The following is a 103,206-nucleotide window of genomic DNA, read 5'->3' on the forward strand; positions in this document are numbered from 1 at the left end:
GGAATCAACCAACCCAATAGATCTGAACTCTCCCCAGAATGTTTGCTTACATTGTGGAATGGTGACCAAGGAACATACGAAGCATAGAATCAGTCTCATGATCTTGACTCTGAAATATCCCAGCTTGGGAGGAAAGATGACTCTGGAGGCTGGGGAGACAGTGAGGTTCCTGAATGTGAGGGATTTCCTTTTGAAGAGGACTGCTTCCCCAACCCCAAAGCCTCACGGGATTTGCATGCATCCTTCCACCAGCAACACATGAAGTATAAAGAGGGTGTTATCAGCAGAGCAGAGGGCAGGGCAGGGCTTCCTCCTGGTTTCCTAAGAAGTGGTGCCTGCCATAAGAAGAGATGTTGTGGTTGGCGATGGATGAAGGGACAGAGAATGCTTCTGATTCTAGCTGAAGAAATGCTGCTGTGTTTGTCCTTTGTGAGTTGCCTCAAAATCACTGTGATGCTCCAACACATACCTAGCCCTAGTATGGCACCCACCTGGGTCTTTAGATACCTGTTATTTCTGTAGCTTTTTAAAGGGTTCATTCTCACATTTATTTAAAATTGGTGGTAGAATCTTCACATAGGAACATAGTTAGGAGATCGGACATTGAAGTTTCTTATTGGGACAGGCTTTCGCAACTAGATGGGTAAATGTAGTAATGTGCTTCCTGTGAATAGTTGAAGTCATGCCTTAAAAAAATAACAACCCTGGTTTTGGTCAATGTTTGGGGAAAGGAATATTAATGTCTATTTAATGACTTCTAGTTTTTCTAGGGTGTTAGAAACAGCTTTTGACTAAAGATGGGCCATTTTAAAAGGTTGAGGGTTTTCTAAATGGTGGCAGGGGTGCAGCCCCAGGAGCTGAAATGGAGAGACCCTCTGTAGATCTGTGGCCTAGGGTTGCCAGCACTGGGATGGAAAATACCTAGAGATTTTGGGGACGGAGCCTGCGGAGGGCGGGGTTTGGGGAGAGGAGGGACTTCAATGCCATAGAGTCCAATTGCCAAAGCGGCCACTTTCTCCAGAGGAACTGATCTCTGTTGCCGGAGATCAGCTGTAATAGTGGGATGTTGGCAACATTACTGTGGCCTCCTGAATGAGTATCTGTTTGTGTTCCAAGCTTCAACATGAGTAAGTAAAGTAAATGTTTCAAAGATACCCCAAATCCCCATGTCTCTCTGCGACTTGTGAACACCTCAGATTTAAGGACATGGCATGCATAGTGGAGTTTGTGAATTACATAAATGGAATACACATTTCAGTCTCTTTAAATCAATTATGCTAAGCCAAATTAATTTTTTTTGCCAAGGGTGTGTGTGTGTTTATTTCCTCATTAAACCTGTTGTGGCTCAGTCAGTTCTGGAGAGCTGCCAGAGGGAGCGGAGGGTTTTTGCCTGGCTCCAGACTGACTTCCTCTCACTGTGTCTCTCTTGCACAGTAATACACGGCCGTGTCCTCAGGCTTCAGGCTGTCCATTTGCAGATACAGCAGGTTGGAAGGGTTGTTCCTGGAGATGGTGAAGCGGCCTCTCACGGAGCCGGCATAGTATTGGGTGCTTCCACCACTGTTTATATATGCCACCCATTCCAGACCTTTGCCAGGAGCCTGCCTCACCCAGTGCATTTCATAGCTGCTGAAGGTGAACCCGGAGGCTCGACAGGAGAGGCGGAGGGATTCTCCAGGCCTTTTGAGCTCTCCTCCAGACTCCACCAGCTGGACCTCTGAGAAGATACCTAGAAAGAAACACATTTCAAATAAATAGGATTCAGATTTATGTCTTGAATGTAACTATGTTCTCTGTTTGAAAAGAGAGAGTACCTCTGATTATTGCCGAAAAGAAAAGAAATAGAAGCCACAATATCATTTTTCCTTTGATTCTCTGATGAAAATAATGGACTGGAAGTTATCAGGTGCACTCAGTTTGGCCTTTTGGTCTGACTGGCAATGACATAAGGCAGATTTAAGCAGGAAGCCCCCCCTATATTTGCATAAGCCTCAGCATAAAGGCCTTTTGGCAATGCTAGAACCTCCTTCTGCATTCACAGGGCAGATGGTTTGGAAGAATCCTTGCTTTTATATTGTGACAATCAACAGGACATAAACAGGGAATAAAGAATATGACAAGAAAGCAGATTTCAAATATAAATGATTTCAGATTAAGATATGAAGCTGCCTTATACTGAATCAGACCCTTGGTCCATCAAAGTCAATATTGTCTGCTACCAACAGCAATGGTAGGAATGGTTTATGGAATGTCTTGTTCTGGAGGTAAATGGGTACCCATCAAGTAGACCCTCACAACACAGGATACAGTTCTGTGGCAATGGGGGGAAAAGCTGATAAAATCCCCTTTCTCTGCCCCCTCAACTGATTCAGAGCTCAAGTGGGAGAAAATTGGGAAAGACGTAATTTGCATCTGATTTCTTTTATTGCTTGCAGTGTCCTATCTGTGGCCTCTTTTGCCAGTGAGGATCTCCCAAATATTCTAAGGAGGGTTTCAGGGCAAACGGAAAGCTGTTAGAGAAAGGGGAAAGCAGACAATGCTTTTGAAAGAATCTGCTTCCCCCTGCGGGAAGAGAAGGGAAATAATTTCAGTTGACCAGATTTTTTTTCACTGCCTGCTTGGCTGCATTCCTGTATTCATGAGATTTTCCAGTTCTGTTTTCCACTCTATTTTGTTTTTTTAAAAAATTGGACTACCAACATATACTAAGACTACAATGTCCTCCGAGTACCCATGGCGAAATCTCCATTTTGGAGCATGGCTAGGAGTTTGCACATTAAAGTTTTTGATCAGGACAGCCTTTCACAACTGGATTGCTAACCTGCGTGTGTAGTGATCTGCTTCCTATGAATGGTTGAAGTCACACCTTAAAAACAAAGCAAAAAAACAAAATCCTGAATGTGGTCAATGTTTGGGCAAAGGAATGTTAACATATCCTTAATGAATGTGGCATTTATCCAATGAACGATTAAACCACCAGAGTGGGGTGTTGGAAACAGCTTTTGATTAGAGAAGAGGTTGCAGGTTTTCTAAATGGAGGCTGGGGTGGGGGGCAGCCCCAGGAGCTGAAAGGAAGAGACCCCCTGTAGATCTGGGTCCTCCTGAATGAGTATCTATTAGTGTCCCAAGGGTACTGCTTCAATATGTTTCAAAGGTATCAGAAATTCCCACGCCTCTCTGCAAATTGTGAGCAACTCGGAGCTTAAGGAGATGCCATGCATGGTGGTGTTTGTGAGTTGACGTAAGTGGAACACGAATTTCTGTCTTTTTAAATCAACTATGCTAAGACAAATCAGTTTCATTGCCAAGGTGTGTGTTCATTTCTTCACTAAACCTGTTGTGGCTCATTCAGTTCTGGAGAGCTGCCAGAGGGAGCGGAGGGTTTTTGCCAAGCTTCAGATTCACTTTCTCTCACTGTGTCTCTGGCACAGTAATACAGAGCCGTGTCCTCAGGCTTCAGGTTGTTCATTTGCAGATACAGCATGTTGGAAGGGTTGTTTCTGGAGATGGTGAAGCGGCCTCTCACGGAGCCGGCATAGTATATGCTGCCTCCACTACTGCTTATATATGCCACCCATTCCAGACCCTTGCCAGGAGCCTGCCTCACCCAGTTCATGCTATAGTCACCAAAGGTGAACCCGGAGGCTCGACAGGAGAGGCGGACGGATTCTCCAGGCCTTTTGACCTCTCCTCCAGACTCCACCAGTTGGACCTCTGAGAAGATACCTAGGAAGAAAGACATTTCAAAGAGATACGATTCAGGTTTATGTCTTGAATATAACTATGTCATCGGTTCGAGAAGAGAAAAAAAGTACCTCTGAATATTGCCAAGAAGAAAAGAAATGGTAGCCACAATATCATTTTTCCTTTGATTCTCTGAGGAAAATAACAGACTAGAAGTTAACTGGTGCACACAGTTGGGGCTTTTGGTGTGACTGGCAATGGCATAAGGGTGATTTAAGCAGGAAGCCGCCCCCGAATTTACATAAGCCTCAGCATAAAAGACTTTTGGCAACACTAGAACCTCCTCCTGCATTCACAGTGGGGATGGTTTGGAAGAATGCCTTGCTTGTTGTATTGTGACAATCAATAGGACAGGAATTATGGAATTAAAGAATGTGACAGGAAGGCAATTGGCAGCCCATTCCTCAGCATTCAGCAGCTTGGGATGGCGTGGTGGAGGTGGGCGCCTCCGAAACTGTTCCCTGGCCCCTGAAAAGCTTCAAAAAGCCTTCTGAGGGGTTTTTTTTTTAATGGGGCATTTTGCCCCATTGAAAACAGTGAGGCTGGCGCAGCAACGCTGTTCTCGCCTTCGGCATACTGGGGGGAAAGGGAACAGGAAGCTGCCTACTGTCAGCAATGCGGGTTCTATGACCTTAGGCAGATGATGAGAGGGAGGGCATCTTGGCCATCTTCTGGGCATGGAGTAGGGGGTCACTGGGTGTGTGTGTGGGCGGAGGTAGTTGTGAATTTCCTGCATTGTGCAGGGGTTGGACTAGATGACCCTGGTGGTGCCTTCCAACTCTATGATTCTATGATACTGGCAGCTCCACTCCTCGGCACACCTTAGGAATGCCCCCCCCCCCAAAGCCTCAACATAAAGGCCTTTTGGCAATGCTAGAACCTTCTTCTGCATTCACAGTGCAGACAATTTGGAAGAATCTTTGCTTTATGTATTGTGACATTCAACAGGACAGGAAGCATGGAATTAAAGAATGTGACAGGAAGGCAGATTTAAAGTATAAATGATTTAAAAATAAGATGCACCAACAGCAATGGTAGGAAAGGTTTATGGAATGTCTTGCTATGTAGGGTTTCGACAACTAAGTAAATGGGTACCCTTCAGGTAAAACCTCAGAAGCAAAATTTACCACAGGATACAGAGCTGCGGCAATGAGGGAAAAGCTGATGAAATCCCTTTCTCTCCCCCCCCCCCAGCCAATGCAAACCACAAATGGGGAAAAAGGAAAGAGGTTATTGTGAGGATCTCCCTGTGGATCTCCCTATATGCCAAAGAGGTTTCAGCACAAATGGCAAACAGCTAAGGAAAGAGGAAAGAAGAAGAGTTGTTTTTTTTATATGCCGACATTCTCTACCACTTAAGGGAGAATCAAACCATCTTACTATCACTTTCCCTTCCCCTCCCCACAACAGACACCTTGTGAGGTAGGTGGGGCTGAGAGAGTTTGGAGAGAACTGTGACTGGCCCAAGGACACCCAGCAGGCTTCATGTGGAGGAATGGGGAAACCAACCCCAGTTCACCAGATTAGAGTCCACCCATCATGTGGAGGAGCAGGGAAACCAACCCGGTTCACCAGATTTGAGTCTACCGCTCATGTGGAGGAGCGGTGAAACCAACCCGGTTCACCAGATTCGAGCCTACCGCTCATGTGGAGGAGTGGGGAAACCAATCCAGGTTCACCAGATTAGAGTCCGCCACTCTTAATCACTACACCACACTGCCTCTAAAGGCACAGGAGGAGAAGCAAGGAAACAATTTCATGACCTGCCCTACAGCGCCATCTTCCTTACATTTCAAATGCAGTAGCGCAGACCCCATAAGAGTTTTCTGTGCATGATGTGGTGGTTATGCGCATGAACACTGAAGGGTTGATGCCAACCAGTTGCAATGCTAGTACTTGGTTCAATTGAGCATTTATGTTGGTGTTCTATGTGGTGTTTTATTGTTCTTTTGCCCTGAACTGCATACTGTTAAACACCGAATGGATTGAGAAATGTGTGTTCCTCTTTTTGATGCAGCTGCAATTGGCCTTGCTTCTCTGTGGGTCTTCGAGCACAGTAATAGACTGCAGAGTCAGCAGCCGTCAGGGAATTCAGCTGGACTGAGAACTCATTCTTGGAGGTGTCTGCAGAAATGGTCGCGCGACTGTGGAGAGAAGGGTTGTGCCACTTCTTCCCACTGTTAGGGTGTATTTCTGCAATCCATTCCAGACCTTTCCCAGAAAGCTGACGGATCCAGTTCCAAGCATAGCTAGAACTAGAGATGGCGTCCCCTGTCACTCTACAGAGCAGGCTGAGATTCTCTCCGGGCCTCACCGTTCCTGGTCCAGAGGAAGTCAGCTGAGTGTCCGAGAAGGCCCCTAGGGAAGAGAAAACATTGTAATGAATTGAGATCGACTTATAACAACGGATTCAACCAAACCAATATCTCTGAACTCCTCGTGGAATATCTGCTTACATCTTGGAATGGTGACCAAGACACCTATGCAGCATAGAAATAACTGCATGATCTTGGTGATGAAATATCTTAGCTTGGACGGAAAGATTACTCTGGGGACTAGGGAGAAACTTGAGGCTCCTAAAGGTAAGGGGTTTCCTTTTGAAGAGGAGCATTTCTTATCCCTAGAGGCCCTGGAAGAGATTTGCATGACCCCTCCTTGCAGTAACACATGAAATATACAGAGGGATTCACAAGCAGAGCTAAAGGTAGGGCTTAACCCTGGCATCAGTTCTGGGTATTGCAATTGTGAGTGGATGCTCAGACAGAGAATATTTCTGACGACAGCTTTTTTAAATGTGTCAATATTGTTGTGTTTGTCCCTTGTGGGATGCTTCAAAATCTCTGGAGTCATTCTGGAGCCTTTCCTTCCCCTCTCCGCACCAGACACCCTGTGAGGTAGGTGGGCTGAGAGAGCTCTAGGAGAGCTGTGACTGGCCCAAGGTCACCCAGCTGGCTTCGTGTGTAGGAGTAGGGAAACCAACTGCTTGTGGCCATCAGAAGTCCACATTTTAATCACTTATTGAGTAAAGAAGAACTTATTTTTGTCTATCCTGAATCCTTCAACTTCATTAGGTACCTTCAAGTTCTGGTATTGTGGGAAAGAAATAAAAAGGTCTCTCTATCTAATATCGCTGCCCCATGCTTAATTTTATAAACATTTGTTATATCCCCCCTCCTTGCTAATTCCTTAATCAACTTGGTTGCTCCTTCCTACACTTTTTCCCACCACTGCAGTGCCCTTTTTTGATATTCGGCAACCAGAACTGTACATGGTATAGGGTTGCCAACCTCCAGATACCTGCTGGAGATCTGCTATTACAACTGATCTCCAGCCAATAAAAATCAGTTAACCTGGAGAAAATGGGCGCTTTGGCAATTGGACTCCATGGCATTGAAGTCCCTCCCCTCCCCAAACCACACCCTCCTCAGGCTCTGCCCCAAAAACCTCCCGCTGGTGGCGAAGAGGGACCTGGCAACCCTAACATGGTATTCCAAATGAGGCCACACCACAAATGCTTTCATAGGAATTATAATATTGGCTGTTTTGTTTTCAGTTCCTTTCTATGGTAGGCTTATTTATACATGGCCTTAAATGTGAGAGGCATACTAACTATTGCATGTTCAAATTCCCTCAACTGACTTCCTGGGCGAAAACGCATGGTCACTTTATCCTCCTTTAATCCCTGTTTTAGCCAGGGTCGAACGCCCATTAGGCGAAACGCATGCGTTCGATCCAGGCTGAATCCTGGCTGAAACAGGGATTAAAAGAGGATAAAACGACCGTGTGTTTTCGCCCCCTGTCTCCTGAAGTTTAGGATTTCTCAATGTCCACTGTTTCTTCTTTGGGTCCTGCCCCCCAATAGACTTGCTGCTTTTGATGCATTGAGGTTTGCCTCCGTTTTTCGGAGGCCTGTCCAGAGGTCACACAGAGGATGAGAACGGGAGAAATAAGCCTATTTGCTTTGATGAGTCATTTTGCTTTTTTGCAAAAGACTGGCTTTTTTGCAAAAGAACTGTGGGAAGGTCTCTTGAGGGAGACAAATTCTCAAGAGACAAGCAGACTGTTACTGCTGAAGCAAATTTTTGAGGAAACAATCTGGCTTACAGTTGAAACCACAGTGCTTGAATATCCATTTTATTTTCCTTGTGGCCAATGACATTTTGTATTATTTATAGCTCTTCTGCCCCCTTGTGATATACAAAAGGAAGAAAGTTGAGATGACTGGTATATATAAAGAAATCTTCCTGGTTTGACACGAGATTCTGGGTAGGCACAAAAGTTCCATACAATTGATTTCTGGAACTCCCAAAACTCACTAAATGAGAGCCAGTGTGGTGTAGTGGTTAAAAGCGGTGGTTTGGAGCAGTGGAGTCTGATCTGGAGAACCAGGTTTGATTCCCCACTCCTCCACATGAGTGGCGAAGGAAGGCTAATCTGGTGAACTGGGTTTGTTTCCCCACTCCTCCTCATGAAGCCAGCTGGGTGACCTTGGGCTAGTCACAGCTCTCTTAGTCCCACCTACTTCCAAGGGTGTCTGTTGTGGGGAGGGGGAGGGAAGGTGATTGTAAACTGGTTTGAGTCTTCCTTAAGTGGTGGAGAAAGTCATCATATAAAATATATCTCTTCTTCTTCTTCTTCTTCTTCTTCTTCTTCTTCTTCTTCTTCTTTCTTCTAAATGAGAAATCCATGACTTTTTTTGACTACTGTATTTTGTTTACAGAAATCTGAGTTAAATTCTTATTACCCTTGCTAAGTTAAAAGAAGGTGTTAAGTCTGCGTGGGAAGGATTCACGAGGACAGAGACGGAGTTCAACAACAACTGCTTTATTGTATCTCAGCACAGAACTGGTTAACACAACAAGCAAACCCTGTTTATATGCCCCCCTGGCTGCCTGCGGCCATTTCCCCCTTGATCTGTGATAGGGGGGACATAACCTCCTGGTGACCAATGGTATCTGTTGGCTTAGAGCCAATGGGGTCCGTTTGCTTAGCCAATAGGGCGAGCAGGGTTTAGGATCCTTCGTGGAGAACTCATGCTCCTAGGTTTCCCCTTGCTTACTACCCAACTATATACATACACAACAGAAGGAGTCTGATAAATATAACTTATTGTTCTTATTGAATAACCAGAACCCAGACTTAATCAATCAAGTAGCAGAATTCCTACAACATGCAATAAGCATAAGGGAGCTTGTTTCTTAACTGTGCAAATTTTAAATTTGGATTTATTTTAATTGTTCTGATTATTCCTTTTTATGCCAATAAAGGTGATGATTGATTGATTGATTGACTACTGTATTTATAGGCAAGAACTTCCTCCAATACCCAGGATCAGTGATGTACTATTTCACACAAGCCAGGAGGAGGAAATGCACCAAGGTCAACAAGTTCCCCATTTTTCTCTGTTGCACACAAAGACAGGTGTTTTCCGAAAGGGAAGTTTTTATGCTACTGCAGCTGTGGTTTTCACCAGTGTGCGGCTCTTGCACAATAATACAGGGAGGTGTCTTCAGGCTTCAGGTTGCTCAGCTGCAGGAACACTTGGCTCTTGGAATTGTCTTTTGTGATGTGGATCCGATTTTGGAAAACACTGTTATAGGCAGTGCCTCCACTGCTCCAGATATCTCCCATCCACGTGGTTCTTTTTCCTGGAGATTGGCGTAACCAGCTCATTGCATGGCTCTCTAGAGGAAGTCCAGACACTGTGCAAGTTAGCTGCAGAGTCTCTCCGGGTTTTTTCAACCCTCCTCCAGTCTCTGTACATGTCTGAGAAGAAACCCCTGTATGGTTCAGAAAGAATACAGAAGGACAAAATTGAAAGCACAAATATGAATGCATGAAGAAGATGCCATGCCTTATGCCATCTACATAAGGAAAGAATGGGACCCTTCCTTACATGTAGGGAACATCAAGAGGAAACTAATGAAGAGCTTCTGTTCCATGCCTTCAAACTGAAGGCCAACCTTCTTCTGGCAATGACCCTGCCTACTGAATCCTCCTGCTACCATTTTCAGTTCATGAAGGCTACACTACAGGGTGATTTGCATGAGATCTGGGATTCTGTTCATTTAGAAGCCCCCAAAAGACACAGTTCTGAAAGGTCCCATGGGAGAGATTGTCCATGAGAAGGTACCCAAAGATACCATGCACACAGTAGTCATTCTAAAAAGCAGAGGGAAAAATACCTCTAAGCATTGCAATTGTTAGAAAGATTTGTAACCCCAGGGCCATGTTGCACAGGTGGTGTGTTTGTTCCTGGGATAGGACACACCTTCAGTGTGGATATTTCCAGCTCCTTCAGTGCTTAGACCTGTGAGCCTCTTTAAGGTCGGCAGATAGCAAGGTTTAAGTAAGAGGTGTGTGATTTGCAAAAAACCTTTTCCTTAAACAAAGCATTCTAGGACCTCATGCAAATGCCCAGAAATCAACTGACGGCATTTACTCACCCATAAGCTAAAAAAGAGAGCCACGGTGGTATAATAGTGGTCTTTGACCAGTAAGAAGACTCCCCATGGGCTTAAGTGTGTAGCTTACTGGATGTCCTTGGATGTTCTGTTTCTTTCTCACTCCAACAGGCCCACCCCCCAAAACACACACACACACACACACACAAATGGTTGTTGGAGAATTGTGATGCATATCACACCTTGAAGAAAGGGAGCAGACCTGTGGTCCATCTAGTCCAGCTGCCTGTCTGACTGCCTCTGAACATGGAGGTACACTTTAGACCTCTCCTTCATGAATCTGTGTAATTCCCTTTTAAAGCCATCTATGCAGAAAGCTGTATGAAATTATAATTAATTTCAAAAACATTTTTTCATGATTTCAAAACTTTTTTGGGGAGGTAGCCATCTGGTTTAAGATGTCTTGTTTGCTTTTTATCTGATTCAAATCTATTCCTTTATGTAGAGGGTTTATAACCTCATAACTGCAAATGGACTGACACTAACATTTCTATTTTAGCCATCCAATTTTACCATTTGATTCTGAGGCTGAGCCAAATCAAATATTACCCTTTATATGAAGTACTATTTCTGCTTCTCAGAATGGGTTGCCATTTTCCTGCATGGTCTTGGATTATCTCTTGATGGCAAAGCTCTCCACCAGAAACCTTGGAGAGCTGCTACCAGTTAGAGCAAACAGTTCTGAATTAGATGGACCAATGCCTTAAAATAACATAAGGTAATCTGGTGGGTTCATATGGTAAGCCTAAAAGGCTGACATTAAAATCAAAGGAGCACATCAGCCCCTGGAAGAATGAGCACGAACTAGGAGAGTACAGGTGAAAATGGTGGAATAAGAGTTCTCCATCTATTAAACTCCTATTTTCCATTAAGCGAGGCATTCTTAGACATCTGCTTCCTGCAGTTAAATTAGATTTCCCTCTCTGGGGCAGAGTTGTGGTTTCCCTCAGTGAGTTGTTTTTTTCAGTTCCCTTTTCCATGGAGCATGAGCGACACCACCAGGAAATTCTTGAACACATGAAGCTGCCTTATACCGAATCAGACCCTTGGTCCATCAAAGTCAGTATTGTTTGTTCTAACTGGCGGTGGCTCTCCAGGGTCTCAGGCAGAAGTCTTTCGCATCACCTTGTACCCCTGGTACCCAATCTTTTTTTAACTGGAGATGCCATGGATTGAACCTGGGACCATCTGCAAGATGCTCTACCACTAAGCCACAGCCACTCTGTAGTTGTTACACTTTAGGAGGTGCAATTTATCAAGGGTATAAATATTACAAACTGTGATGTATTTCATTTTCTGATCATTGTAAAGATAGGACGTCTATTCCAAACCACTTTTCATTGTTCAGAGCTAGTTGGAATACATATGGATGTGTACACACAGGGGGTTGGATGATTCAGCCTTCTTCACAAAAGAGGAGGAGTCGGCAGGTAAGTTGTTTTGTGCAGTGTAGCTACAGGCACACTTAGGACAAATTCACACAACCTGAATCACCTCCAGCCTGAAATCCTGCTGGAGAACCCAGGGGAAAATACTAACCTTCCAGTAAACCAGGCATCAGTTATGAGTGCATCTGTGTGTCAAAGAAAGAAAAGAGCTCCATTTCATCCTATCCATTGCATCAAGCACTAGTACATGGTGGTGGAAAATGTCTTCAAGTCACAGCTGACCTGTGGCAACCCCACAGGGTTTTCAAGAGAAGAGACAGTCAGAGTTGGTTTGTCATTGCCTGCCTCTGTGTAGCAGTCCAGGACTAGTTCCTTGGCGATCTCCCATCCAAGGACTCACCAGGGTTGACCCTGCTTAACTTTTTAGAACTCACACGATTGGGCTATGCTGAACCCCCTCGTACGAATACACGGAAACCCAGAAATCTGTGACTTACATACGTTTCCAGAAAAGAAAATACAAATACATGGAAATACCATTTTCGAAGCGGCTTAAATACACCAGAGGATAGTATTTGCATGACGCTCCCTCCCATTGAGATTTTCTCACCAGCATCTCCAGAATCTTTTTTTTTAACATCAGTGACATCTTTTTGTACCATGCAAATGAATGTGTCCATTATTAAAAGTTAGTTCTAAGAAGAAGAATCTAAATTCCAAATCATTGCTGGAGTTCAGTTCTCTGTGAGCTGCTTGGAGATACCATTGGTGATGGAATGGAGGACTTTGATACCTTTCCTCATGCTCTTCCCTGCATGTAAGAAACACTATGATTTCCCCCTTGCGTTGATCAACTCATGGATTTCCCCCCTTGCGTTGATCATCTCATGGATTTCTGTGCAATTTTGGGGTGACTTTCCTGTTAATATCATATTCTCATCAATGCAGGCATTTCCTCGCAGATCACGCTGAACGAGTCTGGTGGTGGAATCAAGAGGCCAGGAGAGGACGTACGACTGACCTGCACAGTTTCATTTGATTTAACAAGTAGTCGTGTGGGCTGGTATCGCCAGCCATCAGGAAAGGGCTTGGAGTGGATTCTAAACATCTTCAGCGATGGAAGCGTTAACTATAACCCCACTCTCCGTAGCCGTATCAGCATTACAAGAGACACCTCCAAAAGACAGGTTTTCTTGCAGCTGAACAGCCTGAAATCTGAAGACACTGCCATGTATTACTGTACAAGATACACAGTGAGAAAAAGCTTGCCAGAGGCAGGCCAAAAACTATCCTGGTAGAAAGGAGAACTCCTTCATGCCTATCTGCACATGCCAGCTGAAATCAAGGCCATCAGGGATGGACTGTGGCATCATGAGTGGGATGCCATGCCCCGGTGGCCTGAGGAAATGAAATACTGCTCGGTTTACAGCTGCTGAAGTCATAGGCCTTACGCACAGGATGCCTGGTTTTCTAGACGGGGAGTTTTTGGTCTGTCCCTGGCAAGGTTTATCTCTCTGTGCGTCTCGCACAGTAATACATGGAGGAATCTTCAGCTTTCAGGCTGTTCAGCTGGAGGAAAACTTGTCTTTTGGAGGTGTCTCTGGTGATGCTGATCCGACCTTGTAGAGCACTGTTATAGTCAGTGCTTCCACCACTCCAGATGATTCCCATCCATTCCAGGCCCTTTCCGGATGGCTGACGGACCCAGCTCACATAATTGCTTGTTAAATCAAATGAGACGGTGCAGGTCAGTCGGAGGGTCTCTCCTGGCCTCTTGATGCCTCCGCCAGACTCAGTCAGGGTGATCTGTGAGGAAATGCCTGTATTTATGGGAAAAGAACAGAAAAAAGGCAAGAAATGCCATGAGAAAATGACACTGAAAACTCTTGGGATATCTTCATGAGGGGGATATTAGAGTCTTTCTTACAGACTGGGAAGATCATTAGGAAATGTATCAGGATCCTTAATTGCATCATTGGAGACATTTCCTCAGACCTCGTGGGTAACAGGTGGTTCTGAATTCTGTATCCTCTTCCTGCAGTTTCTTTTCAACGGCAGACACCTCAGAGTTAATTTGCATAATGCAAAAGATGTTGTTGATATAGTCTTATACTTCATTCACACCCCTTATATACTTATTGGCTTTAATGCAACTAACTAGAAAACTCTTAGCTTTATAATGGTGCTGAGAATTTTAAGAAATTGTTAATCTCCCCTTACAGAATTGCCAGTTCGCTGAAGGAAACCCTGGCAGGTGAACCAGTTTGTGTTTCCAGAGACATCCTACACCCTCTGTGCTTCTTCACGCATTCCAAACCATCTCCATGCAAAATATTCCAACCATTTCTAAGGATCCTATAACTTAGAAACACTGAAGATATCCAAATAGTGCAGGGAGAAAATGATTGCTGTCTCTTCATATGTTTAGGCAAAAGATGGAGTCTTCATATAGATTTATCTGTATGTTTTTTATTCCATCCTTTATCAGAGGAGTGTGCGTGTTCTCTTCTCAATTGTGTTCTCACAGCCACCCTGCGAGATAGGTTAGGTTGAAAGAAAGTGACTAGCTCAAAACCAGAAAGCAAGTTTCATGGTCGAGAGGCATTTTGAACCCAAGCCTCAATGGACACACTAACCACTACGCATACTGCCTCTTCTTAAGGTGTGACACAGTGCCTAGGCAGTGGCTATTTATGAACAGGAGACTAAAATAACCAAGGGTTGCATATGATAACTTTTCTTTCCTCTTTCATTAATTAGTTATTCCCTCCCCCCTTACATCTAATGAAAAAATGGGAAATGCTCTCTCAGTGACTGATGGGTGTCTCAGGCAAACCCGACACTACTCAGTGATACCAGAGATGTTACAAGATTTGAAATTACATTGCTGTTCTTCCATATCCTCATCATATGTAGGGTTGCCAACCTCCAGGTACTGGCAAGAAAAAAACAGTGCAGGCAATCGTTTCAAAAACATATATTCAAACAGTGCAAAATTACAAACAACAATGCTGGTACAAATCACAATTACAATTATATACAGAGCTATTCACAATGTGACAGCAATATTAAACAAAGCACAATGGCTCTTTTCCAACGAAACTGCAGAAACAACTCTTGTTCCATTTTTGAAGCTTGATACTCTATCATCCACTTTGGAACTGCAAGAAGTGTTCCAGCAGACGTTGTTTCTGCAGTTTCATTGGAAAAGAGCCATATTCCTTAAGTAGTAGGTAACTCTGAAGCTCTATTGGTAACAGGCCGTACCAAGCAAGCACCAACGGATTACAGTGCTTGCTTGGCCTCTTAGTTGTGGATGCCACCATTCCCAAAGAGTCCTCATGTGTGTGCATATGAATACACAGCATTCCAAACCAGCCCTTACATTCTGGGCTTAGCATTTTCATAACTGCAAATGTGCAGACTGAACATGAGAACATACGTTCAAATATATTTCCCATAGTATATAATAATTTCAGGCATTACACCGGTGGCAAAGAGGGACCTGGCAACCCTACTCATAGGTGTTTGCCACCGGGAAGGATCTAGATATGTGATTCCCTCCCTATACACATACACCCCAAATTAGGGTTGCCAGGTCCTTCTTTGCCATCGGCGGGAGATTTTTGGGGCAGAGCCTGAGGATGGTGAGGTTTGGGGAGGGGAAGGATTTCAATGCCATAGAGTTCAATTGCCAAAGCGGCCATTTTTCTCCTGGTGATCTTATCTCTATCGGCTGGAGATCAGTTGAATTAGCAGGAGATCTCCAGCTACTACCTGGCAGTTGGCAACCCTACCCCAAATGCATGTATGTTATAATAATGTAATTATAAAAAATATTTTTAAAAAACCACTGTCATTAAAACCACATGAGCAGGGCAACTCTTTGAGAGGTGGGACAGTGTAGGAAGTGGTGAGATTACAGGGCGAGAATGAAGCTCGTTTGAAGGTTAAGTTCTTCAACCCCAAAGTCTAGCTCCTCCCAAAAGAAAACAGTACTTCAACGCTTGCTTCCTGTGGTAAGAGTAATTCCCAGTAGTCACTTGTGGTTTCTCCCAGCAGGTCATTTCTCTCATGAAACGGAAGCGCCATCATCAGTTTATTGGGAGGGGGGGGATGAGCAGGTTTACAGCTGCTGAAGTCATAGGCCTTACGCACAGGATGCCTGGTTTTCTAGACGGGGAGTTTTTGATCTGCCCCTGACAAGGTTTATCTCTCTGTGACTCTCGCACAGTAATACATGGAGGAGTCTTCAGCTTTCAGGCTGTTCAGCTGGAGGAAAACTTGTCTTTTGGAGGTGTCTCTGGTGATGCTGATCCGACCTTGCAGAGCACTGTTGTAGTCAGTGCTTCCACCTGTCCAGATGATTCCCATCCATTCCAGGCCTTTTCCCGATGGCTGACGGACCCAGCTCACTCTGTTGCTTGTTAAATCAAATGAGACTGTGCAGGTCAGTCGGAGGGTCTCTCCTGGCCTCTTGATGCCTCCGCCAGACTCTGTCAGGGTGATCTGCGAGGAAACACCTGCATCCATGGGAAAAGAACAGAAAAAAGGCAAGAAATGCCATGAGAAAATGACACTGAAAACCCTTGGGATATCTTCACGAGGGGGATACGGGAGTCTTTCTTACAGGCCGGGAAGATCATTAGGAAATGTATCAGGATCCTTAATTGCATCATTGGAGACATTTCCTCAGACCTCATGGGTAACAGGTGGTTCTGAATTCCAGACCCTCTTCCTGCAGTTTCTTTTCAATGGCAGATGCCTCAGAGTTAATTTGCATAATGCAAAAGATGTTGTTGATATAGACTTTTACTTCATTCAGCACCCCCTATATACTTATTGGCTTTCATGCAACTAACTAGAAAACTCTTAGCTTTATAATGGTGCAGAGAATATTCCAAGAGATTGTTACTCTCCCCTTACAGGAGTGCCAGTTCTCTCCGAGAATCCTGGCAGGTGAACCACTTTGTGTTTCCAGAGTCATCCTACACCCTCTGTGCTTCTTCACGCATTCCAAACTGGGGATCCTATAACTCAGCAGCACTGAAGATATCCAAATGTTGCAGGGAGAAAATGAGTGCTGTCTGTTCATATATTTAGGCAAAAGGTGGACTCTTTATGTATCTATATCTGTATTTTTTTTATTCCACCTTTATCAGTAGGGTTACCAGCCTCCAGGTAGTAGCTGGAGGTCTGCCACTATTACAACTGATCTCCAGCCGATAGAGATCAGTTAACCGGGAGAAAAGGGCCACTTTGGCAATTGGACTCTGTGGCATTGGAGTCCCTCCCCTCCCCAAACCTCTCCCTCCTCAGGCTCCGCCCCAAATATCTCCAGGTATTTCCCAACCCGGAGCTGGCCGCCGTATTTATCAGAGAAATGTTGAGTGGTCTCTTCTCAATTTTATTCTCACAACCACCCTGTGAGGTAGGTTAGGTTGAAAGAAAATGACTGGCTCAGAATCAGAAAACAAGTTTCATGGTTGAGGGGCATTTTGAACCCAAGTCTCACTGGTCCTGCTTGGACACACTAACCACTATGCATTCTGCCTCTTCTTAAGGTGTGACACAGTGCCTAAGCAGTGACTGTTTATGAACAGGAGACTAAAATAACCAAGGGTTGTATATGATTCCTTTTCTTTCCTCTTTCATTAATTAGTGATCCCCCCCTTACATCTAATGAAAAAATGAGAAATGCTCTCTCAGTGACTGATGGGTGTCTCAGGCAAACCCGACCCTACTCTGCGATGCCAGGGATGTTACAAGATTAGAAATTAAGTTGCTGCTCTTCCAACCATATCCTCGTCATAGGTAGGGTTGCCATCCTCCAGGTACAAGCTGGAGATCTCCTGCTATTACAACTGATCTCCAGCCGATAGAGATCAGTTCCCCTGGAGAAAATGGCTGCTTTGCCTATTGGACTCTATGGCATTGAAGTCCCTCCCCTCCCCAAACCCTGCCCCCCTGCTATTCCTTGGACCCTGGCATTCCATCCGAATACTTGTCAGGTTCAAGGCTGAGAGTGGGTGACTGGGCCAAGGTCACCCAGCAAGAGCTTGGATTATCTCTTGATGGCAAAGCTCTCCACCAGAAACCTTGGAGAGCTGCTACCAGTTAGAGCAGCTAACACTTCTGAATTAGATGGACCAATGCCTTCAAATAACATAAGGTAGCTTGGTGGGTTCATATGGTAAGCCTAAACTTAGGCTGACATGAAAATCAAAGGAGCACATCAATTCCTGGAACAATTAGCATGAACCAGGACAGGTGAAAATGGGGGAATAAGTGTTCTCCATCTATTAAACTCCTATTTTCTATTAAGAGAGGCATTCTTAGACATCTGCTTCCTGCAGTAAAATTAGATTTCCCTCTCTGGGGCAGTTGTGGTTTCCCTCAGAGAGTTGTTTTCTTCAGTTGCCTGTTCCACGGAGCATGGGTGACACCACCAGGAAATTCTTGAACACATGAAGCTGCCTTATACCGAATCCGACCCTTGGTCCATCAAAGTCAGTATTGTCTGTTCTGAGTAGCAGTTTCTCAGTGGAACAGGCTTCCTTGGGAGGTGGTAAGCTCTCCTTTTTTGCAGGTTTTTAAGCAGAGGCTAGTTGGCCATCTGTCAGCAATGCTGATTCTATGACCTTAGGCAGTTCATGAGAGGAAGGGCAACTTGGCCCTCTTCTGGGCATGGAGTAGGGGCCACTGGGGTGCTGGGAGGAGGTACTTGTGAATTTCCTGCATTGTGCAGTGGGTTGGACTAGATGACCCTGGAGGTCCCTTCCAGCTCTGTCATTCTACGATTCCATGACCATCTGCAAGATGCTCTACCACTGAGCCATGGCCACTCTGCAGGAGTTACAATTTAAGAGGTACAATTTAGCAAGTGTATAAATATTACAAACTGTGATGTATTTCATTTTCTGATCATTGGACCTCTATTCCAAACCCCTGTTCATTGTCCAGCGAGATATCTGGAACATATATGGATGTGTACACACAATGGGTTGGATGATTCCAATACCAAGACCATGGTTACACAGCCCGGATAACCTACAAGAACCAATTCAGCCTTCTTCACAAAGGAACAATTCTCAGTTTTGGAGGAGTTGGCAGGTAAGTTGTTTTGTGCAGTGTAGCTACAGGCGTACTTAGGATAAATTCACACAACCTAAATCACCTCCAGCCTGAAATGCTACTGCAGATACCACAAAAAACTAACCTCTCAGAAAACTAAGCATCAATTATGTTTGCATCTGTGTGTCAAAGTAAGAAAAGTAGGTAAGAGTTTCATCCTATCCATTGTGCCAAGCACTAGCACATGGTGGTGGAAAATGTCATCAAAAGGCAGCTGACCTGTGGCTACCTGTAGGGTTTTCAAGGCAAGAGACAGTCAGAGGTGGTTTGCCATTGCCTGCCTCTGTGTCGCAACCCTGCACTTCCCTGGCGATCTCCCATCCAAGGACACACCAGGGCTGACCCTGCTTAACTTCTTAGAACTCACACGATTGGGGTAGCCTGAACCCCCTTGTACGAGTACACGAAAAGCCAGAAATCTGTGACTTACATACGTTTCCAGTAAAGATAATACAAATTCATGGAAATACAATTTTCATAGCTGCTGAAATACACCAGAGGATAGCATTTGCATGACACTCCCTCACATCGAGATTTTCTCACCTGCAACTCTAGAATCCCTTTTTTTTACATCAGTGACATCTTTTTGCACCATGCAAATGATGGTGCAGTGAGCCATTATTAAAAGTCGGTTCTAAGAAGAAGAATCTAAATTCCGGACCATTGCTGGAGTTCAGTTCTCTGTGAGCTGCTTGGAAATGCCATTGGGGATGGAACTGAGGATTTTGATACATTTCCTCATGATCTTCCCTGCATGTAAGAAATATTGTGATTTCCCCCTTGTGTTGATCATCTCATGGATTTCCCCTTAATATTATATTCTCGTCAATGCAGGCATTTCCTCACAGATCACCCTGACAGAATCGGGTGGTGGAATCAAGAGGCCAGGAGAGACTCTACGACTGACCTGCACTGTTTCATTTGATTTAACAAGTAGTCGTGTGGGCTGGATTCGCCAGCCACCAGGAAAAGGCTTGGAGTGGATTCTAACCATCTACAGCGATGCAAGCGTTAACTATAACCCCACTCTCCGAAGCCGGATCAGCATTACAAGAGACACCTCCAAAAGACAGGTGTTCTTGCAGCTGAACAGCCTGAAATCTGAAGACACTTCCATGTACTACTGTGCGAGAGACACAGTGAGAAAAAGCTTATCAGAGGCAAGCCAAAAACTATCCTGGTAGAAAGGAGAACTCCTTCATGCCTAACTGCACATACCAGCTGAAATCAAGGCCATCTTTCCATTAATTACTGCCATTTATTTATTTCCTCAGCCATTGGGGAATGAAGTACCATACTAGCTACATCAAGGACTTTAACTACTTTAACAATCATTCCCTCTCTCTGAGGATTTCTTCTGGGAAGAAAGAAGGGAGCTAAAGATCTGTATCTCTGAATCTTCCTAGGGTTGCCAACCTCCAGGTGAGGCCCAGATATCTCCCTAAATCACAGCTGATCTCCAAACTACTGTTCCCCTGGAGAACATGGCTCCTGTGAAAGGTGGACTCAGTGACATTATACCCGGCTGAGGCTAGGGTTGCCAACCTCCAGGTACTTGCTGGAGATCTCCTGCTATTACAACTGATCACCAGCCGACAGAGATCTGTTCTCCTGGAGAAAATGGCTGCTTTGGCAATTGGACTCTATGGCCTTGAAGTCCCTCCCCTCCCCAAACTGCCCTCCTCAGGCTCTGCCCCAAAAACCTCCCACTGGTGGAGAAGAGGGACCTGGCAACCCTATTTTATACAGAAATACTCACAGTGAGAATCTGAGGCCATCTATCTTATTTAAATGATTTGTTAATGCTTGCTTTTTTTGGATTTTAACTGTTGCATCGTAAGTGGAGCGGGACTCTATGCCTCATTGCCTGAGAAAATGAAATACTGCTCTGTTTACAGCCATTGAAGGCATACACTGTATGCACAGGATGCCTGGTTTTCTGGACAGGGAGTTTTTGGTCTGTCCCTGGCAAGGTTTATCTCTCTGTGCGTCTCGCACAGTAATACATGGAGGTGTCTTCAGCTTTCAGGCTGTTCAGCTGGAGGGAAACTTGTCTTTTGGAGGTGTCTCTGGTGATACTGATCCGACCTTGTAGAGCACTGTTATAGTCAGTGCTTCCATCTGCCCAGATGATTCCCATCCATTCCAGGCCTTTTCCCGATGGCTGACGGACCCAATTCACTTGATAGCTTGTTAAATCAAATGAGAGGGTGCAGGTCAGTCGAAGGGTCTCTCCTGGCCTCTTGATACCTCCGCCAGACTCCGTCAGGGTGATCTGTGAGGAAACGCCTGCATACATGGGAAAAGAACAGAAAAAAGGCAAGAAATGTCATGAGAAAATGACACTGAAAACCCCTGGGATATCTTCAGGAGGGGGATACGGGAGTCTTTCTTACAGGCCGGGAAGATCATTAGGAAATGTACCAGGATCCTTAATTGCATCATTGGAGACATTTCCTCAGACCTCATGGTTAACAGGTGGTTCTGAATTCCAGACCCTCTTCCTGCAGTTTCTTTTCAACAGCAGACACCTCAGAGTTCATTTGCATAATGCAAAAGATGTTGTTGATATAGTCTTTTACTTCATTCAGCACCCCCTATATACTTATTGGCTTTCATGCAACTAACTAGAAAACTCTTCGCTTTATAATGGTGCTGAGAATATTCCAAGAGATTGTTACTCTCCCCTTACAGAAGTGCCAGTTCTCTGAAGGAAACCCTGGCAGGTGAACCACTTTGTGTTTCCAGAGTCATCCTACACCCTCTGTGCTTCTTCACGCATTCCAAGCCATCTCCATGCAAACCATTCCAACCATTTCTGGGGATCCTATAACTCAGCAACACTGAAGATATCCAAATGTTGCAGGGAGAAAATGAGTGCTGTCTGTTCATATATTTAGGCAAAAGGTGGACTCTTTATGTATCTGTATCTGTATTTTTTTTTATTCCACCTTTATCAGTAGGGTTGCCAACCTCCAGGTAGTAGCTGGAGATCTACCTCTATTACAATTGAACTCCAGCCGATAGAGATCAGTTAACCAGGAGAAAAGGGCCACTTTGGTAATTGGACTCTGTGGAATTAGAGTCCCTCCCCTCCCCAAACCTCTCCCTCCTCAGGCTCCGCCCCAAATATCCAGGTATTTCCCAACCTGGAGCTGGCAGCCCTATTTATCAGAGAAGTGTGAGTGGTCTCTTCTCCAGCTGACAGAGATCAGTTCACCTGGAGAAAATGGCCGCTTTGACCATTGGACTATATGACACTGAACTCCCTCTCCTCTCCAAACCCCGCCCTCCTCAGGCTCCGCCCCCTAAATCTCCAAGTATTTCCCAACCCAGATCTTAGGGTTGCCAATATCCAGGTGGTAGCTGAAGATCTCCTGCTATTATAACTGATCTCCAGCTGATATAAATCAGTTCTCCTGGAGAAAATGGCCGCTTTCCCAATTGGACTCTGGCACTGAAGTCCCTCCCCTTGCCAATCCACGCCCCCCTCAGGCTCCACCCAAAAACCTCCCAACAGTGGTGAAGAGGGATCTGGCAACCCTAGTCATAGGTGTTTTCAGCCATGGAGCATCTAGATATGTAATCCCCTCCCTGCCGACACACAAACACCAAATGCATGTATGTGTTCTTCCTTCTGATGATGTAGTTATAAAAAGATATGTTTTTTTTAAAAAAAACACTGTGGTTAAAACCACATGAGCAGGGCAACTCCTTGAGGAGTGAGGCAGTGACAGAAGCGGTGAGATTACAGGGTGAGAATGACACTCATTTGAAGGTTGAGTTCTTCAGCCACAAAGTCTAGCTCCTCCCAAAAGAAAGCAACCCCTGCTTCCTGTGGTAAAAGTAATTCCCAGTAACCACTTGTGGTTTCTCCCAGCAGGTCATTTCTTTTGTGAAACACAAGTGCCACCATCAGTTTATTGGGAGGGGGGAAATGATGGAACCCCATCACTCAAGGCCCCCAGCAGCCAAATATTTTCCAAGTGGCATGCTTCAAAATGATTTCCAAACACCTCTGTGTCACCTGTAGAAAAAAGCAAGAGTCCAGTTGTAACTTAAATACTAACAAAATTTCTGACCAGGGTATGTGCTTTCATGAGCCACAGGTCAGTTCTTCAGAGTATCTGGAAAAGTGAGCTGTGGCTCACGAAAGCTCATACCCTGCCAGAAATTTTGTTAGTCTTTAAGGTGCTACTGGACTCTTGCTTTTTTCTACTGCTATCGACAGACTAACACGGCTACCCATCGTGATCTATCTCTGACTTACCTGTTTCTTGGTATGATTTTGCAACAGAACCTGCTATTCCTTGGACCCTGGTATTCTATCTGAATACTTGTCTGGTTCGAGGCTGAGAGTGTATGAGAGGCCCAGGAAGGTCACCCAGGAAGTTTCCATTTCAGAGTGGGGATTCGAACCTGGGTTCCCCAGATCGTAGTCCGACACCTTACCCACTGCACCACGCTGGCTCTCCTTAGAGTTAAAACAACCCATTCTGAATTAGATGGGCCATTCTGAATTAGATGTCTTAAGCTAAAATAAGGTAGTTTGATGGGTTCACGTGGGAAGCCCAAATTTAGGCTGCCATTAAAATCAAAAATACACATCACCTCCTGGAAGAGCTGGGATGAACTAGGAGAGAGCAAATGAAAATGGTGGAGTAACAGTTTAAGCTCACCATCAGTTAAACTCCCATTCTGCTTCAAGAAAGGCATTCTTAGACATCTGTTTCCTGCAGTAAAATTAGGTTTCCCTCTCTGTGGCAGAGCTGTGGTTTCGATTAGTTGGTCATTTTGTTCAGTTGCCTGTTCCAAGGAACAAGAGCGACATCATCAGGAAGGTACAATTTATCAAGTTTATAAATATTGCGAACTGTTATGTTTTTCACTTTCTGATCACTGTCGAGGTAGGATGTCTGGTCAACATCACTTTGCATTGTTCAGAGAAAGTTGGAATAGAGAGCCAGAGTGGTGTGGTGGTTAAGAGCAGTAGTTTGGAATGGTGGACTCTGATCTGGACAACTGGGTTTGATTCCCCACTCCTCCACAGGAGTGGCAGAGCTGGAGGCTAATCTGGTGATCTGGGTTGGTTCCCCCACTCCTCCACATGAAGCCAGCTGGGTGACCTTGGGCTAGTCATGCGCTCTCAGCCCCACCTACTTCACAGGGTGTCTGTTGTGGGGAGGGGAAGGGAAGGTGATTGTAAGCCGGTTTAAGTCTTCCTTAAGTGGTAAAGTTGGCAAATAAAAACCAACTCTTCTTCTAGATATGGACGTGTACGCACAATAGGTTGGATAGGACAGCCTTCTTCACAGAAGAACAAGTCTCACTGTTGAAGGTGGCCCAACAGATGGACAGGTTTGTGCAGTGTAGATACATGCACACACAAGACTAATTCACGCTACCTGAATCTCCTCCAAACTGAAACGTGTGTGTTCAGTGCCGTCAACTCACTTCTGGTTCATGGTGACCCTATGAAGCAATGTCCTCCAAAACGCCCTCTCATTAACAGCCTTGCTCAGGTCTTGGACACTGAGGAAATACTTCTGGGGATGATGCAAAAACTAGCCTCCCTGCATGCCGAAATAAGAAAAGGTCCCCATTTCATCCTGTCCTTTGTGTCAAGCACTAGTAAATGAATACCCAGAGATCTGTGACTTACAGACGTTTCCAGAAAAGAAAGAACACGTTTTCATACCATTTTCATAGCTGCTTAACTACATCAGAGGTCAGCATTTGCCTGACACTCCTTTCCATGAAGGGTTTCCCACTTGCATGTCCGGGTTCCTTTTTTAAATAGCAAAACCATCTTTTTTGGGTAATGCAAATGACAGTGTGGCATCCATCATTAAATGTCAGTTCTAAGAAGAAGAATCTAAATTCAGAATCATTGTCAGAATCCCATTCTCTATGAGGTCCTGGAAGATGTCTCTAGCAATGAAATTTGGGATTTTGATAAATTTCCTCATGATCTTCCCGTCATGTGAGAAACACTCTAATTTCCTGCTTGTGTTGATAATCTCATGGGTTTATGTCCAATTTTCTCATGCAACTTTCCCAATATTATATCCCCATCAATGCAGATGTTTCCTCACAGATCACCCTGACAGCATCTGGCGGAAGCATCAAGAGGCCAGGAGAGACCCTACGACTGGCCTGCATGGTGTCATTTGAATTAACGAGCAATCTTGTGAGCTGGTCCCGTCAGCCACTGGGAAAAGGCCAGGAGTGGATGGGAATCATCCGGAAAGACGGAAGCACAGCTTATAACCCTGCTTTCCAAAGTCGGATCAGCATCACAAGAGATACCTCCAAAAGACAAGTTTTCTTGCAGCTGAACAGCCTGAAAGCTGAAGAGACCTCCATGTATTACTGTGCAAGATACACAGTGAGAAAAAGCTTATCGTAGGCAGGCCAAAAACTATCCTGGTAGAAAGGAGAACTCTTTCATGCCTAACTGCACATGCCAGCTGAAATCAAGGCCATCTTTCCATTCATTAATTTCATTTATTTATTTCCTCAGCCACTGGGGCATGAAATGACATACTAGCGACACCAGGGACTTCAACTATTTCAGCAACCATCCTCCCTCCCCAGAGAATTTGGAGAATTGTCCTTCTAAAAATCAGCTAGAGAAAATATGTCAGTGTCAGAATTTCCATAAGTTTACTGTTCATAATTTGTTAGGTATGAGTGACGAGATTTTCCAATATACAGTTGGTTATTGTCCCCAGGTTCGTTGTACCTGTCGTCTGGTTTAAGTTGGCAAATTTCAGAATGCATTTTGGAATGGGTGAATGGGCAGCTAGTCAGAGTATTCAGTACATACCCCCTACGTATACGTTTTCCACTGATCAGTGTATGGTTTAAGCAACACCACAAAAATAATCTTGGTATAATCCTACACCAGAGTTTTAAAAAGAACTTTAAAGAGTTTTAAAAATGCCCCTAATATTTGTCTCATGGCTGGGATTCAAATGTCTTTGTCATTATCTCAACTATGATTCTGGATACAATTGACAGTAAGATTTTATTACATGGTCAGCTTATTAATGCTAAAGGGGGGGGGGGGTTGCTAAGTGCCTGGACAAGGGAGAAGAAGAAGAAGAAGAAGAAGAAGAAGAAGAAGAAGAAGAAGAAGAAGAAGAAGAAGAAGAAGAAGAAGAAGAAGAAGAAGAAGAAGAAGAAGAAGACTTGGTTTTTATATGCCGACTTTCTCTACCACTTAAGGGAGACTCAAACCGGCTTATAATCACCTTCCCTTCCCCTCCCCACAACAGACACCCTGTGAGGTAGGTGGGGCTGAGAGAGCTCTAACCGAGCTGTAACTTGCCCAAGTTCACCCAGCTGGCTTCATGTGTAGGAGTGGGGGGAAATCCAGTTCACCAGATTAGCCTCATGTGGAGGAATGGGGAAGCAAACCTGGTTCTCCAGATCAGACTCCACTGCTCCAAACCACCCCTTTTAACTACTATACCACGCTGGCCTTCAGCAGGGAGTAGGACTTCCAGCTCCAAGGTCCCTTCTTAATTTTATGGCTTCTCAGAAGACATCTGATTACATCACAGTTTTTGAGAACATGGGATAAATTTTTTCAAGGGATCCTGTTGCTTCATTAACTTTATAAAAGCAAATGAAGGGATTTGGCTCATTGCACTCAGTAGTTTATTGGCAGCTGTTTTGAAGTCTCGGTTCCTGACTGTGAAGATGAAGGGGGTTATTGTGGGCATAACAACTATGGTAATGAGGTACAACATTTTGTTGATCCGGGTGTCGCCTTGAGTCGAGGGTCTGAGGTACATAAAAAAGGTTGCCCCATAGAGGATGCCGACCACAGTGAGATGAGAAGAGCATGTGGAAAAGGCTTTTGATCGTCCACTGTCAGATGGGATACGGACTATTGTGGTGATAATGCATGCATAAGAAACCAGCGTGAAGAGAAATGAACCCCACATAACAATGGCCCCATAAAAGACGCCAATGAGCTCCATCAACATTGTGTCAGTGCAAGCTAATTTAAAAACAGGCCCAGCATCGCAGAAGAAGTGGTCAATGACATTGTGCCCACAGTAGGGATAAGCCCAGACAACAATCGCCTGAAAAAAGTTCAGCGTAAAACCACTGAACCACGTCAGCAATGAAAGAGACAAGCAGAGTCCATTCGTCATCTTGGCGTTGTACAGAAAAGGTTTGCAAATGGCTGTGTAACGGTCAAAGGACATGACAGTGAGGTTGAAGAACTGTGTGGCTCCCACTGAGAAAGCAACATATATTTGTGCCATGCAGCATGTGAAGCAGATGGTGTTTTGGTCCAAGGCGAGGTTGGTCAGCATCTTTGGTACCACCACCGTGGTGGTCCAGAGTTCACCCAAGGAAAAGTTGCTGAGGAAGAAATACATGGGTATGTGGAGCTTGGGCTCCATAAAGACCACCGTGATGATTAAACAGTTGCCTGAGACTGAAATGAGGTACATCAGAAGAACAACAGCAAAAAACGCCATCCTTATTCCATGTAGTTCAGGAAATCCCAGAAGAACAAACTCGGTTATTAATGTTCCATTGCCCATCTCCTTCCTTCCTTGACTAAAATATTAAAAAAAAAATTGTTCACATCAGCTTATCAACAAACAGACTCACATGTATTAATTTCATGATTCTTCATTATATGTATTTGTGGACATGTATCGTCTTAGTTGGGAATGTGGAATGGCATAGTATTGCCTGGTCTAATCAGATCTTGAAAGATAAGCAGGGTTGGTACTTGGGTAGGAGACCACCAAGGAAGACTTTGCAGAGGAAGGCAATGGGAAGCCACCTCTGCTTAATCACTTGCCTTGAAAACCCTATGGGGTCACCATAAGCTGTCTGTGACTTGATGGCACCATGCACACACACACACACACACACACATCCTCTTAGTTACGTGCTGAAACCATTTCTTCCAAACTTGACCCATATGACAAAAATATGTTATTAATTCACGCTTCTCTAACTCAGATTTCTAGTATTTATATATTCTTATTAACTTTCTACTGCTTTGAATTTTAAATTTAAATCTTTTTGAAAAGAGAAAGAGATGGATCGTATGTTTCAGAATAACTATGAAAATGCTATAAAGACTCTGGTGGTGGAAACTGCTGTCAAGTCACATTCAATTTATGGTGATTCCATAATATTGCTTACCTTTGAGTAACAATCCTGGACATTGTTGAAGGTCTCCTGAACAGAGATGGTTTGCCATTGCCAGCCTCTGCGTAGCAACCCTGAACTTCCTTGGTGGTCTCCCATAAAGCCTTTAATGACTCAAAGGTCTATTTTTTTTTCCTAAGTCACCAGGCAGATAAAATATGTTGCTTCTTGATGTAGGCGGATAAAGTTCAGGTAACTTTGTTTGCACATTGCAAGGCAAGATATATGTTATTGATAAGAGTCCACCACTCCAAACCACCACTCTTAAACACTATGCCACGCTGGCTTTCAAAATCTTAAGCAAAATCTGAGTCCAGTAGAAACTTATAGAGCAAGGAAATTTTTGAGCTTTTGTGAGTCAAAGCTCACTTTCTCATATACAGATAAGAATGAAGACCCATTGGTTTTTATGTCCAGGTCAGAAGGTGAGAGGGGTGTTACAAAGAAGCGACAGTTGGAGTCAAGATGCAGAGGTACAGTCCAAAGCACAATCAGCTTGAATAGTGCAAGGATATATGGGTGCAGGTAGGAAATGCAGACCATTAGTATCTATAATATGATAATTCTATGTCCCTGTTCAGCCATGGCTGGAGGGGTCCAGTGTTCTCAACTTGTTAATGGATTTGTTCAGCGGTCTTGCCCAAAGAACTGGCCCTTCTATCTGACCAAGTGAGCTTTGATTAACAACAGCTTGTACCCTGAAAAAATATGTTAGTTTTAAAGGTGCTACTGGACTCTAATTTGTTCTACTACTGCAGGATAACCCAGGTATCCATCTGAAACAATATTTAAAGAATTCATTTAGGATACTTCGTTACAGCAATCCCATTAGGAGAACCAGCCAACTGAAGTTAGGAGAAGTAACAAGAACACAGGGCAGAACACATCTCCTAGAAACCTTCAATGATACATACCCAAAAATTTTAGGAACATGGAATATTCTCTCTGACGTTCCAAAGGTTATCTTCTTGAAACTTTTGATCCATGATTGAGGGATGCAATTCCATCTTTTAGTACTAGAAACGTTTTTGTTTTGCTTTTTCCCTTCACCCAGAAATTCTAGTCACTTAAAATAAAATCTTTGGCATTCAATAAAACCCTGAATGACAAATCAGTGTGTTTATTGATAGTATTTGTATCATCACTCTTGCTAAATGATCTCTCTCCCCCCCCTTTTCTCTGGAAACCTGCTTGTTAATATCTGGAACATTTCCCAAAGGTGGTTCTCCAAGCCAACAACTAAGGAGAATAATTAAGGTTTCAGAAAGTTATTTTTAATATCCAGAGAGTCAATTCTCAAAGGAATGAATAAGGTTCATTTTTATTTCTGCCAAATACACACCCAACATCTAGAAGATAATGAAGTATTTATGGTTTTGTAGCTCATCAAAAGTTGTATAAGCAGTACAAACAGAAAGCTATTTTGAGATGAGGTTTCATGTTTTTAAGGAAAAACAGCAACAACGGCAAACAAGTAAACAAGGAACGATTAGAGTCCCAAATTTGACGGGATTCCTAAAGCTGTGAAACCATTTGAGTCCCTTCCCTGTCCAAACCCTGCCCTCCTCAGGCTCCAAAATCTCCAGGTATTTCCCAACCTGGAGTTGGCAACCCTGACTGGAGCTGAACATTAATCGTGATTTCATGGTTGATGCCATGAGCTGCTCTAAGCAGCTGGAGAAAACCAGGCTGTAAATATCTTAAATAAATGTACCGTATCATGTTCCCAGTGTAGTCAATCACTTAATTGCATGACTTGCACAAAGTTTGTTTGACAAGGGCCTAGAGTTGCCAACTCTAAAAGTCTTGGAGATTTTTTTTTGTGGGGGGAGTGCCTGGGGAGGTTGAAGTTTGCAGAGAGGAGGAACTCAACACTGATGTGATGCCAGAAACCATGTCCTCTGAAGTTGTAATTTCCTCCAGGGGAACTGATCTCTGTAGTCTGGATATCAGTTGCAATTCCAGAAGAACTCCAGCCCCCACCTGGAGAATGGTAACTCTACAAGGGCCTGGTAATGGTGTTTGTTCATAACGGAGAACTGGATCAAAGATCCGCTTCATTGTCCCACCAAGTAAGAGGAGACTAAAAGTCAAGTAGAGAATAAAAGTTTGGTACCAAGAGCACCACTAATGGTCTAAACTTCACAGTGGTAATTATCTTCCCTCGAAATTATGTACATCACTGTAATTGGCTTAGCTGACCAAAGCTCCAGTGACTTTTCAGAAGGTGCGGAAAACAGTAAACAAATCTGAAAGTGGCTATTAGGGCTGTCAATTCGGTTCGGCCCGAACTGAAAATCAGCCGAATTCTCCTTGATTCGGCGATTTTCAGTTCGGACGGATCCGAACTCCAAAATGAGAGTAATCCGGATGGCCGAACTCTTCGTGTTCGGCGTGTTCGGCGTGTGAATTCGGCGAATTCGGTGGTTCGGCGGAGACGCATGCGCAGGAGCTGATCCGGCCGCTTTCTCCCACGGCCAATGGTAGCCCAGCAGAATCTTCCCCTGGCCAATCAGAGCTTTGATTTGAAGTTTTGAACTGGCCAAGAGAAAGTTTAAAACGCCTGCCGCCCATCCCTTCCTTCCCCAGTGTTTGCCATTTTGGTGGCGAGATCCAGCCAGCAGAATTGTTGCAGTTGTGAGAGATCCACCTGTGTTCATCTTCTGGAACTGGTTTGAGGGTGTTTTGTGGTGTTTGTGTTGTGCGGGTGCGGGTGGTTGCTTTGCTTGGGGTTCCACGGTCCGGCCTAGCCCCCCCCCCTTGCCTTGAGAAGGGCGTGCGGTCTCCGTGCGGAGGCGCGAGGACCCTCTCGCCGCCAGCCGGACCTCCCGCGTTCCCATCCCAACCCCCGGTGCTTGGGTGCCACTTGAGTTCATCCAGCGCCTTCGGCTTTGGGTTGCCTCGTGTGGCCTGTGAGTGGTGCGGTGGGTTGCTTTGCTTGGGTTTCCACGGTCCGGCCTAGCCCCCCCCCCCGGTTGCCTTGAGAAGGGCGTGCGGTCTCCGTGCGGAGGCGCGAGGACCCTCTCGCCGCCAGCCGGGCCTCCCGCGTTCCCATCCCAACCCCCGGTGCTTGGGTGCCACTTGAGTTCATCCAGCGCCTTCGGCTTTTGCTTGCCTCGTGTGGCCTGTGAGTGGTGCGGTGGGTTGCTTTGCTTGGGGTTCCACGGTCCGGCCTAGCCCCCCCCCCCTTGCCTTGAGAAGGGCGTGCGGTCTCCGTGCGGAGGCGCGAGGACCCTCTCGCCGCCAGCCGGGCCTCCCGCGTTCCCATCCCAACCCCCGGTGCTTGGGTGCCACTTGAGTTCATCCAGCGCCTTCGGCTTTTGCTTGCCTCGTGTGGCCTGTGAGTGGTGCGGTGGGTTGCTTTGCTTGGGGTTCCACGGTCCGGCCTAGCCCCCCCCCCTTGCCTTGAGAAGGGCGTGCGGTCTCCGTGCGGAGGCGCGAGGACCCTCTCGCCGCCAGCCGGGCCTCCCGCGTTCCCATCCCAACCCCCGGTGCTTGGGTGCCACTTGAGTTCATCCAGCGCCTTCGGCTTTTGCTTGCCTCGTGTGGCCTGTGAGTGGTGCGGTGGGTTGCTTTGCTTGGGGTTCCACGGTCCGGCCTAGCCCCCCCCCCTTGCCTTGAGAAGGGCGTGCGGTCTCCGTGCGGAGGCGCGAGGACCCTCTCGCCGCCAGCCGGGCCTCCCGCGTTCCCATCCCAACCCCCGGTGCTTGGGTGCCACTTGAGTTCATCCAGCGCCTTCGGCTTTGGGTTGCCTCGTGTGGCCTGTGAGTGGTGCGGTGGGTTGCTTTGCTTGGGGTTCCACGGTCCGGCCTAGCCCCCCCCCCCCGGTTGCCTTGAGAAGGGCGTGCGGTCTCCGTGCGGAGGCGCGAGGACCCTCTCGCCGCCAGCCGGGCCTCCCGCGTTCCCATCCCAACCCCCGGTGCTTGGGTGCCACTTGAGTTCATCCAGCGCCTTCGGCTTTTGCTTGCCTCGTGTGGCCTGTGAGTGGTGCGGTGGGTTGCTTTGCTTGGGGTTCCACGGTCCGGCCTAGCCCCCCCCCCCCTTGCCTTGAGAAGGGCGTGCGGTCTCCGTGCGGAGGCGCGAGGACCCTCTCGCCGCCAGCCGGGCCTCCCGCGTTCCCATCCCAACCCCCGGTGCTTGGGTGCCACTTGAGTTCTTCCAGCGCCTTCGGCTTTTGCTTGCCTCGTGTGGCCTGTGAGTGGTGCGGTGGGTTGCTTTGCTTGGGGTTCCACGGTCCGGCCTAGCCCCCCCCCCGGTTCCCTTGAGAAGGGCGTGCGGTCTCCGTGCGGAGGCGCGAGGACCCTCTCGCAGCTGAGGCTCGCGCGACCCCATCCCACCCCCTCCACCGTGCTTGCGTGCCACCTTATCTGACCCAGCAAAACCGCCTCTGGGTTTTGCCAAGGGGAAAGATGAGTGCCAGGCGTCCAGGAAACAGGGGCCCTGGGGGGAAAGCACTGCAGAAGACCAGAGGGGTGGAGGGGAGGGGTAGGGGGAGGGCCTCGGCTCACCCCCGCCCTGTGCGTAGATCAGCTTCGGTGGCACCCTCAGGGGTGCAGCGGCGGATCGATTTCTCAGACGGTGCCTCCGCAGCTGCCAATCCTGCACAGGTGAGAGGTGATGCTCACACTGGTACAGGGACTGCTGCTGATGCTGCTGCTGTCCAGACCGTACCTCCTCCTGCTCCTCCCATTGTTGACGTGGAGGGGCCTGTCACGCGGCAGCGGGAGGAGGAGGAGGGGGTGCTGTCTGGGGAGGAGTTCGGGATGGAATGTTTCGATACAGATGCATTGAGGTATCTCACCCCCACTTCAAGAAGAGTGGTCGAGGAGTTTGCACACTCGATGGACAGCCCGCCGACTTTGCCTGCTTCTCCAACTCCCAGAAGCAGTTTGGGAACTACGGAATGTGAGGAGAGGGTGGAGGAGTCGCAAGAGGAAGAGTTTGTGTTGTTGCTGGAGCCATCTCAAACCCTTACCCCGCCGTCCCCTCCCCGCAAGGTCCCTAGACAGCAAGAGTCTGCCCCGAGCACCTCCAGGCAGGTTGCTCCTGCGGCAACCTCCGCGCACAAGCCGCATGGGAGCCACTTCACATCCTCGGTTTGGAAGCATTTCGAAGTGGCAGAGGATGATACCCGCATTGCCGAGTGCCAGCTCTGCAGGGCGCGGGTGAGTCGAGGGAAAGATCTCAAGCATCTCTCGACCACCGCACTCCGGAACCATCTCCGGAAGCACCACAACGCGGTGCTGCTCCAGGAGGAGAGACAGGCTGGTACTTCGCTGACAAGGGTTCCCGGGGCCACTGCACCGCCATCGTCTGCTGCTCTCCCCGTCGCGCCCCGTGCTGCGACTCCCCTAGAAAAGACCCGCCAAACCACTCTTTCAGAGATGTTTGGTGTGGGGGATGGCGTCTGTAGGATGCCGAGAGGTGGGGTCAGAGCAGCCACGAAAAAGGCCACTCGTCTGCTTGGCGAAATGATTGCCGTGGACGATATGCCCTATCGTGTTGTTGAGAAGGTTGGATTCCGCAGACTCATCCAATTCTTCGCGCCCTGGTACAAGTTACCATCTCGCAACACAATGGCTACATCCATTGTGCCATCGTTGTACGAGGGCGCAAAGGCGCATGTGAGGGCACAGCTGTCGCGCGCTGCCGGCGGCACTGTGCACTTCACATCCGACATTTGGACAAGTCTGAATGCGGAATCTTTCATCTCCCTCACCGCGCATTGGTGGCAACCACAGGACCTTGTGGGTGGGGGAGGGGTGGGCAGCGTTAGGCAGGGAGACTGTCGCCGGCCCGGCTATTGCAAGGCCATGCTACACGCGCAGGAGTTCGCGGAGGCGCACACGGCGGCCAACATCGTCGCCGTCCTGAAGCCACACATACAGAATTGGCTAGGCAGGGAAGTCACCATGGGATTCATGGTGACCGATGGTGGCGCAAACATCAGGGCGGCAGCAGGGCAATTGGGTGTTGAATCACGGATCTACTGTGCGGCCCATCTTCTCCACCTCGTGGTGAAAGATGCCCTGGGGCTCGGATCACAACCTGAATCCAAGATGGATGGGCAGACTCGCAACTTCCGGAAGCTCATGTTAAAATGCCGGCAGCTTGCAAGTCACTTCTCGCGCAGTCCAAAGGACAACTACGCACTGCGCGAGATGCAGGTCCGTGAAGGCGTGCCAGAGCACCGTGTGAAGGGTGATGTAGACACGCGTTGGAACTCCACTTACGCCATGCTCGAGCGTTTGGTGGAGCAAAAGAGGGCCCTCAGAGCATTTTTTCTGGAATCAGAATCCGTGGGGTCTGAGCGGCAGCTCAACCAACGTGAGTGGCAGATCATTGCTCAGACTGTGCAAGTGCTCGAGCCCTTCAAGCATTGCACAGAGATGCTCTCCTCGGACACGGCTACGCTGGCTCTGTTCACCCCCATGGCCCACAGGCTCCGTGTTAGGATGAGGACCTTTCAGCAGCAGTTCCAGGAACAGGGTGAAGATCACACAGCCTTGACCGGCCTAGTGACGAGGCTTCTTGAAGGAGTGTCCAACCGTCTGATGCCTGTCGCTCAGGAGCCAGTCTACATGTTGGCGAGCATGTGCGACCCGCGCATCAAGGGCAGCATTGCAGAGCGTTCCAGCGAGCTTCTGCGCTGGAGAGACAAGCTGTGCCAGCGAGTTGAGCGCTTGCGGGCCCAACGGGGGATTGACACTGAGGAGGTGGAGAGGGAGGAAGACTCCCTTGTCACCCATCCCACACCTTCAGCATCTTGTGCCGTCCCCCTGCAGGCCACCCCCTCGATGGCGATGGAGATGGACGTCATCGGGTGGGCAGTTGGCCCCTCCGCGGCTTTGTCTAAGCGCAGGAGACAGGACACGGGAGAAGCAATGGTAAGGGAGTACCTTTCTGAGCCCTACGAGCCACAGATGACGTGTCCGCTGACCTACTGGGCCGCGAAACAGTCAGTCTGGCCGGACCTCGCAGTCGTGGCCCAGAGGCTCCTCTCCTGCCCTCCTACGAGCGTCCAGAGTGAGCGGCTATTTTCTCATTTGGGTGAAGTTCTTCGCCCACAGCGCGCAAGCCTGGCACCCTGGCACGCTGAGCAGTTGGCATTCCTAAAGGTCAACCTGCCCTTGTTTGGCTTCCCCGACCTGGACACTGAGGAAGGATGAGGTTAGAAAAAGCGTGTTGTCGCCGCATGTCCTCGTGGACTGTGTCGGTGGGAATCTGGTGAGGCGCTCTTTCCCGATTTTTAAAAAACAAAAAAAAAGGAGAAAGCATCCATTCCCCTCTGCAGACTAATTTGACCACTGACTAGCCAAAACGAGGTCTAAAGCTGTAGTCAAGACTCAAACTCCGTGTGCTCCCTAACTTCTCTAATCACCTTCTCTGTATTTTTTTTTGCATCCCGGATGAGCTCTGGTGTTTCTTTCTTCTGGCTGACATCCTGGAGGCTTCTACTGCACCCGAGCTTCATGCAAAGAAAGGTGAGACTTTATCTGGTTCATGGGCTTCCCCTTCCCGTTTTCTCCCCAAGCGTTCATGTGTCTGGTCCGGAATTCTCACTGTAGAACAGGGGTCCTCAAACTACGGCCCGAGGGCCGGATCCGGCCCTCGGAGGGCTTTTGTCTGGGCCGGAGACCGAGAAAGCCAGTCCCCCCTTGCCCACCTTCCCAGAGCTTTTCTGGGCTTCCTGGCGGCGTGCGCACAGCCAGAAGCCTCCCTCCCGCCCCAATCGCCCCCTTCCCTATTCCCTCTCCAGCCCAAAACCCCTTTCCTGGGCGCACGAGGCATCTTGCCGCCTTGCGCGCCGCCCACTCGCCCCCTTCCCCCTCTCCCTCCCACCCTCTCCAATCCAAAATCCCCTTTCCTGGGAGCACAAGGTGTCTTCCTACATCGCACGCCGCCCAGTTGCCCCCTTCCCCCTCTCTCTCCCACCCTCCCCGGCCCTTGGGGGGGGCTGGGAATATCTCCAGGGAGAAGAAAAACACTTGTGGTCACTTATGCACAGGAGGTCTTGCCTTGGATTTGCCGCTCTCCAGATGCACATATTCCCCATCCAAATTCTCAGAACTCACAAGAAAGCTCTCCCCTTCCCCGGGCAGGGTTTGGAGAATTTGGATGGGGAAAATGTGCATCTGGAGAGCGGCAAATTCAAGGCAAACCCTTCAATAAATAAATGGCCTTGGTTTTTACATGCCGACTTTCTCTACCACTAAAGGGACACTCAAATCGCCTTACAATCCTCTTCCCATACCCTCCCACAACAGACGCCCTGTGAGGCAGGTGGGGCTGAAAGAGCGCTAACAGAACTGTAACTTGCCAAAGGTCAGCCAGCTGGCTTCGTGAGTAGGGGTGGGGAAGCCAACCAGGTTCATAAGATTAGCCTCCGCTTCTCACGTGGAGGAGTGGGGAATCAAACCCGGTTCTCTAGATCAGAGTCCCCGCCCCAAACCGCCACTCTTAACCACTACAGGGGGAAGGGCTGGGCTTGTAAGGAGGATGCTTCTCCGGTGAGCCGGCACGCGCCGCCGCCGCCACCTCCCCCGCAACAGTCTGGCCCCCAACAGTGTTTGAGGGCAGTGAACTGGCCCCCTGTTTAAAGTTTTAGGACCCACGCTTTAGAACAACACGTAGCAGAAGGGGGACCCCTTCACGCGTAATGCTCATGAGTTGCCGTTGTAATGTTCGGGATTGGGCTGTGTGTGGAGGGAATTCAGTGTAAGAATTAGGCCTGCTGCCACTTCTGCTCTGCTCCCCACCACTGTTCCTGATTCAAGTCCAGAAGCTTTCATCACGAGTCGTTCCCCATTCTGATTTGGCTTGAGAAAAAAAAAAACCTGTCAGTGCTGAGGGACTACTTTCTGTAGAGTTGTGGCTGTTTGCCAGTCTGTCTCCCTTCCTCATTTCCCCTTTTTTTTCCCCTTCGCAGGTCAGATTTTCCTTTCTGGCGTGAGCCATCCAGGAAGCCTCTACTGTCACTGAGCGCCATGTAATTGAACTGTGGGACTGATCTGTCGCATGAGCTTCCACGCCTCTCATGACCCATTGGTTCTAAAGGATTAATGTTCCGGTTTTCCACACAGGCACAAAGACCACACATCACGGTGTGGGCCGCACCCATAAACGTTCTTCACGCTAATGTGGGTGGGGGGGTGGTTCCCTTAACTCGAAGGCCAGTGATGACACCTTGGGCACGCACACTGAAAAGCTCCTCTGTCTGCACGCAGCTTGTTGATGTGTCGTACCGGAGAGGGCTGCCCTGGACACAGGCGCAGTAAAACCCCTCTCCCCCAATTGCTCTGAGGCCTTCCCTTAATGGTGTAAACCTTGAGTTTTTCTTTAAAAAGGAAACATTGGGGAAATGTCTGTAACCTTGTGAGTCTTCCGGAGAACACTTGTGTAATGCCAAATAATAACTTTTCCTTTATTAAAATTTAAAAATTTGAAAAAACCTCAATAAAGCAAAATTTTAAACAGAACAAGTTTAAATACAAAAACATTATTGAACTTGGTGTTCTCCTATGGCTCCCCGTGGTTCTGGTTAGCGCCGCTCCTCCTCCAGGAGCGACACGCGTTGCTCGAGGTTTTCCACTGCAGAGGGGGGGGGGAAACAGTGTTGACATGTCAGTTCACAACTTTAATGTGTTGAAAGGGGGGGTTGCAATGCCAGTATCAATGACTGTATGGGCAAAGCGTTGGCTGAACTGAGCCGCCACCCAAGTCACAGCGCTACTCAGGTCATAGCTCCCCAAGTTGCTTAAAATTTTCTTAGAAATAGAATACTTAGAAAGCCTTCAGGAAGAACTGTAGAGCTAGGCCCATGTTGCAGGTCATGTGTGGGGTTTTTTTGGGGGGGGGGATTTGGAGAAGAGAACACAGATAGTTGCAGCCTGGCCGCTTCTAAGCGAGTTAAGCAATGTGGGCTTCCAATGTGGTCCCTCATACTACAGAAAAATGGTTCAAATCACTGCAAGGACTCACCGGAGGCACGCAGCTCTCTCACCAACCCCCATATTTCGCACTCTGGCCCATGACCAGGGTATCTGTAAGAGGAAAACCTTGTTCAGTAAGATCGTTCGCAGTGGGCGGCTGCCTTAATTTTCAGGTGGCGGTCAAATTGGGCAATAGTCCGTTGCAAACCTTAAGCCTTACACAAAGAAGTGATGGGAGGGCATGAGTTTGAGTGTGCCACGGCTTACCGTCTTATCAGAAGAAGTGAACACTGGCTCACGAGAGATCATCCCCTCCAACCCCCCTTTTATGCAAGGCTTCAAGGTGCTACTGAAATCTTGGGCTTGTAAATGGATAAAAACAGTAAATTGAAGTTAGGACCAGATGATGACATTGCAACATGTTGAAGCGGCCATTCATGGGGGAAGCATGCTGTGCGGGCTAATGCTCATAGGCTCAGTGAGTCTCCGCTAACTGCAGGCCAGAACACAGTCCGAGACACAGACTGTGTATTTAAACCTGCTGGAGGGTCGGAGGGTGATGGCAAGGACACAGAAAGTGGGCCTTTGGGGAGTGTTAAATGATGGGAAAGGTGGGGATGGCAACAACTCCTGTTACGGTCCTGCCCAGCCTACACTCCATACTCACCGCTCTTGGGGGCACTGCTGAATGCCCTGTTGCCCCGCCATGTCCATTCGGTTTTCCGCCTCTGGGGGGAGAGGGAGATAGAGAAGGAGTGTGGTTACAATAACGCAAGGCCACCCAGAAATTGCGCTATGTGCCACTCTTAGACTTACGCTCCACAAGTGTGAGTAAGCGTTGAGCTGCTGCCCTCCTTGTCGAGGTGTGAAGTTGGCTGGGAACCCCTGTAAATTTACCCAAATCAAGATTTTGCCCAAAACTGTTAGGTGATGTGGTATTTTAATTGGAAATTTCAGCAGGGTGGTTATTGTTACCCTGCTGAATCCGTCCATCTTCATTCAAACACTGTGGGAGCAATTTCCCGGGGGGGTAATTAATTGGCCGTCCCAACGGAGACCCCACCCACCGCTCAAAATACCAAGCTTTCCATTAAAGGTATGATTTCAGCATCCCGTTTCAAGAGATCAACATTCTGTGTTGACGGGGAAATGCTGAAGACATGAGAAGGGGCATTAGATGCGAGAGATCCCAAGTCCAGGGAAACATGGCACCCTGGCTTGTGCTTGAAAATTGTCCAGGAATGTGATGCCCCCAGAATAAAAACCTAAAAAAAAATTTCAACGCTTCCCCGTGGTGTCATACCTGGGCCATTAAACGAAGCACTGGTTTGACACATTCACCTTTCACTGTTCATAACATGCACTCACTTGTAGAGTGCAATGATTTCAGAAGGGAGAAACAAATTTTTTCTAGCTAAGCTCATCATGAAGACCAGAGCAAACATTTTACATGGACGCAGCACCCAAAAACCAGATTGTGTTGACTTTCAGAAAATTATTACAAAAGGCTTGGATGAAGCTTGGAGGAGAAGCTTGGATCCTCTCTGCCCCTGAGGCGGGGGCAAAAAAAAAAAAAAAAAAAAAATGACTCGAATCAAGGGCCAGCAACCACGATGGGAAGAATGTAAAATTTTCTTCCTCTCTAGGCGCTGCTTGAGTGCCTGTAAAGTTGATGTTAAGGAATGCAAGAAGGTAGGAACATAATAGAATATCCTGTGCACACTTGAGATTGGGATGAGAAGGGGACACAGGGAAGGCAATGTGCATCTGGTGTGAGGGTGCAGGGTCTGGTTTGAAGAGTGCTTGGGTTAGTAATCTTCTAGGCTTTAGCTGGAGATATCACATTGGATCTCCAGCACACTTTGAAAACAGTAAGCGGTAAAGGTCCTCACATTGGCACATAATCCCAATGAATGCCCATGCACCCCAATCCCCACCCTCCTCATGCTCCACCCCTGAATCTCCAGGGAAACCCTCATCTGCACATTGGCAACCCTACCCGCAGTTTTGCAGAGATGACCGAGGTTCACCAGCATGCAGAGAAGGGGAAGGTAGAGTTGGGATTCCCCCCCCCCCAAAAAAAAAGCCCTGAAAGGGAGAATGAGGGAGGGCAAGGTCATTCAATTGCATTCCATAAGCAACTTAAACCGGAAGACCAACCAGATTTGCAGAGTGTCATGTCTTCATTGTCTTGTGATCCCCCTGCTGTGAGGGTGGGAGCTTGGACTCCTCTTGAAAGCTTAAACCCCCGAAAATAGTAAAGGGCTTTCAATGGCAAATCCATAAGTTAGAAGGAAGGTGACTCTACCTGGAAGGAACTACACGGTTACCTAAAGGTGGAATTACAGCCTGAGGCAGGACCAGATGTTCCCATTAAAGTCTGAAAATGTACGTTGATGTCCCCTAATGTGTCATTAGGCCAACAAAATAAGCCCATCACCTAAAAACAAAAGGTCTCGGTAAAGCGATTGACTCACCCCTACGAGCGGCCAGCTCTGCGCGGGCCGCATTCCGAATCTCCATCAGCCGCTCGTAGTGGGGTGGTAGTTCCCCCCCCAACAAGTCGAACATCTGGAGGGCGATGATTAGGAGGCTAAACCTCCTGTAGCAGGCGTTGGCGGTCCTCCGCGCATATCCCGCGCGAGAGAGAAGCCGCGCAATCCTGATAAACAAGGGGCGTTGGGGGAGGTCGCTGAGGGTCACGTCAAAGGCCAGCCCATGACGGACAATGATCCTCAGCATCTCCTCGACCTCAACGCCCCTCCACTGCAGGGCGCGTCTTGCTCTCCCCGCCATGTTAGCGCACGAGGTCGGACTAGTGCTGGGGCGGAGCTACGCGCGGCGTGTTGGGGTGGGGTTGGGTTGGGGAATGACGGGAGTTGCCTGGCGGGAGATTTGAAAGTCTGTGAAAACACTTCCTCAGCGGGGGAGAGGGAGAGGGAGGTGGGGGAGCAAAGCTTTCTGTTCTCCCCCTCTTCCTTAACCAATATCGCTTCTCAGATTTTGGGGCGCTGGGGTTAGTGACTGACAGCTGGCCTGGCTGAGCTTCCGTTTCACCCCGCCACAAGGACAATTGTCCACGGTCTAACATTATTCTGCTACTACAACTCCTTGGGTAGGTGTGTGGAACTTCTGCCTCGCCAGACGCCACAGACAGAACAGTCACGAACACCAGTCTGGACCAGTCTGAAACGGCCGGGACTCGAGTCGGGACTCCCGAGTCGGGAGCGCCGCTCGGCCCCTGACCGCGGCCGGCGATTTGACACCTGTCAAAACAATGTAGCTGTCACCTAAGCGAACGCCACCTGGTTTTCGGACTTTAGAAGAAGGTTGCGCTTTGAGTCGGACGTCCGTCTTTTGCGCGAGTGGGGGAAACACCACCACTTGGGGCGGGCAGCCTCTTCACTCAGTTTAGGCTGTCTTTAACGTGGACAGCGAGCTGGAGCGCAGCGCTAGCAGCCTGTGTGTGTGATGATCCATCGTCCCATCAAACGACTTAGGCTACCACGGACCTCATTCTCAAAAGCTGGGAAATCGCGTGTAATGGTCTTGAATCCAGCGTAACTTTGGCCCCCGCCCCCCTCCAAGGCTCTTTGCGACCGGGGCTTGACAAAAGCCTCCTGAGTCCGGGCGGCGGCCAAAGAACTAAGTGGAAGATATGGACGGGAGAAAACACACACGGAGAAAAAAAAAAAGGGGGGGGGCACTGGTTTCCCTTCGCAACCACTATAAGTTGTGCGATCGATGCTTATCTTTCGCGCCTCACCCCGGGCCCGGGGTGCGGTATGTGTGGATTGCATGTGTGTGGGCAACAATTTCAGAAGGGAGAAACAAACACAATATTGCAAGGTTATAAGAAGCCTGCTTTACCATGCTGATAATTTTCCTTGGGTGTTGGTAGAAACGACAGCTCACCAAGCTGAGGGTCGTCAATCGCACTAGCATATAAGCCGCTCTAAAAGGAAAGGAGGAGGGGGAGGAAACTGAACTCTCTAAGTTTCCCCCCCCCGCCCTTTTCTTCCTTTCTGTCATCCGATTTTAAAGCGGCTTTTTTTTTGTATTATTTTAATTTTGTGTATTGTGTGTGTGCATAGGCATCACATGAATTGTAGTCCTCCTCACAAGGGAAGGTGAGACAGCCCCCTCCCAAAGAGACAGCCCCAGCATTCCAAAGTCCCCTCTAGTTGGTAAGAAGGGAGCCACCCCCCCTCCCGTCGTTTCAAGATCTATTCTTTAACAGTGAAGGTGGGGTTGTTATTGGCCAAACCCCGAGCACAAAAATTGAAATTTTTTTTTTGAGGATTAGCTCCGCTGACGGCGTGTCATCGCACCCACCGCAAAGGCGGGAGCCTCCGTGCAACGAGCGATTTCAGGCTAATGAAGGAAAGCCGTGCAATGGCGGGGGTGGAAAAAACTCTGGGAAAACCAATAGGAAAACACCAGGGTGGGGTGCGCTAACGCTCGGGCCATCCTGGTTTTGGACGGCCCACCCACCAATGCAGGAAAGTCTCCCACCACCGCATGGTCTCCCAAAGACACCCACCCTGAGATCACAGGGACCCCTTTCCCTCGACAAACAAAAGCACCCCTGGCAGACCAGCACCTCCCGTGGTCTGAAGAACCTGTCGGCTAATGTCGCTATCTCTTTAACGGACAGCACCTTGACTGGATACCTGTCCAAACACCAGGAGCACTCAGATACCCTTCATGCCCCGGGACATAAAAATTTGCATACACCTAACCCTCTGGTGCAGACCGAGATTGCGCATTATGAGCATGAAGGGCCCTGGCCCCCTCCCCAGAGCATGCCAAGGCAACTTGTAGGAAATGTTGTAAATGTTGCTGTGTTTGCGATTCTATCTTTTACCAGTATAGGAGAGGCCCCCCCCCCCGAGAAGGCGATTCCTGCCCCTGTGGAATCGCCCTGTCAGGAAGAGACCTCAAGGTCGTGGTTACATAGTTAGCCCGCTCAGTGGGCTGACTATCCAAAACCAGAAAGGCCCGAGCGCAATCCAAGAGACCCTCACGGGTCTAGTGGGAGGACCGCATTTACTGGTGGGTGCGAGGACATACCACCAGGGAGAATTAGCTCACAGCTAATGGAGTGCACCTCGGTCTGACTTGGTGCCCTCGCCCCGGTTACCTTCTGCAGACTGTGTCCACTGTCCAACTAAACCTCTCGTCCAATTCTTTTTTCTCATATGAGTAAGAATAAGAAACCAGGAAGCCTCACATGCACATGGGTATAGGAATGTTATTAAAAATGCTTTATTAATGGAAGTGTAAATTTATTGTGTACCAGGATGCCTCTCTCTCGCCATATGCAAATGCCTCTCCTCCCCCAAAAAACGCCTCCCGGCTCAAACGTGATATCCCTAAAGGAAGGTCCGCAGCTCAAAAGGCCGCGAGAACAGGGAGGATTTACACACACCCCCTTACGGAGAAGTCCGAGAAAGGCCGATCTCGGCCGAAGTGACTGCACCCTGCCCCTCTCCCTCATCTGTTAAGTCTGTTCTTTGACCTTAATAGGCGGGACTACCATTTCTCGGCTTGCCCCTTTGGAAAAATTGGCTGGGAAGTGGGAACTGGGAACAGTCAGGATCAGGAAATTGATGGCATTTTCACTATGGTGCTCGCGGGAATGGAACTGCCAGATCTGGCCTTTGCCCTGGAAGCCCAGGCGAGTTATCGTCAGGCCGGTTTTGGACCACCAGCCCACGGCCAGCACTAGGCCGGCTCGGTAAAGAGTAGGGGCTAGAAAGTCGTCCGGATCAAGGGCACCTGTAGACGCACCGAACATGGCGACCGACAAAAAATTGCAAGCAGCCCACACTAAGGAGGTCAGAGACAGACCCAATCCCCCGCACATGCCCCTGCAGGTCTCCAAACGGAGCACCTGATATTTAGCCGCACTAGGAGTCCCCTCCCCACCACACAGCCACAGGTGCCCCAGCATGCCAGTATGCTCGCCAATTTGCATACGACAGCCCCTCCAGTCCTAAGACAGTAATTGCGCATAAATGTCTCACTGAATGTGTTGCTGTTTGTGTATTTTGTTTGATCTATCTTTTACCAAGTATATGGAGGCCCTTCCCGAGGACGCGATTCCAGCCTGACCAAATGGAATCGCGTCGTTAGTCAGAGCCTCGAAGGTTCGCCCGGATTTACCCGCACGGCGGGATCATCCGGTCCGAAACCAGAATGGCGCGAGTGTAAGCCAACGAGGTCACCTTTGGTGACTCGCCGGATAGGCGCCACCCCCGAGAGCTCCCATAGTGAAAACTGCGCAAGCGCAAGTCCTCATGATTGATGAATGGCCACGCAAGGCGAGGGCATCAGTAGATCAGCCCTAAAAGGATACAGTGGGCAAAAAACCAGTGCACAGGCAGGGTCCCCCCCGGAATCCCAGACAAAGAGACCCCTTGATGACAGGCGGAGGTGCCAGAGTGAAATGACATAGTAATCTAATTGTGCCCCGAGCATGTCCATGGATCCAACCAGATTGCCTTGCAAGGCAGTATGTAAATCACCCCCCACGCCCCCTTAGCCAGGCCATCCCATTACCAACCCCCGAGACAGGCCAGGCCACAAAGAGTGCTACCGAAGAAGCCCGAAGATAGCCGAGCCCAGCCGATTGCCAACGGAAGAGGCAAGGAAGTCTTTTTGTTAGGCCCCCTCCCCCTTACTGTGGGGAGGAGCGAATTGCGCTAAATGTGTACCTCACCCTTCTGCTAGGAGGGGAACGAGATTTTCTGCTGAACAAATAAACCAGAGGCATGTCGTCTTCCTACTTTTTTCTTTTATTATTTGAAACTTTAAAAAGGGTACAAATTCTTTCCTTCTAAATTTTAAAATCTGGCAGCCCCGCGTAAGGTTTTTTCTTTGTTTCCTATGCACACTGTTATGAGTCCATGTATATTACTGTAGTCTGTTAGTTTAGCCATCAAAGGTTGACTTAAGAAAAAAAGGAATGTTTTATTTGGTATTGTTACATTAACCGGATGCTTTGACTTATGCACCCATGCATCCGCCACGGAATAAGCTCTAAAATGTAACCATTCACACTTCTTGAGAGGTTGTTGTCCAACTTCCCTAGCCGGCCCACGTTTTTAATCTAAGATTTTAGTATAGTACAAACGGTCATCCCAAAACACCATTGGCCAACACAACCCCACCCCGTTGTCCCCTCCCCAAGCAAGACTTCAATCAATACGTGTTAAGTGTGCCGGCATGTCAGACGTTGTCTTCAGGCGGCGAGGAGGGGAAATGATAGCATACTGGCCTGCCTAAATCTCCAGGACTGGACCTGGCAACCCGGTATGAAAAAGCACTGCTTTCCAGCCGCGCGCCCGCCTCAAACGCTACTGTGAGTGAAGTCGCGGCGGGCGCGGCTTCTTTGAAACTGACACACAGCCGCTCTCACCAGCCCGGTCCGTCATCAGGATGGAACAAGACGAAGACGCCAAGCCAAGGGCCGTTTCTTGTGAGACTGAGGAGCCAGGTTCCAGTAAAACCTCCGTTCCAGTAGCAGCCATTTCGCAGACAGCTCAGCTGACACAACCACACGTACTACTCAATGCGAGCTGCTCCCCCTCCCAACTTCCTCCGATGCTCAATGGGTCGTTGCACTGCAGTAATTCTGTCTGTGTCGCCACAGACAGAACTGTCACGATTGTCACGAACACCGGTCTGGACTGGACCAGAGGGTTTGGCACATGTCAATTTCACGGCCGGGAGCACTCGGTCTCTGACCGCGGCCGTCGATTTGACAGCTGTCAAACACTTGCCTTCTTCACCTAAGCGAATGCTGCCTGGTTCTGATTAACACAGAAGGTTGCGCTTTGAGTTGGACGTCCGACTTTTGCGGGGGGGGGGGAAATCACCTTGCAGTGATGTTTCAGAAGCCCCCACACTTGGGGCGGGCGGGCAGCTTCTTCACTCAGGCTGTCCGTAACGTCGTGGACAGCTGAGCTGGAGCGCAGCGCTTGCAGCCTGTGTGTGGATCCATTCCATCGTCCCATCAAACGGCTTAGGCAACCACGGCACGGACCTCATTCTCAAATGCTGGGGAAGTCGCGTGTCATGGTCTTGAATCCAGCGTTACTGTCTTCCGCCCCCGACCCCCGGGCCCCGGCTACAACCTTTGCAACCGGGGCTTGGCAAAAGCCGCCGGGCGGCGGCCAAAAAACAAAGTGGGAGTGGGAGATTATAGACGGGGGAGAAAACACACACAGAGAGAGAAAAAAGGAAGGGGGGCCAATAATTTCCCTTCAAGTTCAACCACTTTTAGTCGTGCGGTGCGATCATGCGATGCTTATCTTTCGCGCCTCACCCCGGGCCCGGGATGCAGTATGTGGATTGCGTGTGTGGGCTCTCAAAGTCCAATGTGTACAGTGATTTGTGCAAACTTGAAAATGCAGCTGCTGAGCAGCCGAGTAACTTGAATCACGGACCGCTATGCTTTGCGATGGGCGGTGGGGGGGGGGTTCCTTCCCGGATCCATAATCTCGACTCCCTGGGAACCCATCCTTACCAAACTTGGCGAGCCTTTCATTTAGGGTCAAAATCAGCCATGCTGAAGGTCTTGGACGTCCCGCTCAAAATATGCCCCTCCCCACGCAGCCGCGAGCCGCCGAACGAGATGTTCTTATTCGGCCGAATTTTTCTCCGAACTTTGAATTCCGGCCGAATTGAACGGATCCGAAGCGGGGGAGTTCGGAATTCGGCACGTACCGAACCCAGAAGGGCCGGATTCGGCCGAATCCGAAATGTACCGAATTTTTTTTTTTTTGACAGCCCTAGTGGCTATGAAATGTCCCTGTGTCACTAAGAGGTGGGAGAAGGGAGTAGGCAGGACATTGTCAGTTGGATCTCTCACAGTTTGTGTCTTTTGTTGTTGTTATCATGACACAGCTGACTTATAGCTACCCTGTAGGGTTTTCAAGGCAAGAGACGCTTGGAGGTGGCTTGCCACTGCCTGCTTCTACATCATGACCCTGGCATTCTTTAGAAGATCTCCCTTCCAAATACTAGCCCGGGTCAGGGCTGAATGCATGTGACAGGCCCGAGGTCACCCAGCAAGTTTCCATTGCAGAGCGGGAATTCGAACCTGCGTTCCCCGGATCCTAGTCGGACAGCTTAACCACTACACCATGCTGGCTCTCAATATTTTGCATCTAGAGAGAAGCCTTCCAGGATGGTGAAGCGAGTCGTTTTGCAACTCCTGTTGCTTCTCGGGGCATGGAGAATAGATGGCATGAAGTGTCCTGAAAATTATGACACTCTCCCTCTGCCGCATGAGTGGTATCAGCCAGGTGACCTCTTCATTGGTGGCATTTCTTCTCAGATCATTTACACGCTTCATACCATTCCTTTCACAGAACATCCTTTGCAGGAGTTATTTGAGCTTCCAGAGTAAGAATCGTCCCTGCTCCCATATTCTGTTGCTTTGGTCTGATGAAACGCAGTAACAACAGTGATTCTGAGATGTTTCAGGGTGCTCAAAACAAGGACCTGTAATGTGGTTCCATCCCAGCGTTCCACTTCTCTTTTCCAATCATTTTATCAGTCTTCTCTGTGCTGCTCTCAGTCCGTATGGGATTTGTTATCTCGGTTCTGAAAATGGGGGAGTTCTACGGTTTTATTTTAAGGGGAATGAGCTGATACTCAACAATATGTTTTATATACTGCAGTGGCATAACAAAAGACAGAAAAATATGGGAAACAGATTTTTAAAATACCACTCCATTTCATTCCACTCCATTCCATGTGTACCCTGCCTTTCTCCTCAAATGGGACCCAAAGCAGCTTACATTGTTCTCTCCATTTTATTCTGACAAGTAAGTTAGGCTGAGAGTAAGTCACCCAGCAAGATTCCGCGGCATGAGTGGGGATTTAAACCTAGGTCTTCTAGATGCCAGTCTGACACTCTTAACCACTACACCACACTGCCCCTCAAGAAAGCATAAGAGAGAGTAAAATATGCAGACATAGGATGGGGGGAATCTTGTGGAAAAAAGCAAGTTGGATTAAAAAAATCTTACAGGGTCATGAATGAGACAATAACTTTTATTTGTAAACAATGACAATATGAGGCAATTTAAGGGGCTTATGCATAAATCGATGATGGTGACTGTGATCTCATGAGCAATTGTTGGGAGATAAACGTTAGCAAAAAGAACTGGGTTTTTTTTAGTTTTTTAGTTTTTTTTATTTTTTTGCCAATGTCTGCCCCTGAGCAGATACCACTCTAATTTGGAGTGGGGGAGATAGGATCCCTCCCTTTTTAATTTCAAATGCTTCTCCAAAGCAGGGATTTCCCCCACTATTGCTGAAGCCTATATCCTATGTTAGTTGTACAGGTTTGTTTTTTTTAAAATCCATATTGGGTCTACCATTGGCTATTTAGATAAAACAACATGCATAAAAGTATATCAGTATGGTATGGAGATCAGAAATATTGGATTCATAATGTATTATAACTATATCATAAATGTCAGCTGGCTTGAAGATGAAGATGCTTCTAAGCTCCAAAGTATCAAGCAGAAATATATATGAATGAACTTCACAATGAGGAAATAGTTAGACACAGAATGGTCCAGAATTAGTGTACAACAGACCAAAATGTTGTAGAAATCTCTTATAATAGAGTATGTTGCTCTTTTTTTAAAGAATGGTGACTAAGTTCTACCAACATGCCCTGGCCTTGGCTTTTGCTATAAGTGAGATCAATGAGAATAAAAAGATCCTGCCAAATGTCACCCTCGGGTTCTACATCTCTGACAGCTACTACGATGGAAGGATGACTTACTGGACCATCCTGGACCTGCTCTTCAAATCACAGAAATTTGCCCCTAACTACAAGTGTGATTCCCGGAGAAATGTGATAGCCATCGTCGGTGGACTTATTGCTTCTGTTTCATTCCACATAGCAGACATCCTAGGTCTTTACAAGATTCCACAGGTAGGATCTGTGTATGGAGGCATGGTTGATTTGACCAATCATCACTTTTCTTTCCTGGAGTTATTGTGTAAATAAGAAAGACAGAGAATTCCAAGTGCAGGAACAACATTGTCTTGTCTCATGCCTCAGCGTGGTGTAGTGGTTAAGAGTGGTGGTTTGGAGAGGTGGACTCTGATCTGGAGAACCAGGTTTAATTCCCCACTCCTCCACATGAGCGGCCAAAGCTAATCCGGTGAACTGGATTTGTTTCCCCACTCCACACACGAAGCCAGCTGGGTGACCTTGGGCTAATCACAGCTCTCTCAGCTCCGCCTACCTCGCAGGGTGTCTGTGTGGAGAGGGAAAGGGGATTGTAAGCTGGTTTGATTCTCCCTTAAGTAGTAGAGAAAGTCAGAATATAAAAACCAACTCCTACTCCTCCTACTCGTTCTTCTTCCAACAAAACCAAAATTAGAGTAGATTGACAGTGGAAAACAGGGAGAGATGGAATGGGAAAATGCATTGAACATTGAAGCGATTTCTTTCTGTTTAACATTCTTATCAAAATGTACTGTATTTTTGTAATTAATTACTGATATATCTGTACATTTTCTCTTAGCTCACCTTCGGCTCATTTCCACCTGAGGACAGAGAGTTCTCTTCCTTTTACCGCATGGTCCCAAATGAAACCCCTCAGTATATGGCGATTATTCAACTGCTTCTTCATTTTGCATGGACCTGGGTCGGGCTCTTTGTGATAGATGATGACAGTGGAGAACATTTCTTGAAGGCCCTGGAGACATTATTTTTCCAGAACAGAATTTGTTTGGACTTCATTGAAAAAATCCCAAACCAGTCCAGATGGGATACATTGGGTGATGTGAATGACTTAATCTCCAATGTATATCGACCTTTGACACAGAGCAAAGCCAATACTTTTATCATCTATGGAGAATCGATGACCATCATAACAATGAATACTGTGATGTTTTTGGGAGATCCTGGATATGAAGAGAATCAATTATATGGAAAAGTATGGATTATGACAGCTCAAGTTGATTTCATACAAGCCAGCACTTTAAATACCTTGAGTTTCTACCTGTTTCAAGGTGCCATATCATTCACAGTTTGCACCAATGAGCTTCTCGGGTTCCAGAAGTTTCTTCAGAACACCAACCCTTATTGGACACCAAAAAATAGTTTTCTCAAGGTGTTCTGGGAACAAGCATTTCACTGTAGCCTTCCAAATTCTGAGGAGCCGATCAAGATCAGTGAAACGTGTACTGGGGAGGAGAGACTGGAGAGTCTCCCTGGGCATATTTTTGAAATGCGCATGAGTGGCCACAGTTATAGCATCTATAATGCTGTCTATGCTGTGGCACATGCTTTGCATGCCATTTACTCATCTACATCCATCCACAGAGCAACAGTAGGTGCCAAGAGAGATTCACATCCGTACAGCCAGCCTTGGAAGGTAATTCTGCGCAATAAAAAATCTTTATTGCCTTGAACATGTTCTATCATTTCATACATTACACTGGTCTCTCTTATGGGTCAGGAGGGCCTTTCTATAAAGCAAATAGAGTCATAGCTAACTAGGGCTGTCAAAAAAAAAAATTCGGTACAGTTCGGATTTGGCCGAATTTGACCCTTGTGGGTTCGGTACGTGCCGAAGTCCGAACTCCCCCGCTTCGGATCCCCGGTAATTCGGGGGGATCCGGAGTTCGGGGGAAAATTCGGCCGAAGCGCGCCTTCAGGGATTCCCTGAAGGCGCACGGGGGCCCTTTAAACTGATCTGAGCCTCCCAGCTGGGAGGCGCAGATCAGTTTAAAGGGCAGCCTGCCCCCCTTCAGCGGGCTCCGCTGGAGAGGCGCGGCTGTCATTTAAACCCATCTGCGCCTCCCGCTCGGGAGGCGCAGATCAGTTTAAAGGGCAGCCCACCCCCCTTCAGCGGAGCCCGCTGGAGAGCCCGCTGAAGGGGGGCGGGCTGCCCTTTAAACTGACCTGCGCCTCCCAGCCTCCCAGATTAAAGGGCAGCCCGCGCCTTTCAGCGGGCTCCCCTGAAGGGGGGCCGAATTGGCCGAATTTATTCGCGAACTCCCGAACTCGCTGAATTCGGCCCCCCCGGTTGCCCGCCAGTTTTTATTTTTTTTATTTTCTTTATATCATTGAGGGTACAGGAAAGGAGAAGGGGAAAGGGGTAAATGTTAGCATAGTAAAAACAAAACAGTATTGTAAAATGATTTCTAATATGACATGGTTACAAAATGACTTTGGTATATTATTCTTACTTCTAAATAATCTCTGGTAATTTAAAAAATTATTGTTCTTGTTAACAGTTAACTTAAATAAAAGGAAAAAAATTTTAAACAAGGTTGGTTATAATGTTTTAACGTCCCTTATTCGTGCTAATTTGACTTCATATATGAATAAAAAGATGCCCACTTCTCCTGAAATTGTTCGGAGGGTTCACTGGATTTAGCATTTAGCTCGTCAGTCATTTTTGCCATTGCTGCATATTCTAAGAGTTTCTCTTTCCAGTTGTCAATCTCTGGTATATGAGTTTGTTTCCATGTCCTTGCTAAGATTGTTCTGGCAGCTGTTGTGGCATATTTGAAAACGTCATGTTGTTTTTGAGGTAAGCTTGACGGTACTATACTGAGTAGATATAATTTTGGATCCAGTAAAAAATTGGTATCTAACATCCGTTGAAGTTCACAATGAACTCTTTTCCAATATGTTTGTAACTTAGGACAGGTCCACCAAACATGAAAATAAGAACCGTCAGATTCTTGACATTTCCAACATGCGCCCTTTTTCCCAGGAGTTGTCATCTGAGAAAGCATATTTGGAGTCAGGTACCATCTGTAGAAGGTCTTATACCAGTTTTCTTTCACTTCTTGAGAAACAGTATATTTCAATTCAGAAGAGCAGAGTTTTTCCCAGGAGTCGATATTAATCATTTCTCCAAAATTTTGCATCCACTTTATCATGTTTGTCTTCACTTGTTCTTCTTCTGTGTCATATTTCAGGAGGAGCTTATATATTTTTCCTAATATATGAGAGTCATTTTTAGATATTAGCTGCTCAAATTCAGTTAGTTCACGAAATGGGTGTGGATATGAACAGTCTTTTTGCAAGTTTGACCTCAATTGCAGGAAAGTTAACCAATTCAACTTTTGAAATTTTTCTTGTAGTTTGATCATATTTTTAATTTCCCCCGTAGGCTCTATCATATCTTTGTAGGTAAAGTGGACACCCGGTTTTAGTTTAACATTGTCATGATAGGCTTCGGTTGGTGACATTATAGAAGGTGGAGATGGACTTATTCTCTTTTTATATCTTTTCCAGACTTTCAGTAACGCTGATTTAACATCGCAATCTTCTTGTACTTTGTCTTTTTGAATATTTGATTTAGAGTCCCACAGAACTTTATGGAAACCTTGTCCCAAATCTGCCCGTTCTAAGGCAACGTGCCGACTTCTAGGTTGTTTTATCCATTCTGTTATCCAGGATAGGCAGGCTGCATGGTAGTATAATTTGAAGTTGGGCATTGCTAACCCTCCTCTTTTCTTCTCATCTTGAAGGACTTTGAATCTTACTCTTGGTTTTTTCCCGTTCCATACAAATCGGTTAATTTGTTTTTGCCAGTTTTCTAATATCCTTTCGGGAATGTCAATCGGCAAGAATTGAAATAGAAAATTTAATCTTGGAAGAACATTCATCTTTATCGTCGATATCCTTCCTAACCATGAAATGTTCATCTTTGTGTTTTGTGTTCGGATCCGTCTGAACAGAAAATCACCGAATCAGGGGAAATTCAGTTGATTTTCAGTTTGGACCGAACCGAATTGACAGCCCTATAGCTAACAGCTGTGAAGGTTAAGGTGGTTTCCACTGCTTGGCTTGTTGTATACACCACAGTGTTTCACGGTCTCCCAAATATTGTAGTACAGATTTATTTCATTCCTCTATGCCGTATATATTACTATCACCTACAGTTTAGCACATTGGTCCAGTTTTGCAATCTCATTTTATTATATTTTATTATATCATATTGATGATTGTAAATAGAATGCTGTAACTGTATTATTTTAAATTGTGTAATACAGATCTGAGCAAGGCTGTCAAAAAGATAGGGCATTTTGGAGGACTTTCATTCATAGGGTCGCCATGAGTCTGAAGCAACTTGATGGCACTTAACACACACACACACACACACACACACACAATACAGCTTGAGACTCAGTGAGAAAGCCAGGCTATAAAAATGAATAAAGATATACATAAAAGTACCTGTTGTGGTATCATTCAATATTTTGAGCCAAGTGTCATAGCAAGACAGCTTCCTTTTCAGGCTAACTCTGGGGTGGGGCAGTGCATTAACTCTATCAATGAGGAAAAGCATTTTACAATCTGGACGTTTAAGGTCTATGGATTGATGCACAACTGCAGCTGTGATTCTTCCAGATGTGTGATCCTTCAGCAATTTAATGCGACCCTCATGTGAAGCAACCTCTGTTCCTTTTTTTCTCTTTCCACTAGCTCCACTCACTTCTCCAAGGCATTTCCTTTAACAATTCAGCTGGAGAAACCATGTCTTTTAATAAGAACAAGGAAATGGGAGCTGGATTTGACATCATGAACATGGTCATGTTCCCGAACAAGTCCTTTCTCCGAGTGAAAGTCGGAAGGGTGGATGGAGAAGAGAAAGGATTAATCATCCATGAGGATATGATTGTGTGGCACAGACATTTTAACCAGGTGTGGATTGAAAGATATTCTTGGGGACCACACCCTTCTTGAGACAGAATGGAGACAGAATAGCATTTATTTTCCCCAAGATTTCCTGGTCCTTTTCATGAAGGATTGGTAGGGTAGCCAAGTCCCTCTTTGCCATCGGTGGGAGATTTTGGGGGTGGAGCCTGAGGAGAGTGGGGTTTGGAGAGGGGAGGGACTTCAACGCCATAGAGTCCAATTGCCAAAGTGGGCATTTTCTCCAGGGGAACTGATCTCTATCAGCTGGAGATCAGTTGTAATAGCAGGAGATCTTCTGCTATTACCTGGAGGTTGGCAACCTTAAGGATTGGGTTCTCCAATAAAGTGACAGTGGTAACCAGGGGAAGGGAAGAAGAGAAAGTTGAATACGGGAGGCCGATAAACGTAAGTTAGGTGGTGGGTGGAAGGAGAGAAGGGGGCAGAAAAAGGGGAGATGCTATGGGGGCTGTCATCAAATTAAAAGTGGAAATCATAGGACAGCAGGAAATGAGCTGACCCCACCCAAGTCACAGCAGGCCCCCGATATTATGTCTCCATTCATCATAGCATTTTGAGTGAGGGAAACATTGTGAAAAAAATTCCTTACCTTCATTAAAATTTGGTAGCTTTGTGAGGCGGCCACAGCCAAATTCTTCAGAAGTCACCACTGGCCCTGGTAGTTGGTCATTCCTCTTCCTTTGGAAGGAGGAACTGAGTTAAATAATCAAATGTTTTTTTCTAGCACCCAAACTCACCGTATCCAACCAAGGAACAGCACAAACCAAATCTGATCAGAAATTGCAACCTGATCATTGCTTGGATAACATTCTGATTTCTTCCCCTTCAAATGTTCACGACTACAATATATTTTAGGAGCAATATGTAATTTCTCCCATCCCCAATGTCTTTCCTATGCTGGCATAGGTGGTGCCCGTTTCTGTGTGCAATGACCCCTGCCGCCCTGGTTATCAGAAGAAAAAGAAGGAAGGGGAGCAATTTTGCTGCTACGATTGTGCTCCCTGCCCAGAACGGAAGTTTTCCAGCCACAAAGGTAGGGAACTGGATTTCCCACGTTTTATGATAGAAGCCCATTTAATAAAATGATAATTTACCATCATATCTGTTAACAGATATTCCCAAAATATAATGGATGATAATTTCCAGAAAGGAAAGGAAACCTCAGAGACCTGCAAAGGTCTCCTGCACAGATTGTGTGTCACAGTTAAAATGCTCTTGTGCTGCATATGGGGAGAAAACAAAGGCTTGTCTCTACCTGAAAATATAAAACCTTTTCTTTAGTTTTTAACAATGTGCCATCTAAGTTGGCAAAAGACGGGGTGGGGGGTGGGAGGAAACCTCTGAAAAACCAGGGAGGAAAAGGAACAAAGTACTAAAAGTCAGGAACAGTAATTCAAAAAGAAACAAAAATTACCAGTGAATATATTTCAAAAGTGTACAAAAAGTAAAAGTACTTTTGTCCGAGACTTCAATGCCATAGAGTCTAATTGCCAAAGCGGCCATTTTCTCCAGGTGAACTGATCTCTATCGGGTGGAGATCAGTTGTAATAGCAGGAGATCTCCAGCTAGTACCTGGATGTTAGCAACCCTAAGGATGGACTGTTTAGTGTTATATTCTGTTGAGGTCCTTTCCTAGATTTTGCTCTTCTCAGGCGCCACCACAAAATCTCCAGGTCATACCCAACGTGGAGTTGACAACCCTAGACTAGCTCTCTGTGTGTATGGAGGGGAGGAGGGGAATTGCTTTTTCTTCCCATTGACTTTATTGGAAGGGTTCACATATTTTCACCAGTGAAAGAGAATATGAAAATGCTATTTAACGTCTACAATTAGGAACGAGATGAAAGACAACACTCCTATTGCAGGTCACTCACATCAAACGTGATTGTGAGATTCCTACATCACATTTCAATCAGCACTGGAATGGCTCCTCTCCTCTTTCTTTTCAGACATGGATGACTGTTTCACATGTCCAGAAGATCAGTATGCAAGCATGGAGCGGGATCGATGCATCCCTAAAATCATAAGCTTCCTGTCTTTTGAAGAACGTTTAGGAACCAGTCTAGTTTCACTTGCTATTTCTCTGTCCCTGACCACAGGCTTAGTCCTTGGAACATTCATTAAACACAGAGATACCCCCATCGTCAAAGCCAACAACAGGGATATCACCTACACTCTCCTCATCTCCCTCATCTTCTGCTTCCTCTGCTCTTTGCTGTTCCTTGGAGAACCAAGCAAGGTGACCTGCTTCCTCCGACAATCTGTGTTTGGCATCATCTTCTCAGTGGCTTTGTCTTGTGTCTTGGCCAAAACCATCACTGTGGTTGTAGCTTTCATAGCCACCAATCCAGGGTCCAGCATGAGGAAGTGGGTGGGGAAAAGACTGGCCAACTCCATTATTATCTCTTGCTCCCTCATTCAAGCAAGCATTTGTTCAGTGTGGCTGGGTACCTCTCCCCCTTTCCCAGATTTTGACACTCAGTCCCTGATTGCAGTGATCATAGTAGAATGCAATGAAGGCTCTGTCATTATGTTTTACCTGGTCCTGGGCTACCTGGGATTTCTGTCCCTCATCAGCTTGCTTGTGGCCTTCATTGCCCGGAAGTTGCCAGATAGTTTTAATGAAGCCAAATCAATCAGCTTCAGTATGCTGGTGTTCTGCAGTGTTTGGTTGTGTTTTGTTCCAACCTACCTGAGCACCAAAGGAAAATACATGGTAGCTGTGGAGATCTTCTCTATCCTGGTCTCCAGTGCTGGGTTACTGGCTTGTATCTTTTCTCCCAAGTGCTACATCATTGTGTTGAGGCCTGAACTCAATAAGAAGGATCACCTCATGAGAAAAAATTAAGAATCTGCATGTCATATCTATATCTATGGGTGTATGTCTTCATCATAACAAGGGCAGTGAGTCTACTTTAGGATTTATTTCAGCTCCCTTATAACTTCCTTCAATCCCCATAATTAGATGTCCAAACAAAGCCAATATGAAGTTTAAAAAGAAAGAAAAAAATAGTCCTGATGTTGCCTGATGAATGTTGTATTAGATCCTGGTGTACTTGGCAATTACCAGTGATTTCAGGTTCCCTCAAACATAATTCCTCTGGGTACCCAAGAAACTCATGTTGCCAGGCTCCTGGTAGGGCATGGATATCTCCAGACTGATATCCAGACTACAGAGATAGTCCCACTAGAGAAAATGAATGAATGATCTGGAGGTAAGGCTCCATTGCATTATACTCCACTGTGATACCTTCCTTCGCAAACCCTCCCTCCTTCTGTTCTACCCACACATCACCAGGAATTTCCCAAACCTGAGGTGGCAGCCCTACCAAGACCAGAATTTTGTGGATATTAGTGTACTACAATGAGGGGGGGGGAGGCAGGAAATGTCCATTCTGCCATTAGAAAATTGACTCTGGATCCAACCCATTTATTCTTCAGTACTTCATTTATTCTCTTCGTTCCAGTAACATAGAGAGTGCCATGAATGAGGCTTTCTAACTTTGACTGGCTTTGTCAGGAGCTCTTGTTGGGGCCCTTTTGAGGTAGGGGTCATGTAATCGGAGCCAACTTGGTCTGACCAAACTAGTCTGGAAGGGTCATTTCAAAAGACAGGGCTCACCCAGTCTCAAACGCCAGCTTCTTCAGCTGCTGGCCTGGCTTCTGAAGAAGACTACTGTGACAGATAAGGGGTTAACCAGCAGCAAGAGCTGACAGGTGAAGAGTGGGCAGAGCCAGAGAGCTGACACTCTGAGCTGAGAGAGACAGAGGAAGGATTCGAAGTTTGGGACCCAGCCTGAGAGGAGGCTGAGAAAGTAGTGGAAGCTTGAGACCAGCCAGAGAGGGCTGTGGGAGATTCAGAGCTTGGTAGCAAGACCGAGCGGAAGCCAGACTATACTCTGTGAACCTGAGGGGGGCTCAGTGAAAGCCAAAGCTATTGACACACACAACCTGCGTGTGTGTTAAAGACTGAGGGCCCATTCTCAAGTCACAAGGGGAATTAGTCTCTGAGGTGGAGCTATTCCAGTAGCAGGAAGGTGTGGAGCATTACAGCCACTAAGGCTGGGGTAGTCAGAGAGAGAGCTAAGCTGGGGACAGAGTTTTGAGAGTCTGAAGCTGAATGACAGACTGAGAGTCTGAACGTCTGAATAGTAGTTCTAAGGGATAGAACTAAAGCTGAAGCTGAATGTGTATAATAGTTCTGAGAGCCAGAACTAAGCTTGAGAACTGAGAACTGAAGGAACTTGTGTGTGAAGGAAACATCTAAGCTATTTCTCTGAAGTAATCTTGCTTGAATCAATCCAACTCTGAGTTTTCCCTCCAAAATATTCTGCCTTTTCTTAAAAACCAATCTCTGTAAGTTCTCTTTAATAAACTTTCCTGTTTTCTCTGTTTAAGGTGAAAAGCCTCTTGTCTCCTATTTCTCACTGAGGTAAATACGGGTGTGGGACTGGAGGAGAAGAAGAAATAATTCTCCTCACAAATATACTCAGGCCAACGCCTTTTCCCCTCAGCATATACGGCCAGGGCTGAGTGAGTGGGATAGTGAAGTGGTTGGAAGGGGGGGGTGCGTCATAACTACTCACTCACACGGATGAGCAATCTCCTTCACAAGAACTGCCTTTGTCATGGCTGGCTCTGATATCACCCCCCCCCCAAAAAAAAAACACCTGTTCTCAAACTTAAGGTCGCCCTGAGTAGTGGATTCATTTCCCCGCACCGTGACCATCTCTTGAAATCAGATTTTTTATTACTATAATAAAGGACTGATCACAGGATGTCATTTGCCTCCAAAGGAAATGTTTTCCATGCCTTATTTTTTCTTCCATTTAAGCTGTTTCCCTCAGTTTGGAAGCTAATTTGCATGGACAGCATGCTATGTGCCCCAGATACGAAGGCAGCCCCCAGACTTTGAAGTGCCAGCCTGACAATCGGCTCTTTCCTCCAGTCCTCAGCAACTCTGAACTTCTGAACCTGAAAATCGATGGACAGCTTGGCTTGCAAATGCCTGGCAGATGGGGGTGACCTCTTCGCTGGCCCATAACATTGGACCTCCTGTCCCAAAGTTCACCAATCTTTGGTGACCATCTAAGGAGAGTCCCTTGCAGCCATGCAGTGAATTCTTTGACTCTACCTCCAAAAATGCCCCCACAGGAGCTTCGAAAAAATTATAATGGGCCTATTTTTTTCGGTAAACCCAGAAATAAGCTGAATACCCATATTTACTGGTATGGGGTATTCGGGTTATTACATGTTTACCGAAAAAATCACATCTAATAAACTCAAAACTGAAAATTACTGATTTTTTCCCCCTTGACCCTACTAATCACTCTTCACCCTTATCTGTAGGTTCAGCACTGACATTCTGATCAACCCAAAGCAGCTTTTGGAAGGTGATATACAAGTGCCTTAAATATCATATTCTCAATCACACTGATGGGTTCACTATGAAGAAGAAGAAGAAGAAGAAGAAGAAGAAGAAGAAGAAGAAGAAGAAAAAGAATCGGTTTTTATATGCTGACTTTCTCTACCACTTAAGGGAGAATCAAACCGGCTTACAATCACCTTCTCTTCCCCTCCCGCAACAGACACCCTGTGAGGTTGGTGGGGCTAAGAGAGCTCTCAGAGAGCTGTGACTAGCCCAAGGTCACCCAGATGGCTTTGTGTGTAGAAGTGGGGAAACAAAACCAGTTCACCAGATTAGAGTCCGCCGCTCATGTGGAGGAGTGGGGAATCAAACTTGGCTCTCCAGATCAAACTCCACCGCTCCAAACCACCGCTCTTAAACACTACACCACGCTGGCTCTCCTTGTGGTGAACTTTCCTGGTGTTGTTTGCACCTGTGGACCATCTGGACACTTCCTATTTATTGGGAGCACTCCTCAGCAGGTCTAAATAAAAGGTAAAGGTAAAGGTCCCCTGTGCAAGCACCGGGTCATTCCTGACCCATGGGGTGACGTCACATCCCGACGTTTCCAAGGCAGACTTTGCGGGGTGGTTTGCCAGTGCCTTCCCCAGTCATCTTCCCTTTACCCCCAGCAAGCTGGGTACTCATTTCACCGACCTTGGAAGGATGGAAGGCTGAGTCAACCTTGAGCCGGCTACCTGAAACCAACTTCCGTCGGGATCGAACTCAGGTCGTGAGCAGAGCTTTTGACTGCAGTACTGCAGCTTAACACTCTGTGCCACGGGGCTCCTAGCAGGTCTACTTAGAAGTAAATCCCTTTGAATGAATAGAATTTACTCCCTGGAAAATATTCTTAAGATTGCAGCACAGAAAGCAGAGACAAAATGTTCAGCATCAATAGTGCCACTGAAAGTCCAAACTTGGCAAAGGTAATTATCGTCCCCAGCAATTATCCACATCACTATATTTTAGTCACCTGATCCAATGCTCCAGTGACTTTCCAGAAGGTTCCAAACAACACTTAATAAACAAGACTTATAAGACAAGAGCTTAATAAACAAGAGCTTATAAGAAACCTCTTTCATCATCAAAATCTTAGAGGTGGGCGGTAGGACTCTGTCACTTTGATCTCGTCTGTTTTTCTTCGAGAAGACAGACTTGACATTGTGGTGTGCGTCCCCTCAGCTAGCATCCAAGGCATTCATTTTTTTTCCAACTTACCGGTTATGCCTTAGATGGATGGGTACAGGAGAATCTGCGTCTAGAAAGAGATTTCTCTTCCAGCATGTTGAGGCTGGGTGTGTTGCTTCCTCTGCTTCTTCCCAGGGTGAGCAAAGTAGATACTCTGAAGTGCCCTTGGAATGACCCCCTTCCTGTTCCACATGAGTGGCACCAGACCGGGGACTTCCTCCTTGGTGAGATTACTTCTCAGTTCTGTTTCCACCTTCACAATGTTGATTTCAAAGAACAGCCTTCCCTGGACTTATCTGAGGTTCCCGAGTAAGGATTATTATATATAAATATATTTTTACAACTTTTACAGATATAAAACCATCCCAACATTTTATAGAGTTGACAGGGGGCTCAAAGGAGGAACTTTTAATTTTTTTATTACACGATAATAATAAAAACAAAACAAAAAAGGGACTGATAGCCAGGGATCATCCCAGATTTTCTCCCCCTTTCTGGTTTATTCTGCACTGTGCCCTCTCTAAAGCAGGGGTGTCAAATCGATTGTTCCAAGGGCCGGAGGAGACATAAATGGCACTAGGTTGGGCTAGTCTCACCAGCTCAGATTAAGAGTGTGTGTGTGTGTGTGTGGCTGCCTCTTAAGGGGCTGGATCCAGCCCGCGGGCCTTATGTTTGACACCCCTGCTCAAAAGTCCATAGGGGCTTTCTTCTCCCATAATGTAATCTTTTTCTGTCTGCAAGACATATACTAAAAAAACAAACCCTCAAAATAATAAGGGGGAAAGCATTTGAGTGTGGATGACTCACAGTTCTCTGCAGTTGTTCAATAGTAAAACTGCTGAAGGAATAGGAATTTGGTGTGTCCTGTAAGGTTTGCAAAATCCTGAACGAGAGGAATAGAGAGCAAGCCTAAGCAAGTTTACTTAGGTCTGCCCAGAGGTAAGTGTGTGTTATTCAGTAGGACTTCCTCCCAGGAAAATGGGAAAGTAGCCTCAGTCACCTGGGGATGATTCTACACCATGGCCTTGGTTGGAATCTCAGAACCTCTCCATAGCAAGTAGACCCTTAATAGCTATGACTGTTCTTCGAAAGGCATAATGTGGCTAAAGTGATTCATGTTGTGATCATGCCAGCTTCAGATTACTTATGTAACTGCCATGAAGTTGCAACTGGATTATAGTGACCCCAGCAAGGGGCTTTGATGGCAAGTGCGAAACAGAAGCTATCTGCCATTGCTTTCATCTGCAGAGCCTTCCTTGGTGGTCTCCCATCCAAGTACTGACTCTGCTTCGCTTCTGAGATCTGACCAGATCGGGTTTTACCATGCCACTTTTCCTCCCCAGCTTAGATTATTGCAATAAAATGTCTATGGGTTCACTGTTGTGGCTGTCCAGGTATTACTGGCCATCCATATATTATTCTCCATACATTGAAGACTTAAGTACAGAGATCTTGCAAAACTGCCTCTTCCCATTGTGTCCAGCTTGCCACTAAAGGTCCTCAACTCAAAGACTACTCTTGGTGCTCCTGGCCATGTAAATGAGATATGTGGCAGCTACAGATAGAATTTCTTGTTGGAGGTGCCCTACCTTCAGAATGCCTTCTCCCTTGAAATTAATTGGACCCAGTGTCTTAAGCTCCCAGCCAAAAATTCCTTTGGTCACCCTGGGTTTTGACTCCATTGTGTCTCTATGCCTAGTTCTCTTCCTGCATTTATGTTGGCTTCAACACTGAGCTTGTCTCTCGATTGCTGTCCAAATATGGATGTTGACTTTCATTGTTGCTGGTTTAATTTAATTAATTGTAATGATTTGGCAGAATTTTGAAAGCTTTGATCAAGTCGGTCAGAGTCTGAAGAGTGCAATACTTAAAATTAAGAAAGAGGTAAATGAACAGTTGCCTCCTGATTTAATGCAACTGAAACTGAGCTCTGTGAAATCTTTAAAAAGCTTATATATTTTCATGTGTCATTGGATCTATGAAAAGGTGAGCTTAAAGTTCAGGCAAATGTACTCAGAACATAGATAAGAATAAAGAAGATACGGTTTTGTCCCTTAAGAAAAATAACTCAGATACAGAATAGACAAGTATTGCTATAATATGAGCTAACGCTCTGTAGAATTTTCATTCAACGGGATACTCTTCTCTTTCTAAAGAATGGTGACAAAATTCTACCAACATGTCCTTGCTTTGGCGTTTGCTGTAAAAGAGATCAATGAAAATCCCCACATTCTACCCAACATTACACTTGGTTTCCACATTTATGACACCTACCACAATGCCAAGATGACATATCACAGCACCATGGCTCTAGTCTTCAAAGCACATGTATCTGTCCCTAATTACAAATGTGGTGCCCAGAAAAACCTCATAGCAGTCGTTGGTGGGTTTGATGGAGACAGCTCTTTCCATGTGGCAGACATCTTAAGTCTCTACAACATTCCACAGGTAAGAACCATGTATGATTGGATGAGCAATGCAACAAATTGGAGTGTTATGTGGTTTAGAGGGAAGGAGAATTATGAATTATTACAGGATGATGAATTACCAAAACATGGAAGGAAATTGCTCTAACAAATGATTAGTGCGAAGCAGAATATACAGAGTGCTTTTAGCATATCCATTTCATTGACCATCTCCAATATATATATATATATTTATATATATATAATCCAGGATTATATATATGTAAGTCTGCTACTGCCTTCAGCAAATACCATTTGCATAAACAGGCACATAAATCATCTCTAAATTATTCTGTACCTTTTCTTCTAGCTCACATATGGCACATTTGGCCTCGAGGAGAGGGATGAGACAGAATTCCCTTCCTTTTTCCGCATGTCACCCAATGAAGGTCATCAATATATGGGGATCGTCCAGTTGCTTCTCCATTTCCAGTGGACATGGGTTGGGATCCTTGTTGTGGATAATGACAGTGGAGATCATTTCTTGAAAACCCTGGAGCCTTTGCTTTCCCACAATGGGATCTGTTTGGCCACCACAGGAAGAATCCAAAACCAAGCCAAATGGAATTTTTTACCAGATGTTTATGATTTAACAATACCAATATATGAACCTTTGACAGATGACAAAGTCAATACAATTATTCTCTATGGAGAATCCATGACCCTGATAACGATGAACGCTTTGATGTTTATAGGACTTGGTGATTATACAGAAAACGCCTCATTGAAAAAAGTGTGGATTATGACAGGTCAAATTGATTTCACGTTATCAGGATTTCAACGGTTCATAACCTATGACCTGTTTCAAGGTGCCCTTTCTTTCTCACTGCACTCCCTTGATGTTCGTGGCTTCCAGAAATTTCTTCACATGATCAGACCTCACTGGACAGAGGGTGATGGTTTTCTCCAAGAGTTTTGGGGCCAAACCTTTGGCTGCTCATTTCCAGATTCCCAAGAGGCAGAGATGAGTGACGAGACATGTACTGGGGAAGAGAGGCTGGAGAATCTTCCTGGGCCACTTTTTGAAATGCGCATGACTGGCCACAGCTACAGTATCTATAATGCTGTCTATGCTGTGGCCCATGCTTTGCAGAACATGTATTTAGCTAGATCGAGTCACAGAGCGATTGTGAGTGGCCAAAGGGTGAGATTCCATGATCTCCAGCCTTGGCAGGTAATCTCTCTTTTATTGGCATGTACAGATTGGTACATGTTGAGAAAAGCTCCAGTTTTGTCTTCCATCCATAACTGAGAAAAATATGTTCTTAACTCTGTTCTATATTTATAATGTTTATGGTTTTACATTTGGTTCCTTTTCTTGGATCCTGGAGATTAGGCGAATGGCCTTGAAAGTGGTTCTTACTCCATTTTCAAATGGTTCAAACTCCAATTTAGATTCCGCTTCACAAAACCCCTGGACCTTTGTGCAGAAACAACCTTTGTTTCTTTTCCTTTGACTAGCTCCATCCATTTCTTCAAGGCATTTCCTTCAACAACACAGCAGGAGAAATGGTTTCTTTTAACAAGAATAAGGAAATGGGAGCTGGATTTGACATCACAAACCTCATCACATTCCCCAACAAGTCTTTCCAAAAGGTGAACGTTGGAAGGGTGGATCCCGATGCCCCTAGTGGAAAACAACTTGCCATTCATCCAGATATGATATCCTGGCACAGAACCTTTAACCAGGTGTGGATTCAAATTCACTCGTAGTGGTTGGGTATTGGAAGGGTCGTGCTCTTGGATCATGGGGCTCTGTAATAAGGTCAGCAACACCGACTGAACCCAAATGAGTGAAAAACAAAGTAAATGGTGCTAAAACACAATATTTGGAAATGATGTTCCATACACTTGTAACACTTCCATTCAACCGTGAAGTTTTCTTTGATCCTCAAATATCTCTCAGCCAAGCAAGAGATGGTAAAAATAATTATCCATTTCAATGGCTCAGTTTTTTAAAATTGGTTATGGAAAGTGCCGTCAAATCACAGCTGACTTAAGGTGACTCCATAGTGTTTTCAAGGCGGGGGAGGTTCCGAGGTGACTTGTTATTGCCTGTTTTTATTATTCAAATAATGAGGAGATGTTTAATTTGTCAAGTTCTGAATTCCTGCCTTTTTTAATAGGGTCTGCTACATTCACGCTGCAACGATCCCTGCCAACCTGGTTCTCACAAGAAGAAGAAGGAAGGAGAGATCTTTTGTTGCTACAGTTGTGCTCCTTGTCCAGAAGGGGAATTTTCAAGCCTGAAGGGTAGGTGAGGACTGGCATTAAATCCCCCCACCCCATTTAGAATCATCATAGAATCATAGAGTGGGAAGGGACATTGACTGAATACAGTTGATCATTTCCCTAAAATGAACTTGAAATTAACCACTTTCTAAAGGAGCAGATGATGCCGCCTTGCCGAGGGTTAAGAAAATGGCTCCTTGGAGAAAGAGATCCAATCCCACTGCTTTTCAATGCTGTCAGTTCACTTTCAACTGTACAGTAGAATTGTTGAGAAAGTTCGATCCACATGCATGTGTGAACTATTTCCTTCTAGAAACAGAGCAGTGATTCAAAGCTGGTCACAATTCTCTGGTCCAACCAGTGAATCATGACGATGTACTTAATTGGCATAAATTCTCTAATCTATTCAATATAGGACTTCATGACAGAGGATCCTGGATAGCAGTGTCGTGTGTATGTGTGTCTGGACGCCACCCATCTAAAAATGGCATGAAGACCTACTTCTCTGTGTGTGGTCGCTATTGGGCTGTGCGCCAAGAACAAAAAAAAATCATTATGACTTCATATCCAGGGTTGGTGGGAGGATTTTTTTTTTTTTTTACCATAACTGCTTATGTTCACTGTAATGATCAAAATAGTGATTTTGTGTATATCTTTGGCTTGGAAATTTCGTTACGCACTTCCCTAGCCTGAAGAGGAGAAGCCTGAAAGGGGATATATGATAACCATCTTCAAATACTTGAAGGGCTGTCATATAGAGGATGGTGCCAAGTTGTTTTCTGTTGCCCCAGAAGGTCGGAACAGAACCAATGGGTTGAAATTAAATCAAAAGAGTTTCCATCTAGACATTAGGTAGAATTTTCTAAGTTAGAGCCTGTTCCTCAGTGGAACAGGATTCCTCGGGAGGTGGTAAGCTCTCAGTCTCTGGAGGTTTTTAAGAAGAGGTTAGATGGCCATCTGTCAGCAATGCTGATTCTGTGAATTTCCTGCATTGTGCAGGGGGTTGGACTAGATGACCCTGGTGTCCCTTCCAACTCTATGATTCTATACAGCTCCACGTATTGATATTAGTCTTTGCAGTGTTTGCTTTTCAATATGAGATAGAAATACTTGATAACTGTCATGCACAGTGTTTATGTTTCAGTATAACATGTTAAGTGTAAACTCTGGAAATTATAGAGCAGCACAACAAATTATGGAGCAATAATACATAATCAGAATAAAAAGACAGAGGCTAAAAATCTTTTCAGACTGCCATCTCCAGACATGTAAAGCACATTTCAAAGCTATTATGAATATCTCCAACACTGAAGAACGCCCACTTGAAGAAGAATTGAAGAAATGTCAATTATAACCTTTCCCCACTTTTTTTCCAGACATGATTGACTGTATCCGATGTCCGCAAGATCAGTATCCAAGCAAGGACCAAAATCAGTGCTTTGACAAAATTGTAACTTACCTATCTCTTGAAGAACCTTTGGGGATCACTTCGGCATTTCTTGCTGTTTCATTGTCCCTGATGACCGCTTTAACACTAGGAACTTTCATTAAGCACAGTGATACCCCCATAGTCAAAGCCAACAACCAGGATATCACCTATACTCTCCTCGTCTCCCTCCTACTCTGTTTCCTCTCTTCTTTGCTGTTTCTTGGAGAACCAAAGAAGGAGACCTGCTTCTTCCGCCAAGCTGCTTTCACTATCATCTTCACAGTGGCTGTTTCTTCTGTCTTGGCCAAAACCATCACTGTGGTTGTAGCCTTCATGGCCACCAAACCAGGGTCCAGCATGAGAAAATGGGTGGGGAAAAGACTGACCGGCTCCATCCTTTTCTCTTGTTCCTTCATTCAAGCAGGCATCTGTATGGCATGGCTAGGAACCTCACCCCCTTTCCCGGATTTTGACAGGCAGTCACTGACTACAGAGATTGTGGCTGAATGTAATGAAGGGTCTGTGATTATGTTTTACATCGCCCTTTGTTATTTGGGACTTCTGTCTTTTATCAGCTTGATCGTGGCCTTCCTAGCCAGGAAACTGCCAGACAGTTTCAATGAAGCCAAGTTCATCACCTTCAGCATGCTAATCTTTTGCAGTGTTTGGTTGTCATTCATTCCATCCTACCTGAGCACCAAAGGGAAATACATGGTAGCCGTGGAGATCTTCTCTATCTTGGCCTCCAGTGGTGGGTTACTAGCTTGCATCTTTTCTCCCAAATGCTATATTATTCTTCTGAGACCTGAGCTGAACAAGAAGGAGCTGCTAATTAATAGAAGGAATTAAAGTATCTGAAGTGCAATATGCATTGCTTTATTGCTTTCCCGTCTGTCCTCCTCTTGCGAGGACTCACTGTTCTGCTGCTGTTCCAGCCCACGCCGGTAGGCTTCCAGGTGGGCACTATGTCTTTTAGCCACCAGTGCCTTTCTCTGCTGTTTCCTCCACCTGTCAGCCTTTGATGCTGCCTTAGTAGCTTGAGGGCTCACAGCTGGGCCACTGGATCCAGGCTCTGAGCAGGATGGGGTTGGTTCTGCCATGACTTCTGACTGCAAGTCCTTTGCATGCTCTGGGGAGTCAACAGCTTGAGGGCTGTCAGCCTCCTCGCAAGGCTGTGCTGAGTCAGGCCCCACTTCAGGTCAGAGGCAGCTCCATTGGGGCTGAATTCTCCTGGTAGAGTTCCTCCGAGAAGGAGGACCCATTCTCTAGGGACTGCCCCATGGCAACCATCCTCCATCCTGTTTCTAAAACTTTGATTGCTAGCACTTGGGTGATACTTGGAAGCAAGTGAGTTCTACCTTCCTGCCAGCCTTCTTGATAGAAGCCTTTTAAAACTGATGGTGGGGCCTTTGTCACACCCAAACCCAGAAAATACAAAGGCATTTCCCCTCATACTATGCAGTGCATTTAATGCAATCCATCCACTTAGGGACCATAACTTAGAAGAAGAGTTGGTTTTTATGCCTCACTTTTAGGAGTCTCAAAGTGGGCTTACAAATGTCTTCCCCTCCTTTCCCCACAGCAGACACCTTGTGAGGTAGGTTGGGCTGAGAGAATTCAGAGGGAACTGTGACTGGCCCAAGGTCACCGAGCAGGTTTCATGTGGAGGAATGGGTAATCGAATCTGGTTCTCCAGATTAGAATCTGCCACTCTTAACCACTACGCCACACTGGCTCGCTTAGGGATCATCCCCCCACTCTCCCCCACATAATGCATAAAATATCCAAAAAACTTGTTTGGCCCCCTAACCATTTTTAGGTTACTCTTTAGAAATCCCATGAATCAGGATTTCATTTATAGAGGGGTCCAAGAGGGACAAAATAATGATTTGGTTGTGTGGCCGGATCCAATTACCCTTCACCGTTATCTGTAGGTTCAGTACTGAAGTTCTGATCAACCCAGGCAGCTTTTTGAAGGAGGTATACAAGTGCCTTCAATATCATATTCTCAATCACACAAATGGGTTCACTATTGTGGTGGGCTTTCCTGGTGTTATTTGCACCTGTGGAACATCTGGACACTTCCTCTTTGTTGGGAGCACCCCTCAGCAAGTATACTCAGAAGGATACATACATTACTTTATTCACAGTCATAGACCATCAAGTATCCTACAAAGCTGAATTAAATACATACATAAATAGATAGGGAATATTAATATAAAAATAAAAATGTAGTGGAAATTAGAAACTAGATTCAAAAGATAAAATCATCCAAAATATGCATATAAACCGTACAGATTCTGATCACAGATGGACTATTCCAGAGCCTCAGAAGTAAATCCCATTACATTGAATAGAATTTACTCCCTGGAAAATATTCTTAAGATTGCAGCACAGGAGCAGAGACAAATTGTTGAGTATCAATAGTGCCATTGAAAGTCCAAACTTGGCAAAGGTAATTATCGTCCCCAGCAATTATCCACATCACTATATTTTATTCACCTGATCCAAAGCTCCAGAGACTTTCCAGAAGGTTCTAAACAACACTTAATAAACAAGATTGGAATAGCTTATAAGAAACCTCTTTCATCATCAAAATCTTGGAGGTGGGCGGTAGGACTCTGTCACTTTGATCTCGCCTGTTTGTCTTCGAGAAAACAGACTTGACATTGTGTATTTCTGAGAATATGCCAATAAAGGTCATTTGATTTGATTTGGTTTGACTTGACTTGACATTGTGGTGTGTGTCACCTCAGCTAGCATCCAAGGCATTCGTTTTCTTTCCAACTTGCCTGTTATGGATGGGTAAAGGAGAATCTTCGTCTAGAAAGAGATTTCTCTTCCAGCATGTTGAGGCTAGGTGTGTTGATTCCTCTGCTGCTTCCCAGGGTGAGCAAAGTAGAAACTCTGAAGTGTCCTTGGAATGACCCCCTCCCTGTCCCACATGAGTGGTACCAAATCGGGGACTTTCTCATTGGTGAGATTACTTCTCAGTTCTGTTTCCAGCTTCACAATGTTGATTTCACAGAACAGCCTTCCCTGGACTTATCTGAGATTCCCGAGTAAGGATTATTATATATAAATATATTTTTATAACTGAACCCTTTGAGCTTTTACAGATACAAAACCATCCTAATGTTTTATAGAGTTGCCAGGAGGCTCAAAGAAGGAACTTTTTATTTTTATTATATGATATTAATAAAAACAAAACAAAGAAGGGTCTGATAGGCAGGGACCATCCCAGATTTTTTTCCCTTTCTGGTTTCTTCTTCACTGCACCCTCTCTAAAGCAGGGTTGTTGAATCAATTGTTACGAGGGCCGGAGGAGACACAATGCCACTAGGTTGGGCTGGAGTGGACTATTTCTCACCAGCTCAGATCAAAAGTGGTGGGGGGTGGCTGCCTCGGCTGGCTCGCGGGCCAGATAAGTGCTCTTAAGGGGCTGGATCCAGCTCGTGGGCCTTATGTTTGACACCCCTGCTCAAAAGTCCATAGGGGCTTTCTTCTCCCATAATGTAATCTTTCTCTGTCTGCTAGACGTACGCTAAAAAAAAATCCTCAAAAATAATAAGGGGGAAAACATTTGAGTGTGGATGACTCACAGTTCTTTGCAGTTGTTCAATAGTAAAACTGCTTAAGGGATAAGAATTTGGCCTATCCCGTAAGGTTTGTGAAAACCTGAATGAGTGGAATAGAGAGAAAACCTAAGAAAGTTTACTTAGGTCTGCCCTAAGTAAGTGCATGCTATTCAATGGGGCTTCCTCCCAGGAAAATGGGAATGCAGCCTCAGTTACCTGGGGATGATTCTACACCATGGCCTTGGTTGGAATCTCAGATCTCCTCCATAGCAAGTAGACCCTTTAGTAGCTATGACTGTTCTTTGAAAGGCATAATGTGGCTAAAGAGATTCATGCTGTGATCATGCCCGCTTCAGATTAAGTATGTAACTGCCGTCAAGTTGCAACTGGTTTATAGTGACCCCAGCAAGGGGCTTTGAAGGCAAGTGTGAAACAGAAGCGATCTGCTATTGCTTTCATCTGCAGAGCCTTCCTTGGTGGTCTCCCATCCCAGTACTATTTCTGCTTAGCTTCTGAGATCTGACCAGATTGGGTTTTACCATGCCACCTTTCCTCCCCAGCTTAGATTATTGCAATAAAATGTCTATGGGTTCACTGTTGTGGCTGTCCAGGTATTACTGGCCATCCATATATTATTCCCCATACAATGAAGACTTGGGGACAGAGACCTTGAAAAACTGCCTCTTCCCATCGTGTCCAGCTTGCCACTGAAGGTCCTCATCTCAAAGACTACTCTTGGTGTTCCTGGCCGTGTAAATGAGATATGCAGCAGCTACAAATGGAATTTCTTGTTGGAGGTGCCCTACCTTCAGAATGCCTTCCCCCTTGAAATTTACTTTTGTGTCTTTTAAGCTCCAGGCCAAAAATTCCTTTGGCCACCCTGGGTTTTGACTCCGCTGTGTCTCTATGCCTAGTTCTCTTCCTGCATTTATGTTGGCTTCAACACTGAGATTGCCTCTCGATTGCTGTCCAAATATGGACGTTGAATTTCATTGTTGCTGGTTTAATTTAATTAATTGTAATGATTTGGCAGAATTTTGAAAGCTTTGATCAAGTCGGTCAGAGTCTGAAGAGTGAAATATAATGATCTTTAAAATTAAGAAAGAGGTAAACAAACAGTTGCCTTCTGATTTAATGCAACTGAAACTGAGCTCTGTGAAATCTTTAAAAAGCTTATATATTTTCATGTGTCATTGGATCTATGAAAAGGTGAGCTTAAAGTGCAGGCAAATGTACTCAGAACATTGGGAGTTACCACACTTTGTATTCCCAGCGATGTATTAAGAGTTTGAAAATGTTGTTAAAAACATCGCTTTAAAAGGGTTTTTGGATACCACGGCATATAAATGGTTGGAAGATGTCTTCACAGCTAAAGGGGCCAAACAAAGTGCGAACAGTATTTTTTATAATGTTTTCAAACTCTTAATACATCGATGGGAATACATAGAAAGTGTGAACAGTACTTTTTATATCATTTTCAAACTCTTAATACATCGCTGGGAATACAATTGTGGTAACCCCCATAGATAAGAATAAAGAAGATATGGTTTTGTCCCTTAAGAAAAATAACTCAGATACAGAATAGACAAGTATTGCTATAATATGAGCTAATGCTCTGTAGAATTTTCATTCAACGGGATACTCTTCTCTTTCTAAAGAATGGTGACAAAATTCTACCAACATGTCCTTGCTTTGGCGTTTGCTGTAAAAGAGATCAATGAAAATCCCCACATTCTACCCAACATTACACTTGGTTTCCACATCTATGACACCTACCACAACGCCAAGATGACGTATCACAGCACCATGGCTCTAGTCTTCAAAGCACATGTATCTGTCCCTAATTACAAATGTGGTGCCCAGAAAAACCTCATAGCAGTCATTGGTGGGTTTGATGGAGACAACTCTTTCCGTGTGGCAGACATCTTAAGTCTCTACAACATTCCACAGGTAAGAACCATGTATGATTGGATGAGGAATGCAACAAATTGGAGTATTATGTGGTTTAGAGGGAAGAAGAATTCTGAATTATTACATGATGATTAATCACCTAAACATGGAAGGAAATTGCTTCAACAAAGGATTTGTGCGAAGCAGAATATAAAATTGTACAGAGTGCTTTTAGCAGATCCTTTCCATTGACCAAAGATTCTTTGTTTTAATTGTCTCAATTAAAAGTCTGCTACTGCCTTCAGAAAATACCATTTGCATAAACAGGAACATAAATCATCTCTAAATTGGGTCTTGTAGGTCATCCGGGCTGTGTAACCGTGGTCTTGGTATTTTCTTTCTTGACGTTTCGCCCAAAGCTCTAAATTATTCTGTCCCTTTTCTTCTAGCTCACATATGGCACATTTGGCCTCGAGGAGAGGGATGAGACAGAATTCCCTTTCTTTTTCCGCATGTCACCCAATGAAGGTCATCAATATATGGGAATCGTCCAGTTGCTTCTCCATTTCCAGTGGACATGGGTTGGGATCCTTGCTGTGGATAATGACAGTGGAGATCATTTCTTGAAAACCCTGGAGCCTTTGCTTTCCCATAATGGGATCTGTTTGGCCACCACAGGAAGAATCCAATACCAAGCCAAATGGAATTTTGTACCAGACATTTATGATTTAACATTACCGATATATGAACCTTTGAAGGATGACAAAGTCAATACAATTATTCTCTATGGAGAATCCATGACCCTGATAACGATGAACTCTTTGATGTTTATAGGACTTGGTGAATATAAAGAAAATGCCTCGTTGACAAAAGTGTGGATTATGACAGGTCAAATTGATTTCATGTTATCAGGCTTTCAACGGTTCATGAACTTTGACCTGTTTCAAGGTGCCCTTTCTTTCACACTGCACTCCCTTGATGTTCGTGGCTTCCAGAAATTTCTTCACACGATCAGACCTCACTGGACAGAGGGTGATGGTTTTCTCCAAGAGTTTTGGGGCCAGACGTTTGGCTGCTCATTTCCAGATTCCCAAGAGGCAGAGATGAGCGACGAGACATGTACTGGGGAAGAGAGGCTGGAGAATCTTCCTGGGCCATTTTTTGAAATGCGCATGACTGGCCACAGCTACAGTATCTATAATGCTGTCTATGCTGTGGCCCATGCTTTGCAGGCCATGTATTTAGCTAGATCCAGTCACAGAGCGATTGTGAGTGGCCAAAGGGTGAGATTCCATGATCTCCAGCCATGGCAGGTAATCTCTCTCTTATTGGCATATACAGATTGGTACATGTTGAGAAAAGCTCCAGTTTTGTCTTCCATCTGTAACTGGGAAAAATATGTTCTTAACTCTGTTCTTCGTTTATAATGTTTATGGTTTCGCGTTTGCTTCCTTTTGTTGGTTCCTGAAGATTAGGTGAATTCCTGTGAAACTGGTCCTTGCTCCAATTTCAAATGGTTCAAACTCCAATTTAGATTCCTCTTCACAGTCCGTCCAGACCTTTGTGCAGAAACAATTTTTGTTTCTTTTCCTTTGACTAGCTCCATCCATTTCTTCAAGGCATTTCCTTCAACAACACAGCAGGAGAAACGGTTTCTTTTAACAAGAATAAGGAAATGGGAGCAGGATTTGACATCACAAACTTCATCACATTCCCCAACAAGTCTTTCCAAAAGGTGAACATTGGAAGGGTGGATCCCAATGCCCCTAGTGGAAAACAACTTGTCATTCATCCAGATATGATATCCTGGCACAGAACTTTTAACCAGGTGTGGATTCAAATTCATTCATAGTGGTTGGGTATTGGAAGGGTGGTGCTCTTGGATCATGGGGCTCTGTAATAAGGTCAGCAACACCGACTGAACCCAAATGAGTGAAAAACAAAGTAAATGGTGCTAAAGCACAATATTTGGAAATGATGTTCCATACACGTGTAACACTGCCATTTAACCGTGAAGTTTTCTTTGATCCTCAAATATCCCTCAGCCAAGCAAGAGATGGTACTAATAATTCTCCATTTCAATGGCCCAGTTTTTTACAATTGGTGATGGAAAGTGCCGTCAAGTCACAGCTGACTTAAGGTGATTCCGTAGTGTGTTCAAGGCAGGGGAGGTTCAGAGGTGACTTGCCATAGTTTGTTTTTATTATTCAAATAATGAAGTGATGTTTCATTCGTCCAGTTCTGAATTCCTGCCCTTTTTAATAGGGTCTGCTACATTCACGCTGCAACGATCCCTGCCAACCTGGTTCTCACAAGAAGAAGAAGGAAGGAGAGATCTTTTGTTGCTACAGTTGTGCTCCTTGTCCAGAAGGGGAATTTTCAAGCCTGAAGGGTAGGTGAAGCCTGGCATTAAATCCCCCCACCCCATTTAGAATCAGCATAGAATCATAGAGTGGGAAGGGACATTGACTATGAAAACAGTTGATCATTTCCCTAAAATGAACGTGAAATGAACCACTTTCTAAAGGAGCAGATGATGCCGTCTTGCCGAGGGTTCAGAAAATGGCTCCTTGGAGAAAGAGATCCAATCCCACTGTTTTTCACTGCTGTCAGTTCACTTTCAACTGTACAGTAGAATTGTTGAGAAAGTTCGAGCCACATGCATGTGTGAACTATTTCCTTCTAGAAACAGAGCAGTGATTCAAAGCTGGTCACAATTCTCTGGTCCAACCAGTGAATCATGACGATGTACTTAATTGGCATAAATTCTCGAATCTATTCAATATAGGACTTCGTGACAGAGGATCCTGGTTAGCAGTGTCGTGTGTGTGTGTGTGTGTCTGGACGCTACCCAGCTAAAAATGGAAAGACCTACTTCTCTGTGTGTGGTCACAATTGGGGTGTGCGCCAAGAACAAAAAAAAAATCATTATGACTTCATATCCAGGGTTGGTGTTTTTTTTTTCTGGTTTTTTTTAACCATAACAGTTAAAGCAGTTCCTCAGTGGAGTGGGCTTCTTCGGGAGGTGGTAAGCTCTCTTTCTCTGGAGGTTTTTAAGAAGAGGTGAAATGGACATCTGTCAGCAATGCTGATTCTGTGACCTTAGGCAGATGATGAGAAGGAGGGCATCTCTGCCATCTTCTGGTCACTGGGTGTGTGTGTGAGGGAGGTAGTTGTGAATTTCCTGCACTGTGCAGGGGGTTGGACTAGATGACCCTGGTGTCCCTTCCAACTCTATGATTCTATACAGCTCCATGTATTGATATTAGTCTTTGCAGTGTTTGCTTTTCAATATGAGATAGAAATACTTGATAACTGTCATGCACAGTGTTTATGTTTCAGTATAACATGTTAAGTGTAAACTCTGGAAATTATAGAGCAGCACAACAAATTATGGAACAATAATACATAATCAGAATAAAAAGACAGAGGCTAAAAATCTTTTCAGACTGCCATCTACAGACATGTAAAGCACATTTCAAAGCTATTATGAATATCTCCAACACTGAAGAACGCCCACTTGAAGAAGAATGGAAGAAATGTCAATTATAACCTTTTCCCACTTTTTTTCCAGACATGATTGACTGTATCCGATGTCCGCAAGATCAGTATCCAAGCAAGGACCAAAATCAGTGCTTTGACAAAATTGTAACTTACCTATCTCTTGAAGAACCTTTGGGGATCACTTCGGCATTTCTTGCTGTTTCATTGTCCCTGACGACCGCTTTAACACTAGGAACTTTCATTAAGCACAGTGATACCCCCATAGTCAAAGCCAACAACCGGGATATCACCTATACTCTCCTCGTCTCCCTCCTACTCTGTTTCCTCTCTTCTTTGCTGTTTCTTGGAGAACCAAAGAAGGAGACCTGCTTCTTCCGCCAAGCTGCTTTCACTATCATCTTCACAGTGGCTGTTTCTTCTGTCTTGGCCAAAACCATCACTGTGGTTGTAGCCTTCATGGCCACCAAACCAGGGTCCAGCGTGAGAAAATGGGTGGGGAAAAGACTGACCGGCTCCATCCTTTTCTCTTGTTCCTTCATTCAAGCAGGCATCTGTATGGCATGGCTAGGAACCTCACCCCCTTTCCCGGATATTGACAGGCAGTCACTGACTACAGAGATTGTGGCTGAATGTAATGAAGGGTCTGTGATTATGTTTTACATCGCCCTTTGTTATTTGGGACTTCTGTCTTTTATCAGCTTGATCGTGGCCTTCCTAGCCAGGAAACTGCCAGACAGTTTCAATGAAGCCAAGTTCATCACCTTCAGCATGCTAATCTTTTGCAGTGTTTGGTTGTCATTCATTCCATCCTACCTGAGCACCAAAGGGAAATACATGGTAGCCGTGGAGATCTTCTCTATCTTGGCCTCCAGTGGTGGGTTACTAGCTTGTATCTTTTCTCCCAAATGCTATATTATTCTTCTGAGACCTGAGCTGAACAAGAAAGAGCTGCTAATTAATAGAAGGAATTAAAGAATCTGAACTGCAACATGCATTGCTTTTATGGTGGCTATGAAAATTAGTGTATGCCCTTTGAGGTGGTTAGGTTGGTTGGAACATTAAAACTCTTTTTTAAACTTTTATGTCATAAAGAAGAAACTGTGTTAAATAAGTGTCTGAAGTGAACATGACAGTTTTATATTAATGAAGAATAGAGGCTTAAAATCTGGATTTGAGTACATACATATATACTCTGCCCATTCTGGGTCTGCCCCCAGGTTTTTCCAAATACAACTCACCCTTAAACTTTTCCCTAAAACTGCTCCTCATATCCTCATTCACATATGCTTCTGAGCAATTTGGGCTCTGGAATATGACCTTGTACTGCTTCTACTGACCACACTTACCATCTCCTGCCTTAGCTAAAAGTCTGATTCCAGACATGTGGGGAACAACTACTAGCATTTAAAATAGTAAAGAATTTATTAAAAGTACCCTCTGCATGGCCATTGACTGAGCAAGAAATGCAAAGGAGAGATGTAAACACACAATTGTGCTGGCTAGCTACCAACTCCCCGGTGTCAGCTTACAGAGTCTTAGAATTAACAGCAGGGAGAGTTTAGAGCAGCATCAAAAATCCAATCCATTCGTCAAAGCCAGAAATCAGTCTAGTACTTGCCAGTCAGCATCACACTTCATTGTCCAGATAGCCAGTCCAAGGTCAAAGGGTTATGGAGAGTCAGAGGTCCAAGTAGCCGGTCCAAGGTCTCAGGTCACGGAGAGCCATTCAGGCAGAGGAGTCAGCACATTACCCAGGTATGTACTGCATTGCTTCCTCGTCTCTGGGCTGTTCAGCTAGGCTTTTCTGGCATCTGGCTTTCCCATCAGCCCTCCTCTTGCGAGGACTCGCTGTTCCAGCCACGCCAGTAGGCTTCCAGGTGGGCACTATGTCTTTTAGCCACCAGTGCCTTTCTCAGCTGTTTCCTCCACCTGCCAGCCTTTGATGCTGCCTTAGTAGCTTGAGGGCTCACAGCTGGGCCACTGGGTCCAGGCTCTGAGCAGGACGGGGTTGGTTCTGCCATGACTTCTGACTGCAAGTCCTGTGCATGCTCTGGGGAGTCAACGGCTTGAGGGCTGTCAGCCTCCTCGCAAGGCTGTGCTGAGTCAGGCCCCACTTCAGGCTGTGAGATCAGAGGCAGCTCCATTGGGGATGAATTCTCCTGGTAGAGTTCCTCCTCTGAGGAGGACCCATTCTCCAGGGACTGCCCCCTGGCAACCATCTTCCATCCTGTTTCGAAATCTTTGATGGCTAGCACTTGGGTGATACTTGGAAGCAACTGCGTTCTACCTTTCCTGTCAGTCTTCTTGACAGAAGCATTTTAAAACTGATGGTGGGGCCTTTGTCACACCCAAACCCAGAAAATACAAAAACATTTCCCCACATACTATGCAGTGCATTTAATGCAATCCATCCACTTAGGGACCATAACTTAGAAGAAGAGTTGGTTTTTATGCCTCACTTTTAGGAGTCTTAAAGGGCACCCCGGCACCTCCAGGGACCTTCCATGGAGGCGCGCGGGGTGCCCTTTAAACAGATCTGTGCCTCCCAGCCGGGAGGCACAGATCTGTTTAAAGGGCACCCCGGCCCTCCAGAGACCTTCCATGGAGGCGCGTGGGGTGCCCTTTAAATAGACGTGCACCTGCTGGCAGGGAGGCGCAGATCTATTTAAAGGGCACCCCGCGCGCCTCCAGGGAAGCTCCCTGGAGGCGCGCAGGGCGTCTTCAAACCCCTCTGCGCTCTCTGCGCTCTCTGCGCAGAGAGCGCAGAGGGGCTTGCCAGCCCCCCACCTGCCTTCCCGGGAGTCCCGGGAGGGGGGCAGGGGGTCTTCAAACCCCTCTGCGCTGCCTGCGCAGACAGCGCAAAGGGGTTTGCCAGCCCCCCGTCTGCCTTCCCGGGAGTCCCGGGAGGGGGGGAGGGGGGTCTTCAAACCCCTCTGTGCTGCCTGCGCAGACAGCGCAGAGGGGCTTGACAGCCCCCCGCCTGCCTTCCCGGGAGTCCCGGGAGGGGGGGCGGTGATCTTTAAACAGATCTGCGCCTCCCAGCTGGGAGGCGCAGATCTGTTTAAAGGGCCCCCCGCACGCCTTCAGGGAATCCCCCTGAAGGCGTGCAGGGGACCGAATTTTCCCCCGAACTCCAGATCCCCCCAAATTTCCGGGGATCTGAAGCGGGGGAGTTCGGACTTCGGCACGGGCTGAATAAAAACGGGCTGAATTTTGCCGAAGCCGAACTATAATGAATTTTTTTTCAACAGCCCTAGTAATCGAATCCGGTTCTCCAGATTAGAATCTGCCACTCTTAACCACTATGCCACACTGGCTCGCTTAGGGATCATCCCCACACTCTCCCCCACATAATGCATAAAATAATCGAAAAACTTGTTTGGCCCCCTAACCATTTTTAGATTACTTTTTAGAAATTCCATGAATCAGGATTTCATTTATAGAGGGGTCCAAGAGGGACAAAATTATGATTTGGTTGTGTGGCCTGATCCAATCACCCTTCACTGTTATCTGTAGGTTCAGTACCGAAGTTCTGATCAACCCAGGCAGCTTTCGGAAGGTAGTATACAAGTGCCTTCAATATCATATTCTCAATCACATGAATGGGTTCACTATTGTGGTGGACTTTCCTGGTGCTATTTGCACCTTTGGAACATCTGGACACTTCCTCTTTGTTGGGAGCACCCCTCAGCAAATCTACCCAGAAGAATACATACATTACTTTATTCGCAGTCATAGACCATCAAGTATCCTACAAAGCTGAATTAAATACATACATAAATAGATAGGGAATATTAATATAAAAATAAAAAAATGTAGTGGAAATTAGAAACTAGATTCAAAAGATAAAATCATCCAAAATACACATATAAACACTACAGATTCTGATCACAGATGGACTATTCCAGAGCCTCAGAAGTAAATCCCATTACATTGAATAGAATTTACTACCTGGAAAATATTCTTAAGATTGCAACACAGGAAGCAGAGACAAATTGTTGAGTATCAATAGTGCCATTGAAAGTCCAAACTTGGCAAAGGTAATTATCGTCCCCAGCAATTATCCGCATCACTATATTTTATTCACCTGATCCAAAGCTCCAGAGACTTTCCAGAAGGTTCCAAACAACACTTAATAAACAAGACAGGAATAGCTTATAAGAAACCTCTTTCATCATCAAAATCTTGGAGGTGGGTGGTAGGATGTCACTTTGATCTCGCCTGTTTGTCTTCGAGAAAACAGACTTGACATTGTGTATTTCTGAGAATATGCCAATAAAGGTCATTTGATTTGATTTGACTTGACATTGTGGTGTGTGTCACCTCAGCTAGCATCCAAGGCATTCGTTTTCTTTCCAACTTGCCTGTTATGCCTTAGATGGATGGGTAAAGGAGAATCTGCGTCTAGAAAGAGATTTCTCTTCCAGCATGTTGAGGCTGGGTGTGTTGCTTCCTCTGCTGCTTCCCAGGGTGAACAAAGTAGATACTCTGAAGTGCCCTTGGAATGACCCCCTCCCTGTTCCACATGAGTGGTACCAGACCGGGGACTTCCTCCTTGGTGAGATTACTTCTCAGTTCTGTTTCCAGCTTCACAATGTTGATTTAACTGAACAGCCTTCCCTGGACTTATCTGAGATTCCCGAGTAAGGATTATTATATATAAATATATTTTTACAACTGAACCCTTTGAGCTTTTACAGATATAAAACCATCCCAACATTTTATAGAGTTGACAGGAGGCTCAAAGGAGGAACTTTTTTATTTTATTTTATTTATTGTATGATATTAATAAAAACAAAACAAAAAAGGGACTTTTAGGCAGGGACCATCCCGGATTTTTTTTCCTTTCTGGTTAATTCTGCACTGTGCCCTCTCTAAAGCAGGTGTGTCAAACCAATTGTTACAAGGGTTCAGATATGACATAAATGCCACTTGGATGGGCCAGGCCCTGCCTTGCCAACCCAGATTGGGAGTGGTGGTGGGGCTGCCTTGGCTGGTTCACAAGCAGGATAAGAGCTCTCAAGGGGCTGGATCCACCCCGCAGGCCTTATGTTTGACACCCCTGCTCAAACGTCTATAGGGACTATATTATTACTATAGCATGAGGTAATGCTCTGTAGAATTTTCATTCAATGGGATACTCTTCTCTTTCTAAAGAATGCTGACAAAATTCTACCAACATGTCCTTGCTTTGGCGTTTGCTGTAAAAGAGATCAATGAAAATCCCCACATTCTACCCAACATTACACTTGGTTTCCACATCTATGACACCTACCACAATGCCAAGATGACGTATCACAGCACCATGGATCTAGTCTTCAAAGCACATGTATCTGTCCCTAATTACAAATGTGGTGACCAGAAAAACCTCATAGCAGTCATTGGTGGGTTTGATGGAGACAGCTCTTTCCATGTGGCAGACATCTTAAGTCTCTACAACATTCCACAGGTAAGAACCATGTATGATTGGATGAGGAATGCAGCAAATTGGAGTATTATGTGGTTTAGAGGGAAGGAGAATTATGAATTATTACATGATGACAAATCAACAAAACATGGAAGGACATTGCTCCAACAAAGGATTTGTGCAAAGCAGAATATAAAATTGTACAGAGTGACCATCTCCAATCTCTCTCTCTCTCTCTTTCTCTCTCTCCCACTCTCTCTCTCTCTCTCTGCATGTGTGTGTGTGTGTTTTCTCTATCTCTCTCTAATTCAGGATATATATATAATCCAGGATTCTTTGTTTTAATTGTCTCAATTAAAAGTCTGATACTGCCTTCAGCAAATACCATTTGCATAAACAGGAACATAAATCATCTCTAAATTATTCTGTACCTTTTCGTCTAGCTCACATATGGCACATTTGGCCTCGAGGAGAGGGATGAGACAGAATTCCCTTCCTTTTTCCGCTTGTCACCCAATGAAGGTCATCAATATATGGGGATCGTCCAGTTGCTTCTCCATTTCCAGTGGACATGGGTTGGGATCCTTGTTGTGGATAATGACAGTGGAGATCATTTCTTGAAAACCCTGGAGCCTTTGCTTTCCCATAATGGGATCTGTTTGGCCACCACAGGAAGAATCCAAAACCAAGCCAAATGGAATTTTTTACCAGACATTTATGATTTAACATTACCGATATATGAACCTTTGACAGACAGCAAAGTCAATACAATTATTCTCTATGGAGAATCCATGACCCTGATAATGATGAACTCTTTGATGTTTATAGGACTTGGTGATTATATAGAAAATGCCTCGTTGAAAAAAGTGTGGATTATGACAGGTCAAATTGATTTCACGTTATCAGGCTTTCAACAGGTCATGAACTTTGACCTGTTTCAAGGTGCCCTTTCATTCGCACTGCACTCCCTTGATGTTCGTGGCTTCCAGAAATTTCTTCACATGATCAGACCTCACTGGACAGAGGGTGATGGTTTTCTCCAAGAGTTTTGGGGCCAAACCTTTGGCTGCTCATTTCCAGATTCCCAAGAGCCAGTGATGAGCGACGAGACATGTACTGGGGAAGAGAGGCTGGAGAATCTTCCTGGGCCACTTTTTGAAATGCACATGACTGGCCACAGCTACAGTATCTATAATGCTGTCTATGCTGTGGCCCATGCTTTGCAGGCCATGTATTTAGCTAGATCCAGTCACAGAGCGATTGTGAGTGGCCAAAGGGTGAGATTCCATGATCTCCAGCCTTGGCAGGTAATCTCTCTTTTATTGGCATGTACAGATTGGTACATGTTGAGAAAAGCTCCAGTTTTGTCTTCCATCCATAACTGAGAAAAATATGTTCTTAACTCTGTTCTATATTTATAATGTTAATGGTTTTACATTTGGTTCCTTTTCTTGGATCCTGGAGATTAGGCGAATCGCTGTGAAACTGGTCCTTGCTCTAATTTCAAATGGTTCAAACTTTAATTTACATTCTGCTTCACAGTCCTTACAGACCTTTGTGCAGAAACAACCTTTGTTTCTTTTCCTTTGACTAGCTCCATCCATTTCTTCAAGGCATTTCCTTCAACAACACAGCAGGAGAAACGGTTTCTTTTAACAAGAATAAGGAAATGGGAGCTGGATTTGACATCACAAACCTCATCACATTCCCCAACAAGTCTTTCCAAAAGGTGAACGTTGGAAGGGTGGATCCCGATGCCCCTAGTGGAAAACAACTTGTCATTCATCCAGATATGATATCCTGGCACAGAACCTTTAACCAGGTGTGGATTCAAATTCACTCGTAGTGGTTGGGTATTGGAAGGGTCTTGCTCTTGGATCATGGGGCTCGGTAATAAGTTCACTGACAGAACTCAAATGAGTGAAAAACAAAGTAAATGGTGCTAAAGCACAATATTTGGAAATAATGTTCCATACATGTGTAACACTGCCATTCAACCGTGAAGTTTTCTTTGATCCTCAAATATCCCTCAGCCAAGCAAGAGACTAATAATTCTCCATTTCAATGGCTCAGTTTTTTACAATTGGTGATGGAAAGTGCCGTCAAGTCACAGCTGACTTAAGGTGACTCCATAGTGTGTTCAAGGCAAGAGAGGTTCAGAGGTGACTTGCCATTGTTTGTTTTTATTATTCAAATAATGAAGTGATGTTTTGTTCATCCAGTTCTGAATTCCTGCACTTTTTAATAGGGTCTGCTACATTCACGCTGCAACGATCCCTGCCAACCTGGTTCTCATAAGAAGAAGAAGGAAGGAAAGATCTTTTGTTGCTACAGTTGTGCTCCTTGTCCTGAAGGGGAATTTTCAAGCCTGAAGGGTAGATGAGGCCTGACATTAAATCCCCCCACCCCATTTAGAATCATCATAGAATCATAGAGTGGGAAGGGACATTGACTATGAATACAGTTGATCATTTCCTTAAAGTGAACGTGAAATGAACCACTTTCTAAAGGAGCAGATGATGCCGTCTTGCCGAGGGTTCAGAAAATGGCTCCTTGGAGAAAGAGATCCAATCCCACTGCTTTTCACAGCTGTCAGTTCACTTTCAACTGTACAGTAGAATTGTTGACAAAGTTCGATCCACATGCATGTGTGAACTATTTCCTTCTAGAAACAGAGCAGTGATTCAAAGCTGGTCACAATTCTCTGGTCCAACCAGTTAATCATGATGATGTACTTAATTGGAATAAATTATTGAATCTATTCAATATAGGACTTTGTGACAGAGGATCCTGGATAGCAGTGTTGTGTGTGTGTGTGTGTGTGTGTGTGTGTCTGGATACCACCCAGCTAAAAATGGCATGAAGACCTACCTCTCTGTGTGTGGTTACTATTCGGGTGTGCACCAAGAACAACAAAAACCCATTATGACTTCATATCCAGGGTTTGTGTTCACTGTAACGATCAAACAGTGAATTTTGGGTATATCTTCGACTTGGAAATTTTGTTATGCACTAGTCACTATACAGCTCCATGTGCTAATCATAAATGTTGAAAACTTCTTAAACATCAAATTATAGAGCATTAATACATAATCAAAATAAAAAGACAGAGGCTAAAAATCTTTTCAGATTTCCATCATCAGACATGTAAAGCACAGTTAAAAGCTCTTATGAATTATTAATAATACCTCCAACATTGAAGAAGGCCTTGGGATGTCAGTTATAACCTTTCCCCCACTTTTTTCAGACATGGTTGACTGTATCCGATGTCCGCAAGATCAGTATCCAAGCAAGGACCAAGACCAGTGCTTTGACAAAATTATAACTTTCCTATCTTTTGAAGAGCCTTTGGGGATTACTTCGGCATTTCTAGCTGCTTCTTTGTCCCTAACTACTGCTTTAACACTAGGAACTTTCACTAAGCACAGTGATACCCCCATAGTCAAAGCCAACAACCGGGATATCACCTATACTCTCCTCGTCTCCCTCCTACTCTGTTTCCTCTCTTCTTTGCTGTTTCTTGGAGAACCAAACAAGGTGACCTGCTTCTTTCGCCAAACCACTTTCACCATCATCTTCACAGTGGCTGTTTCTTCTGTCTTGGCCAAAACCATCACTGTGGTTGTAGCCTTCATGGCCACCAAACCAGGGTCCAGCATGAGAAAATGGGTGGGGAAAAGACTGACCGGCTCCATCCTTTTCTCTTGTTCTTCCATTCAAGTAGGCATTTGTATGGCATGGCTAGGAACCTCACCCCCTTTCCCGGATATTGACAGGCAGTCACTGACTACAGAGATTGTTGCTGAATGTAATGAAGGATCTGTGATTATGTTTTACATTGCTCTTTGTTATTTGGGACTTCTGTCTTTTATCAGCTTGATCGTGGCCTTCCTAGCCAGGAAGCTGCCAGACAGTTTCAATGAGGCCAAGTTCATCACCTTCAGCATGCTGATTTTTTGCAGTGTTTGGTTGTCTTTTGTTCCATCCTACCTGAGCACCAAAGGGAAATACATGGTAGCCGTGGAGATCTTCTCTATCTTGGCCTCCAGTGGTGGGTTACTAGCTTGTATCTTTTCTCCCAAATGTTATATTCTTCTTCTGAGACCTGAGCTGAACAAGAAGGAGCTGCTTATTAATAGAAAGAATTAAAGAGCATAAAATGCAAAGTATATTGTTTTTATAGTGTCTATGAAAATGCCCTTTGTGGTGGTTAGTTTGGTTGAATAATTTAATTTTTTTTTTACTTTCAAGTCATAAAGAAGAAGAAACTTTGTTAAATAAATGTCTGAAGTGAACATGAAGAGCATGACAGATTTATATTAGTGAGGAACAGACGATTAATACCTGGATTTGAACACATATACTCTGTCCTTTCCGGGTCTGTCACCAAAGTTTTTTAAACACAAGTAATCCTTAATATTTCCCCCTAAAACTACAGAGGCTGTGTAAGTAAGGGAGAAACAAGGTTCAGGCTTTCTTATATCTCTTTCCAACTTCACCAAAAGGATTTCTCATGCATACCTTAAGTGGGCAGGACATCAAAAGTAATGAAAGAACCTGATTGCTAATGAAGATCTCACCAACAAAATGGCTTGGGAACCTTCAATGATGGTGCGCTGGACATTTGACCTCTATAAAAGAAGATCAACCGAAGCCTATCTGTGAGAGTCCCAGCCTAGCTGTGCTAACTTCGCAAAATCACTTGCTCAGACTCGGATGCAGAAACAAAGGATTTATTGAAGGCTTCAGATAGGAAAGACAGACACGAATCAGAAGTTGCAAGTGAGATACCTTATCAGGGTCACAGAATATATAGACTACAGGGCAGCAGGATTCACACTACAGACGTGGGAAGCTACATGACAGATTGGCGCAATACAAAACATCAAACAGGTCCCTGAGAGACTGTTAGGAGTCACAGCTCCTCAAGGCCATAATCGGCCCGAGGGAGTGCAGGCAGGATGCGCCACAGGGGAGGGCAGGACTGGCACCTGGGCGAAGCAGAAGAGGCGCCGGGGTCCGGGAAGGCAAAGGGGAGGTGTGAACTGCTTTTACGAGTTCAAAGGATTCAAGATAGGGAATGCAAAAGGACTAGGGGGAACGGAGGCACCTGGCTCTCACATACTGCCCCCCTTAAGGCCCCCCTCCCGCAAGGTCGGGAGACTGCGGCTTATCGGGGTAGGCGTTGTGAAACTCGCGGATGAGTCGGGGGCGGCCATATGGGGGGCTGCCACCCATTCATCATGTGCAGGTCCCAAATGTTTCCACCGGACAAAATAGAACAGTTTTCCCTTCTTCCATTTGGAGTCTAAAACCTTGGAGACTTCTAAGTGAGTGTCTCCGCCCACCACCGTAGGAATTTCAGGCTGGGAAGGAGAATGGAATTGGGGAGCGGGGACATAGGGCTTGAGTAGACTGATATGGAAGACGGGATGGACGCCCCGAAGGGTCTTGGGCAATTCCAATTCCACAGTGACTTCATTGATCACCCGGGAAATGGGGAAAGGCCCTACAAATCGATCGTTGAGCTTTTTACAGGGCCGGAGGGAGCGTAGATTCTTGGTGGAGAGATAAACTAGCTCCCCCACTTTGAGTTGCCAGCCTGGGGACCGATGTTTGTCGGCCTGTTCTTTGTATTTGCGCTTGGCCCGCTCGAGGTTTTTTTGCAACCAGGGCCAGGTGGACTGAACCACTTGCACCCATTCTTGGGCTTCCGGGATAGCCTCGAGATCGGGAGTGACGGGGGCGGAACCAAAAGGGCCGAATTCCGTCCCGTACACTACTTGGAACGGGCTGAAACCAGTGGAGGAGTGGGGGGCATTGTTATAGGCATACTCAGCGAAGGGAAGCAAATCGACCCAATCGTCCTGGTGATAATTAACATAGCATCGAAGGTAACACTCGACCACAGCATTGACCCGTTCAGTTTGCCCATCAGTCTGAGGGTGGTACGCCGAAGAGAGCCCTTGCTCTTCCACCCCCATTAATTTCAGGAAGGCTCGCCAAAACTTGGCGACAAACTGAACCCCTCTGTCGGAGAGGACCTTTCTAGGGACCGAGTGAAGCCTGAGGACGTGCGTGATGAATAGTTTAGCCAACCCCTGGGCCGAGGGGAGCCCGGCACAGGGTACAAAATGGACCTGTTTAGAGAAAAGGTCCGTAATTACCCAAAGGACTGTTTTACCCCGGCTGGGGGGCAAATCGGTAATAAAGTCCATAGCGATCACCTCCCATGGTCGAGAGGGCGTCTCGAGAGGTTTCAGAAGCCCCGGGGGTTTTCCCATTCTTTTCTTGGCCGTGGCGCAGATGGGGCAGCTGCGCACATACAGTTCTACATCGGCCCTTATGCTGGGCCACCAGAACTGCCGCCTAACCAGGTGAAGGGTTTTCACGAAACCAAAGTGCCCAGCCAATTTGGCCCCGTGGACTAGTCCCAAAACCTCCTTGCGGAGAGGTGCCGGGACATAAAGTTTCCCCTCTCTCACCCAGTGAGAATCCCGTTGTTCCAACCCGGGAGGGAGAGTTTGTTGCTCCGCCTCCTGCAGGGACGCATCTCGGAGTTTTTGTTGGAAAACCTCCGGGATCCCTCTGAACAAGGGGGAACTCGGGTGGCGGGCTTGAGACCGAGTGGTGACTGCTAGACCAGAGACCTCCCCCCGTTGCTCAGGGGTGAACAAGGAGTCCACCGGACGGTCGAAATCATTGCGGTATTGGGGTAGGCAGGACAGGGCATCGGCTAAAGCATTTTCCTTTCCGGGAACGTGTTTGAGGGTGAAGCGAAATTTGGCGAAAAACTGAGCCCACCGAATTTGCTTAGCGTTGAGCTTTCTGGCCCCCTTGAGAGCCTCCAGATTCTTGTGATCGGTACACACCTCAAACGGAAATTCCGCCCCCTCCAGAAAATGCCTCCAGATGGTGAGGGCATGCTTGACTGCCGCCGCCTCCTTTTCCCAAATAGCCCAGTTGATTTCCGCCTGGGAGAACTTTTTGGAAAAATAGGCGCACGGCCGCAATACCCCATCATCGCCCTTCTGTAGGAGAGCCCCCCCCCCATTGCTACATCCGAGGCGTCCACTTGGACCACGAAAGGCTTGGTGCAGTCCGGGTGGGCTAGCACCGGCTCGGACGAAAAGAGCACTTTTAGCTCTTCAAACGCCTGCTGGCAGGAAGGCGACCACTGCAACCTGGCCGAGGGTAGCGCGGCGCTCGCCCCCTTCCCCTTGGTACGCAACAGGGAAGTGAGGGGAAGGGCCACTTGTGCGAAATTGGGAATAAAGTTGCGATAGAAATTGGCAAACCCCAGAAACTGTTGGAGTTGGCGGCGAATGGTGGGGGGGTCCCAATCCCTCACGGCTTGAACTTTCCCAGGATCCATTTCTAACCCCTGGTGGGAAATTACATAACCCAGGAAGGTGATAGAGGGTTGGTGAAATTCACACTTGGATACCTTGGCATACAATCTGTGGTCCCGCAAACGTTGGAGGACCTCACGTACTAGTCGGACATGTTCTTCCATGGTATCAGAATAAATGAGTATATCATCCAAAAATACTACCACCCCCCGAAATAACAAATCATGTAACACCTCATTAATTAATTGCATGAACACACTCGGAGCCCCAGAAAGTCCGAACGGCATTACTAGGTACTCAAACATGCCAAAACAACTTGAAAAGGCAGTTTTGGGTTCGTCCCCCTCCTTAATGCAGATGCGGTGATAAGCCTCCACCAAGTCCAGTTTGGTGAAGATCCGGCCCTCCTTCAGTTGTGCTAGAAGGTCTGGAATAAGAGGGAGGGGGTATGCGTTAGACTGAGTAACTGCGTTCAGTCTGCGAAAGTCAATACAAAGTCTCAGGTCCCCCGTTTTCTTTTTGACGAAAAAGGCGGGGGCGGAATACGGAGCCTTGGAGGGCCGTATGAATCCCCTCGCTAGATTGGTGTCTAAATAGTCCCGCAACACGGCCTTCTCGCTAGGGCTCATGGGGTAAACTTTCCCTTTTGATAGTTTGCCCTCTCCCACAATTTCGATGGCGCAATCAGTCTCTCGGTGTGGGGGCAGTTCATCACACTCCCTCACATCGAACACATCAGCGAACTGGGAGTACTCCGAGGGCAGTTGGGGTGGTGCGGGAAGAGCCCCCGGGGACCCCATTAGCGCGGCAGCCGGGGTGCACAGTACTCTGTCCTTGTCGTGCGCCGCGCAGGGGTCCTCGGGGAAAGTGAGCGTCCGTTTAACCCAGTCAATGGAAGGGTTGTGACCCCGCAACCAATTCATCCCCAAAACTACGGGTGTCACTATGGGGGCGATGGTGAAATACAGTCGTTCCCAATGTTCCCCCACTGCCATGACCACCTCGGTGGTCCGGTGAGTGACGGGCCCCTTTTTAAAGTCACTACCGTCCATCTGAGAGAAGCGAAGGGGGCCCGGGAGCCGTTTGCGTCGAACGCACAGCTTCTTGGCAGTTTCCTCGCTAATCAGGGTGCGAGCGCACCCAGAGTCAACTAGTGCGGGAAAGTCTAAAACGGGGCCCCCTTTTGGGAGAGAGAGACGGGCCCGGATATACACATTATCCTCTTGGGCGCTTACCATTGGTGGAGCTCCTTGCACAACGATAGGGACGGTCTGCTGAGGAGCCCCTCTTACAGCAGACCGCCGGCGTTTTTTGCCGGCGTTTCCCATTCTTCTTCCTCGCTGGACGAGGGAGATGTAGTAGTGGTACTCCGTGACTCGGCCGAGTCAAAGATAGCATTTGTAATCCGGGGCCCCGATGGGCCCGTTGAAGTAGAGGCTTCGCCTTGGGCGCTCACCTGTAGAGCGGAAGACGTGCTCCGGCGTCCCGGGGCGCTGCTCCGGCGTCGACTTTGGCCTTCCCCGGGGGCTTTCTCCGGTTCGGGAGGGGTCGAGCGGGGAGGTATCGGGCGACTGGCCCGAGACGGGCATTGGGAGGCAAAGTGACCCTTACCTCCACACACCAAGCAGACCCCCGTCTCAAAGCGCTTGCGGCGTTCCGCTGCTGAAGGGCCGCCGCTGCCTGGAGCGCGAGGGTCCCGGGGTGTGCTGGGCCGGTCACCCCTGGGCTTAAAGTCGCGGCCAGTACGTTGTTTGGACAAGGCGAGAAGTTGTTTCCGATTTTCGATGTCAGCGGCGTGGCGCACCCAGCCTTCGACGTCCGGGGGGTTGCCTTGCATGAAGGCCCAATGCTGCAGGTCCGGGTTTAATCCCTCCCGGAAGCATTGCACCCGGGTAGCCTCGCTCCAATCCAAAATCCGGCTCGACAAGGACTGGAACTCGCTCGCATACTGCGCCACCGACTTAGTCCCTTGGCGGAGTTGCATCAGGGTAGCCTTGGCTCTCTCTCCCAGGTTCGGATCCTCGAACCGGTTCCGGAGGGCGACCATGAACTCGTCCAGGTTGCGCAGTACCGGGGAGCGCAACTCGTACTGTAACACCATCCAGGCGGCTGCCTCCCCTTGCAACAGGGAGGCTACATACTGGACCTGAGACTCCTCCGAGTTAAAGGTCCGTCCTTGTTCCCGCATAAAAATGTCCACTTGGACCAAAAAGAAAGTCAGCTGGTCCCCCGACCCATCATACGTGATCTTTAGGTCCCGACGGGCCGGGGCGCTGGGAGGCGCGGGGGGAGCCGCCGGTGTCCCATCCGGGGGGTTGTCGGTAGGGGGCTGTATCTTCAGTGCATCCATGGCGGTAGCCATCCCCTCCATCACGGCCTGCATGGCATCCATGCGTTCCAGCATGGCTTGGCGTTCCTCCTGCCACTGTCTCCGTTCCTCCTCCAACATGACTTCCAAGCGTGCGGGGTCGTCCTCGAGCCTCGCGCCCGATAGGGCCATGCGGCGGTGCTTCGCCTCATTCCGAGAGAGCGACCAACCCTTAGGAGAGTCCAGCCAGGAGTTGAAGGTGGTCTTGGGCTTGGTCCCCGGGTGTGAGGGACCGGGAACCTTCCGCTTGGCGACCTCCTCCTTCGGGTCCGGCTTCGTCGGAGGCTCGGTCTTGTCCGGGGAGGCCGGGGGTGAAGAGGTATCCTCGCTGTCTGGCATTGCTGTCCCTGAAGGTACAGGTGCAGACAAAGAGGCAAGGACTTGCAACTTAATGTGAGAGTCCCAGCCTAGCTGTGCTAACTTCGCAAAATCACTTGCTCAGACTCGGATGTAGAAACAAAGGATTTATTGAAGGCTTCAGATAGGAAAGACAGACACAGATCAGAAGTTGCAAGTGAGATACCTTATCAGGGTCACAGAATATATAGACTACAGGGCAGCAGGATTCACACTACAGACGTGGGAAGCTACATGACAGATTGGCGCAATACAAAACATCAAACAGGTCCCTGAGAGACTGTTAGGAGTCACAGCTCCTCAAGGCCATAATCGGCCCGAGGGAGTGCAGGCAGGATGCGCCACAGGGGAGGGCAGGACTGGCACCTGGGCGAAGCAGAAGAGGCGTCGGGGTCCGGGAAGGCAAAGGGGAGGTGTGAACTGCTTTTACGAGTTCAAAGGATTCGAGATAGGGAATGCAAAAGGACTAGGGGGAACGGAGGCACCTGGCTCTCACACTATCTTTCTATTGGTAGAAAGCCTAAAGTGTGGGAAGGAGTCCTCTATAACTATCAAATCCACAACACTGCAACTATCTTTTTTGTTAGTTTCTTATACTTTGGATGTTGACCCCAGTTTAGATGCTATTGGGATGTCCTCCATTTCCCCAAAGCATTGTGGTGCTTCTGCACACCTTTTGGGCTGTCCCCATGTTCCATGCTGTGGCAGGCATCTTCAGAGTAGTAACACTGAAGGACAGTGTCTCTCAGTGTCAAGTGTGTAGGAAGAGTCAGAGAGGGGTTGGGTTTGAGCTGAGTACATTACTTCTGCAGGACAGTACTCAGCTCAAACCCAACCCCTCTCTGACTCTTCCTACACACTTGACACTGAGAGACACTGTCCTTCAGTGTTACTACTCTGAAGATGCCTGCCACAGCTGCTGGCGAAACGTCAGGAAAGAAAATTCCAAGACCACGGTTACACAGCCCGGATAACCTACAAGAACCAATGTATTGGATTGTTTGAGTCTGCAAAATGATTCTCAATTAAATCACACAGGGACCCCCTCCTGAAACTTGAGATGGGATGCAGGCTGCATTGAACAAACAAGATGATTTCAATTGGTGAGGGAGTGTCGATTGCACTGGGATGCTAACATTGCTCCAGATAGATAGACTGGAAGTGCCAAAGCAGTTCATGATACACTTTTCACTTGCCAAGTTCAGCAATTCTTAGGATTGGCAAGACTCAGGCAGTATCTGACCAAACCAAGTGCCCAACAGGAGAGAGGTGGGCAACAGGCTATACTGAAAATCTGCTGGGGTCATAAGGGGGTTAGAATTGGACAAAGCAATCCAGAGATGTAGGCCAGACATGGCTTCTCAGTTGTGCAGGTAGGGGAAGAGAGTCATGGTGGAAAATCTAGCAGGAAGTCATAGGGGATGTTCAAAGATGTAATGGGCTCTGTGACTTCCAAAACAGAAGGGAGCCAACCACACAAGATAGACTGGACTCCTCATCTCCTAATTCGCATACTCCTTTCTGAGCAGTTTCCTGCTCCTTTCTGTGCTGAACTGGATATTGTTGGTATCATTTCTAACTTCTCTCAAGATATATGAGTTCCTGCTGTTGCGATTAGATCAAGTTCTAGCTGCCCTAGGGTTACTTCCATGATTAACTGCTCGAAGGGACAAGAAAATCATTTATCACTTCCAAGGTTTTTTAACACTGGTTCTCCTGCTAAAACTAGAGTTGGGCAATGATTTTGATTCCAACACAGATGTCTTGAACTGCCTTAAGCATGAGTGGAATGGCAGGGTATCACTGTCATAAAGTGAAACACTGCACCGTGTCATCAATCAAGTCAATAATTTCCTTGTATGGATAGGCTTTCCTGTTGGGAATTGCACCATCTGGAACACTGGAGGAAAAGAAGTCCTTCATCAGATGTGGGGGGGAAAGAGCATTTATTTCCCAAGATGGCACCAATAGTCCAAACTCCCACCCTCTAATCATCTCCCCCTGCAATTAGCCACACCACAGTAATTTGTCCTCCTGACCAAAAGCTAGGTGACTTTTCAGAAGGTTCGAGCAAACGTTCCAAATACAAGCTTAAAAGGGGTTATATTTAGAGATATATACATACACAAACAGCCAGTAACTGAGCTCTTTCAGTTTGATCGCTTGCATCCGTGCAATCCGAGCTAGAATCCAAAGCATGTTGTAATTGTACAAATCGCAGAAACAAGGGGCACGTGTTTCCCTTAGAAAGGATATTGCCACGATCCAATGTTGCCTGTGACACTGCCGATGGGATGCAGATAGTGTGCATCTGGATGAAAAATTTGCCAGTATGCTGAGGCTGGTGGTGCTGCTTATGTTATTTCTTCCCCTGGAATGGAGAGTGTGCCCTATGACATGCTCAAATCCTGATCCCTTCCTTATTTCACATGAACAATACCAGCCTGGAGATTTCCTCCTGGGTGGGATGTCTTCTCTGATCACATATTCTTTTCACACATCGTCTTTCGAGAAGCATCCTGAAGAGAATGTGTCTGTGGATCCAATGTAAGCCCTTTTCTTTCATCCACCACCATATCCACTGGGGCAGTTATAATCCCTAACATAAGAACTCTTTCGGTTGGGAACCACATAGGTATAGTAGGACCAGGGAGGGATGGGTTTTAGAAAAGACCAGGGCACCTTGGGTTCAAATCTTCCATCACTTAGAAAGACTGCTGGATGGTTTTTGGGATAATTCATTTTTAACCGCCTATACTAACCATAGGATTTTGCCAGGGTAAAATAGGGAGAGGATAGTTATGTACACCATCCTGGAGGAAAGACCGGATGGACATTTAATAGTCAACTATAAACCTATAGAAGGGAAAGGCTTGGTTCTCCTCAGCATTCTTTTCTCCCAATCACTCTCTGAATCTGGCTCATGGTGCATACTTTGCAAGAAATGAGGGATTGCTTCTCCAATAACGAGAGCTCCTTCTGTGTAGGAAAACAGAGGAGGTGAGAGAGATTTAGTACTTTCATAAAATATGTTATCTAGTGCTCACAATATACCTCTACATGGGTCAAAATTATGATGCAGTGACTTGCTGGGGGAAGGATTGTCCTATTAAAGTGTATTCAACGCTGTTTATAGCATGGTGACGAAGTTCTACCAGCACATCCTTGCCCTGGTGTTTGCCATCAATGAGATCAACGAGAATCCCAAGATCCTGTCCAATGTCACTCTTGGGTCCCACATCTATGATAGCCACTATGATATGAAGATGACCTACCGTGCTACTCTGGGCCTGCTCTTCAAGTCACACAGATTTGTCCCCAACTATAAATGTGACACCCGGAAGAACCTCATAGCTGTCATTGGGGGACTTGGCTATGAGACTTCTTTTCATATGGCGGACATCTTAAGTCTTTACAAGATTCCACAGGTAGAATGTGTGCACGAGACTTCTTTTACGCATGTTTGCAAACTGCACAGTTTTTTTTTTAATTGAGAAGTGTTTTAAGGAGGGTGGGATATGACTGATTGACTGAAGGTACAGCATTCTCTTTTTTTTTTTTTAGGGAGTGCCATATGGTTCCTTCTGTGGTGGTGGTGGGAGGGGGAGGACGCCAAGGAATTTAGTAGCAGATTTCTATCTGATGTTCATTTCCCAGGAATTGTATCATGTTCCTGCGATGCAAGAGCAGTGGTTGTCAACCTTTTTTCACTTGTGTACCCCTGGGCATCCCATTTCCATAAACTGTACCCCTCATATTACCAAAATGTTTGTAATTAATATAGTTGCTGTTCTTTCAAATGCCTTTTCCTGCCATTATTCAATTTTTTCTCGTGCCCCTAAATGTCCTGGTTTGTATCCCCGGGGGTTCATGTACCCCAGGTTGGGAACAACTGTGTAAGATCATTCACCCAGATCTAATTTTAAGTTTATCTCTAGCAAAAACTGCAGGTTTTTCCTGAAAATATTAATTGCTCCAACAAACACTCTCTGAAATCCTGTATGGCAGGTCATTGGCCCATCTAACTGAAAACTGTGTGCTTGACTGGCATTGGATCTCCAGAGGCTCAGGCAGATAACGTATTTCCCATGACCTGATACTTGGCTTCATTTAACTGAAGATGTCCAGGTTTGATTCTCTATCAGTGCTCTACTATATGGGGTGTCAAACATACAGCCCATGGGCTGGATGCGGCCCCTTGAGGGCTCTTATCCAACCCATGAGCCAGCCAAGGCAGCCACCCCCTTAATCCCAATCTGGGCTGATGAGCTCGCTGCAGACTGGCCGGTCATGGCAACCCCCTTCCCAATTCCTGTTCTGGGCTGGCGAGGCATGGTCTGACCTGACCAAGTGACATTTATGTCATATCCGGCCCTCATAACAATTGAGTTTGATACCCCTGCTCTACTACTTAGCAATGGACTCACACCTCTTTCCATATCTACTGTAAAACATCTGTCCTTTTTTAAGCTGACTTATGGGTCATTTGCCTCTGAGGTCATGGATGCGAGCAAGTTTCCTTCCTTTTACCGCATGGTTCCAAATGAAGATCATCAGTATATGGGAATTCTCTGGTTGCTTCTCCATTTTGGATGGACGTGGGTTGGGCTGTTGGCGGTGGATGATGAAAGCGGTGAACATTTTGTGCAAGCCATGGAGCCATTGCTATCCCAAAATGAAATCTGCTTGGCCTTCATACAACGAGTCCCAAAGCAATTCTTTTGGAATACGTTTGATGACATAGTTGCTTTCATCTCAAATGCTGATGGATCTTTTTCAGATAGCAAAGCCAGTGCACTTATTTTCTATGGAGAATCCACGAGCATTATAGCATTCAGCTTATTTATGCATCTAGGAAATCCTGGAAGTAAGGAAAATGCTGCATTAGGGAAAGTGTGGATAATGACAGCCCAGACTGATTTTGTATTAACAGGCCATATAAAGGGCTGGGATTTCCAATTCTTCCAAGGGGCCATTTCCTTCACAGTCCACACAATGGAGGTTCTAGGGTTCCGGAAATTTCTTCAGCACATAAAACCTGACTCAACCCGAGGAGATGGTTTTCTCCGGGACTTCTGGGAGCAAGTATTTGACTGCACACTTTCCAATCCGCTGCAGCTGTTGAAAGCTGATGACACATGTACTGGAGAGGAAAAGCTGGAGAGCCTTCCATATCCTGTTTTTGAAGTGCTCATGACTGGCCACAGTTATAGCATTTACAATGCGGTCTATGCCATAGCACATGCTCTGCAGGCCCTTTGCTCATCAAGATCCAAGCATGGAGCAATGACAGGTGGCAAAAAAATTGAATTTCTACATGTCCAGCCTTGGCAGGTAATGTCTACCTAGTAAAATTGATTAATGTTTGTCTCTTTTTTAAAGTTGAGGCAACACAAATAACTATTCATATTATTCAATGGCATGATTTGTGGAGTTATCTCATTTGACATATGAAGCCTGGAAAGAAGAGATTGTCTCCTACTAACTGTATAATACTTGCATTATCTGCCTTGTTCTGAATGAAATAAAATTTTGTCTTCTAGAAAAGATATTTGTATAAAACAGGATAACCTTTTCCCCTATATGTCGCTATCCTTTTCTCCAATTAGCTGCACCTGATTCTTCAAGGCCTTTCATTTAATAACTCAGCTGGAGAAATGATATCTTTTGATAAATCCAGAGAGAGGAAAGCTGGATTTGATATAATGAATCTGGTCACATCTCCAAACAAGTCCTGCAGGAGTATAAAGGTTGGAAGGGTGGATCCCAACACTCTTGAAGGAAAAGAATTCATAATTGATGAAGATATGATTGTATGGCAAGCCAAATTTAAACAGGTTTGGATAGCAGGGTCTTCCTAGGGGCCACCCGACTCTCTGGATCAATGATTTAAGGATAGGGGTGCACCAATTTTTTCTGGGTTTTTTTCAAATTCAGGTTTATTGAACCCAAACATTTTCAGAAAATCCAAAGAAGCTGAATCCCCATACCAATATACCCCCTCCCAGCTTTTTTTCAGATGTCTGAAAATTCTGGAATCCACTAAAGTCAATGGGAAATCTTTGCAGGTTTCTGGGGGGCTTTTTAAAAAAAGGTAGATGCACCAAATTTGCAGCATATCTGCAGGTGACTCTCCTTAGAAGGACTCCCATGTTTGGTTAAGTTTGAGTCGGGGTCCAATTTTATTGGGGGTCTGAAGAGGGGGCCCCCATTCGTCCTCTATGCACAATTGACTTGTATTCCATTTTAGCTGCTCAGTATTTGGTTGGATATGTAAAATAACAAACAATACAATGATTTCCCCATATCCCTCTTCCCAAAACCTTTCCACCTTTGTACAGGTGCTACCTCTATCTGTCTGCAATGATTTCTGTCCTCCTGGTTATCAGAAGAAAAAGAAGGAAGGGGAGAAATTTTGCTGCTATGAGTGCATTCCTTGCCCAGCAGGGAAGATATCAAACCAGAAGGGTAAGAGATGCCCAGGATACAGATATGTGTGACTTTATAGGTGAAATGCTTATCAAATAAGTCACAGTGAGCCTTCATCATTGAGTCTCCTGAGTTTGTGTCTTCTTGGAGCAAATAAGGAAGCTTTGCATAGACACACTAGATATGATGATAAGAACATCAGAAAGGCCCTGCTGGATCAGACCAAGCCCATCAAGTCCAACAGTCTGTTCACACAGTGGCCAACCAGGTGCCTCTAGGAAGCCCACAAACAAGATGGCTGCAGCAGCACCATCCTGCCTGTGTTCCACTGCACCCAAAATAATAGGCATGCTCCTCTGATACTAGAGAGAATAGGTATGCAGCATGACTCGTATCCATTCTAACTAATAGCCATGAATAACCCTTTCCTCCATGAATATGTCCATGAATATGATGAAGCAATATCCTTAACCTCCGCCGTTTCCATACAGAGGCTGCAATCCTAAAGACTCATTCCTGGGAGGAGGAGAAAAAGAAGAAGAAGAGTTGGCATTTACAGTATATGCCGACTTTCTCAACCACTTGAGGGAGAATCAAATTGGCTTACAATCACCTTCCCCTCCCCACGACAGACACCCTGTGAGGTAGATGGGGCTGAGAGAGCCCTAAGAGCTGTGACTAGCCCAAGGTCACCCAGTTGACTTCATGTGTAGGAGTGGGAAAACATATCCAGTTCACTGGATTAGCGTCCACCACTCATGTGGAGGAGTCGGGAATCAAACCCGGTTCATCAGATCAGAGTGTAATGTGCAGCAATACAATATATTAGCATGCCTTTTGGTGTAGTCACATTTATACTAGCAATAAGAAATGTGCAGTTCTTTCTCAATCATTGAGTATATTTGCATTTTTTTGGTAAAAAATGACATTTTAAAAAATTTGAAAAATATGCCAAATAGCACAATTGTATACGGTAACTAAGTTATACATTATATTGTTAAACCAGTCCAATACGCATCACATTGATAAGAAAGTAAGTAATACATATATTTACATTTTCTCCAAATTCTATTACTCCCCCTTCAAAAAACCATTCTTTCCCCCATGGCTTCAACATATGTATAAATTTTATGCCTCTATTTGATACACAGAACCAGCAGTAAGCACTGAACATGAATAAAAATGTTCTACAATGGTCCTGCATCAAAGGCCATCATGAGTTGCCACTGTGAGAACCCTTAATCATTTCGTTTGTTTCAGATGCGGAAGATTGCATCAAATGTCCAGCATATCAATATCCAAGCAAGGATAAAGATGGATGCATTCCTAAAAAATTAAGCTTCCTGTCTTTTGAAGAACCTCTAGGAATTGGTCTGCTTTCACTTGGTCTTGCTCTGTCCCTGACCACAGCCTTAGTCTTAGGAACGTTCATTAAACACAGAGGTACCCCCATTGTCAAGGCCAACAACAAGGATATCACCTATCTTCTCCTCATATCCCTTCTCTTCTGCTTCCTCTGCTCTTTGCTGTTCCTTGGAGAACCAAGCAAGAAGTCCTGCTTCCTCCGACAATCTGTTTTTGGCATTGTCTTCTCCGTGGCTGTGTCTTGTGTGTTGGCCAAAACCATCACTGTGGTTGTAGCTTTCATGGCCACCAAACCAGGGTCCGGCATGAGGAAGTGGGTGGGGAAAAGGCTAGCCAACTCCATAGTCCTTTCCTGCTCCTTCATTCAATCAGCCATTTGTATGACGTGGCTAGCAACCTCTCCCCCATTTCCAGATTTCGACATGCAGTCTCTGACTTCAGAGATTGTAGCTCAATGTAATGAAGGTTCTGCCACCATGTTTTACATTGTCCTGGGCTACATGGGACTTCTGTCCTTCATTAGCCTGATTGTGGCTTTCCTTGCTAGGAAGTTGCCAGATAGTTTCAACGAAGCCAAATTCATCACCTTCAGCATGCTGATCTTTTGCAGTGTTTGGGTGTCCTTTGTTCCAACGTACCTGAGCACCAAAGGAAAATACATGGTAGCCATGGAGATCTTCTCTATCCTGGCCTCCAGTGCTGGCTTACTGGGCTGTATATTTTCTCCAAAGATTTACGTTATTGTCCTGAGACCTGAGCTGAACACAAAAGAGGAGATAATCAGGAGAAAGAATTAAAGAATTGATGATTCTTAGGATACATGTACAGTGAGCCAATTGCCTAAAGGCAAAATACAAAGGCAGTACGATTACAGTCAACAGAGTTTACCTCTGAAAAGTTTATTTATGGACTTTGGGACATTGGTGCCGTTGTTTCAGACCCTCACTTTCCAAATAGATAAATAAATAACAAGAGGCTAATAGTAGAAGGTGGTTTGAACCCAAACAATTGTGGTGCTTCCGCACACCTTTTGGGCTGTCCACATGTTCTATGCTGTCTTCTCAATACCTACTTACCCATTTTATTTTGTGAGAGATCACCACCAGGCCAAAGTGACACCCATGTGGATGGGTATGTCTCCCTGAGAGCCCAAAGAGCTGCTGCCATTTTGAGTAGACATTTCTGACCCTGATGAGACCAGTGGTCTGATTCAGTATAAGGCACCCACGTGTGTTCCCTCTTTCCCTTTCATGGAAATAGTCAGGGTGTTACCAGTTTAGAAAAGGAACAATTAAAGGGATACAAGAATGTGCTTTCTTAATTCCAGTGATGAATGTCACACAAATGATTGTCAAACAATTTCAAGTTGATCCAGTTCTAAATTTATTGATGTTTTTAGGAGCCATCTGCAAAGTAACTCTTAACCACATTCCTTCCTCCAAACAGACAGCCCAAGAATCTTACATCAGTTAACAATGAACAGTGGTGATTCTGGAGATGTTCTTTGAAACATCTTATTTCATATGGGTGCTTCCGGCCACTAAGTAACTACAGAATAATTTTCTGTTCTGTTCTAGAGATGGAGTGATGCTCTAAAGGAGATTCTCATTAAGGAACGAATGAGTTGAAGTGTACTAACTCTTTCTAATAGGGCTTATGTGGAGACAAACATGCACTGGATTGTTAGAGTCTGCAAAATGATTCTCAATTAAATCACACAAGGACCTCCTCCTGAAACTAGAGGTGGGATGCAGGCTACATTGAACAAATAATATTATTTCAATTGGTGAGGGAGTGTCGATTGCAGAACTGGGATGGGAGGACAGGCCAAGGGTCAGTGGTTGTTGTGCCTGCAGTTGTGGAAGTGTTTGTCAATCCAGTTGTACACACAATTCTTATGCCTACAAATGGCTTCAAAGAGGATTTAATAGTATTCCTAAGTTTGCTTTTAGAGCCCAGTTGCGCAGAGTAGTAAGCTGCAGTACTGCAGTCCAAGCTCTGCTCACGACCTGAGTTCAATCCCAACGGAAGTGGGTTTCAGCCAGCTCAAGGCTGACTCAGCCTTCCATCCTTCCAAGGTCAGTAAAATGAGTACCCAGCTTGTTGGGGGTAAAGGGAAGATGACTGGGGAAGGTGATGGCAAACCACCCTGTAAACAAATTCTACCTAGTAAAGGTCGAGATGTGACGTCACCCCATGGGTTAAGAATGACCCGGTGCTTGCATAGGGGACTTTTACCTTTTTAAAGTTTGCCTGATCAACATAATAGCTGCTTTTCAACATCAGAGAACAGAATGATGTATCCCAGCATCTTCTTTTTTTCTCCGCAAGGGCAACTTGGATGCTTCTGAGAAGTCCTGCTGACATGGCATGAAAACCACATCTCATCTCTGTTGTTTCTCCTCAACAGCTGAAGCTGGCACCTTACACGGAAGTTACTGTTAGCTACCTTGATTAATAGCTAATGAAAATCCCATTCTTTATTAATTTACCTAATCTATTAAAACCCTACCCTGGATGGCCCAGGCTAGCCCGGTTTCTGCAGATCTTGGAAGTTGAGCGGGGTTGGCCTGAGTTAGTGCTCAGCTGGGAGACCACCAAGGAAGTCCAGGGTTGCTACACAGAGGCAGGCAATGGAAAACCCCTTCTGTTCATGTCTTGGCTTGAAAACATTGTAGGGTTGCCATAGGTCAGCTGCAGCTTGACGACACTTTTTACAATCCATTGATTAAAACTACATTGGCCTGGGCTGCCATTAATATAATGTGTCAGTGAGTTGCATGTGAAACAGGGGTAGAAGGAGATGTGTTCTATCAAGGATCATCTGTTTACTACCACCATTATGGTTGGTTGATGCTAACATTGCTCCAGATAGATAGACTGGAAGTGCCAAAGCAGTTCATGATACACTTTTCACTTGCCAAGTTCAGCAATTCTTAGGATGGCAAGACTCAGGCAGTATCTGACCAAACCAAGTGCCCAATAGGAGAGAGGTGGGCAGCAGGCTATACTGAAAACCTGCTGGGGTCATAAGGGGGTTAGAATTGGACAAAGCAATCCAGAGATGTAGGCCAGACATGGCTTCTCAGTCATGCAGGTAGGGGAAGAGAGTCATGGTGGGAAAATCTAGCAGGAAGTCATGGGGGACGTTCAAAGACGTAATGGGCTCTGTGAGTTCCAAAACAGAAGGGAGCCAACCACACAAGATAGACTGGACTCCTCATCTCCTAATTCGCATACTCCTTTCTGAGCAGTTTCCTGCTCCTTTCTGTGCTGAACTGGATATTGTTGGTATCATTTCTAACAACACTCACTTCTCTCAAGAGATATGAGTCCCTGCTGTTGGGATTAGATCAAGTTCTAGCTGCCCTAGGGTTACTTCCATGATTAACTGCTCGAAGGGGCAAGAAGATCATTTATCACTTCCAAGATTTTTTAAGACTGGTTCTCCTGCTAAAACTAGAGTTGGGCAATGATTTTGATTTCAACACAGATGTCTTGAACTGCCTTGAGCATGAGTGGAATGGCAGGGTACTGTGAAACACATCACCGTGTCATCAATCAAGTCAATAATTTCCTTGTATGGATAGCCTTTCCTGGTGGGAATTGCACCATCTGGAACACTGGAGGAAAAGAGGTCCTTCATCAGATGTGGGGGAAAAGAGCCCTTATTTCCCAAGATGGCACGAATAGTCCAAACTCCCTCCCTCTAATCATCTCCCCCTGCAATTAGCCACATCACAGTAATTTGTTCCTCCTGACCAAAGGCTAGGTGACTTTTCAGAAGGTTTGAGCAAACGTTCAAAATACGTTTAAAAGGATATAGAGATATATGCATACACAAACAGCCAGTACACTGAGCTCTTCTAGTTTGATCTCTTGCATCCGTGCAATCCGAGCTAGCATCCAAAGCATGAGTTGTAATTGTACAAATCGCAGAAACAAGGGGCACGTGTTTCCCTTAGAAAGGATATTGCCAGAGGTAGCCACGATCCAATTTTGCCTGTGACACTGCCGATGGGATCCAGAGAGTGTGCATCTGGAGGAAAGAGTTGCCAGTATGCTGAGGCTGGTGGTACTGCTTATGCTGTTTCCTCCCATGGAATGGAGAGTGTGCCCTGTGACATGCTCAAATCCTGATCCCTTCCTTATTTCACATGAACAATACCAGCCTGGGGATTTCCTCCTGGGTGGGATGTCTTCTCTGATCACACATTCTTTTCACACATCGTCTTTCGAGAAGCATCCTGAAGAGAATGTGTCTGAGGATCCAATGTAAGCCCTTTTCTTTCATCCACCACCATATCCACTGGGGCAGATATAATCCCAAACATAAGAACTCGGTTGGGAACCACATAGGTATAGTAGGACCAGGGAGGGATGGGTTTTAGAAAAGACCATGGCACCTTGGGTTCAAATCTTCCATCAGTCAGAAAGACTGCTGGATGGTTTTTGGGATAATTCATCTTTAATCGCCTATACTAACCATAGGATTTTGCCAGGGTAAAATAGGGAGAGGATAGTTATGTACACCATCCTGGAGGAAAGACAGGATGGACATTTAATAGACAACTATAAACCTATAGAAGGGAAAGGCTTGGTTCTCCTCAGCATTCTTTTCTCCCGATCACTCTCTCAATCTGGCTCATGGTGCATACTTTGC

The 103,206-nt window shown here is 46.0% G+C and overlaps 5 protein-coding genes and 1 gene segment (V, D, J or C); 5 read left to right on the plus strand and 1 right to left on the minus strand.

Annotated features, from left to right (window-relative positions):
• Nucleotides 1-1,412: 1,412 nt before the first annotated feature.
• Nucleotides 1,413-1,860, minus strand: LOC130489656 (immunoglobulin heavy variable 3-48-like). The segment is given in 2 exon segments: nucleotides 1,413-1,729; nucleotides 1,815-1,860. Coding segments are annotated over 2 exon segments (363 nt in total).
• Nucleotides 1,861-47,047: 45,187 nt separating this feature from the next.
• Nucleotides 47,048-56,417, plus strand: LOC130489942 (vomeronasal type-2 receptor 26-like). Its single transcript, XM_056863729.1, has 5 exons — nucleotides 47,048-47,265; nucleotides 48,523-48,814; nucleotides 53,339-53,557; nucleotides 54,476-54,602; nucleotides 55,519-56,417. The coding sequence occupies exons 1-5, from the start codon at nucleotides 47,048-47,050 to the stop codon at nucleotides 56,415-56,417; spliced, it is 1,755 nt and encodes a 584-aa protein (XP_056719707.1).
• A 6,054-nt stretch (nucleotides 56,418-62,471) lies between these two features.
• LOC130489943 (vomeronasal type-2 receptor 26-like) lies at nucleotides 62,472-67,142 on the plus strand. The gene is made up of 3 exons (XM_056863730.1): nucleotides 62,472-62,615; nucleotides 64,759-64,885; nucleotides 66,241-67,142. Exons 1-3 carry the CDS (start codon nucleotides 62,472-62,474, stop codon nucleotides 67,140-67,142), a joined length of 1,173 nt encoding a protein of 390 aa, XP_056719708.1.
• Nucleotides 67,143-71,659: 4,517 nt separating this feature from the next.
• Nucleotides 71,660-76,237, plus strand: LOC130489944 (vomeronasal type-2 receptor 26-like). Its single transcript, XM_056863731.1, has 3 exons — nucleotides 71,660-71,821; nucleotides 74,027-74,153; nucleotides 75,336-76,237. The coding sequence occupies exons 1-3, from the start codon at nucleotides 71,660-71,662 to the stop codon at nucleotides 76,235-76,237; spliced, it is 1,191 nt and encodes a 396-aa protein (XP_056719709.1).
• A 7,684-nt stretch (nucleotides 76,238-83,921) lies between these two features.
• On the plus strand, nucleotides 83,922-84,821 carry LOC130489945 (vomeronasal type-2 receptor 26-like). The gene has a single exon (XM_056863732.1). The coding sequence runs from the start codon at nucleotides 83,922-83,924 to the stop codon at nucleotides 84,819-84,821; it is 900 nt and encodes a 299-aa protein (XP_056719710.1).
• Nucleotides 84,822-93,886: 9,065 nt separating this feature from the next.
• Nucleotides 93,887-99,340, plus strand: LOC130489946 (vomeronasal type-2 receptor 26-like). Its single transcript, XM_056863733.1, has 4 exons — nucleotides 93,887-94,177; nucleotides 96,359-96,586; nucleotides 97,091-97,217; nucleotides 98,439-99,340. The coding sequence occupies exons 1-4, from the start codon at nucleotides 93,887-93,889 to the stop codon at nucleotides 99,338-99,340; spliced, it is 1,548 nt and encodes a 515-aa protein (XP_056719711.1).
• Nucleotides 99,341-103,206: the final 3,866 nt, after the last annotated feature.

The sequence above is a fragment of the Euleptes europaea genome, chromosome 18, assembly GCF_029931775.1.
Source record: "Euleptes europaea isolate rEulEur1 chromosome 18, rEulEur1.hap1, whole genome shotgun sequence".
NCBI classification, from domain to species: domain Eukaryota; kingdom Metazoa; phylum Chordata; class Lepidosauria; order Squamata; family Sphaerodactylidae; genus Euleptes; species Euleptes europaea.

What these genes read in the sequence shown, in the direction of transcription:
- LOC130489943 (XM_056863730.1), top strand. Translation starts at nt 62,472, where the DNA reads ATGGCTCTAGTCTTCAAAGCACATGTATCTGTCCCTAATTACAAATGT. An exon ending in GTCTCTACAACATTCCACAG is followed by an intron (nt 62,616 to 64,758) that starts GTAAGAACCATG and finishes CTTTTTTAATAG; the next exon opens with GGTCTGCTACATTCACGCTG. An exon ending in GGAATTTTCAAGCCTGAAGG is followed by an intron (nt 64,886 to 66,240) that starts GTAGGTGAGGAC and finishes CTTTTTTTCCAG; the next exon opens with ACATGATTGACTGTATCCGA.
- LOC130489942 (XM_056863729.1), top strand. Translation starts at nt 47,048, where the DNA reads ATGGTGAAGCGAGTCGTTTTGCAACTCCTGTTGCTTCTCGGGGCATGG. An exon ending in GGCACAGACATTTTAACCAG is followed by an intron (nt 53,558 to 54,475) that starts GTGTGGATTGAA and finishes ATGCTGGCATAG; the next exon opens with GTGGTGCCCGTTTCTGTGTG. An exon ending in GAAGTTTTCCAGCCACAAAG is followed by an intron (nt 54,603 to 55,518) that starts GTAGGGAACTGG and finishes CTTTCTTTTCAG; the next exon opens with ACATGGATGACTGTTTCACA.
- LOC130489946 (XM_056863733.1), top strand. Translation starts at nt 93,887, where the DNA reads ATGGTGACGAAGTTCTACCAGCACATCCTTGCCCTGGTGTTTGCCATC. An exon ending in GTCTTTACAAGATTCCACAG is followed by an intron (nt 94,178 to 96,358) that starts GTAGAATGTGTG and finishes TTCTCCAATTAG; the next exon opens with CTGCACCTGATTCTTCAAGG. An exon ending in GAAGATATCAAACCAGAAGG is followed by an intron (nt 97,218 to 98,438) that starts GTAAGAGATGCC and finishes CGTTTGTTTCAG; the next exon opens with ATGCGGAAGATTGCATCAAA.
- LOC130489945 (XM_056863732.1), top strand. Translation starts at nt 83,922, where the DNA reads ATGGTTGACTGTATCCGATGTCCGCAAGATCAGTATCCAAGCAAGGAC.
- LOC130489944 (XM_056863731.1), top strand. Translation starts at nt 71,660, where the DNA reads ATGACGTATCACAGCACCATGGCTCTAGTCTTCAAAGCACATGTATCT. An exon ending in GTCTCTACAACATTCCACAG is followed by an intron (nt 71,822 to 74,026) that starts GTAAGAACCATG and finishes CCTTTTTAATAG; the next exon opens with GGTCTGCTACATTCACGCTG. An exon ending in GGAATTTTCAAGCCTGAAGG is followed by an intron (nt 74,154 to 75,335) that starts GTAGGTGAAGCC and finishes CTTTTTTTCCAG; the next exon opens with ACATGATTGACTGTATCCGA.